Source organism: Gastrolobium bilobum, unplaced genomic scaffold (assembly GCF_033153095.1).
Source record: "Gastrolobium bilobum isolate Gb01-03AN ecotype WA unplaced genomic scaffold, APGP_CSIRO_Gbil_v1 utg5155, whole genome shotgun sequence".
In the NCBI taxonomy this organism is placed as follows: Eukaryota; Viridiplantae; Streptophyta; class Magnoliopsida; order Fabales; family Fabaceae; genus Gastrolobium; species Gastrolobium bilobum.
Window position 1 is genome coordinate 590123 of NW_026899054.1, and position 108978 is coordinate 699100.

A 108978-nucleotide genomic window follows, 5' to 3' on the forward strand; every position below is an offset into this window, starting at 1 on the left:
GTGACTCATTAGAATAGAGATCCCAATACTTGTCAGCAATCTGGTTCACCTTATTAACACATTCTTCACTTTCTGGCTGGAAGAAGGAGTCATGAAGCATGCCAAGGTGTTCATACCACAATGACATGCGGAAACCATGAATCTGACCCCTTGCAGGTTGCCTGGTAGCCAAATGATAGGGCTGATAAGCACCCATTGCAATCTCAGAATCCCTGGCACCATCCATTGATCTCTGGTTGATGTTGGCAGATCCAATGATTATGTATTCGTCATCAACTGCAATGGAAAAATATATATATAATAGTGACAATAATGAGTAAAAATAAAATAAAATCCAATATTATGGCATCAAAACATAAATTATTTATATGTAAGAGTAAAAGATGGCTGCAGCTTGTAAGATTGTTCTGACTTACCTATCATCATCTTGGTATGAACATAAATCATGAAACGCCGAGCTTCTTGGGCTCTCTTATAATCTGAATCAGGTTCTGGTTGTTCAGTAGGCTCATACTCTCCTTGTTTCTTCACTTCCCTATTACCTAGGCAGAAGAATGTCAAATAGTTCCGAGGATCATCCTCAATTCCCTTAGCCCTCAGTGCCTGAATAATGTCCTTGTACATCATCTCCATTGTTCTCTTCTGCCAGTCCAATATTGCCTGAACTGATGCACTTTCTGGGACACCCTCTGGCCACATTGGAACCACAACATACACCGTGAACCTTTCCCCAGCTTCAATCTTACTAACAATCTTAAGTGAAAGTTCCCTTGGGATTACATGCAAAGCACCAATATCTTCGGGCTTAATATCCTCAGCACTCCAGGCAAAAGAGCTTCCAAGGAAATACTGATTTTCAATATAGATGAAATTCTTTGCACGTCGAATAGCATTAATATACGCATCTTGAATGCTTCGATCAATGATATTATCCTTCCCACTAACAAGCCCAGCTCTGGCAGCATCTTCAGGAGTCTCTGGGAAACCAAAAGCAGCCCCACCATCAATAGATCTAAATAACTGAACATTCCATGTCTCATGATCATCAGGAAACATTACTGGAGATGGAGGGATAATGGCATCTTCAAGCTCTCTCAGTGGAACAAGTAAATCCTTTCCACCTTGCTTCCTCCATCTCTGCTCAAAGTTAAACAAAACATCCCATGCTATTGGTCCTTCAAGCCGGGAGTGAATGTCATGCCAAGGTTCCCTGGGACCACCTTTTGTGATTGCAGCACCAGGAAAGTTAGGTTGATGAAAATCATCATGGTGTGCTGTGTCAAGGGTTCTGAAAAGTGAGTGAAAGGCTGTATCATATCTTCCATCACAAAGATCAATGCCCCCAACAAAACTCACAAGTCTTCGCCTATCTGACCCTCCATTTGGCAACTCACTGTCAACCACCACAATCTTCTGGTGATGAGTAAACATGGTAGAAATTTGTAAATCTTGAACAATGCTACCTCCATCATCAGGATTACGGGGGCATAAAACACAGTGCACTTCAGTGTCATTGAAGAACTGGGCAGTTTCTTCATCATGAGTAGCCATCAATCCATCTTTTTTCAACAAACCAACTGATGTTCTATCATCCCAAACAAGCATCAAAACCCTTACACCTTCAATTGCCTTTTTCTTGAGAAGCTCACCAAGTGTTGTGTCTCCCCCAGCCTTTGGCCTCCTAGAATCCCTTACCAAGGAAATTTCAGTATAAACAGACCAACCAGTAATGTATATTAAGTGTTTTGCTTTAGTGATTGCATCAAAAATATCCTCCCAACACCTATGAGGCTCATAATTCTTGCCTCCAGCAAGTGGTATTTTAGGGACAAAATTATCTGGCACATGAGCATCTTGGTACAGAGATACCCTGCATCCTTGCCTTTGTGAGAAGAAAGTATAGGGAACTCCAGGAAATTTAGGACTTCTAATGCCTCGAGCAAAGTTGCGATCTTTTGTGATATCAAAATATTGCAGCTTCACATGGATCTTTGAACCCTCATGTATTGGATTTTTATCCTTATCCAAGATTTCAACCCATTTATCTATTTCTTCACCATCCAAGAGCTCCTCAACGGGCACATATGCTCTTCCAATCAAAGTTGCTCCAATAGGATTATCATCTTTCACAGTGAATACAACATTTGAAGCCATATGGGCACAATAAATGTGAAAAGACTCATACCATTTGGGATTAGTACGTTCATTTTCTATCATTCTGGTCCTTCCCACTCTTGCCTTCTCCAGATCAATGGTTGCATAAAGTTTAGTAACTCCCTTTCCAAGACCAACTGTCTCCTCAATGTTTTGCTTGATCTATAGTAGAATAAGCATTAAATGAGTCAATAATAATGAATAAGGAAAATATAGGAGCAAAAGTAAAGCAATCAAATAATCTCTTTTCACCATGTGCATAAAGGTATGTTAATATGCATGAATGATCAGGGATAACAATATGCCTGCAGTGATACAGAAATTAGGGCATCGGTTGCCAAAAGAATAATTAATAGATAAGGCAATGCATTTAAGCACACACTTAAAAAAAGATTTGATCCAGCTTTGGCAAGTATGAAGTTAAGTCACTAAATCAAAATTCAAGAACTAAGGCAGTAGCATACTAAATTTTTTGATAAAATATAGCATATTTGTAACAAAGGATACATAAGATAGAATTAATGATCATTGAAATACAAGACCACTTGAATGAACATAAGGTAATTTCAACTGAAGACCAAAGCAACCAGTTAAATTACAATTACTAATTAAGATTTGGTTAAGGAAGCCTCGACTACAATTACTAATAGAGATTAACATTGTTCTGTTTTTAAAGGCAAAAGCTCTTAAATATCTGCACAGATCGTTTGCAGATAGAATTCAAACAGAGTTTTGTAAACAATTGGAAGTACTAGAAAAATGACTTATGAATCATTTGCACTGAGGTTCAGGGATAGTCTGATAATTGCATCATCTTTAGCTTCCTTTTTCTTCTAACAATCATTTTACCATTATGGAAAACAATATTAGGAGGAGTGTCTTTTTCTATTATATATAATAATAAAGGAAAAAAGAAGTATCATTTAAAAGTTGTAGATGATTTACACAAAGTATGATCTGTCATACTTTCTGTAAATATGAAAAGTTAGCTTTTTCTTTTCTCTATCCTCAGTCACATCGCTGAGGTGTAAAGTGAAAAAAGAAGAAGCGACCTTTTAGAATTACACAGGAGTATGACCTATCTACTCTGTATAAGTTACTAAAAACTTGTGTCGTTTTAAATGACACACTAAACCCAATAATAAAACAAATCCCGGATCCTCCAAAGGAAGAACGATCCATTTTGAGCTTAAATCCAATGGACCACCGCCATCCAGAGATTTCTTCGATGTAAGAATTTCCAACGCAAATGGAAACACATAACACTTCAAAAACCAAAATGTTGCAACTCAAAATCAACAATTGAATCACCAGATTCAGCAGGGATCCAAATAAGTCAAAATAAAAATAAAAAGTTACCATGCTGAAAAAATTCCCACCACCACCAGCGTTGAGCTTATCAACCTCGTAGATGGTGGCGTGGAGAGTCCCATGAAGCAAAATTTGCGCCATCTCTCACCTACAAAGGAAATTCATACAAACCCACTTTGCATCAGATCACATAAACCAGTAAAAACAGCAAATGTACAACCCAAAAAGAAAATACACGGAATTTAAGCGTATGACATACAAAGATACAAACTTTGAGAGATGAAAGAGTTAAATCGGATCACAACTTGAATAAAAAACGATTAGAATTCAACAAGAGCATTTCAGAATAGAATTGACAGGAAGAGAAAGCGAAAACAGAGAGAGGATGGAAAATACTAACTTGTGCAAAGAATGTGAAGAAGAAAAAGAAAAGAGAGAAAGGGTATGAAAGAGATCCGAGAAAGAAGCAGTAACAATGGAGATGTGAGTCCTTAAGCAAAAGCATGCATATTGTGACTTTATATCACATTATTACAAATCACAATCTAATTTCTGTGTTTGTGGGAATGCACAATCATCTCCTTTACTTGACTTCTTCCTTTTTCTAATTACAATTATTAATGTGATTGTCTTCAAGATTAATTAGAAAAAGAAAGAAAGAAGTAAACTGAAATCTGATAAATGATTTTTTTTTTCTTTAACAAAATGTTCAATGTGAAATGCGATTGGATCAACAATTTAGGTAGAACTTAAAAAAAATGATGCTATGACATTACTCGGAAACAATGACATTTCAGTTAAAGATTAGTTTACAGTATACGTTATTCAGACTATTTTTTCTTGCTAGCGTTGCTTATCACCTTCGAATATTATTAGATCAGAATCTTAATTAATATTTATCTTTTTTTCTTTTCTTGAGATTCTGATCTAACGGTATTTTAAGGTAATAGACAAAGGCAGATAAAAAAAAAGTAGGTAAAATAACTTATTCCATAAAATCATAAACTAAATATCATATGATTACTATCCGGGAAAATGGATCAATCATCTTGAATTCGAGTCTAGGTATAGAAATCTCCAACAAAAAATATAAGATAATTACTTATGATAAATATTCAAATCAATTAGTCATTAATTAAACCTAATTAATATTATTAAATATTTCCGTTACTCTTTTTCGATTATTTTTGCATGCTTTTGTAGTTAGTAGTTCATATTAAAGTAAGTGACTTGAATGAGAGTGGATCTTTTAATATTTAGTTAACATGATATATTATATAAGAGAATTTTAATTATTCATGGACAAATTAATGGTGATGAAAAAATGAAAAATATTAGAATAAGGAGCGACAAAATCATAATTGTTGATTTACCCATGAATAATTAGGATCCTCTCATATAATATTATCATGTTAACTAATACACCGGAGATCTTTTAAATTTGTGCAAAAAATATATTTTATAAATCAAGATGAGCAATATATGTAAGAAAGACACTGCTAGACGAACATCAATAAAAGATGACAACAATAAAGTGAATTAAATTTGGTGGAATTCATATGCATCTTAAAATAAATTTTTATAAAAAAAAAATGTTAATTCAAATGAGACTACAAATTTAAATCTCTATTACAATATACCGAAAGGATAATTAACAAGCCAGCCTAATCCGTTATTGTTTTCTAAATCGATGTTTGATTTTCTTTCTTATTATTTTACGTTAAAATAATTTTCATGTCGATGTATTTTTTAATTTTTTTTAAACAGAAACTATTTTCCTATAATTAGTTATTATAATTTGATTTATAATTAGTTATTATAAAAGTGTTTTGACGTAAATAATTATTCCTGCCATATTAAACTGAAAGGTTAAACATGACTCATCAACCCAAATTATCGCAAATATATAAAATAATAAATGTTTTAAATTGCAGTTAAATCTTTCATCAATCTGGTTGTGTAAAAGTTACATTTTTTGAAGGAATGGCTTATGGGGAATTTCTTCAAATTAAATTAATTCATTGTTGCGGATATGAAAAAATGATTATTATTGGGAAAACCATGTTGCGTTAATTGCAAGAGACCGCAATTACTGCCCTTAATATCGGTAGGCAATGAATCTATCAACTTTGTGCCCCACTTTTCAGTGTAGTTGGAATTGGAATAGTATGCACACGGCACATCACGTTACCTTATAAAGAAAACATAATGCTTAATAAAATTAAAAATCAATGGTCCCGTTATAATAATTCATTTTATTGAGGTATTTGTTTGTAAAGTCTTCAAAATAAAGTTAACATTTTTTTTTGATAAATATCACATTATTATTTCTCTTTCTTGTTCTTTATTTCTAGCCTCCTTATTAAAAATTCTTTAAACATCACTTTAAGGCATACATAAATCATGAGAAAATTCAGTATATATTAAAAGGGAATAAAGTTTCTAAATTTATTTTAGAAAAATTTGTCTAATATTCGTCAAAACGATATAATTTTGGGATTAAAAGATTAAAAAAATTAAAATTATAAAAATTATTATAACCCTGAAATAAATTAAAATTACAAACACACCATGATTTTCTTCTAAAAATAACATAATTTCGATGAACTTTAGACAATTTTTTTTTAAAATAGCTTTAGAAAAAACGAATTCATATTAAAAAATTAAACATTTTCACCCATATTCAATCGGAAAAACCCATTACCATAATCCATTTAATTTAGATTCTCTAAAGTCAAAGGTATGATTCAGGGCTTTTTAACCCTTTTGCCCCTTATTAATTAATTAATAACCATTTTGCCTCTGATTCGAAACTATCTACCAATCTGCCCCTCTTCAATCGACTACCTTACATTTTTAATCGACTAAACGGTTGTTGGGAGATTTAATCGACTAAATCTCCCTACTTAATCGATTAAAATCATACTGACTTATTTTTTTTTTGTCAAATATGAAGATTTAGTCGACTAAATAGGGAGATTTAGTCGACTAAATCTCCCAGCAGCCATTTTTTGTCTGTTTTGGCCATTTAGTCGATTAAAAATGCAAGGTAGTCGACTAAAGAGGGGCAGATTGATAAATAGTTTCGAATCAGGGGCAAAATGGTTATTAATTAATTAATAAGGGGCAAAAGGGTGAAAAAGCCTATGATTCAGAGAATAAAGTATATATTTAATAATCGTTGATTATAAAGCATTTTAACAATTTAATTTATGGGTAATTGGTTAGTCATGTTACAGCAAAATATAATGAGTTTCCTGCAGAGACATTCCACGGATGGAGCCCACAAAAGCTTTTTCTCTCACCTCAATTTTCTTCTCTCTCCTAAACTTCTGTCTCTACAGGAAAGTGTTTATATTTCTTGTAACAGCACAATCATATTACCCTTAATTTATTATTCATATATTTGTTGCAAACCAAAATCTTAATTATTAATATTTTTAATCATAAAGTGGATCTCATCTCATATCTTGCATTTTATAATATCCCTATAAAAGCTTACAGAATAAAATATCCAAATTATTCGTACCCAAAAAATATCCAAAGTTATATAATTTTTAATGCACTTCCTTACTATTATTTGAATTAAATATTTTAGTCTTATAATATTTCCTTAATTGTATAGTTTATACGATATTGACTATCGCTTGCAATAATGAAATTGTGCTTCTTGACAAAATTTATTTTCTTGGAGATTGTTACTTCATTTAATTGTCGTTTTTTTTAATCCAAGGCACAAAAGTTGGTCTATTATGAATAACCTTTCCACATATCTGTAAAAGATTATTATATTTTTCAATTTAGTAAAGTAGACAAAAATAATGTGATACAATAAAGTAGAGTGACTCTTTATTAAAAATCAAAGAGTCCCGAAATTAAGATTTGATTTATATTTCTTAATTTTTATCCTTTTCACCAAAATGACAAAGAAAATGAACTAAATAAAATACGTAATAAATTTTTATATATAAAATAATTTATTCTCTTCAAAGCAGTTAATTTTTTGTGTGTACTTTTTTATAGTAAGGATGGATATATAAAATATCTACAAAAGACTGCAAGTTAAAACTTTGATAATATATTAAATAAAAATGTAAATCAAGTTGAAGTGATAAAAATATTTAAGTATTAGTAGGCTGCACGTACAATTATAGACTTTTTTATTAAAAAAATTACATAAAATTAAGTAGGGGAAGGGCCACGCTTGCCCCTCAAATTGTTTGTGTTAAAGAATAACACATGTTATTTTTTTATTTTTTATTTTGAGTTTTAAATTTAAACTATTTTAAATTAATTATGTATATTTTTTATAGTTTAAATATTTTTTCAATTCATATTTTAAAAATTTACGTAATTCAGTTATGTAATATATTATAGAATACCGAATACTATTTTCTTGTATATTGTGTTTAATTTTACTTTTTATATTTTATTTAATTTTTTGCACGGAATACTTGCTCATATTTGTTAATGGGTTTGGGCTGATCTGTTATTAAATGTGCCACACTTAATAAAAGAAAAAAGAAACACTAAGTGGTGTAGTAGCTTACATGATTGTAGCCCAATAACTAACTTTAGCTAGGCTAGAAATATTTAGATGAAGCCAAATACATTTGGACTGAGTTAGCCCTCCACTATTTTACGAAGTGAATCGTTATGCTTATAATATCAAATAAGAGTGTGTTTTTATTAAAAAAATTAGTGTTTTTATATAAAAAAATTAAGGAAAAAACTATTCTCATGTTACATGAGATAAATTTTCTTTCATATATATATTTCGATAACTGTGTCATTTTTTTCTTTTTATTTTTTCAGGTGGTGGAGCCTACAAGTTTGTCTCTATGACAGGAGATAACTTATCTCCTTTAATATGATATTAATAAAACTTGAAAAGTTATTACTTATACATAAATTATCTTTTTAATAAAGGGATTTATTTATCTTATGTTGCATAAGATAATTATAATTATATTATGCAATAGAGACAAGGTAACGAGGACTGAGGTCTATTATTTTTATTTTTTTTAGAAATAATGGACCCCACTAAGTTGCCTTTATTGCATAAGAGGTCCGGAACTGGCATAGTATAATTTCATTAATTTGTAAAAAAAAAAAATCTTCAAATTGTTAAAGAGTGGGGAGTGGAAGATAGCTGTCCTAATCACCCACCAAAATTTGGACAAGGCACAGCGTTATGCCAAGATTGTCGAACCAAGCCAATGACCCTAAACAATTGATTCAAAGTTACAAATATCTATGAGTTGTACTTCATAAGTAAAATCAGCAATGGTTAAACTTGGAGCCTTCAAGTATACATGTGCAAAATGTGCAAATTTGTAATGTTATCCCCACCTGTAATAAAGGCCTCGCACATACCATGGTAGCTATGAGGAAGCATGCACGTTACCTTGGGGTTTTCAAACCCCTCTAGCTTCTATTATATGTCGCCATAAATAATGCTACCACAAGGCAAATGGACTTGTACTATAACACTCGATGTATGCATCGCATGAGCTGTTAGTTTTTCTATTACGATGAAAACACTCACGCTATGCGTTCAACTGAGTTAGCTAGTTACTCCTTCGGAGCCAATGACCTTGATGCAACATGCCCATTTATGTAACAGGACCACTCTTCTATTAAGGCAAGGTTAGAATAAAAACACAAAAAGTGAGACTGAATAGCCTAGTTTTGCAATTTGAGCTTTATATAATTAATCAACTTTATATATATATATATATATATATATATATATATATATATATATATATATATATATATATATATCAGCTCAAGAGCCAAGATGCAGGTAAAAATGTACATGCATTCCTTCAACCCAAAGTTTTTGAGTTAAAATGATTTTTTTACATAATATGGGAGCTTATGTGATTAAGTTGTCATAAGTTCGATTCTCACCACTCTTATTTTATTAAAAAAATAATTAAATATTATGGGATATGATGTATTATCCATCCATCAAGTTCAATAGACTTTCGTGTGAAGGGACGTATTATAGAAATATATTATAACCTAATAGTTTAAATTTTTGGTTGAAATAGTTCTTTACATTAATGATTTTATAACATTTCTCTCACACAAAAACTCATTAGACTTGAAGGGTGCAATATATGATACCCAATCTATTTGTGTTAAAAAAATTCATAATATTTAATTATTATTTTCTTAACAAAAAAAGAACGGTGAGAATCGATCATGTGATCACTTGATCACGGGGACTTTGATAAACTTAAATTTTTTTGGTTGAATTAATTTTGTAGTAACCGTCTTTATTATTGGCATTGTTTTTAATTCCAAATGCGGAATACTCAAGAAGAGTAAATTTAGTCGGAGAGCTTTTTCCCTTACAAAATCCTTACAAGAAGAGTAAAATTTCTATCGTGATCACATTGGAACCTCCCCCCACCCCACATATTCTACATGTAAATGTAATGATTCTACAAGTACTCGTAAGTATTTGTTCATCACTTTCTCAAGAAAAACAAGGACGTTCTCACGTCTCTGTATTACTTTCCTTCCGGAGACTCATCCTCATTTTCCATAAAAAGAAACATGTGTACTGATTACCGAAAAGGTGAAATAAGACTAATGTTAACTTGGCCAGTATTTGTCATAAGATGGAATTAGCAATAACAAGTTTGAAACAAAATACGTAACTGAAAGCAAGAGGATATTAAGGACCCGAGTGACCTATATTATATGCATAGTGGTGGAGCTGGGTTTCAATTTGAGCCCGAACTAAAAATTATATGTATATTTATTTTTTTAATTTTAATTAATTCATACCATAATATATTTAAATTATGTTAAATACAAAGTACCTAGCAGACAGCCCTAAGAAAATAATTTTATTAAATATTTTTTAATTTCTTTTTATACAAGTGAGAATTGAACACATAACCTAATACAACTACCCAAATCTCTTTTTTTTTTCTTTTCTTTTTTGGAGTTACCCAACCCTCATTACCTCTTTGAGGCGAGTTGGCTCCTTCCGGTATCCCCACGAGCTTCGACTCTTTGAGCCGGCTATGAGACTAATCCGGAGTGCGGGGGATCAGTGATGGCTAAAGGTTCAGCCCCCTCCCCAAGAATGCATTCAGCAGGAATCAAACACATGTCCAACCCCACTAACTCAGTGTCAAGTTACCAACTGAGCTGCACCCATTGGGTAACTACCCAAATCTCTTACCAAATATATTTTAATTTTTAGATAGGGCCAAATACAAATTTTAGCCCGGGCCAAATTACAATTTTAATCCGGACTAAATTATAGTTAATCATATAATTATATGTAATAAGTACAATTTATTAAAATTTATCCCGGACCGAAGCCACTCGAGCTACTAAGTGGCTCCGCCACTGCATAGCATACTTAAAAATCCGTACTATTCTTATACCTATACATCTAATAGCATTTAAAATTTAGAGTAAATACTCGCTTTTGTCCTAGCAAATAAAAATGTTATTCGTGGTCCCTAAGAAATTCAAAGTAGACTCATTTTAGTCCTTTTGAGGAATTTATATGGCTTTTTTTTGAATTTGAGAGGTATCACGATTTTAACTAAATGGGTCCATTTTGAATTTCTTATAAACCACGAATAACTTTTCTTTTTATTTGTTAGGGACTAAAGCGGATATCGTGAAATTTGTTGAGAATCAAAAAAGATATTTACTTTAAAATTTAACTAGATTTCCATAAATTATATTTGAGCTCACCTAAACTTTTGTAATAGCTCATAAATTGTGCACACATCTTGATATACACAAAGTGACGTGGATAAGATATAGGTTGGTCTTGACACTGCAGACTCCAACACAGATTTTTACTTTTTTGCCATCAAAGATTAATGATGGGTTCGGACATGTATCTTTTTGTGTCCTTTTTCCATTGTGTTTTGGGTGATGATGCAGCCGTGAAAAAAGTTTTTGATTACTTTAACCTTTTCAACGTGCACTAGAAGAGTTAAAATTCAGTTAATAAAATTCTTTGTAGTAGATGCAAAAATCTAGAATCATATATTTTAGGGATTTATAATTATGCTGTCATTACATAAGTATAATCTTCTGCCATAGACTCATCAAATTGTGTGACTTGATTTTTTTATTTTTTTTATTTTAAAAAATGTGAGCCCCATTGATGAATATATCTACCGCAAAATCTCAACTTTTGCTATCACCGCAAAGGTATAAAGTTCTATATATGTTTTAGGGAAAAGTTGACTAATGTTTATGTGGTTTGATTCAGAATCACTTATGTCTCTGTGGTTTTTTTTATCATATATGTCCCTGTGCTTTGTAAAAAATAAAAAATCACATAGGCATACGTGATAAAAAAATATACCCTTTTACAAACCACAGGAACATATGTGATAGAAAAAAAATTACAGAAACATAGATGATTCTAAGACAAATTACGTAGATATTGATAAACTTTTCCCTATGTTTTAACCGAGAAATGACAAATCGTCCTGTTGTGTACTCATAAAAAGTCACGCATTAAATTGATGAGAACCACTCCATATCTAGGACTGCTACTGTGTTTTGGATATCTGGAACTAGCACACGATATGTGGTATATATTCAAAAATTACAGTATATGATATTTATTAATTGTCACTTTGCCAGTCTGGTATATAGAATAAAGGGACTTTCGAATTTGGGAGCTAACGGCATGCCACCTTGATGTAATTGATAGTCACTTCCATGGAACTGAAGCATCAGAAAAGGACAGCCGCCAGCCAAATATATATATATATATATATAGGGGGATATTTTGATTACCAAAAGTGTCAACTACCACCTTACTACCTATCAAATCACCATTGGATCAAAGAGAGAGAATGTTAAAAAGTTTTTGAAGAGAGAGAAAATGTTAATCCAATGGTGATTAGATAGGTAGTAAGGTGGTAATGAAAACTTTTAGTAGTCAAAATATCCTCTTTCTTATATATATATATATATATATATATATATATATATATATATATAGTTTTATTAATCTAATGTTAAAGGAGATAAGTTATCTTATGTCATAGAGATAAACTTGTGGGTTCCATCACCTGAAAAATAAAAAAAAAATAAAAAAAAAAGTTGGCACAATTATCGAAGGGTGTGTAGGAGAGAAAATTTATCTCATGTAGCATAAGAATATTTTTTCCATATATGAGGTTTGATTTTCTCATGTTGAATGAGAATTCAATTCTCATGTTGTAGATATAAAAAGCATGTGAGACCCATGTGTTAGAAAAAATTATATGTAGGACCCTTGTTAACACGGGAATCGAAGGATGTGTAGGAAAATTTAAATTCTCATGTTGAATGAGAATTATAAAACCCATATATATATATATATATATATATATATATATATATATATATATATAGATATAGGGGTAGGATCCTTTGACACCAGTGTCAAAATTCAAATTTGACACCTCGTCTGAGAGCCGTTAGATCAAAAAAGATCAACGACTCTGATTTGTAAGCATGTGAACCATTGATTTTTTTTTTATCTAATGGCTTTCAGGTGAGGTATTAAATTTCAAATTTGACACTGGTGTCAAAGGATCCTACCTCATACAAATATATATATGGGTTATGTTTATCTCATTTTACATGAGATAAACAACTCTCCTACACACACAAAAAGAGGTTGGGTCACACCACTCTTTTTTCTCTCTCCTCTTACCTGTGTGTCCCACTTATACTATTATTTCTACAACATAAAATAACTTTTTTTCTACGACATAAGAAATATATATATATATATATATATATATATATATATATATATTGAGTCCACCATGCATGGATTTTACTGCTTGGATGTGTAGCCTCCGTATTTATGACTTATATTCCTATATTATGATATGCTTTGATGGTTGAACTTTAAGTTATAAATTGGGTACTGATCACTATTATCGAGCCAAGCATCTCATAATTTGAAAATTAGTTCTACCCTGTTACTTAGTACTTACATAATTATGAGGTCACATAGAATCTAAGTTACCATCTAAGTAACTTTGGATAATTAAGTAGTAGCTCATTTTTTGTTGTCTTAGAGTACATATTCCCCCCCCCCCCCACAAAAAAAATTGAGATATGGAAGAAAATAAATATAAAGATAAGGGTAGTGTAAAAGTGTTCATTTTTACTATATTTGGTAAAAGAAATATCGAGTATTTTGTGGTTCTAGAGTATCGAAAATATTTTCCTGAGTCATCGATTACATAAGAAATAAGAGTAGAATGAGATTTAAGTTGAGGTGGAATGTTAAATCTCTTATAATCTTATAAAGAATTAAACTAAATAAGATTGTAATTTCTGATTTTAGATTATTAATTTTTACCTTATAGTTGACAGTTTTTTACCACTATAACTTTTAATTAATAAAAAATTATCATGTTGCCTCTATTTATAAACTATTAAAAAAATTTGACATTTTCACCAAACATAACACTAATATGTTCATGTTTGACCGTTGACTACATAATTACCCGAGTATGACCCATTTACGCAAGTATATGTCACGAATTATTAGTTTTCTTACATAATTTGAGTTTTTACCTGGGTATACAGTTAAATACCCGGGTAATCATTGGCCAAAAATCTCAATATCAGTGGATTTCGGCCTCTTTGATCATTTATACGTTTTGTACCCCCAAACCTCCCTCCTTTTTCATCTCTATTCTGAGCCATGAAGATTGTATTTCATCCCATTATCTTATTATCTTGTGAAACCATTGGCATTACACCTACATATTCCTATTTTTTTCTCAAAAATCTGAACCAAACCCAAAACCTAGACCCAATTTCGTGTGAAAGATGAGTTCAAGTTCAAATATGTATCCTATAGTTATTTACCACAATGGGAGGCAATTCTAAGGTCCCAATGGTGTTCGATTTGAAGGAAAAACAAAAACAATGAAAATCAAAGTGAGCACTACCTACAATGGACTAAAGGAGAGAATTCATTAAAAATTATGGTTACAAGGCAGCCAATCCATTCAGCGCATGTTAGCCAGGTTAGAGACTGTAGTTGATATGGATGCAATATACTACATTGGTAATGATATCAATGATGATGAAGATGTGGAGTTTGTCACATATGCATTTGTTGAGTGGAAAGTATTTAAAATTTATTGAGATATATGTTGAAGTTGATGTTGGTCACTCTTCATCTTTGCTGACGCATACAAGCACTCCATAGTGTCATGGTCAATAAGATATAGTTGTCGGTTTATCTACACCTTCTTAGGTGTTAAGTAAGATAACAATGGATGAAGGTGAGGAGGATGAGGAGAAGGAAGATGTGGACAACGAAGAAGATGGAGAACCTGAAAGTGTTATTCCACAAGGTGATTCATCAAATACCGACGTGGAGGGTAATTTTGGCACTGACACGAATACGATAAGCCTGGGTTTCCCGGCCATGTCACCACGTCATGTTAACCCAATTAATATTGGTAAGTTATTAAATTTTAATTTGTACTGAACATTTAATATTTGCGTTGCTATTGCTTCTAATAAAACAAACCATGCTTTAGATGTAGGGATTGAGAGAGCCATTTTGGAATGAAAGTCAACATTATTCATTCATTAATTGGGCACACCCTAATGATGAGTTGGAGATGATCTATGGTGACGATGACTTGCACAGAGGTTGAAAATTAGGGGATCCATTATTTGTGCAACAAGAATTTGGTTCCAAATCTGAAATGCAACATGTCGTTAAATTACGTTGTATGAAGGGACGTAAGACAATTATAGTAAAAAAAAACGACGAGCATATATTTGTGATTAAGTGTCGAAACCATGCTGACGATTGTCCTTGGTATATGAAGGCAACCAAACCAATGAATAGAAATAATTGGGTGTTCGTAAGTGGGGCCAAGATCACACTTGCCTGAATTAGGATCTTGCCCAAGATCATAGACAACTGTATTCAGAAGTTATGTGTGTAGCCATTATGAGTATATATTGTATAATGTGTTATTACATACGTTACGTTTATGTTATTTATTTATTGAAAAAAATTTATTGACAATATTTTGAACTTGCTTTGTTTTTTATAGATATGTTAAAAGAAGATCCAACCTTAAAACCAGTTCTGATACAAGAAAGGACACAACACATATATGGACACAAAATAACATACAAGAAGGCTTGGAAGGAAAAAATGAAGGCGATTGTGAAGTTATATGGTGACTAGGAGAAATCATATGCATTCTTGCCCAATTGGTTGACGTACATGACACATGTGAATGTGGGTTCTGTGTTATACATGTCAAGTTATACATGGATGTCATGACATGATCAACTGTCCATCCACCCTCAAGAGATGGATGAGGTGGTAGTGGCCGGAGGCGGGCGGGACCGTGCAGGTGCATCAGCAGCTACACCAGTATCATCATCATCATCATCAAGGCCTGCATCCACAGGAAGAATATTAAATATTAAAATTTTGTTAGGTTAAATACACAGACTAAATATTAAACATCACAAATATCACCTGCAACTGCATCCTCCATCTCATCATCGTGGTAAAGAGGGACTTCAGGTGGTTCAGGTACTTTCTTCCAATATCAGACACCCGCGTGAATCTGCATAATCCCACACTGCTTAAGTCGACGCTCACCAAATATGACATTCCATCTTGTGGCAGTCTTCGGCGTCTCAGTTTGCATAGGCACACCAAACCTATGGAAAATCTTCTGCACTAGGAGTGCATAGGGCAATTCAGCCTTCCTAGACTTTGAAGCCTTCCACATCAGGAAACATATGTAGTGCCTCCAGTTTACCTTAATATGGTGAAGGATGGCCCAAAAAACAACAAAGTCACCTTCCAGAACCTTCGAGTGACTATGCCCATTGCTGGAAAATAATACGTGTCATAACATAGTGTAATATGCAGGCGGGCACCGAAAGATTGCTCAGAAGATAATGAGCAAAATGACCAGCCTTTGCATCAACCCTCATGGTCTCCACGACAATTTCCTCTCGATCATAACAACCAAAAATATGATGGGAGTCTCCGTCATACATGGTGGTTTCTGGTATATCATCAAAGTCAAAGCCGAGAAGCTCCGTCCAGATAGGGGAAGTCAGGACAATATCAATCCCGCAGACACGGGAAGTCATCTCGCCATGTAGGTAGTGGAGGTTCTGGTAGAAAGCCCTCATCATAACCTCAAAAATTAGGTACTTCATATCCGGAAGCACCAGGAGATGTGTCTCATCAAGAAGTGGCACAATGTTGAACCGCTCCATGTTAAAGAACGCCTAATCCAGTGATTTCGACTCATATATTTTGCGGCTCATGAAAGACTTCACAAACCTATCGAGTGCTGCAATGTCATTCTAAAATAAATAGCCAAAAAGTATGTTAGGAGCCTCATGAACAACTAGATGATGAGGACCCGTCATGTTGACGCTTGGTCCGACGCTCGGTTGCCACCCCTTGCTTCGAACCATGTCTGTTAGCCTTTTTTTTTTTAACAATTTCAAAATGAAAAAACACAAATGCACCTGTATTAATATCAATCCAAATATAATTAACACTCAAAGATAAAACATCACTTCGAGGACAGAGAATTTAAAGTCACTCTCAAGAATCATAAATTGAATTAGCAAACAGTCCAAGCACTAGCTATCGAGCGAAATGTAATCAATGATTAAATGATATTTGGGCAGTTGAAAGACACCCACAAACGAAAATCAAAATTTGGGTTAGTGTTCATAAAAAATTAAAACCTAAAAAAAAAACCTTTTTTCGTTTTCAATCGGTTGAAGTCAGAAACAGTGGTGGACGAAAGATGATCATAGAGGAAGAAACTTGTCTAAAGAGTGTGGTGAAGGAATCAGTGATTTTGCCTTTTTCGCAGCTCTACCCAGGTATCATTTGTTGTTTTACAAAAATGGAGGCTGCTCGGTTTAAAAAAAAACCTACCCGCGAAATATACCCGAGTATCCCCTTCCTTATCCGGGTAAATAATTCAAACTTTTTTTCAAATTATGAACACTACCTGAGTAGCCCACCTACGTGCTCGAGTAGTTGTTTTTTTTTTCTCGAAAGATACCTGCTTATCCTCCTATGTATCCGGGTATTTTACGGGATCTAGGATCAAACAAGAGCATATAACTTTATAGATATTTTTATTGATCAGTAAGGGTAATGACACTAATTTTGAATTTTGTATCAAAAAGAATATTCATTTAATAATCCATTTTTTCAAAAAAAAATGGATTATTAAATTTGATTATGAATCAATTTAAATAGATATAAAAATTATCAAATAGATATAAAAATTATATTTATATAGATTCATAAAATCAAAAATTAGATGCTAAAAAAAAAGGATATGTTTTGGTGAAAAGATGAAATGATAATTTTTTATTAATTAAAGGTTAAAGTGGTAAAAAAAAACTATAGTTGACACCCTTACTCTAATTTGAGTTGTAACCCTATAGATACTTCATTGGACATTGCGCAGAAGTGCACAACTGTGCTTTATAGCACCATTATGATTTTTTTACTCTAATTTAAATCATCACTGTTAAGGACATTCCATTGGAGTATCAACGTCAGTGGTATAAAGAGGGTAACACAATTTGGTCCTTTGGTTTACCCTTGCTGTGTGGAAATCCTACCAAACCAAAAATCACGTGTACCCTTGTGTGGAATTAAGCCTTAAATTGCTGCATCATCACCTCATGCTTTATAACTTGGCATGACTTCCACATTCTTTATCACAGATTCCTTATACTCTCTACCCCTTGTTCTCTCTCTCTCTCTCTCTCTCTCCCTTCCTCTTTGGTAAGACAAGATAGTTCTAACCAACATGGTGCAATCAAAGAAATTTAGAGGTGTCAGGCAACGCCATTGGGGCTCGTGGGTTTCTGAGATTCGTCATCCATTATTGTATTCTCATCAAACTCAACTCACTAAAGATTTTCATTTACTTGTTTGTTTCACTTCTCCCAAAAATTTAGAAAAGTACTTATGCTTGTGTACACTCCTAGCCCCATGATTCTATTAATTGATCTTGAGATGTTACTTGAATTCATTGTAGCATGTGAATTAACAAGTTCATTTTTTTATGGGATTACTTGGCCAAATAAAAATATGCATTGAATGTGAAAATCTTATTTTGCAAATTGTGGTGTTTGGATAGGAAAAGGAGGGTGTGGCTTGGGACATTTGAGACAGCTGAAGAAGCAGCTAGAGCATATGATGAGGCAGCGATTTTGATGAGTGGAAGAAATGCAAAAACAAACTTCCCAGTTGCTGATAACACAACGAGGAATCAAAGTTCAACATCCTCTTCCACAACATTATCTGCAGTTCTCAGTGCAAAGCTTAGGAAGTGCTGCAAATCCCCATCACCTTCCCTCACATGTTTAAGGCTTGACACTGAGAATTCACACTTTGGGGTGTGGCAAAAGCGAGCTGGTCCTCGTTCTGACTCAAACTGGATCATGATGGTTGAGTTGGAAAGGAAGAAAATGGGACCTTCTGATTCAGAATCACCAGTTCTTGATGCACCAGAGAAGGTAAAACCAGAGGAAGTGAATGGCTTAGATGAGGAGCAGAGGATTGCTCTGCAGATGATAGAGGAACTTCTGAATAGGAATTAAGCTCAGTGTGCTTTTGTTTTTCACGTGGGGCTATCATTCAAGGAATTTCAAGTCCCATGTATAGTCCCTTTCAACTTGTTTGGTTTGTTTGTTTGTCTGTCCCAAGTGGAATAGGAGAGTGCTACATTCATTTCCTTAACTACTTACAGTGGTTGTGAATGTTTCCCAACTATGTGTAACTACTTACACTGTTGTTGTTACTGTTCATGTCCTCTGTAAAACCTATTCGGTTGTTACTTCCTAGAAATTATGCTAGTGTTCCATTCCATTCCATGCACAAAATCTATTATTAGTGATTTCAATGAAGAAGAAATTTTTATGAATTCATATATGGACATTGTGTTACACGCATTTCACCTTTGTTTTATTTGATTTATACAATAAAAAATTATAGTGAAATGTTGTCTGACTCACATTAGTGTTTCATGAAATTAGTTTTGTGGTAACAAGCATTTTATTACTTTTTTTTGTCTCTTTCCCGCGAAAAACTTGGTCTATACTACCACGATGCAGATATCATTGAGATAAATAAAAAGTTTCCTACAAAGGTAAAAAAAAAATTTTAAAAAAAAAACTCAGAAGAGAGAACTTTTACAATTCCTAATATTCCTATCCTTTGCAAGCCTTGAGTTTGAGTGTTCATCCCACAGGAAATGATACCCAAAGTCGTCAGACCTCTCACAAATAAGAAAGCACAATAAAAAAGAGAAAAACTCCATTTGCATATAATGCTATATAATTTTTTTTAAAGAAGAAAGAAGCGTTCTTTTAAAGGACACAAGCTTAGGTAACTTATGTTCTTTTAATAGTTTTTAATTATGTATTTCTGAAAATGCATAGTTAAAACTGTTAAAAGGACATAACTTATATCCTTTAAACGGATACTCACTAAATCTATTTTTTAAATGTTATCTTTTGATATAATCCTCTTTATAATTAATAAGAAAGTATTAAATAAAAAACTAAATGCAAATTTCTTTCATTTGATATCTCAAGCTTCTCATAATTTCATAAAAATCACAAGATTCATGTTGATTGAATACCTTACTTTTATGATATCTCCACACAATCTTCTTCAACTACCTTATTTTTTGAGAACATTGGAGGGAGGGTGAGATTAATTCCACTTCGAGAAGAAAATGGTTTCCCTCTAGTCTCCAAAAAATTTCAAAATTTTGCTTTGTTCAACATTTGAACCCTTCACCAAAACAAATCCTTGAACACTCAATTGCCAATTGAGCTACTCTTCGGAGTTCAGTGTTAACATTTTTATTTATAACTATTTGCATGAGTTCTAAAGGTGGGAGGACGAGTAGTATTTATGACTTCATGAATAGATTTCAGCAAACTAGCAAATAGCAACTATTTTTAGTTTTTTTTTTTCTTTTTCAGTTTTTCATTTTAGAGATTTGTTTATTTTAGATGATTTGCATATTTAGTTTTCCTTCTTCTTTTCAAATGACGTATGCAAGCGGATAATATTTTAAACAACTGAAGTATTTAATGGGAATTATGATTTAAACCATTACTTATACCTCGGTGGGAGACTCTTGAAAAAAGTAAGCTCCGTAAACAGATATAAATTCGCCTGCTTGTCTACTTTTAGTTTAAATACATAGTAATATTAGACATTTTTAAAAAATTTCAAAATTTCAAATATGTTTATTATTTATTTAATAATTTTAATTTTTAAGTCATTAATATATTTCAGGCACATGTTATCGATACCCGTAAACTGAAATTAATAAGTAGAGGTCTATATGAAAGCTTTTATATTTCCATCACATCAAAGATCAAACAACGTGTTGAAGCATGCACGCCAAGGTATTTAGGCATATGATTTGCTGAAATCAAAGAAACATTGCTAATTTAAGTACAAAATAGCAAGACATAATGCTAATTTTGTTGACTATATATGACAGGGCATGGATTCTATAATAAGCTCTCAAGCTATATTTTGTGACAAACGAAGTTTGCATATTTAATTGATACTGACAGATGAAAGGGTTCATGATTTGGACTCATAAGTGATATTGACGGGCCAAAGGTTCATCATCTAGCTGGATAATCAATTTTCAATGCTTATTGAAGATTTCTGCCGACAAATAAAATTAGAGTCAAAATACGTGATTTATGACTAAGAAGATTTTAAAATCTAGTTTGTTTTTAAATGAAGTTTTTTTAGGGAGGTGATTAAAAATTATTAGTTGATTTTATGCATTTCAGCATCTCGAAATTTTTATCAAAATTCTACCAGAAAAGAAAATTATAAACAAATGTTTTTTTTTTTTTTTTTGAAGCATGAAGAAGAGTTTAAATTGGTAATATTTTCAGATCTTTATTAAAATTCTTAATCCAATGCTAAAAAAAGTTTAAGAAAGATGCATATAAGCAAAAAGAACAATTTAATGCTTTAAGTGTGTAACGTGATGTTGTTGGTGTAGGGTATATTGATACTATATAAATACGAGGCGACATGGTTCACGTATTGAATTAATGGGATGACGTTGAAGCTTGAAATAAAGGAAAATGGAAAAGCAACTCATCTGCATTCTATAAAGGGTGTAATATTGAAACATCCCGTCCTTGAATGAATTTTGGAGTAACAAACTCCATGTGGTAGAGATTTATAGGTTCTTTAGGTTATGTCATATTGGCATTTGTGTCTCTAACAAGAACATGGATGATTTAATTGACTTCAAGAGAGTGAGGACTATGCATGCAGCTTCTAATTGCTTTGTCTCATTGTGTGAGCTGTTCTCCATATGATAACGTTGAAGAGATATTTAACATTTTTTTTTTTGAAGTCTATGGGAAAGATGTGGATTTAAGTACACAAGTGAAGTGAGGCTCTATGTCTATGGATCTTTCATAATTAAGTACACGTTCAACGTACCAGCGGTGTTAAATGTTATCTATTTATATTTGAGTATTTCTTCTCTTGTTTAACCTTTTTTAGCTTGCACTTATTATCATTGGACAATGAATTCTAGTTATTACTCCGGAAACTAATCGTAAGATTGAGTGGTTGATAATTTTAAAAACTTATCCATAGCGTCCAGCAGGTGTATTAGAACAAAAGCTATAAGTAGAAAGTTTAAATTTAATATAGAGTGAGTGTACAATCTTCCATAGATCTTGTGGAGTTCATTTTGTTGGGACCTTTGTTCCTCGAATCAGCGCGGAAGCGAATAAGTAGGTATATCTAGTTCGTAGCTCAGGACTATCAGGTTGGCCTGAAGTTACCGGGTCAACCAATCACGCAACAAAAACGAGCAAATGCAGAAGTGAGAGAGACAGAAAAATAAGTCAAATTTTAACTTGAAAAATCTTCTTCAATGTGAAGAAGTAAAAATTATGGGACACTAGTCAAAAAAAATCTTTCATTATGTATAATAGAAAGATTACAAAGGGTTTAAATTCCTTAATTATACTAGAGGTACAATCAAGTTTCACAAAAAATGATGATGTCAAACGTCTTTAAAGAAATCTCATTCAAACTTCTTTATAGAAATATTCAAATTCTTCAACTGATCTCTAACCTCTAAAAACATTACAATGGTTGTTTATATAAGTGAGGAGAGAAACATCTACAATATAGAAGCTAGATAGCATTCTCGAGCCACTGAAAAAAGCTGTCACCTGGCATTGAAGTAAAAAATGCTCCCCAACGAACAAATTTTGGGTGCTCTAGTAAAATGTACATCCCTTTTAAAATTGGGTTTTAGAAGAAAATAAAGGTAAAAGTGTTGGTTTAGATGTGTTAAAAAATTTCCTTTTTAGAAAAAGGGGAGTGTTCAATTGAATCAATTCGATACTCTCGTAGCACTTAAAAAAAATCCCTCCCTAACACATTTTACATCTGTACAAGGAGTAGTTCTGTGTAAAAATGATTTTAAGTACAAAATAACCACAAAAGATTCAAATCGGAAGTTACCTTGTTGAATTTTTTTGACAATTTACATGTCTTTAAGTTTATAAATAATGTAATAATACATTATTAAATGTTAATATAAATTTGTTACTTTCATGCGTTAAAAATAAATTGTTAACTATACTGGCACTGCAAGATTATTAAAATCTCAATATAGATGGCAGAATCGCAAAGTCCTAGCATTTAACGGGATAATTCACAAAGTCAATTATGTGACTTTCCTCCCATCACAAAGTCAATTACTCTTTTGGTTTATTCTAGAATTACGTCGTCTTAACTTTTTTTTATCATTTATCTTTTCTGTAGTTTTTTTTCCGTCTAATTCCGTCTAGATTATAAATGAAAATATACTTAAAAATATTCTTCTATCATGGAATCTAACTTTTTTTTTTTTTTTTAATTTTTAATGATTTAAGTTTTAGCTTCTTAAGAATATAAAATGCTTGGTGTTTGGAAACGAGACTTGATCGATGAGGGAAAAGTACATAATGCTTCATTTACTCTTTACTGGATAAATATAAAGATCAGAAGGAAGAAAGGTAAGTGGTGAAAAATTTAGAAGGAAGTGATTATAGAGTAAACTAAGAAAATTTTAACTTTATATCAAAACACTTGGATTAATTGGTATTAGGTTATTCCAACTTAACCAATAATTTTAAATTTAAGATCTAAATATGCAGCTATATTAAAATTGATATACAGGTGAAGAAATATGCTAAGATAATTTAAACTTTACCCTAATTTTTTTTATTCCACCCTTATATTAATATCAACATGAAAATAAATCATTTCATGTGTTATTTAATATTATCATGTGATATAGAAGGATCCTAACTATTTATGGGCAAGTCAACGGTGATACAAAATGAAAGAAAAAAATTATTATTATTAAGAGGGCGTTTGGTACGCGGCATTTTTTCAGATTCTCAGGTAACTGAATTTTTTAAAATTTTAAATTTTTGGATATTATCATAAACTGAATGTAAAAATCATATTTTTGAAAATCGAGATTCTCGGACAAAAAAAATTTTATCCTGTACCAAACGACGTCGCGTTAATCTACTCTTTAAATTTTTTCTCATGACATTATTACGTTAATTAACAGGTGGGAGATTGCACTCACGTGTCAACATATTTGTTTAAAAAGAGAAGTAATAAAGAAAGGTGTTATAAATCTCAGAATTCAAATTTTCTTACATACATTTTGATTTTTGTGCTGGGTTTTACATATAATTTTTTCTAATACATGAGTCCCACATACTTTTTATCTCTACAACATGAGAATTGAATTCTCATTTAACTCCCAAAATTGAATATACCCACTAAAGTAAAATATGAGGACATTTAAGTAATTAAGCATCAGAACCATTGAAGTGGGAGGAGGTACGTCTTCAACAAGAAGAAGAAAGGCACAAAAAGAGAAAGAGAGAGAGAGAGAAACGCAGAGAAAAGAAGATGATACTTGCGGTGCTGTTTGCCAACGCCGAGGGCAATATCCTAATCGAACGGTGCGTTTAGATCTATCTATTCTTCAGTTATACCAGAACCAGATCTATTTCTCTAATTTTCTTCCAATAGCCCAAAAGCGATCTAAAAATTGGATTTTACTGATCGAATCCGGTTATTTTTTATTGTATCCGAATTGGGTTTGGCTTAGATTTTGATGGGTTGGGGTAGTTAGTAGTAGGCATACATAGTTGTTGCTTTCTGGAAAAATTTGAAGGAGGAGCTTTCATAAGTACAACATTAAGCTTAATTAATCAATTATAGGTAATTAATTATGAGTTTTGCTTTGCATATGTTTTTGTTTGATTGGGGTATTTGGACAACTATAAGTATAAACCCTTTTGTTAATGCTGTCATGGTGACTTAGATTTATGGTTTACATGATTGCAGTTTTCATGGAGTTCCTGCAGAGGAGCGCCTACATTGGCGTTCTTTCTTGGTTAAACTTGGAGCTGATAATCTTAAAGGTGTCAAAAACGAAGAGCTCCTAGTTGCTTGCCACAAGTTAGTATACTCCTCTCTCATGTCATGTTTCTCATGCCTTGAAATGTGATGTATCTATGTATGCCTATATGAATTGCCTTATCTAATAGCACTGTGGCATAGTTTCTGAAACTGCCAGGTAGCATTGAACCTTGTTTCGTACTAGGAATGTAGCTGACAAGCCACATGGCCCTTTTATTTGAACTCATGTCAATGAAAACTGTGAATAAAGATTAACAAACTGAATAATATAAGTTACTAGAATGGACATGACATTTGGGAAAAACAGCATTTTCAGATGTTGTAGTTGGTAAAGGGAGTATTGGAAATGAATTGTAGAAGAGGAAGCTAAATGGCTATACTACCACACTTGCAAACTTAGTCCATGATGTTTAGCAGTTTTTAGCAACTAGAATCGTCATTCATTATAATCAGAAGTTTGACTTGAAACAAGTCTCTCTAGAATTTTATCTTGTTTCACTACCAACTGTTCATTCATATTCTTTGTTCTACATAATTGTTTCTCTCGTTCTTATATGATGTTATAGTATTTTAATTTTTACTTGTACATTTTCTCTGTCAGGTCAGTTTATATTGTGTACACTGTGCTTGGGGATGTCAGCATCTATGTTGTGGGCAAGGACGAGTATGATGAACTTGCCTGTATGTATTCACGGAATCAATATTTTATACCTGTTAATAGTAATAAAAGTATAGAAATGAGTCATCTCAGCTGTTGATGCTTAACAGGGGAAAATATCACTCGTTTTTAGATTGAAGTGCTGGCTGAGGAGAAGGGGATATTTGGATAATGTGAATGGAACTACTAGCCCTTTTTTATCTTGACATGAATATGCTTAACTGATCACAAAAGTGACTAGTCATCTTCATTTAGGTTGCTAAGTAAAGAGGCATACACATAGTTGTATGTGCATAAGAAATATAAGATTATTTCCGATATAAAGAAAACATGAAAAGTAATAATCATGGGAGTAATGAGAAAAAGTAATGGAGATAATGGTGGAGTAAAATAAGGGTTGGGGAGATAGAGAATTGAATGTAATTTATTATTGAAAAACTGAATTTCAATTTTATATTTTTTTATATAACTCTGTAGTTTTTATTAGTTTGCCTAATAAACATTAAGATAAGATGAGATCATAATTTTGGGAGCAAAATGTAAAGGCTGAAATCTCTCCCTCTCCTCTATTTTAATAGTAGAGCTACTAGCTATTACAGGGAATTATGACATTACTTTTCAGGAATGGAATAATAAGAAAAAGTAGCAGTCTAGTTAACTGGTAAGGGACAGATCTTGGTTTCTATAGTTAGTGGATGCTTTTATCTGGCTTACCAACAAAAAAGAAGAATAGAAATATTAAAGGAAAAAGGGTTATTATTTTTTTTTTTAATGACATGTGATGGCATCGGCCTTTTTAACTTTATGCTTTATTTCACCAAGGGCTGGAAAATGTATGTTATCAACAGCTGCTGAGTACTTTACAATTTACATTTCTACTGTTGCTCATCAATGTTTTGTTTTTCTCCAGTGTCAGAAGTGATATTTGTGATAACCTCTGCTGTGAAGGATGTATGTGGGAAGCCCCCATCTGAGCGCGTTTTCCTTGACAAGTATGGAAGAATTTGCTTGTGTTTGGATGAAATTGTATGGAAGGTGAGGAGGCATGCAGAACAGTTTGAGTTACTCTAAATAATGAGAACTGGAGTTTTTAATTTTTTTTGTCAGTTTACTCAATCCTCTTGCCACTGAAACTCATCAATTAAAGACTTTCATGTGATATATGTCATCATACACAATTAGGCGTTGCTCATCCAGTTATATAAATATTATGATTGATGTCATCTGTTTTGTGTGAGGCCCATTAGTTAGACATTATCTTCTGCTATGCGTGTGATGGTTGCCTTAAATGGCTTTTTGATCCCTTGCAATTGAGAGGAACAATGAGGGTATGTTTCTACCAAATGCAGGGTATAATAATCCCCTTGTATGCCCTTAATTATGTACTGCCTTTGTTCTAATAATACTCTATCTTAATAAAACGTAAGTATTTGTTTTAAGTCAATCAAGGAAAAACTTTGCATCCGCACTAGATACTTGAATCCTTTTTTAACCTGTTTGCTACATTCATCACTAATCACTAGTCCAAATTTATTCAACTTCTTTGTTCCATTATTTTACAGAGCATTTTCTTCTTGATGCTTTTCTTGACATTTCCCTGTGTATGTTTTGAAGGGATATTTGGAAAATACAGAAAAAGATAGAATCAAAAGACTGATAAGGTTAAAGCCTCCAACAGAGTTTTGAATGAGAAGTTCCGAGCCACTCGTAGTTCAATGACTAGTCTGAGTCGTGTGTTGACAGTGGCATCTTGTAAATGGGTATGGGCTAGCAGTTGAAGTTTGTGCTGGATATCTGAGCTTTGCTACGACTGTCATTCAGGATAAGGCTTTTCCCCCTATTCTATATCTAGTATAGGGAAGGATTATCTTGTGCGAATATTTGTATTAAAATCTTCTCAACTTTTAACACTTGTATTTTGTAGCATTTTAAAAGGATGTCCCTGATTCTGAGTTGTATAATGTGCCTATTTTTTCACTTGCATATTGTTTGCTATATGCCAATCATGTTTCTATTCGATACATATTTTATGGAATGATTGTCATATTTGGTTAAAAATTTCATTTCATTCCAATACCATTTCACAAAATTAGGAATTAAGCATGAAGTCTTATGTAAGAATGAAATTGAAATTCTATGCTCAATCCAATGTGATTTAATTTTATTTTCTCAACTCATCCTCATTGGTCTTATTGTTATCTTTTATGGCTTTAATGCTTCTATACTGAATGTAGATAAGTTATTTACATTCACTTACAAAATGACGTCGTTTTGGATTGAAAGATTAAAAAATTATAATGATAAAGAATGTTATAACCTTAGAATAAATTATAATTATAAAAATACCTTGATTTCCGTCTTAAAATGACGTCGTTTTGAATTCAATGCAGAAGATAATTTATCTGTATTCATCTCAGAAAAAATGATCTCATATTTTATTAAATATAATTATTGACAAGTTAAAAAAAAAGGAATAACATTACTGTAAGTAAGGTTATCTTCAGTGGCTCTCGAAACTATACCGTTTCATGTTTAAAAAAAAAAATAAAAACAATTAATTTGCTCTCTAATTGGGGTTATTTTGTACATTGAACATGTCACATTGTAAGAAGTATTTCGATTAATGGCTTCAATGTTTAAAAAATTACAGACTCATTCTGCAGAAACATTATTGTGCAGCTTGTTCCATTTCTTGACTTCTTAAGATGATTGTATAATTTGATGGGTTTTGTTATATAACATGAAAATGGATACATCACATTACATAGACATGTTTTTGTAGGACCCACCAAATATTAGAAAAAAAAAATAAAAAAAAAACTTGCACAGAAAACGATCTGAGAGCTGGAGGAAACAAATATTTCACGTAACATAACGTTTGTTTTTCCCTAATTTGATTAGAAGAAAGAGGTAGTGGGACATTATCATTTACTTGCTGGCTATGAGCAAAGTTAACCTTCCCAAATTTGGGATTCTCTCCACTAATACATGGAAAATTAGTGCGTTGAAATTCCAAACCTCTTGCTAGTTGCTGGAAAGGGACATAAAGTGATTTTTTTTTTAATCTGTTAGGTTGTAATAAAAGATATTTTTATTTATTTCATTTTTAAAATAATTATCCTGCTTAACGTGATCAATCCCACACGTTGATAATATGGAATAAGTTTTGTACATCAACTATGTGCCATTAAAAGTCCCGCATGACAAACATACGAGATTCTTTAAATCTCGCGTTACAAATGAACGGGAATATAGGAGTTCGAATTAGAGGTGTTAATGGCCGACCCGGAACAAACTTTGATATTAAAAGGTTAAAAACTTTGATATTAAAAGGTTAAGTCCGTATTTAAATGTATTAGTCTAACTTAGTCTGTTACCTATTATAAATATAACTACCGACTTGTGACATGATTTAATTACAAAAAATAAAAGTCAGATTTAGTCTATTAAAAAAAATAAGACAACAAAAATTTATCTAAACAGAATATACAATCAACATCACTAATAATTTCATAAAGATTCATAAATTAAATGTATATCCAAACAACATAACATAGAACAAAATCATTCAAAAAGTCTGTTAAACCAATAAAATGAGTTGAGGAGAGAGATGAGTCTATTATAAGTAGTATAAAAAATATAAAATATAAATGAAAGTTAGTATACTAGGCCAATCTTAGAGGCTTTAAAACTGAACTTTTAAATTGGAAACTGAGTCCTTTTTATTAAATGAGCTTTTATACAAGTTCAAACCTGATTCTAATAACCAATTTTAAACATATAAGTTCAGGCCTTCAAGAGTCGCGCCAAAGACCCTGATTCGTTTACCACCCTACTTAAAATCTCCTGTGTTTAATGTTTAAGGTTTAATGTGCATACTAACTTAAGAGCTTGTTTGTCACATCTCTTTTTTAAGATAAAATTTACTTTTAAGATAAATCTAAAAAAAACTTTATAATAAAATTAAAAGTAGTTTGATAATTATATAAAAATTTTAACTTAAAAATTATTTAAAAACTAAAATAAAAAATAAGTTGATATAACTTAAAAAAACTCCTCGTAAAAGTTTTTTACTTTCGACTTTTTTTTTATTATCAAAAAAACTTTTTTATTATAAAAGTTTTTATAAAAATTTATTTGCTTAACTTCTGCTTAGAAGAGAAGCTAAAAAAAAATCTCCTAAATAAGTAACTAAATAACTAACTTTGATATATGTCCTGTACGATTAATGTGGAAAATTGACTTTATTAATTTGAAAATTGAAAAAGTCTAACATAACCTTGTCCAAAGTTAAGGGAAGTTACCAAAGTAATAAACTTATCATTAATTTTTATGTGTTGATCTATATCTAAAATTTTCGCAACATCCTAAAGCATGGAGCATTCCAAAAGCATGATAGACTCCCAATTTAGTATTTTGTTATATATATAATTTTAATTTTTATGGGACTTAATTTAATTTTTTTAAACATTACAAATTAACAATGTTGAGCATACTGTTCCAGGGTTGAAAATGAAAGGGCATTTTCGTCCATTCATTAGTTGCGCACGCTATATCTTCTCGCTCACTCTGAGCCATTTCTCGCTGTTTGTGTTGATAAAACCCAGAACCAGATCTAGGGTTTATTCTTGAAGGTCTTCGCGTGTTCAAAGGTCAGCTGTTAATACTATCAACTCTCTCTCTCTCTCTCTCTCTCTCTCTCTCCCTCTCTCTCCTGTTCTATTCTGTTCAACCAATTCAATTCAATTCACTCTTTCTAAATCTCACCAACTGAAACTGGAAAAAAAAACCCTAACCCTAACCTCGTCTATTAGGAATAGAAATAGCATGGGTGAGTTAAAGGACACCGAGGCTTACGAGGAAGAGCTCATCGACTACGAAGAAGAAGATGAAAAGTCTACCGACCCTTCCAAACCCGCTGTTGAAATCGCCAAGAAGTTAGTTTCTTTTCTCTTTTATCTTTATCCACTTTCTTTTTTCTTTCTAAAATGTAATTTATGATATGATATGACCCTGTATATAATTAGAAATATTGAAGATAGGAGGATACTGTATCTATATACTGATACAAGTATCAGTGTTTCATAGGCGTGCTAGTTATAAGAGCTGTTTTTAATTGTCATGCTGTATTCTGAGAATATGTTTTCTTTTCCGAGTGTTGGAAAGGATCTTGTGTGCTGTTTATGCTATATATTTATTAGTGTTTGGCCGTAAGGTTCTTATGATCTCTCTGACATTCTCTTCACGATTAAATTTTTTGTTTGATTAGGTTCTCAAGCCAAGCTTTTACCCCTCCTTATTTTGTGTGTATGTTTTCTTTTGTGTTGCAGGGGTTATGTTGGCATCCATAGTTCAGGATTTCGAGACTTCCTGTTGAAACCGGAGCTTCTTCGAGCCATTGTTGATTCGGGATTTGAGCATCCTTCAGAAGGCAAGTTTTAGCATACGATGTCATTGCTTGGCTCAATATAAGCTGAGCATCAATTGAATTCTATAAACTTGTCATGTCTTGGGCTTTGACTAATTTGTCTTTTTCTTTCTAGTATACTAGATTGCCTTCTTTTCTTTGTTCTCAGATCATGCCATTGCCCATGCTATTTATGATCCTTATATTTTGTCATTTCCATTACCTTTCCCAATATATTTTACACTACACTAAGTTTGTTGGACTAATTTTTCATTGTTTTCTTAAGGCTATCTTTATTACGAGTGTTATTTTTGAGGGGGAGGGTTGACTTATTGATCATCTGATGATTTAGTCATGTTATGATTTATCACATCCCTCTACTATAGAATTATTACCCTGAAGATAAACTTTATCAATGAACATATGCATGCTTTCTTGCTTGTTTATCTCCTATGTTCTCATGTATCTCAGTTTCCTTTCTTTATTATGATTCTTCTGTATTCTCAAATTGCAATTTATTTTTTCTGAATTTATCAGGTAATCACTACTATCATATTATGAATATGTCACGAAAATTGGTTGGTAAACCTTTCCATTAAAAGGATCTGGCAGATCATATATACTTATTGAGGATTCGTCCACTACAATTTTGTTTGCTTCTTCATTAGTGCAACATGAGTGCATCCCTCAAGCAATTTTAGGAATGGATGTCATTTGCCAAGCAAAATCTGGGATGGGAAAGACTGCTGTTTTTGTTCTTTCAACACTCCAGCAAATTGATCCTGTTCCTGGTCAAGTTGCGGCTCTTGTTCTTTGTCACACAAGAGAACTAGCTTATCAAGTATGTCTGCATTAATATGGATGTTATATATCTGAACTGTTATGCTAGTGCAATATGTTTGCTAATCTTTTGATCTTGATTCCACTAACTTATAAGTATGCATGTGTTTACTTATCAAAAGCTCCATTTCTTTTCTGAACTTGTCCAGATTTGCCACGAATTTGAGAGGTTCAGCACATATCTTCCTGATATAAAAGTTGCTGTTTTCTATGGTGGTGTCAATGCCAAGGTTCACAAAGAATTGCTCAAGAATGAATGTCCCCATATTGTTGTTGGAACACCTGGGAGGATTCTTGCTCTTGCCAGAGAGAAGGACCTTGGTTTAAAGAATGTGAGGCATTTTATACTTGATGAGTGCGACAAGATGCTCGAATCACTTGGTCTCTCTCTTCCTCCTCTCTGTAAATTTTTCTTTATGTGTGTGTGGCTTTGAATTTACAATCTATGTGATATTTTATTCTGCTTTTCTTATTTCGTAACGTATCTGGTGTTTGACCTTCTGCAGACATGAGAAGAGATGTGCAAGAGATTTTCAAATTGACTCCCCATGATAAGCAAGTGATGATGTTTTCTGCTACACTCAATAAAGAAATCCGACCTGTTTGCAAGAAATTCATGCAAGATGTAATATTATATTTATGTGGTGATTTTTGATTGCATATGGGAGGATGGTTTTTATCGTTCCTCTTATCTTATTGTTCATGTTGCTGTTATTGTTGCCCTTTTTTATTGAATGTCATCAAATGGCTATTATTTTTTATAACATTTTTGTTGGTTTTGTGTGGTTATATGTTTTATAAATTTTGAATTTTTGGCCCATTTTAAAATGTTATTGCAAATGTTCTGTTTTATAAATCAAAATAACTGAAATTTATATATTTGATTCTTTAATGAAGGTTATCCTTATCATCTTAATCTTTTCCTTTCAGCCCATGGAAATTTATGTAGATGATGAGGCCAAATTGACTCTTCATGGTCTTGTGCAGGTGTGTTTTGTTGACATTTTCCACTCTTGCATTGATTTTTTTGAAAAAGTTTGGTCTACTAGCTTATTTCTACTCATCTTTCACCTTTTTCAGCACTACATCAAATTGCAAGAAACAGAGAAGAACCGGAAATTGAATGATCTTCTTGATGCACTGGACTTCAACCAAGTGGTTATTTTTGTCAAGAGTGTCAGCAGAGCAGCGGAGTTGAACAAGTTGCTTGTGGAGTGTAACTTCCCATCAATCTGCATACATTCTGGAATGTATCAGGAAGAAAGGTATTTGTTAGTTCTTTTGAAATTGATGGCATGTACATCAGTCTTCATGTATTCTTAATGCTTTAAGCTGAATTTGGACTTGCTAGCCTTGTCTATCTAAACTTTTGCTGAGCCTTCTACGATGTTTCTGTATGTTCAACATTCTATTAAAGTGTGATTCTGTTGTTAACCATCATTTTTCAAATTTTTGTGAATTTTGTAAAGACATTTTGTTACATATTTCTTCTAGTGGTTGTGTGTGTGTGTGTGCTTATATATGTTAAAGTGTGATTCTGTTGTTAACAATCATTTTTCCGGTTTTTGGGAATTTTATAAAGACATTTTGTTACATTCTTCTTCTAGTGGTTGTGTGCGCGCGCTTTTATATATATATATATATATATATATATATATATAAATATAATTATGTCTCTCTGTTCAAGGGGAGGGGATTGCTTATCATTTCTTTTTTGCATGAGTAATATGGGGTTACAACCAAAATATTCAGTATTCTTGGATCCTATGATACGAAATCATCTATTAGATTCTTTTGAAAGCCAATCCAATCTATGGTGTCATTTCTGTGATTTTTAACACGAAATTATCCTAAGACTCCAGACTGAAATCTTCTGTCTCCTTCCCTCTTCCTCCCATTGAATAATGACAACTCAGGTAAAAAAAATTCTCTCTTAATCGGCAATAAGATCTCTGTTATTGGTCAGTCTTTCAAAATTTTAAACTATCTTCCAGCTGCCTGAACTTCTAGATCCTTTGTGATATTTTACCTGTAAAGAACTGTCAAAATGTGCATGTCATTGGCTCAGTAAAAAAAATCTGTCTGGCTGATATTTTAATAAGTGGCAATCCAAAGTAGTGTTGGGCAAATTTGGCATTACTTCTGGGCTGAAATCAGGTCACCTGATTACTTTTGGCTGGTCTGATCTAATTATTATTATTATTATTCACAACCCAGGAATGGTCCACAGTTCATTCAGACATATTTTAATGATTTTTGCAGGGACTTGGACTTTTTATCTTGTAATTGTAGTCAAATTATTATTTTTCCTGACAAGATGCCATTTGCCTGTTTCAGATTGAAAAGATACAAGGGCTTCAAAGAGGGGAAGCAAAGGATTCTCGTGGCAACAGATTTAGTAGGAAGAGGGATTGACATAGAACGTGTTAATATAGTTGTCAACTATGACATGCCTGATTCCGCTGATACTTACCTGCACAGGGTGAGTGCTTGATCCAATATCATTAGTTTTATTATTTATTTTAAATATGGTTTCTGGCATGTGGTTATGGTATGCTTACATGCTTGTAACTGACCTCTGTTCCCACCATCTTTAAAGGTTTCATTTACATTTGAATTGGTAGGTGGGAAGAGCTGGTAGATTTGGCACCAAGGGGCTTGCGATTACTTTTGTGTCTTCCACTGCTGACTCTGAAATTCTAAATCAGGTTAGGTTCACTTACATGGATATTTAGGAACTTTTATTTTTTACTGTCAATGAAAAGGAAGGAGTAATAAAAACGACCTTTTTTCAATTCAATTTTAACAAATATCTGAACTCTGATTTCAGGTGCAATCTAGGTTTGAGGTTGATATAAAGGAGCTTCCTGAACAAATTGACACTTCCACATATAGTAAGATGATTTTCCTCTCTGCTTACTAGTTTAGGACTTAAATCATTCGAGTAGATGCACAAAGTTTATCTGAACTGAAAGTATGATGTTTGCATGTAATACTTTCAAACACTTTTTGAGACATTAACTGATGCAGAAAAGGTTTAGTTTATTAATACGTCTTAATTGAGATGCTTTGTTGTTTCTAATTATTGGTTTTATCTTGATCATAAATGTAACATCTTTTTATTTTCTGCAGTGCCAAACTGATGAAGTTTTGGGACAATTAAGAGGCGGAATCACCTATGGGGATGGATTAGCTGGCATCTCATCAATTCGAGTGTTTTGACAGATAATTATTTAACAAAAAATATTATTCTAAGGAAGATTGACCAATCTGAATGTTTGCCGGCGAGACTCACGAGAACTGATTTATATTAGTAGTTAGCGTGCAGAGGAAAGATTGTAAATAATTAGGCGTCAAAAGGACAGTATCCACTGCATTTCTACTTTTGAAACCAATCACATATTCTCTGGGAAGGAGTAGCCTCCGAGCAAGTTGAGACAATAACTGAAGTATTGAATGACAGGAGAATATATCTGTCATTGGTTTCAAAAGTAGAAATACAGAGGGTAAGGTCTTTTTGATACCTAATTATTTACGATCTTTCCTCTGCAATTCTTTGAATGTGCAATTTGCCTCTTGTCAAGTTTATTTTATTGAATGTGCCACTACTGAAAATGTTAAACAAATCGACGATTAACAATAGATTTATAAGCTAGCTAACTATTTTGTATTCTTATATCTAAATAAAAGGCGGATGCAGGAACATAAAATATAAGGAACTACTAATATAAATCCGCTATAGTAGGTGTGATTGGTTTCGATAGCTTTAACCGAAAGGGAATTCGATAGGTTGGGTGTTATTGGATTTTTGGCGTTGGTAGTTATCACTGCTTCTTTGAGGCTGCTTAACGTGTTCAAAAAGTTTTTTTTTTTTTTGACAAAAATAGGTAATCACCTCTTTTTTCTATAAGTTTCTTTTAAAATTTTGTCTTAAAATAAACTAATACGTCCTTCATCGGGGCCAAGATTATTGTGTTAAACGAAAAAAGAGTATTTTGTGTTTGTTCTTGGAGTTGACGACCTTGTCACTGCTAGTGTCTGTCCCTTGGAGTGTTTAGTTGTTTTGGTGCAATGATTTGAAATTTTTTTATTGACCTAGTTATATCGACGGTGCAAGGCTTTGGGTGAATGGTAGGATAGGTTGGAAATGATAAGGTGGGACAAATGCCGAACTTGATGCTATCTATTTAACCGTCATCATTACCATTAGTCCATTACTATTGCATCTCCAATTTTGATGATTTTGTCTCCCATTTTTATCATCATTCAAAATATAATTATTTTAAGGGTTCGATTTTTCTGTCAGATAAGTTGTCTGCAGTTAGTCCAATATGACATCGTTCTGGGGCAGAAATTATGGTGTTTTTGTAATTTTAATTTGTTTCAGGATTATTATAGTCTTTATAATTATAATTTTTTAATGTTTTAATACCAAAACGACGTCGTTTTGAAAGTAAATGCAGATAACTTATCTGTATTAAATGTAGAAATATTTTTCTATTGTTTTAATTATCCAGGCTAGGTTATTCTTTTTATATATGCATCGTACCATTAAATTAGAAATAATATTTAAACTATGCCATAAAATTTTAAACTACCAGTGCGAACCGGTGAAAATCAGCAAGTTTTGGCAAAAACTTGCTCATACGTGTTTAATAAAAAATTTATTTTTTTAATCTAAGAAACTTAAAAATAAGATAAAATTATAATAATAAATCGTTAAATTTTCATCTGGATTTCACTTATATAAGATGTTAAATGTTCAAAGACAAGTCAAGTATAATGCGTTTCTTTCTTTGTTGGATAATGTTATAATTTATTGTTTTTCATTTTAGAATATTTAGAACTGAAATGAACTTTTACATGTATTTGAGTATTTTTGTTGACTTTTTAATATAAAATATAAATTTATATATATTTGACCGGGTTAACTAGTTCAATCAGTGATTCACTTGTTGAACCAATAATCCAATAGTCCAGGTCGATCACCGGGCGGAGTTTAATTACATTGTGTGATGATATTAGGAAAAATACGTAAAATTGACAGAAGTTCGGTCAACAATAGGATGGGTATCTCCAATTGTATGATCACTAAAGTTCTTACACTAAATTCCAACATTCATTAGTGATAGGATTGATAAAAAAATCAATACAAAAGAACAAAAAAAAAACTGACAGAAGTCAAGGAGTGCCTTCCTAAAAAGTGAATCACTGATTGAACTAGTTAAATTAATATGCCAAAAGTAAAAAGTGATGAATCCGAAATATCACAACTTGAATTCGCAAAAACAATCAGGCAGAGCAGAGCCTCTTCCCATGGAAAAATCATCTCTGTGAAGCTTCCATAGGGCTTGCATCAATTCCTTTCCCCTAAGACCCTGCGAGGTTAATTCTGCAAACCCTCTCCTGCTCAAAAATAGAGTTTTGTACAACCCCTTGAAAGCTCTCATTGCTGCAACCATCTTATCCATGTTCCCAAAATATGTAGCTATATAAGAATCACTATTGATTGAAACATAATAATCCAAAGCAGCTTTTGTATTTCCATGCATGCTTGTGAAGTCTTCACCACTGAGAAGGCTAGACTTAGTAACTATGTTAGTGTATGTAGCTGTTAAACCTTCAATTTCCATCAGACCATCTCCAGCAGCCAGGTATATATTCGTGGTTGGTGAGATGGATAGAGCTTCAAGTATTAAAGCTGTCTCATTAGGTGTAAGAGGACACTTCCCCCGTTGTCTCCAAACGCGGGCTAACTCTCCGGTCCATGGTTTTCTATCCACCTGTGCTGCTTCTATGGCTTTGATGGAAGCAGGAGAAAGGCCTGCGTACTCGCATTGGCTGTATGCAACCATGTCAGGCTCAAAACGAAGATGAAGAGACAAAAAGGGTTTAGGTATTGCATCTAGAAGTTTAGAGGCTTTCATTTCCAGGGATCTTGTGAGACGTAATGCCTTGTAACAAGCTTGACAGAGAGCAGCTTTTGCATACAAAGGGTATCTGCAAAGTTAGAAGAAAATAGAAAAACTACCCAACTCAGTTACAACTGTGAATGGGAAAAAAAAACAATTTGGGCGGGGAATCGGGTGAACAAATATTGTCTTGATAGCCCTCACTTTCTTCAGCAATTTATTCTTTCTGGATGTTTAATTAAAATCGTTCTATTTTGTTCTCTATTTTAAGCTATTAGGCTTCATGAGGACTGAACTTGCTTGCATTGTCATTAGTCACATGAGACATCAAATATTATGACTCAATCGAATTATTCTTGCCAGTATTAAACAGGGAAATATCATATATAAGCAGCAGACCATACTTTTGGGAGAAGCTCATAGCCACAATAGATACTAAAAAACATTGTTGACGATTTTGATAATGGATGATGACAAAGCTATCGGGAATAAACTTTTACTTAGACTAAAATGCTTAGAATTTATCCATTATAAGGATTGGCAAAATAAAGTGAAATCCCCCAATCAAAATATGGGGAAAGAAAAAAAAAAGCATATATGGGAGCAAAACCTCATTCCCCATGAAATTGTTTGAATCAACAATATCCATGGTGTTTATATTTTAAAGAAACTGATTTCTGGCAAGAACTAAAAATGAGTGAGTTATCACGCAGTAGAAGATATAAGGGAGATACATAATCATACCTGTCCCTTCTTTGGGACATTGCTGGTGTGATTGAAATATATCTGTGTTTCAACAGATTTGGAAGAACACTTTCAACGTAATCAAATTGGCCTTTCCGTTTGCTACAGTCCACTTGAACAGGTTCTTTTGATGCAATCTCTGGTGGTAACTTTTTGACGACTTTAACAAAGCCATTCATATGTTGAATGAAGTAGTCCACATCAAATACATCTGCAAAACCGCTGTAATGAACAAAGTATCCAGAGGTCCTTTCAGCAGGATTAAGATAAGTGTAATATTGTAATATAAATAAATATAATTTACAATAAAAAATTGCAAATTAGAACAATTCCACAGAAGAGAAATTGCCTTGTTTCATTCCAATACGAAGCTACTTCAAACTTTGGCAGGACAAGGGTTGCATTTAACAGTCGAGCAATGCCCACACCATCACAGAACTGCAACCATTGTAGATTTTATTTCAATTTTAAGCAAGCAATTAAAGAGTGTCGAACATTTTCTAAGGATCTGGAGTTGAAATTCAAGAGTTTTCCTCAAGCACTCACATCTCTTCGCATCTGATTGAGGCCCCCATAGCAATCCACTCTGATATATCCATTGGTTTCTAATGGTAGAGCTGCACCATTTCAAGAATAAAAAACAAAAACGAAAGCAATTGTCTGCAATGAAAGCCAATCAAGGTTGATTCAGAAAATAAAAAGCCAATCAGCACCCCCCACCCTCAACCAACTTAACCATATCCATTGCAAATTACATTAGCAAAATTCACAATTCTTGAGTAGCACATCCAAGTTCCAATAACAATGAAAAGCCAAGCCTATGTCCTTAATTCCAATTATTTAAATACAAGTATAGCTATTCCAAGTAATTTCCAAAAGTTTAATCACCATGCACAATTATTGCTATCCCTATGAGACTAACACTATTTTAGGAACGAAAAAATCAAGCTGGAACTTATTTTCACTGAATGAATCTAGTAATCACAAAGTTCATTCAAAATAACAAATATTTAACCTCCAAAGCTGAGAGGTAGTGGGAACAAATATCATTAATTAAGCAAAAAACATACATGTTTGATGCCCTTGTAGCCACCAATTGCAAGGTTTCCATTCCACGAGTCTCCGAACACTCCATATATCCACCTCCCCTCTGCACACCAACAATTCATAGATCAGTAACCATACAAAAATTGTTGCTACCCAAGATGCTAAAGAAACATGCCCAGTTCCCAAGTTCAAAACTTTTTTGCAGATTCAATCCAAAAAGAAAAGAAAAACAGAGGGAAACGAAATCGTGTAAACATACAGTGAGGGTTCCGCAGAAATCCGATTTTGGGTGAAAAAGGAAGGAGGCGATAGCAAAGCCAAAAGGAGAAGGATAAAAAGCGAGACGACAAGAATACTGAATAAGGGTTTCACAGAGAAAACGACCATTTGATTTCACAGAACTGGTGAAGAAGATGATCTCTCTCTCTCTCTCTCTCTCTCTGATTGTGATGAGGATGCTAATAGAGTGAAAATGTGACACATACATTTATTATAGTTACCCCAAAAAAAATTTATTATCTTTACAAGTAATTTAATCATAAAATTTTTGTCACTTAAATGGTTATAATTTATTAAAATTATTGGGTCATTTTTATTAATTAATTATTAATTTTTAATAAATTCAATAAATTATAATCGTTAAATTTAAAAAAAATTAACGGTGATTAGATTAATTATAAATATGCTAATTTTTTTTGATGATAAGTATACCTGTCGCATATACATTTTGAATCTTCTATTTATTTATTTATTTTGTTTTCAAATAAAGGGCAACTCTTTTTCTGACTAGAAAATTTGTGCTATTTTTTTTTTTCAGTCGATTTCAATAAAATTTAATTGTTGATAAACTCTTTCTGTTATAATTATTGCTTGAGAATAAATGGTTTCCTATAACAATGATTAATCAATCAGTTTTGACATAAACACCCTTTAATCTAGCAAAATTTTGTCATAAATATAATTGATTTGTTCTGACAGCATTGCATGATTACTATTTTTTTTAAGAAGTTTTTATATGCTCTCGAGAAAAAAAAATTAGATCTCAACCATTAAATTTACATAAATTGATTAAATTCTATTAATGGTTATGATTTTTTTTAAAATTCACCGATAATGATTCTCCTTATAGGAGGAAAAATATATGCACTATAAAAATGTAAGTTTTTCTTTTCTTAACTACAGAGAATGTTTATTATTAATATTTCATTAATACATTCAACACTACATTGATTTTTTATTTGTAAACAATATTAAATTATCTTTAAAAAAATATAGAATTTGATTAATACGTGGCCATAGGTCATAAATTAAAAAATCAGACAAAACCAGTTTAGTGAGTCTGATATGATTTGTTCAAAAACAATTTCTTCAAATGGAAAAATCTAAAAAGTCTTTAGACGTATCACAGAAAACGAAAACCTTTTGCTATCCCTATTCACACACCCTCGGTCAATGCAGCAATTGTGATTACGAGTGAAGGGTCCTAGGCACTTGCTCTAATTTCTCGTAGTAATGTTACATTAAAATGTCACTGAGAAGGGAAATATATTCTTACCGGCAAGATTCATATCGAGCTATTAAAAGGAAATTTTATAGAAGCGAAGGCTTTGTACTTAGTCACCCACCCCTATCCAATTAGCAATGTTGGTGTTCAGTAAATATATATAAAACCGTTGATATTGTTTGCCATCCCAAAACTGGTTCAAAATATCAGAATGAAATGTGCCAATGCATCCTCTTCTATGCAACAATGAACAAACGGAAAGCCTCTTTTTATAAGGAAAAGAAATGAAGGAATTAAGTAGTTCAACTTTGCAAGTCAGTCTATAATGAATTCTATGCTTCTCCGCTACCTCCTAACAACAAAACTGCAATTAAATAGTACATATCTTCACTCGATTCAGGATTAATTTTAATGAACTTCATGCGGTGTGCTCTTCAACATCTCCATTTTCAACATCTTCAGCAGCGGCGGCAGCAGCCATCAACTCATCAAAGTTTGCAGTCTTCCCAAGTAATATTTCAATCTAAAACGCGATTTATCACATTTAGAACTTACAATCAAAGTCATAAAGCAAAACCCAAAGCCATGGTTTGGAACGATTAATACATAACACATTCTACAGTTTTCAAGAGTTGTGTTTCCACCCTTACCTTGGCCTTTTGGACAGGTCTGCCTCTAGAATCATCCTTTATGTCGACAGTTGATGTCATAATTTCTGCATAAAGATTCCATCATGAATCAAATCTGATTCTTCAATCATTTGAGTACCAGAAGAGAGACAAGAAAGGTAGACATTTCCCTCAAAAAGAGAAAATAGTAACTTACTCTTTTCAACAGCAAGCCCATTATTTTTCAAAATTTCAGCAACAGTAACCACCGTGGCAATAGCTGCGACAATAAAATAAAATAAAAAAACATAAATAGGAAAAACATAACCGATGAAAGATGTTAGCAATAAAACCACAAAGGAATAACTCAATATAAAAATCATGAAGTGTCCGGGCGGATTCTTCTTCCTCATTTTAGTTTTGAACCCAAGATTAAAACTATAAACAGGGTTTTAAATTCGAAGGACCCTAGGTAGTAGAACTTCATGCCAGTCAGTAGTCAAAGACATGGCTTAAAGTAAAGTCCAAAATAAAGTGTGGTTCAACATATAGTTAACATATTTCATCTTATCTCTAGAGCAGATTTTCCAAGTTTATGTTGTGATCACTAGCAAAAAGATGCTATGTGTCAGCATATGCTACCTTTAGCTTATTTGAGTGTTTGAAAGGAAGCATGGAGGGGAGATCTGCATCCAGCATTATTAGTGAATTTGAAACTGGGCATAAAAGGGAATAGGCCGCAACTACTTACACAAAACCCTTCTTTGAACAGAATTAAGGAGGAATGAAACGGGTAATGCATCCAACAAATTAATAATGTCCATATTCAGAGTCGAATTTCATTCCTTTCATTTTCTCCGTTCTCAATATGTTCCCACTTCCCATACAAACAAAAATGGCAATGAGCCAACAAGTTATTTAAAAGTCTCTTTCTAAAGTCTTTCTTACAGAATCAAACACAAAAATTGCCTTTTCAAGGCATAAGTTATATTATTTATCCTCAAACCTCGATTTCTCTAATACATTTAACAGTAGCAGAATAACAAAGTTTCTTCTTGGGAAGCATAGTAGATCCTAATAGGCTAATACAATAAGAGTACACCTAGCTTTACTCTGCCCGTGTTCAGGTCAGACTCAGACATAGTCACAGAGGTAGACAACGAAACCTAAACAACACTTGAACTACCTGTTCTACCTGCTATGCCCTTGAAACATTTACATAGTCTGCCTATAAGAAAATATTGTTACGTAGACTGATATGCAACATTGTTCTCCCAAAAGTAACATCTACAATCTGCTAAAGTTTTTATGTAAACCATTTTTCAGTTTGTCATACTTCTTAAAAGTGATCAATGTAATAATAGATAGCTCAAAAAGACTCAAACCAATTGAAAAGAAAAGTCCACATTAAAAAAATTGCAAAAAATGGGATTTAGTTCAAAGATTTGATACCCATTCCTAGTGCTGAGAGCTCAACCTCGTTATGCTGTTGCATATACCTCTGCAAAGAAATAAATAAGGGTTAAAAAATTTAACAAAACCCTTCATATCCGCAACAATTAAACATGACCCAGAACTGAACACGTTCAAAAGTTTCAAAATTTAAAATCGAAAACGAAAAATCATTCTTAGGATTACCTTGGCGAGATTAACGTAGAAGAAGAGGGGCTTTTTAGTGTTGGAAACCTGAATGCGATTCTTCTTATAAGAATCGGAGATGTTGATGTTGTTCACTCCCTCCGTGATTGCTTCCATTGCTTTGTGACTCTGAAGGTAACAGATACTACACAAAATAGAAACCCTAATCGATGAAATGTTCCCCAAATCCAATTCTTCTTCTGTTGCGTTCTGATGAAAAAGGCCAAAAGGGATTGGGCCATGCCCATGGATTTTCCTGGACCGTATTGGGCCCTTTTCGTTTTAGCAATAATTTTAAAAACTAAATTATTTTATAACTTCAAGATGCGTGAGTGTGTTTTTTGTTTTAGAGCTATATCTCAAGTGAAAATAATGGGAGTTTCGAAATTATCATTTGAAAAAAAAAAGTGAAGATTTCTTAATATATTTCTTAAATTACTGGAGACAAATTTTCTCATGCGTAGGTCCCACCCTTAATTTATGTGTACATGATATAAAATTATCTCGTGTAACATGAGAAATATATTTCTCTTTCTTAATATGGAGAATATATTGATGATTTATTTCTTTCTTCTTCTTTTATCATGTCTTCATATAAAAATATGCATTATATAGGAATCTATATGTTTAGTTTATTGTAGAATAAATTAACAAAAATTGACACATTATTATTATTATTACTATTATTATATGATAAATATTTTTTTTTTTATAAATTTCAATACTACAAAAATGTTTTGCAGTAAAAAAAAACAGAAAAATATTTTTGCAGTTAATGCAGATAAGTTATCTGCATTTACTTCCAAAACGACGTCGTTTTGGGATTGAAAGATTAGAAATTATAATTATAAAGACTATAATAATCTTGAAATAAATTAAAATTACAAAACACCATGATTTTTGTCCCAAAATGACGTCGTATTGAACTTACTGCAGATGACTTATCTGCAATAACTGCAGAAAAAACGAACCCAAAAATAAATATGTATACATTTTTTTTAAATACTTTAATAATCGGTTTAACAAAAGTCTACCATTAAGGTACATTTTGAGATATGTTCAAAGGAATTTTTTTAAGGAGGGAGAGGGAGCAAGAAAATAAGAAAGGGGACAGAATTTGCATTCATAATTCTAACAATTAATTGTTTATAAAAGATTTTCTCTCACATAGGTTCGAATACTTGAAAATAATTATCTGCGAAGAAATTGTTGATGGTCACTTCAACACTCCATCACATAAATTTGGTGATAATGACGGATTAACAAGAAAAACAAAAACAGTGATGATAGTATTTATCCCAAGGTTCTTAATATGGTATCAGAGTCTCGTCGTCCCCTACTTTCTCTCGTGGCGTTTCTTAGCACATGTATGTTGGGCCTGTTGCATTGTCCACTCTTCAAGCCCAATGGGCTCTCGTGTGAGGGGGTGTGTTGAGATATATAGTCTCACATTGGTTGTATGTGCAACTAATATGGAGTTTATAAGGTCTTGGGCACGCCCACCCTTTGAGCTAGCTTTTGGGGTGGTGTATCCCAAGGTTCTTAACAGTATTAATTATATGAATATGAATACCTGTGTATATCACCACCCCATTCCTTGTTACTTGAAAATTCAATGCATCTGCGGACATAGCTGGTTCGCAAATATTCTCTACATCAAAGTCACATTTCTTGTCACAAAAAGAAAATAATTTATCTCTTACGCAATACAACAAAGCAAACCCATGACCTTTTTAAAAAAAGAAAAAGAAAAAGTATACAATATAACAAAACAAATGAATAAGTGAAATAACGTATGCGACAGTGACTTCTAGTTCTGGACTTACTTAACTAAGACCTTCATGTCATAACGTAACTGAAATTGGACAAGCACATAATTTTGATCTTGCTACTTGTTTTGATAAGAAATCTCTGAAATTGTCCGATATGGCACTAGTAGAAACACATGCCCCACTGGCTTTTTAGATTTTTCTATTACTATACGTAATAGGTTATTAATTTAGCTCTCAAGTTATTTATAATTTGCTCCATCATAAGCTTTATTAGATAATTTGTGGTATTAAGTTATTTCATATAAATAATAGATACAAATTCAATAATAAAAAATAATACTAACTTTTGCTCCACTCGAGTAGTCACTATGCTGTCTCTCCCAATTCTCAAATATCGTATTTGTTATTCCTATTATTTAAAAATTTCTGAGTCTGTGACAGAATGATAGTGGTAGCTGATGACCAACAGCTTTAAACTTTATTCAACTTCGTTTGCAAGTGGAAAACATCGATGTGAGATTTGATGTCCATCAAGTTGCCACTTTACGTGTATCATATATATGCAATGGTTGTATCCAATATATATATATATATATATATATATATATATATGGGTCAGGATCATTTTACACCAGTGTAAGTTACACTCTCAATCTTGTCCGTTGATCCCACTTATATCTAAGGGCTCTAATTTTTTAATAATGTGAGCCATTGGATACAAGTGGATCAATGGTCAAGATCGAGTGTAAGACTTCTAACTCTTACACCGGTGTAAGAATATCATGCCCCTATATATATATATATATATATATATATATGTATGTTATGTTTATCTTATTTTATATGAGATAAACAATTACACATACAAAAAGATTGGATCTCATCACTCTTTTTTCTTTCTCCTCTTATATGTGGGTTTCACTTATAATTTTATTTCTACAACATGAAGTAACTATTTTCCTATAATATAAGAAAAATATTTCCATATATATATATATATATATATATATATATATATATATATATATATATATATATATATATATATATATCACAAGAAAATATAGCGTCACGTTATCTTATTCCTAAAGGTTGCTATACTTTCAAATAATTTTTTTTAACACCAATATAACAATGTACTGTTAAAAATATGATATAATAAAATATCCTATATATAGGTTAAGTGTTTCTCCAGAAAAACTTAACTTTTCCAATACTCAAAAAAGAGGAGAGAGAAAAGAGGTAGAGATTGTAGAAACAAAATCATGTGAAATCCATCTAAAAAAAATTTGTGTGCAGGCAATGGCAGAGCCACTTGGTGGTTAGTTGGTGCTTTGAAACCAGCTAATTTTTAAAATATTATAAATTTTTAAAAAAAATTATATATAACTTTAGTATTGGTTAAGTTTTTAAAAATGATAAATATTGACACTAACTAAATTTTGCTAATTGAGTTTTTTGGCATTAATTTTTATCATGGCTCCACCACTGAGTACAGAAAGGAAGAATAATTCTCCAATAATATGACAATATATGGGGTTAATGTTCTCCAACACACATAAAAGTGTGTAGGCTCAATGTGAGACCATTTAAAGGGTAAAAAGAAAAGAAAGAAAAAAATAAGTCCAACACACTTTTGTATGTGTATAGAAGATAAAATTTATCCTACAAAAACATTTATATATATATATATATATATATATATATATATATATATATATATATATATATTATATGTATAGATAAAGAAAATTTTCTAAATTATTCTATACAATTAAAATAATTATTTATTGATTTTTAGAAAGATTAGATATTATATTAAAAAAAACATGAGTTTATCATCATCTTTTTATTGTTTTCGGTATAGAGTTTATCATCATCTTTAATTCTAAAGCACAAATCCACCGCTGCCACAGGGTTTCCTCTTTCAGTCCTTTCCGTCTTTAAGATGAGATTACGTTCTAAATTTCTTTTCTACACTTATAAAATTAGGCATACTGATCCATCAAATTTTAAAGACTCGAAACTTTTAATTTTTTTTAATAAAATAAACTTTGTAGAAAACTTAATTCTATCATTGGGGAAGTCTAATACAAAATTATTAAATTCTTTCTCACTTTATGACTTTAGTTATTAGGTGAAATTAATAATTATTTAATATTATATAAAACAGAAAAATATTTCTGCAGTTACTGCAGATAAGTTATATCTGCATTTACTCCCCAAATAACGTCGTTTTGGAATTGAAAGATTAAAAATTATAATTATAAAGACTATAATAACTCTAAAATAAATTAAAATTACAAATACACTATTATTTCCGTCCCAAAATGATGTCATATTGGGCTTACTGCAGATAACTTATCTGCAATAACTGCAGAAAAAATATCCGTATATAAAAATTCACGAATAAATGATCATTAATTCGTTCTTTACGGGCTTCCCTTATGTATAATATATGAAGCACCGACACTTTAAAAATCCTGACGAGTCGTGTCTGACACTCTAACACGTGTTATAGAAATTCAGAAAAAGATTCAAAGGTTGTGTTGCGTTGAGTTTTTAGTTTTAACTATTAAATTCGTTGAATTTCGATTACCATTTTATTGAGTTTAATATAAATATTTGGAATATCTTATGTTTCTTTGCAAAATTGATGAATATTATAAGTTTAGTTTCATTTTTTTGTTAAAATATTGAATATTAAATATAATATATGTTGGGAAAACTCGGTTCCCTCAAGCTCGGCTCAGGGGCCTTTGTGCGGAAGTCAATCAACAAGATCCTGATCTCGGATCTCGGCAATACCTCGGCCTGAACTTCACCAGGTCAGGCAGCGCAGCGGAAAATCAAAACGAAAACACAAGAGAGAGAAGAAGAACACAACCAGATTTAACGTGGGAAAATCTTCTCCTATGAAGAAGTAAAAAACCCATGGGACCTAGTCCAGATCAGAAATTCACTATGAAAATAATGGTTACAACGAATCAAATACACCAATGTGGTGGTTAACTCAACCTCTCCAACAATGGTGATAATCAAACTACCCTAGAGATGTTTCACTCAAACTCTTTCTAGAGATCTCTCAAATGCAAAGTATAAAGCTTTTGCTCAAACAATCAAATAATTCTCTCAAATTTGTTCTCTCAAATCTGACTTAGCCTCCACCCTCAACTAATGAGTAGGAGAAATATTAAATCTTATATATATATAAATAATAACAGGCTGCGTGGTATACATCGTTGTCTTTGATGTGTACGTATCATATTGCATTAAGCAACATGACTTTCTCATGTTATCATGATCATACGCTTTTAAAATGAAAATGACAACCAAGTTAATTACTTTATAAGTACAAACTATGAACTATCTCGAAAGAGTTCAATAATATACTATATGTGATAAAAATAAATAAATAAAGCTGTGACTGAAAAGGGATTTGATCATTTGAGCACCTCTTTCTTAACATCCATATAAAATAATGCAGATTGTAAAATAGTGCGTATATCGTACTGGTTTGAACTTATTTTTGCTTTCAATTTGCTTGTGCATGCGGTACTTATCGACCCCGCATGCTATGTGTATATAATATGATTTGCAGTTAATTTCTTTTTTGGTATAACTATTTTTTTTTTTAATATATTGAGATTTGAACACAACACCTACAATTTACTATCTATCCTCTCTCACCACTAGGCTAGTCCTAATGGCTTTTGCAGCTAATTTTTCATTATAAAAATAAAAAAAAAAGTGTATGTCATTTTAAAAGATGTAAAATTATGTCATTTTAAGATAGAGAAAGGGATAGTAAAAGAAGTTGTTAATGAAGAGCTTAGCTTTCTATTCATGTATTGGTCATTTAAATACGTCTATATCAGCAACCAACTATAATACAGATAGGCAGGAATCTATTCCTAAGATAAAGGAAGGGCCGCAACTAAATTACAAACATAGAACAAACCTATTAACAAACTAACAAGTGAAACCTATCGTAATACTCCCCCTCAAGTTGGAGCATGGAGGGAGGAGATGCCCAACTTGGACAATAAAAATTCAAATTGTTTTCTGCCAAGAGCTTTTGTCATTATATCAGCAGGTTGAGAAGAGGTTGAAATATGCTCGGTTGAAATGGTGTTCTTCATGACAAGTTCGCGAACAAAGTGACAATCGAGTTCAATATGTTTCGTACGCTCATGAAAAACCAGATTGGAGACAATATGAAGTGCAGACTTACTATCACAGTATAACGCCATATGCATTGAGTGGTCAACACCAATATCTTTTAGAAAAACTTTGAGCCATAAAAGTTCAGTAGTAGTTGCAGCCATAGAACGATACTCAGCTTCTGCAGATGAACGAGAAATGGTATGTTGTTTCTTCGATTTCCATGATATAGGTGATTCTCCAAGTGTAACAAAGTAGCCAGTGATGGAACGACGCGTAATAGGACAACTTGCCCAATCGGAATCACAGTAAGCTCGAAGAAGAAGATCACAGTTTGAGCGAAGAAGAAGACCTTGGCCTGGATTCCCCTTTATATATCGCAACACACGCAAAGCGGCATCATAATGTTCTTGCAAGGGATGCTGAAGAAACTGAGAAAGAGTATGGACTGCATAACTTAGTTCTGGTCGAGTAATAGTGAGATAAACGAGACGACCAATAATACGTCGATAGCGTGTAGGATCTTCAAAGGTTGAACCATTTGCCAGAGCCAATTGATGATTTTGATCCATAGGAAAAGCAGCGGGCTTGCAGCCAAGTAAACCGCATTCATTGAGAATATCCATCGCAAATTTACGTTGGCTAAGGAACAAACCGGATGAACTGTGAGCAAATTCGATACCAAGGAAGTATTTGAGTTTGCCAAGATCTTTAATTTTGAACCATGTTTGAGATGCAGCTTAACTTGATCACAAACAGAACTATTATTACCAGATAAAATTATATCGTCAACATAAATTAAGATTGCAACGAAATCATTATTGTGACGAAAAGTGAACAACGTGTAATCAGCCTTGGATTGCTGAAAACTGAAACTAAGAAGAGAAGCACGAAGCTTAGCAAACCAGTTGCGTGGGGACTGTTTGAGACCGTAGAGAGACCTTTGTAGCTTGCATGCCATTCTTGGAGATCCTTTAGAAAAACCCGGTGGAAAACGCATATACACTTTCTCCTCGAGATCTCCATGGAGGAATGCATTTTGAACATCTAGTTGATAAATATGCCATCCTTTGGCAACAGCAACGGAAAGAAAGGTACGAACGCTGACCATCTTAGCAAACGGAGCGAAAGTTTCATTGTAATCTTCGCCTTTGATTTGATTGTTGCCAGCGATGACCAATCTTGCTTTATATCGCTAAATAGAGCCATCAGAATTAAATTTGATGCGAAAAACCCATTTGCAAGGGATAGCCTTTTTGCCTAGTGGGAGAGAAGTGACAACCCATGTGTGATTATCTTCCAGCGCTTGAATTTCAAGTTGCATAGCCTGTTTCCAATTTGTATTCTTCATAGCTTCTTTGAATGAACGTGGTTCCGAAGCATTACTAACAGCAGCCAAAAAATGTTGATGCTGGGAAGAAAATATAGAATTAGTAACAAACTTTTGTATAGGATAGGAAATACCTGAGGGGACGTTGGAGAGAGTGTTGGTACAAGGGGGTGTAGTAGTGTTATGACATTGATAGTCTTGAAGGTAGGCTGGTGGTCGATGATTCCTTCTAGTTCGAAGAAGAGGTGCAGACCTTGGGGTTGCTGGGACTGTAGTAGCAGTTTCAGATGAAGGAACTGGTGGAGAAATGACAGCCGAAGGACTCCCCCTGTTTGTGGGCACCGTGTCAGGTTGAGGAGCATCATCAGAAGAAGCAACGAGCAGTGGTGTGTCATGAGTACATGAGTCATACAAAAGTGCAGGTGGAGAGATGGTTGTTGTGATGACCGGTGAAGGATCATGATCAGCGGAAGCAAATGGAATACTGTCTTCAAAAAATTGTACATCACGAGAAATAAATGTTTCCTTTGTATCCAAATCGAAAACTCTCCAACCTTTTTTGTTCGAAGGATAGCCAATAAAAACACACTTACGAGAACGGGTAGCAAATTTATCAGATGGTTTGGGCAAAACCGTAGCATAGCAAAGACAACCAAGTAATCGAATATGATCATAGGTTGGTGGTACGTTGTGAAGAACTTCAAAAGGGCACTTTCCTTTGAGTAAGGTAGTTGGAATCCTATTAATCAGATCGACAGCAGGAAGGATACATTCTCCCAAAAAGAAAGAGGAAGATGGCCATCAAAGCGTAGAACATGTGCCACATTGAGAATATGACGATGACGTCGTTCAACCCGACCATTCTGTTGGGGCGTGTATGGGCATGAAAATTGATGAAGAATACCACGGTTTGCGAAAAAGGAACGCAAAGGAGAAGAGATAAATTCAGTGCCATTATCAGATTGAAGATTGTTAACCGTGAAGTTGTACTGTGTTTGCACCATTTTAATAAAATTAATTAACGTAGAACAAGCTTCATGTTTGTCACGAAGGAGATAAATCCATACAAAACAGCTACAATCATCCACAATCGTAAGAGAATAACGTGCACCTGAAGATGAAACAGTGCGATATGGTCCCCATAAATCACAATGAATTAAATCAAAAGGTTGAAGACTATGCTTTTTATTGATAATAAACGGAGTACGAGTTTATTTGGCTCTACAACACACATCACATGGAGCCATTTTATTTGAACCAGAAACAAAAGGAAGCAAATAAAGATAATGCTGTGAAGGATGTCCCAAGCGTCGATGCCACAGAGTAGATGAAGTTCCACCAGAGACCTTATTTGCAGAAAAAGCTTGATGAAACACATACAACCCTTCATGTTCAACACCCTTGCCAATCGTCCTCCTCGTCTGTAGGTCCTGTAGAAAACAATGTTATCAACAAAGCCAAGCTTATTTTTGGCTTTCAAGGCGTTGCTCATGAGTTTGGACCAGTTTTCATAATTGGATTGGCCACGTAGAAGGACAGTAGTGAGAATAACCCCAGGGTGAACAGAGGGATGAAGGTAAAATGGTGATTTTGGGTCTGTGATTTTAAGAGTGGAGGCAGCCATAGTGGAAAAAAAAACTGACTTTAGAATCGTCTAACTCTTGATACCATAAACGAAGTTGTTAATGAAGAGCTTAGTTTTCTATTCATGTATTGGTCATTTAAATACATCTATATCAGCAACCAACTATAATACAGATACGCAGGAATCTATTCCTAAGATAAAGGAAGGGCTGCAACTAAATTACAAACATAGAACAAACCTATTAACAAACTAACAAACCAAGTAACAAGTGAAACCTATCGTAATAGATAGATAAAGGATGAGAGAGAGTTAACAAAAAAAAAGTAAAGGTGTGGATCTCACCTCTTCGTGAGAGTGAAATAACATAAGTTGTCTCATTTAAAAGGATAAATATTTTTTCCATAAAAATAATGTCTTTAATGTTTCTACAGTGAATGTAAATAAGCTATCTACATTCGCTTTCAAAACGACGTCGTTTTGAGTTGAAAAATTAAAAAATTATAATGAAAAAGACTATTATAACCCTGAAATAAATTATAATTACAAAAATACATTGATTTTCGCCTTAAAACGACGTAATTTTGGACTGAATGTAGATAAATTATCTATATTGACTGTAGAAAAAATGAATCCAAAAATAATATATGTATGCAGACACTATATTTCCGCACATAATTGGTGGATTTCTTCCTATGGAATAATAATCATAAGAGGCTTCAACAATTTATCGTAAGTGGCGTTTTCAATAATTATATACTAACAAAATTGTATTACAATCATCTTATGACTTGACAAAATGAAAACATTAGATATAAAATATAAAAAAATTATTATGATTTGACAAGTTATATATATACCTATATATATTGCTCTAATAAAACATTTCCACTTGAAGAAAACCATTAAAAATTAACAATAATAGAGTTAAAAATATAACACATTAATTTCAAATATATATATATATATATAGGGAGGATTATATTTATAAATTTTTTATTTACAAAATACATTATGTAAACTTCGAAATACACTACGTTACCTTATATACTTCTGATCAGAGTACATAGTGTAATTTACAAAAATTTGTAAAAAAAATTGTAAACGAATCATTCCTCTATATATACAACACATACCCAAAACCCTTTATTTATATATTCTCTTTCGTGATGAAGAGAATCATCTTATCATAGTTTGTTTGTTTGTTTTTTTCGTCTTAAAATAAGTCTAGGCTTTTGTTTCAATTTAAAGATAAGCCTCTTCAGTCTCTAAAAATATCTTTTTTATCGCTTGACAATCTTCCTTAGTTTCAAAGCTTCTTAAAGAAAAATATAAAATAAAATCAATCTTAATTAGGATACATGAGCAAAATTCTCAACAATTTATACAGATAAATGTCAATATATAACAGATGTTGGATATTTTGCACGCTACCTATCCCCTCCCATAACAGAAGTCCTTGTCTGATCTCACATGTAAAAAAATGAAGATTTAGGCACCAATGTTGAAAAAAACTTATGGAAAAGACTTTAATCCTAATTCACGGCATGTGTAATATTGACAAGCTTATTTATAGTATAATTTTTAGTTCTACAATTACATATAAATCAAAGAGCAATTGATATCTCGAATAGAAATATCACATGAAGATTGCGAATTCTTGTTGTGGGGGAGAATCTGTTCTCAATTCCTATATGTGGAGAGGCCTATGATTTATATGGGTAACCAATTCACATAAAATGAGTACAACCACCTTTTGTGTGTTTATAGTATAGGTTAACTTATTTAAGCCTGTTTTACCAAAAAAAAAAAAAAAAAACTTATTTAAGCCTAAAAAATTATTTTGTCCGTAAATACACCGACCTTAGATCCACTTGCCTGACAAGTATTGTCTCGTAATAAATATTAAGAAAAAGACCCTCTCAAGCATAAACAAACAATTAATTAAAAGATGATGTGTTTTACACCTGCTCATTAAGTTAAATAAACATAGCTAACCAAGTAATTTTGTCGTGCTTGTCTACTGTTTACTCCATAATCCATACTTAGATGAGAATAATTAGTTTTAAATGTAAGGTGTGATTGTGACTAACGTTCATATTATTTATTCATAGCTTTTGAAGCAATTGTTTTGTTCCTACTGTTCACTGTATAGCTAGCTGTTCAACACGACCACAACTATCTTCTGTCCACATCCTCTCACATCTCATTATCATACCTCAACCATAATATTTTAAAAGTGTGTATGGATCGAATTGAATTGAATTTTTTCGAAGAACAGAATCAAATTGATTTAAATCGAACTTCTTTTTTATCCCATACCAGTTCGAGTCGAACATATTCCAAAAAGAAAAGGAAAAAATGAAATAAAAAATTAAAAATAAAGATAAAAATAAAATAAGCCACTAAATAAATAAATAGATAAAAGAATAAATTAAAAAAGAAGAGAAAAAGAAAAAAGAAAACAATTTGGTTCTTGAACTAATTCTTAAAAATCAATTCAATTGTTAAACTGGTTCTTAAAAATAAGTTTGGTTCATGATCTCATTTTTTAAAAACTAGTTATTTGAAGTACAGTTCAGTTTAGTTTAATTCTTTTTAAATTTTTTATATGCGCCTATAACATTTTTATTATTTTTTATTGGAGTTGCAAATCAAAGAGTAACCTACAAATATTTATCTTCCATTAATTAAAAAATAAAAAGAAATATGGAAGTTGCTAGAGTGCGAGAGATGAAGTAGTCCATAGTGATGATAGGGAAGGAAACCTGCAAAACAGAAGGAAAAAAACACTCTAAAACCTGTGTTCACGTGATTCTAATATATTCTGTTGTCTTTATTACTTAAGCCGGACTTTTCTCCGTTTCTTCGAGGAAGTTTCCTTATGTGATGAATTGGTGTGGCGGAGTAACTGAAAATTTTGGTCGTTCAGTGACACATGTTACTATTCAAACATGGAATGTTGGCTACTTGACGGCGAGACTCAGACATGAAATGCTGACTTGAAGAGATAAGGCTGAACCAATTTTATTTTTTTTTGAAAATATTCTAATCGATTCATTGTTTCGCAACTAATCCGATTCAGCGTGGGTCCTGAATTAAGGCTTTAAACTCTTTCCAAAAATCTTGAAGTACTATTAAATTGTCAAGAAATTTGTGCAAAATTAAGTATGAAATTCATTTTACTAGAGTTCCATGCATGTTCAACCATTGAATCGTCAATGAAATTTGAGCGAATCAACACTATAATTAACTTTTGTTCTAAATTATAAGATAGGTTGAGATCTCATAACATCATGAAAAGGACGAGAAGATCTGACTAAGAGTTTCGCATCATGGACCACTTAGTATTTTGACAGGTACATTTCGGATAGTTGCGGTCCAAATTCATGCAGACGTCGTACAGTCTATGATGTGAATGTTCATATATATTAAATTATTAATAAATACCAAACTCGTGAAGCCATTTTTTTAATTAGTTATTGAGCTACTATCCCACCGAGTGACATAGGGTATTACATATTATAATTTTAAAATCGACCGAAGGCATACTCAATTATTCAGCGATTGGTTTTGTAAAAAAATATATTGGAAAAGAATCGACATCGATGATTAGGAAAGTTTGTAAAATTTTGAATAAATTTTGACTTTAAATTTAACTTACTCTTAGTGATTTTTTTTAAAATTATTTAATGATGTAGTAGTATATTATGAAAAAAAATTAAATTTTTTATGTAATGATCGTTGAGCTGTTTGGGAGATGGAATGACTTGTTTCCCTTGATGAGGTAGCATTTGAAAGTAACAGTGATCTATGAGACTGAAGAATAAATATTAAGTACTACTGTTGCTCAATTGATAATATTATAATTATATATTTTGTCAAGTATACAATTATAATATTAAATTTTTTCTTTAAAATTTGTCGATGGATGAAGTGAAAAGATAAAATATAATTTTAATATTATAACTATGTATTTCTCAGAGTACATAATTATAATATAATCGTCACCGCATGCTCAGCGCAACGATAATATTAAAAATTTGTTTGAAGCAGCTGTATAAATCTAAACTCAATGGAGATGATGGCTTTGTAGTAAGAATTCAACAACATAATAGCTCTAAAAAAATAGTGTGTAAAAGATATCTCCATCGTCGAAAAGCGATATAAATAGGTGCAAAAGATCCCTTAATGATAAGTTATAATTATTTTGCCCTTGTGAACTCCTATATGTAGTTCACCTGGTGCATTAGGTGTGACCAGCTCCAATTTAAGTCCGATCAAAAAAGTATGTATATTTATTTTTCTTAATTTTAGTTAATTTATATCATAATATATTTAATTTATATTAAATATAGAGCACTTGTACAATCAACACTAAGAAGAATTATAATTTAATAAAATATTTTTTAATTTTACTAAAAATATTTTTTTTATACAAGTAAAAATTGAACACATAAACAAAAATATTTTAAATTTTAGATAGGGCCAAATTACAAATTGTAGTCCGGGTCAAGTTATAATTAATTATATAATTATATATAACAAGTATAATTTGTTAATATTTAGCTCGGGTCGAGGCCACACCAAACTATATGTGACTTCGCCACTGCGTGTGAGGTGTAGGGTGTGCATGAAAACTATTCTATTCCATAGCACTGTTTCTGAAAAGAAAAAATTCATTCCTATTTTTGTGCCTTGGAACAGTTTCTGAAAAAAAAATTGTGTTTGATAACATGTTCTATTTTTATTCCGAGAATGAGAATTGTGTTTGATAACACAACAAATAACATAATAAAAAATAATTCCTATTAAATATAAAAAAAATTTGGATCATCACTTTTCTTTTCATATGTTGTGGTAGAGGTGGTGTCGGGGGGTGGCATGGTGGTGGTGGCGGCGGCGTTACGGTAGTGGTGGTGGCAGTGACGCGGTGATGATAATGGTAGTGGTTGTGACAGCAATGGTTGTAGCGATGACGATGGTAATGGTGGCGGCGGTAGTGGTGGGGATGGTGGTGGTGGAGGTGACGGCAGTGGCTGCGACAATGGTAGTGGTGCATGGTGGTGGTGGTTGTGATAACATCATGGTAGTGGTGGTGGTGGCAATGGCTGCAGCGACGGTGGTAGGTGACGGTGGTGGCAATGGCGTGGTGATGGTAGTGGCGGGGGTACTGGTGTAATGGTGGTGGTGGTGATGGTAGTGGCTATAACGATGGTAGTGGCGGTTGGTGGTGGCGACGACGACAACGACGGTAGTGGCTGCGACAATGGTAGTGGTGATGGTAGCGGTGACGTCGTGGTAGTGGTAGTGGTGGCGATGGTGGTGGTGGCACTGGCTGCGGTGGTGGCGATGGTGGTAGGTGATGGTGGTAGTGATGATAATGGTGGTGATGGTAGTGGCGGGGGTGGTGTAATGGTGGTGGTGACGGTAGTTGTTGTGACGATGGTGGTGGTGGTTGGTGGTGGCGGCGGCAACAACGATGGTGACAGTAGTGGTTGTGACAATGGTAGTGGTCGTTGCTGACATTAGTGGTGATGGTAGCGGTGACATCGTGGTGGTGATAGTGGTGGCGATGGTGGTGATAGTGGTGGTGGTTGCGATGATGGTGGTTGATGGCAGAAGTGGTGATGATGGTGGTGACGGTGCTGATAGTGGTGGTGGTGGTGGCAGCGGCAATGGTAGTGTTGGTAGTGGTGACGATGGCATGGTGGCAGTGATGGGTGGAGGTGGTGGTGACGATGGCATGGTGGCAGTGATGGGTGGAGGTGGTGGTGACGATGGCATGGTGGTAGTGATGGGTGGAGGTGGTGGTGATGGTGGCGGTGGCATCGTGGTGGTGAGGGGTGGTGACGACGACACTAGTGGTACGACAGCGGCGGAAACGATGGTGGCGGTGGTCGTGTCGGGATGATGGTGGTGGTGATGATGGTATAGGTGAAGAGTGATTGAGAAAGATAAGCGTTTCTCATTTTGTGCTCGGAAACCAAAAAGCAAAAATTTTCTGATTCTTTTTTTCTGTTCCCCAGCACAAAAATTAAACCGGTTCATTCGGGGAACAAAAAATAAATTGATTTTACCAAACGAGTTTTCTATTCATTTCTGTTCCCGGTAATAGAAATTAAAAAAAAAAAATTGATTCCGAGAAGATTGTCATGCACACCCGCCGAAGTGTGCAGCACAATAAGTCCTCTACAATGAGGATCTAAATTATATAGTAATACATGAGTAAAAGATAATATAGAAATTTTTATATTAAAAAAATTAAAATTCTAATTTATATATTCAAACTTTGAAAGTAAATTATCTTTTTGTTTTAATTTTTTTTTCTAGTGATGCCGCTACGGCTCATAATTTAGATCATTATATTGATTTATAATATAATTAAACCATTTTTGGTTATAAATAATGATTATGAAATAGATCAGATAAATAATACATTTCGCTCCATCATGTCAAATTTTTTTTTCTCGATAAACCCATGTTTTGATGATAACAACTTTTTAATGATCATCGACAAGAGCTCCAAACCATCAAGGCATATATAGCAATTGGATTGCTATTAATTAGCAGATTTCGCAAAAGACATATCAATTAGCTGTTCTTATGCGCATAACCATTCGTCCAAGCATCAACTATATATACAACTTGTACGTACCAATATTTTAATCTCTTACTAATATTTGGAGAGCGATGATCATCCTTATCCTTCAACTAAAAAATTCATACTTATTTATGCGACAAATGATTTCGTATCTAATGGTGATATTATAATTATTGATTAAATGACACTTCAAGCATTCTACAACACCACCGCGACAACACTTCAAACATTATACAACACTTTTAATGTGATTTAATTTATCAGTATATATACTATCGCGTACGTAATGAATACAAATTGTTGAAATAAAAAGAGAGATAATTTAAAAATAAAATAAAAATATCATTAATAAAATATAGCAAGATAAAATTAAATAGAGTAGAGTAGACGCATTTAATAAAAAAAGAGAATATAAAAAACATGAAGAATGGAATAGAGTAGACGCAACATTCTTCTATAGCTAGATTATCGCTTAGCAAGTGATTTTATGTTTGTCCTTGGCATTATTTAAACACAATGCCTGGAAGAGTTTAGTAACTCTCACCACCTGATTCTCGGAAGGAGTTGCATTGCCACGTGGCGATTGATTATTTTTAGAAAGATTTCACCTTTATATATTTTTCTTATTTAAATGATAATATTTAGAATGACAGATTAAAAAAATTTGTGGAAAAAGCAAAGAAATTAAATTCAAATTTACATAAATAGTACAATACAATAGTGAATCGGCACATAGTAAGATTTGAAGAAATCTTCACAATTTATTTTATACAATAAAATAAAGGAAACGAAATGTATGCTACAACATCTTTTATTTCAAGTATGAAAGTAGGAGAGGGTTATATTTATATATTTTTTATTTATAAATTCTTATTAATTATATTATATATTTAGAAATATATACTAGATTAAATTATATATTTTCGAGAATATATAATATAATTTATAAATTTATAAAAAAAATTATAAACAAATAATTCTCCGTAAAAGTAACTTAAGACAACGGTACGATAAAATTGAAGGGAGATGATCACTCCTCCTAATCTTTTCCTAACTTCGCCACTTCCAATGCTGAGTCATGATATAATTACATGATGGATGGTCCCACATGTTCCATATAATTCGTGTAAATATATTTCTTTTTTATGTTTGTTAACTAGTAATGTTTTTTTAATACAATAAGAATCAAATACAACATTTATTATCCACTCTTTAACTCTCTCACTATTAAACTATCCCTAGTGACCTATTAATTAGTGAGGGAGGAAGTATAGTTGTTGTTTAAAAAAAAAATGAGAAATGTTATATTTATAAATTTGTACAAACTATAATATATTTACTTATAAGATACTCTTGAATAAAATATTATTGATAAAATATAATATAATTTGTAAATTTAAAATAAAATAAAAATTATCAATATAACTTTCCTCAAAAACGAAATATAGTTATTATTTAGATTTGAAGTAGCGGCATTAGTTATCTAAGAGAATTCATTATATGAGAACATACGCAAGAGTAAATTAATCTTTTACGTACAATCTAAAGTTTACTAGTTGATTGTATATAAAAAAAAGTTTAGTAGTTTTAAAATACTAAAAATATGAAAAAAGTGTTTGTTATTTTAAATGACACAACTTATATCCTTTCACTTTCACAAAGAAGTGAGATTTACACATTTTTTTTTTTCTATCCACTCTCTTTCTTTTTTTATCTATCTTTTTCTCTCACTTAAAATGACACAATTTTACATCTTTTAAATGATACACTCTTCTTCCTAAAAATAATTAAGGTCGCAACCTAATCACAATTATGGCAACAACATAAATCCTGAGCATGCAAGCTCACGTGTCACGGACCCACATCACAACCACATGATCCTAGTCAGCAACGTGTAATTGATGTGACAGAGAAAATACGTATCTGACACGTATAATATGTATATGACACGTGGCGCACATTAGCGGCTTCATGGTCTATATATAGAGCAGCACCCATTTTGCTTAAGTAGTTCTGCTTCCGTGACAAACCTTCTTGTTAGATCACTAGTTCCTTTTTTTCGTACACCTTTTTTTGTTTTTGTTTTTTTCGCTAAAGTTTTGATCTTTGGTTTTGGGGTGAGCATTTTCTTCTTGTTCAAGTTGGTGGGGTTGAGATAATTTTCTTGAGAAAATGAAGGACACTGTGGGAAACCCTTTGCACCTCAAGTCTGTGAACCACATCTCCCTCGTATGCAGATCAGCTGAAGAATCTATGGACTTCTACCAGAACGTTCTTGGTTTTTTCCCAATCAGGAGGCCCGGTTCTTTTGATTTTGATGGGGCATGGTAATTTCACACACATGATCATTAAAAATAAAAAATAATTTAATTTTTCAATTGAAAATAACCCCTACGTAGCTTTTTTGAGATTAGATAGACAAAGAAACATGAGAGGAACATAGTAAAAATTTTTCTCTAATATTTGTTATTTACGGTTTTTTTCCTAGGGAGAAAATTTGGTTGGATTTTGATTTTCTATGTGGTAACTTTGCAGGCTATTTGGCTACGGTATTGGAATTCATTTGCTAGAAGCAGAAGATCCTGAGAATTTGCCAAGGAAGAAAGAAATTAATCCAAAGGATAATCATATATCTTTCCAGGTTTGATCATTGATCCAATTATAGTGGCGTGCTTTCAATCTTGACATTCTTGTTTCAATTTTTGCAGTTGCAAGTGTTTCTAGGAACAACCAAATTAGAGAGCACATCAATGATTTAATTAAATAAAGATATTTCCATGTCACTTTCGTGACTGTGTTGAAAAGATAAACACACACACACAAAAGCTTATGACAAAGTGGTTTGAATAATGAGGAATTTTATATAATCTGTGATTTGAATTGGGTTGAACAGTGTGAGAGCATGGGGGCAGTGGAGAAGAAGCTGAAGGAGATGGAGATAGATTATGTAAGAGCAACGGTAGAAGAAGGTGGAATACAGGTAGATCAGCTATTTTTTCATGACCCAGATGGGTTCATGATTGAGATATGCAATTGTGATAGCCTTCCTGTCATACCCTTAGTGGGTGAGGTGGCAAGATCATGCTCGCGTGTGAACCTTCAGATGATGCAAAATCAGCAGCAGATACACAATATGGTCCAGCAATTGTGAGGTGGAACTGCAGCAACAAGAGTTGTTAACTATGCCACGAGGAAAACTCTCTCTTTATTTTTATGTTGTCTAGTTGTTAATGTATCATTCTGTTTCTTATGTTTTGTTTCCTTTTGTAACAATAAACAATTCACCAATTGTTCCTAATCAAAAACTGAGTGGTCCTTTTGCTACTGTTTGGTTGTTTTCAAAGTGGAGTTTGCTTTGCTGGTCTGTTCTTAATTTAATTTTTGTTAGAGCACTCGTTTTTGTTACTTTTTGTGTGTCCGAGTGACCCACATTGACATGGTAGCAAATGGGAAGAAAGGTATTTTAAAGGATAAAGTGTAAACTTTCTTTTTAAAAAAGTTGAAAAAATTAATGGTTGAAAAATTATTGAAATTTATTTTATTAAGTATAATTTTGTACTTTTGTCTCTTGAAGTACATTATTCACTTTCGAGGAGTCAAAATATGCTTATTTAACAATTTATAAATTGGAGGTAAAATAATTATCTCATTTCTTGTCTTTATGTTCTTCATTATTTTTGTTATAAGCAACAAACTTTATGATTGTTATTAATAAGTTGCAAAAGAAAAAAGTTAAATCGTGAACACTGTTATGAAAAAAATTGTATATTTATATTACATATAAAATACTTAAAAAATGATTTATTTATTTTTTTGGAATAGCTAAATCAACAAAGCTGTATGATATATAACGAGACTACCAGTGTGTTCACTGTTCAGTCACCTCAAAACTAGCTCCTGCTTAACTTAATAAAAAAAAAGCCTCAACTTTTGTTTTTAAACTATTATGTTTATATTATTTATATCAATTTTAATCTCATTATATATTGATATGGTATGCCAAACAATGATATAATTAAAAATAAATTTTATTGTTAAAGTTAAAAATTGTAGATTAGAAATAGTCATTTTAATTATTATATTCTCATTCGATTGTATTTCATAAAATTCTACCTAACAAGACAATGTTACAAAGTTCAATGAGAATATCGACAATAATGTTAGGCAGGATCCGGCAACCATGTTTAGGTTGATGTGGTCTTGTCATATTACATAAGGAAAATTCTTTTAGCAAATTCTTATTTCGAAGGTCGATACTGGGGGAGGGTGTTTTTGAGTTGTAAAAGACTTGTATTCTCCTTGAGCTGGATCTCCGCACATAATATTAATTTTTTTTAACCATTCATCGGAAACTCAATTATCCTAATTCAGTATTATCGAATTTAAATAGAGGACAGTTTTTCCAATTCTATTTTTATTATTCTATAGACTTAATTTTGTTGTATATGGCTCATACTTGTTGGATATGACTTACATTTCGCATGCTGATGAATTCTCTTGTTGTCAGGATCATCAGAAAGGCAACTGGGATCCTGCTCCCAGGTGAGCGAGCTAGGTACTGTTGTGGGCTTCTGATTTATTGTAATTTTTTCTTTTCCTAGTAGTTTGACCTTGAGCCCATGAATAACTGTTGTTATAATTCTTCTAATCCTATTTATATTCTCATTGTAAACTAAGTGACTTGTAATGAGTGGCGGGGAGGTGAATATAGTATAAACAAGCTGGACGTAGCCTATATTAGGTGAATCAGGGTAAATCACTCTGTCAATTCTCTCTCTTTTTTGTTTTGTTTGTGATTTGTGTGATTGTCGATATCTAACAATATTTCGCATGCTGATGAAGGTCTTTGTTATCGGAGTCTGCAGAAAGGCAACCCGCTCCCAGGTGAGTGGACTGGGGTCCCCGGGACAACGCCTCTAGGCCCGTAGAGGCTAGGTACTGTTATGAGCCTATGATTTATTGTAATATTTTTTTTAGTAGTTTAGCCTATGAATAACTGCTGTTAGGATTTTCTAATCTTATTTATATTCTCCTTGTAGTTCGAGTGACTTGTAAAGAGTGGCGGTTAGGTAAATATAATATAGACAAGCTAGATGTAGCTTACATTGGGTGAATCAGGATAAATCATTGTGTCAGTTCTCTTTTTTTTTGGAGTTACCCAACCCTAATTATCTCTTTGAGACGAGTTGGCTCCCTCCGGTATCCCCACGAGCTTCGACTCTTTGAGTCGGCTATGAGACTAATCTAGAGTGCGGGGGAACAGTGATGACTAAAGGTTCAGCCCATTGTGTCAGTTCTCTTCCTCTTTCTCTTTTTGTTTATGATTTGTGTATGATTATCAATTTCAAGTAGTGGTTGTTGAAACTAAATAGGCAACTGTTGCTATTATTTAATTTGTCTATCCTCTTAATTATATCCTCTTATGCATAAATTTATATGTAAAAATTTTGTGGCTATCTTCGTCGTTATAAGCACTAAATAGTTGACATTCTATCATATAAAGAGAGACACGTAAAATTTTTATGGGCTTATTGTATCTCATATTATAGAAAATAAATTTATCTGATACATATATAAAAATATATGAGGTTCACGTTTTCTCTCGTGAACTCACATGAACCTCTTATATTTTTATATGTGTATAGGAGATTTTTTTTTTATACAAGTAACAAATAAAATTTATCTTCTATAATATAAGAAATATTAAGTTGAATTTTTATATCACCAAAACAGGTAAAATTTATATATAAAAGAAGACCCTACAAAGCGGGAAAGCAACACCTGACTCTAGAGGAGGAGAGAGATGGGACATGGTAAAGGTCAAGGTGACCTGTATTGTGCCAAAATTTTAGGCTTAGCTGAGAGGAATGTGACTAAACTTAGTGGCCATGCGTTAAAGGATTGGTCACTTTCAGCCTATTTGGCCCAAGGGTTGTTAGGGCCACGCGAGACCCTAAGACAGACATTAAATATTTTTTAATTTTTATTAAATAACTTATTTTAAGAAAAAGTTTTATTATATTATTTAAATTTTTTTTGTAATGCTCTATACAAATATTAATTAAAAAATAAATATGTATTTAATATGGTAAAAACATAAGAAGTGTTTAATATTTTCCTAACTCTACCAGAACGGTATACTTCAAATATTCTTGCTCGTAGCTTGCCTTATCATAAAATTATATAGAGTTTTCCTTCACCTCGAACATTTAATTTACTAAATAAATGTTATTTTGAAATTAAATTAATCTTTTGATAAAATCTGTTAACATCAAATTAGTCCTTTTTTTAAATAATATTTTTGTGTCAAATTTTGGCATCAGATAACATTTTTTCACATATTTACTATTTGAAGACTAAATTAGTGATAAATGTCGAGACTATCAATTTAATTCGGTATAGAATCAAACAGGGTATAAATCAAATCAAAATCCAAGTTCTTGCCAACTTTGAACTTGGAAGAAAAGACAAATAGTTTGTTTAGCATACAGATTTACGGGGCGTTTGCTAATCGGTATTTTTCAAGATTTTTAGAAAATTAATTTTTTTTAAATTTTTAATTTTTGAATATTATTATAAACTGAATATTTTTAATATATTTTTGAAAATCGAGATTTTCGAATAAAAAAAAATTCTCCTCTACCAAATGTCCCTAAGGGGACATTTGGTTGAAGATAAATTTTAAAAATACTAGAGAAATGTAATTACTAGATATCTATAGGAAAAATTGAATAGTTGGGGAAGTTAAAAAAAAAGTAGTTTGGCTTGACAAAATTTTATCAGAGAAATATATGATAAAAAGTGTGTCAACAGTGCTTTACCCGGATTTTCTCAAAAAATCACCCTCAAATCCAGTTTCTAAACATTACAAATTCCTATCTTTCTCAAAAAGCTATGCATTTCACATGGATGAAGAATTTTGGTTAAAAGTTGTTGAAACAAACATTGATTTTCTAGAAACCAAACTTCTTTTGCCTAGAAAACTATTGAAAAGAATAGAACCAAACACCACCTAAAATTTTATAATTCTGCTGCAGTCGAAGAAGAAAAGAACTTTCCGCTAACTCTTTGAAAACCGTGCCAATCCATTTATTTTTTTATTTTGTTTTTAAATAGAGCGGTTACGATTTTGGCTTAGCAAAAGAATATTTCTCTTCTGCTTTTGTACGAGAAGATGATATCCCTAGATTTAAATCGTGATTATACTTTTTCACGACAAGCTAACATAATGCAATGATGATGATGTGACACAAATTAATTTGGTATATAAAAAGTAGAAATAGCTTAAATCACGGTAAGGTAATACGTAATCTATTTGAGAAAAAATGTCATAACCATGATACATTTTATGGTCCTAATTAAAATAATAGCTCCTATCTTTAAGGCTTTAAGCCGTTGGATCCATTTGATACATATACATTTTTTTGAACAAGAAATATGATGGGCTTATCGATTTGGTCATTTGGATACTGTATTCGCTCGAGACTTCAAAGTCACAACTAAATGATCCAAGTTCTTAAAATTGCCATGTGCAAAACATTCCTTGCCACACTTGAAACATATCTCTCATCTTTCAATTTATTAGGGCTGATTTAATCAATACTTAATTCATCAACATTTTTTTGGTGAATAATCATAAACTTACTTGAGGATCCTTATGTGTAAGATATAGTGTTGATATAAATTCATTAAGTGTACCCCACACAAAAAGTCATTTAAAAAAATTATGCATATGGCAATATGAATACATAAACGGAAGCTATACATAGAGGAATGATATAAAGCTAAAAAGAAAATCATTATACAAAGGTATTGCAGGTTGCAACCATAAGCCAAATGAAGGCCAGAGTTATAATTATTCTACATACTTGTTTAATATCTCTCACCCTAAGTATAAAACCATGATTGTGCATTAAAGAGGGGGAAAAGAAACAACAAATAACACAGTATATATATATATAGCACATACATATATATTAGGCATATATAGCCGCAAGACCAAATGTAAGTATTTATTGGTATATTGTATATGAGGATATGTTATGAGCTAAAGTCCCCTTGCAAGCATTTGCTCGTAATTCTCTATGGATTGGAGCCTCTGAAGCAGTAGATGCTGCCTGAAGTTCTTGATGAAGGCTTCAGCACTAGCATTTATGTCTTCAGTTGGCTTCCTCTCCAGCTTCTTTGTCTGATCAGAGGTCTCTTTCTTCTCTGTCCCGAGTGATGTTGTTGTTGATGATGATGTTGCTGTGTTTCTCTTCTCTCTGAAATTTGTACTCTCTTCCTTTCCGTGCTCGTCTGAAAAAGCTTGATGGTTGTGGCGTGAAGGTTGGATATAGCTCCTTCTCATTGTTGCTTCTATTTCTTGAATGTCAAAGCCTATGTTGTGTTACAACTTACAATAATGAAATGGATGTTTCATATATATATATATAATCATAGGCTCATGTGCTTCCTTATAAAGACATAAAATAATACAATATACCAAGCAATTGGGAATATTATATAATTGATATTTTGATTTTATTTTTCTTTTCTAAATGTCGGTGTTAAATTTTTCAACATCCCTTGGTCTCCCCTTCAAACCATCGTCAAAGATGGGTGACAAAAGATACGGCGCGTACAAAAGTGAAGTGTTTGAAGTCTCAACATTGAAGTAATCAAGTCTTAGCGGCTACAATTATCCCACACGGATGTTCCATTTGCAATAGACCAATTCAATTTCCTGGTACTGCCCAACACATGATGAGTACCCAAAAGTAGTAACCCTGCAAAGCGCAGTGTTTGGTGAGTAAGTTGGTGTGTGAGATTAACTTTTCCAATATTATAATGATTCATTAAGAGTAGATGATTATATTTTTGATTAAATGTTCGTAATTATTTTAAGGCTTTAATGTTTTTAAAGTAAATGTAGATAAGTTATCTACATTCGCTTCCAAAACGATATTGTTTTAGATTGAAAAATTAAAAAAACTATTATAACCCTGAATACAAAAATATCTTGATTTTTGCTTCAAAACGACGTCATTTTGGATTCACTATAGATAAGTTATCTACCTTGACTGTAGAAAAAGCGAATCCTTATTTTAAAGACAAGCATTTGTTATGATTTTAATATAATAAATATTTTATTTTTTTAACTTAAAAATCCCATAAAATAATTATCTTATTCAAAGATCTATAAAATTATTAAATGTTCATTGATTTAGTTAGACATTTAGTATACATTAGTAACTTATGCACTGAGTGAATATTATAATGATTTCTCCTAATTGAATTCTTAAAAGTAATCAATAATTAATAATTGACAACCTGGCATCTATACCAACCTGCCTAAACTTTGATAATATAACAAGATTCGTACATAATGCCCATAGGCGACATTGATTGAGAAGGTCTGGGAAGCTATTATGCACATGGGGTTCTCAAAAAAGTTATAGATCTCCATGCCATATTGCCATGCTGTAGAAATGCAAAAAATGTTAAAAGGGCAAGCTGATAATTAATAATTTAAACAATGTTCTTAAATTCAAGTCCCTTAAAACTTGATAAATAAAACTTTGCCACATTTATGTGGTCATATTGGACTCAAATCGAATTAATTGAATAATCGATCAATTGATATATAATATAAAATAAAAAACAATATGGCAATAAAACGCACCTTAATGAAATTTCTGGAGTCCCTGCCGTTTCTTGCCATTAATTTGGTGGTGCCATTACTATTATTCAGCGTACAAATAGAGAGACTCTGAAAAGGAAAATGATGAGGGAATACAAAAGCAATCTTTTGCATGGGCTTACAATCCTGAATGTGACTTGGATTCTATCCCATACTATAGATAGATTTATTATCCATATCCAATATTCGTGTTTAGATGGATAGATATCCAGTTCCGGTAAACAAAATACTAACAGATAAGAACTAATAGTAGGGTATACAAATAGCTAGAAACCCTTCTTAGTTATGAAGGAAATTGTAGAAAATTTCATATCTAAATATAGGACTTCTAAATGTAAATAAATAAAAGAAACTCAAACTCATTCAATATAAAGAAACCATTACATCATGAGAAGCTAGTAAGAATTTCTTGCGGGACATCTTCGAACCACAACAGGAGGATGTTGCTGCCGACAGGGTGCAGTTACGACAAGAGTTTATAATTGCTTGACGCCTTCTATTTTTAAAAATTCATCGAAAACAATCAAATAAAGTAAGAGTTTTTATTATTATTATTATTATTATAGATTAAGATTAGAGAGACAAGCTCTTAAACATAAATGTTAAAAATTAAAATCATTCAAAAATTATATGACTATCAATATTTTTTACATAATTTGATAATTTAAATATCTGAATAATCTAATAAGAGAAAAATGTATGTCGTTTTAAAATACACAATTTTATCTCAATTTAAGTGAAACTACAATATTTTGATATATATTTGATGAATTTTTATATTATCTCCTCTAGGAAATTAAAAGAAGAGAAAAAAAAAATATTGTAGAGAAAAAATATAATAAGAAAATTATTAAATATGTATTAAAATATAATCTTTTCATTTAAAATATACAAAATTATATTTTTTAAAATAATAAATAATTTTTCTATAAAACAATTTCAAAATTTGTTATTTATACTCTCAAAATAAGACATTTTTATTGCTTGATATGCTCCCAATTAATCATCAAATACTTGAGAATTATTTGAAAATCCAATAACATTGTCAACACAATCAACTACATTTCATCTTGAATACCAAAAAAAAACTACATTTCATCCTTGGGTTGGGTCTGAAAGTACCATAACTTTAACCTAACCGAACCCAAAAAACACACCCTGTTGGTGGTGTTGAGGAATTGGATAATAGTCTGCAGAAATAAGAGAAGAAAAGTGAGAAAAAGGCCATGGTGGCCAAGCACTTGCTGCGTGTGCTTCCCATATGTGGTGCCCAAAACTCTATCTTTATGCGTTCAACTGCAACCCCATTATCTGGAGTTGCAATTGCAAGGCCACCATTGGATGTTAACAAATGCTGCAAATCTTCTCAAACTGTTACTGCAAGAGCAGGTTGGTTTTTGGGTCTTGGAGCAGATAACAAGAAGGTGAACTTGCCTGACACTGTCAAAGCTGGTGACCCTGTTCTACATGAGCCTGCCCAAGAAGTTGACCCTAATGAGATAAATTCAGAGAGAGTGCAGAAGATCATTGATGACATGATCAGGGTCATGAGGAAAGCTCCTGGGGTTGGTCTAGCTGCTCCCCAGATTGGAATTCCTTTCAGGGTAAGTTTTATTCTTGTTAATTTTGTGTTTTCTGGCTTCCCCATTTTCTAAAATTTGTGCCTTTCTCCTCTTTCATTCATTCTAGCTTAATTGCCTTGTGTGTGTGTGTGTGTGTGTGCCAATTTCATTATTTGTTATTATTATTTTGGTGTCACTATCATTGTTTAGTGAGGAAGAAAAGTAGATGATATAATGAAATGTGTGTAAATATCAGTGGTGAACCTAGAATAAAATTTTTTAGGGAGCTAGTTGATTGACAAAGTCGTCCAACTAAGTTCTTTAGAATTTCAAATGTTTTAATCACACATTTTTTTAATTTTTTTTTTTTTAACTTAAAGGAAGAAAAAAGGTTGAATGAGCTGCAGCCTGCATGGGGACTGAAATTCTAATAGATTAAGGGTGCACTTGTTTTGAAACGGTAAAAAATTTAGAATGGAATTACTTCATGCTTGCTTGGTTAAAACAACAATGTGGAACAATTGAAAGTGAATTTGTGCAACTCATTTACATTCCAACTTAAAAAGTTTTGCCATTCCTATGATTTGTGAGTGAGTTGAAGGTTTACCCTTTACAAAAATAAAATCTTTCCAACCCACCCTATTTTCACTCATTGGTGGCTGAATCTTTATTGCTTAACAAATAACAATATGCTGAAATATTAAAGCATCAAGGTTTATTAAGTTAAAATCTTCTGAATATTACTGCATAATATGCAGCTGTTTAAAAATATACATTTTTGTCTTTTCATGTATGCAGATAATTGTTTTGGAAGATACCAAAGAATATATTAGTTATGCCCCAAAGGAAGAGACCCAAGCTCAAGATAGACGACCTTTTGATCTTTTGGTATGTTCATATGCAGAGAAAAAGAGAGTATTAAAATTAAATCTATATAGTTTTGTCCTTAAGGTCTGTTACTTCAGTACATCATTCATTAGTTCTCTTGAGGCAGGTGATCCTGAATCCCAAGCTAGAGAAGAAGAGCAACAGGACTGCACTTTTTTTTGAAGGTTGCTTGAGGTGAGCCAATAATTTACTTTTTCCATTTTCCTTCTGTGTTACCACACTTGCTTTGCCAGACTATCAATTCATGTGTCTGTGCTAATAAGTCATAACAATTCAGTAGCTGAGATGAGAAGTAGAAGCTATAGCATTCCTCTTATTACTCTATGAAATTTGTGCATATCTTATTTGAACTTTTACTGTCGTGACTCTCAATAGTCTTTTTTGGTTCTTTCATGGGTAATGGCTAACTTCCTGTAAAATTTTGAAGGAGACCAAGATCATTAGGGATGTGCATGGGTCGAACTGAACCGGATTTTTTGAAAAACCGAACCGAATTGGTTTAAATGATTCGGTTCGGAATCGATTCGGGTCGATCGTATTTTAAAAAGAAAAAAAATTTAAAAATTAAAAAATCAATTAATAAAAATCAATTTGGTTCGGTTTGAAAACAGTTCGGTTCGGTTCGAAAACAGTCCGGTTCGGTTCAAAATGGTTCGGTTCTTAAACTGATTCTAAAAACCGGTTCGGTTCATGAACTGGTTCATTAAAAACCGGCTTGGTTCATGAACTGATTTTTTAAAACCGGCTATTTAAGGGTGGTTCGGTTCATGGTTCAGCTCAGTTTTTTGGTTATTTTGCACACCCCTAAAGATCATATCCTATTTCTCTCAATTACTTTCAAACAAGAAGAAGAACTAATAGGAAGATGCAGTCACTGAAGCAACCAATATGACGCTATCTAATGATTCTCTCTTAACCTGTTCTATTAAGAGAGAACTTTTGTGGTTCTTATATGCCTGATGCATATATTCCTCCATTTAAACAATTGCTTCAGAGATGATGTGCTAGGGGGTTATTATTTTTTGCTTAATGACTAAAGAGCATTAATTCTTACTTTCTTCCATAAACAAGGTTTCTCAACTTGGTAATACCTCTTGGTTGGCATCCTGTAATGAGTAGATAGAAGTTTTGATAATACCAGAAGATTAACTTGAAGATGATTGTCTGCATATGCTTAAATGATTTCAGATTTTAAAACATTTGAATCACCAGAATGCTCTATTCCTTAAATGCTGATCTGTGTTGGGTATAGTTCATACTTCATAATCAGATGACGAGTGTAGTGATTGTTCGGTGCCAACAGTATGAATGTTTGAAGTATTGCTAAAGTCTAGCTTACTCACTTTATGTATTCTGATATGAACCTGTATTTGTTTTGTTTTTATAATTCCATGTCCAATATCCATCAGCTTTGAAGAGATCTAAACTTTAAGCATTTCTAAATTATAATTGGTCAATGGTGAAGTACCATGAGTATAATGCATGAACATGGCTGCAGCTCCCAAAGTGGCATGTACAACAGTATAGTGAGATATCTTAATGTTGTCTTGTCCTATTATTGTAAATATGCCACGTTTAGGTGCATTTCATTCCAACCGGTTACAATTCAAATGACATTACTTGATTATTGATGTAGGTAACAGCTTTTTCAAAATTGTAAAGTCAGCAATAAAAAAACAATAAATAAGCTTGGCTTATTTAATAGTTTGTGATTTATATAGCAATATTGTGTGCAACAACATATATTCAGTCCTTTTATCCAGGGAACCATTAACATCTTCAATGGTTATAACATTTTGCAGTGTTGATGGATTTAGAGCGGCGGTGGAGCGATACCTTGACGTTGAGGTTACAGGTTTGGATCGTTATGGTGTGCCAATCAAAATAACTGCTTCGGGTTGGCAGGCACGGATTTTACAACATGAGTGTGATCACTTGGATGGAACTCTGTATGTTGATAAGATGGTACCTAGAACTTTCAGAACTGTAGACAACCTGGACTTGCCTCTTGCCCAGGGGTGCCCCAAACTTGGCCCTCGCTAACCCAAGTTTTGGGGCTGCAGCTGCCTCTGATAAGGCCAACAACACAGGTTTCTTATGCTTGATCTCCCTCAATTTTCAATACCAGCATTTTGCCAAGAATTGTCGTTCCATTATACTATTTTTTCTGATTAATCTACTTCACTTTAAGTGTCAATATTATAGCTTATACTAGAAAAAATTTCATAAAGCTAATATTGCCACTTTGTTGAGGATAACCAACCTGTTCTAATTAAGCCATCCTTGATCCCCAATACCCTTTGTTACTCCATTTTCTTGCAGTTTTTTGCAAAGGGACATTTTGAAATCACTTTTAGTGCAACAGACATATTATTGACTTTCAAGGAAACATTGAAGTTAAGGTTTTCAGGTTGAAATACATTTGTGGAGTTGATCTTGTAAGATCTGGGTCACCATTCCTGTCCCATTCCATTGATTCTTCCCCTACCATCTACATTTCTACAGGAAGGTGATTCGCCTCATGGAAGTAATGCTATTTGCGTAGATTTGAATCATACTCACACTTCAGGATCTTTTGGTGCACCTATTGTATTTAAGATCTTTCATATATTTAACAACAACAATCAATAAAACAAAATAAACATTTCCCATAAAAAAAACATCACCAATGAACTGGAAGAGCATATGCTAAAATTTGTAATATTAATTGAGAGATTTGATGACTCTTTTTTGGATTACGGCCCATCACCCCCCCCTCAAGTCCACGCCCTTGGGAACTTTGAGAGGATGTAAATCGCGAGATGTGCATGTCGAGGCAGGAATCGAACCCGGTGCTTTGGTGCATTTATGCCACAAGACCCTAGGCTTCGACCCTTTCCACTACGCTTATGCCCTGGGGGATGATGACTCTTTGTTCATACGGTCAAAGGTTCACAGCGCTCCTTTAGTATTAAGAGTCGTACATAACCTATTAAAGTTTAAAAAAAAATTCCATAAAAAAAGTTAAAAAAAAAAAATTCTCTAATTGCATTTACTTCATATACTCTTTAATGATTAATGCTGGAACGAAATTTATTATAGATAAGGAGAAGATTTATTCAGTGTCATATAAAACTGGACGGAACATAATATATCAATTTTATTATATGTTTATTTGTATTTTATAAATAAAAATAAAACAGAACATGACAAAACAATATTATATTTTGATTTAACAAAATGTAAAGTAAAATAAAACAGTGACAAAACATTATAATGAAAAAGATTATTATAACTCTGAAATAAATTTTAATTATAAAAATACCTTAATTTCTGCTTCAAAACTACGTCGTTTTGGGCTCAATGTAGATAACTTATTTACATTTAAAAAAAGCGAACTCTAAATATAAAAGAAAAGAAAAGGAAACACTGGTGCATAGGTTATGGTGATGGTCCAATTTGGCTGCGATGTCGGTAATATGTGTAGCCCACATTTTCGGCCTAGCCGATGTTTGAAATAACAATCAAATAAATCCAAAATATGTGCAATATTCCCACCCAAAAAAATAATCATATAATAATATGTATTTTGATGACTTCAAAGATCAAACAAAAGCTATTTATGTATAAATGAAAAATTCAAATAAATAATCATAATAATTAGTTAATGCAGCAAGTAAATATTAATATCTAGTAATAAATTTTAATGTTGTGATTGTGAAAATAAAATGGATACACCGACGAGCAGTTGGGAAAGGAAGACTATTGAGTATCGACACGGTACAAAAAATAATAAAAATCATAAAAAGGTGAAATGAAAACAGGAAAAGGAAAAACTTTGAAAAATTTTAATTATTGGAAAGCAGTATATGATGTCCCAAAAGAATAAGGTTAGGAGGAGAAGTTAGTGGAAACGTTTGACAATGATTCCTTGGAAACACAATCACTTATGACAGAAACATGTTCCTTCACTTTCTCGTGGGCGGAACACTACTTGATCTATATGTCCAATGGAAATGGGGAAAAAACCATCTCGATTTGGACATGTTTGATTTTTCAACTTTCAAATCAATTATTATAGGCCGATTAAAATAATATTTAGAATGCTGCACCACCGACATTAATGGACGATTAAATTAATACTCGGATTCGTTTCTTCTTCTGGCTGCTACCTGCTAACAGTTTTTATATTTCCCATTACAATCAATCAATTGTATTGACCAAAAAGATTAGTTTGAAACTTTGAATGGACCAAAAATTATATCATCAATTGAAATGTAATTTGAATTAAAAATTCTTCTAATATCTTGTGTAAAATTTCATTTGTTTATCAATAGAATCAACCGTCAATGATCATTTTTTTTTTTTTTCATTTTATTAACTTCGGCAATAAAATTAGGCAAAATCACTTCTCATGTTATTACAAAAGAATTTTTTTGTAGCAATCAATTATAACTGTGTATAGGAATAATACATAATTATAACTTTAAAATTTATTTTTTAAAAAGTTGTCAGCTGACGTGATGGAAAAAAAAATATTTAATATTACAATTATATACTATTCTTAGTACGAAAATATTTAGGGTATTATTGCCGCATCATTCACTTAAAAATTGAAAAATAAATGTGACGCTTGAATTGAGAGAAAAGAAAAAAGAAAATCTAAGTATTTGAATGACAGATGCAATAACTATGATTGCATAGAAAATGATCTTAAACACGAGAAGTTGGAGACCATAAAATTATAACCGTTCGTAATTCATAGGTCAACAGTCAATCATCATTTGTTTTTCTCCGTTTGTTTACAAGTTACAACATACTGCATCTCGTACCCAAAGTATCCCTATCGAAAATCGTTGTTTTGACTTGATGATTTTCCTAGTATGCATAATATTTCAATTCCCAAACCCAACAGCAGAAAGAGATGCAGCCTCTAGTTATTTCTTCTACAGTCAAAAAGGGCCATTTAATTCCCTACTACACAACAATTATTGTTTGACAATAATACTAACAAGCATTATGTTTATCTCATTTTACATGAGATAAACAACTTACTTACACACATAAAAAGATATTGAATCTCATCATTTTTCTCTTTCTCTTCTTACCTGTGGATCTTATTTATAATTTTATTTCTACAACATAAGATAACTTTTTCCTATAACATAAGAAAAATATTTCCCTACTAACAAAGGGTTAGAATAGATTACCAACAAAAAAAAAAAGAATTTGGGATGAATATGTGATGCCGAGCCATTCTTAGAACAAAAAATTTGTTCATCTAGTCATTCCGGTAGCTACAGAATCAACAAGGAAACAACACATGAAATTTGACCTAACTCGCCTACCCTTCTGTTTGCTAATGATCATCACCATAACCCCACCCCCCACCCCCCACAAAAAAATAAAATAAAATAAATAAATAGAGGATGGGGATGATTCGGATGGTGGTGATTTTCTTAAATTTCCATGCACAGATGTCTGATGTGATCATAAATACATAACCAAGCGAGTTCATAAAAACATCAAACTTAAAGACTATGGTTCATTAAATTTTTCCATATTTATCACATATATATCAATATCTCATAAAACAAAAAAAAATGGGGGGGGGGGGGGGGGGGGGGGGGGAGGGGAGGATGGGGGCTCAATCATGTTCAATTATGAGCAAACCTTTTATATTTTGCAATTTTCTAACCCATCCCAAGTTTGCATAAGCGTGATCATGTGAAAGATCCCAATCGAGATTTGCTTAATTTGTACAGAGATCAAATTCTTCACGAGCCCAACAAATATACACATAATTACAACCCAACTCACCATCAAACTATTAATCTAAGACAAATAAAAAGCACAATTAATCTAACATAATTAAAATAAAGCTTGAAAAGTGAGACGCAAAAGAGAAACAGAGAGGTAGAATTCATCATTCTGTTTTTTTCCATAATATAAGAAACTCAACTCAACTCACCCTAACCTACACAAAACCAGACCTATAAAAGTGGACATTAATCGGTAACGGTAACAGCACGACATGAGTTGATTCAACAAACTACCTTGATCGACGGTTACCGGTCTTTGACCGTTGACCCTTGTCCTTAGTTTTTCCAAAAGCTGCGCAAAACCCACATACAGAGAGCTTGGGAGACGGCGGCTCGATCGCCGGAGAAACTTTTCCGGTCCGGTAGCCGCGGGCAGCGCCGTTGGAGCGGCTTCTTTGGATTGTGTTGAGTGATCCTGATCCAGGTGGTGGGGTTGTTGCTGTTGCTACGTTAAGGTCTTTAATCTCACCCTTGTCCTTGTGATGATGGTGCTCTTCTTCTTGGTCATGTTGATTCAGTTTGTTCAATTCACCTGACAAGAACCTGTCATCCCAGACAAGCCCAGATGAACCCTGTCTTCTGAAAGACATTTCAGATCTTTGAAGACCAGCCATGGCTATCTGGATCTTTCTTTCAAGTTCTATATAGCTTTAAAGTAATGTATATTATTAGTGAATTTCTCTTTATGTATGCTTATGATGATGTTTATTATATATATATATATGGATGTAAAGAGAGTAAATGGAAGAGAGTGGTGGTGAAGGAAATGAAAGAGACTTGGCAAATTGAAAAGGTCGTACCAAGGCATCTTAGTCAATGTCTATTCTTATTTTTATAATCTTTTCTACTTTTCTTGCGGTTGCATATTGTAAATATGAATTTTAAAATTAATTATTCAAATAATGTACATTTAAAATTGGGTTTGTGTTTTCTAAGGTTAGTTTAGATAACTTTATCTAATGTTCACCGAAACGACGTCGTTTTGGGGCGGAAATCATGGTGTTTTTTGTAATTTTAGGTTATTTCAGGGTTATAATAGTCTTTATCATTCTAATTTTTAAATTTTTTAACCCTAAAACGACGTCGTTTTGATGAACATTAGATAAAGTTATCTAAAGTAACATTAGATACTTTTTTCCCTTTAAAATTATGTCCTCCAGTAATACCCAATTAATTATATATAAGAGGCGTGGTGTAACTAGAGTGTCAAAATAGGCGGGTCCATTTCATCTCATTAACCTGTCATAAAATGAGTCAGTTTGCCCCCTCCACTTTTAAAAATGGGCTGAAAAAACTCGGTCTGCCACCTCCTCCCGGCCCCGCCCCGTTTGGTGGGCTGGGCGGGTTGACCCGTCTGTCAGATCTTATTTTACACTGATCCACCTCACTTCGCCTATGTCCGCCATCAACTCTTTCCCATTTTTTAGATGGGTTGAAAAACTCAACCCACTCCACCCTGTTTGGCGGGTGGAACGGGTTGACCCACCGAGCTTAGCACGTTTTGTCGGCCCTCCGGCCAGTGTCACGTGATGTAATCAAATGGGTTATAATTACATTGGAAAAAAACTATTTTGATAATTGTAATTACCAAAAATTATAAAAAATTACGATTTGATAAATAAAAAATATTCAAATCTTAATTAAATGATAATTTATTTTATTTTATCAATAAAATTAATTATAATATAACAATTTATTTTTTTTATTTTCAATCAAAGAATTTAAATATTAGCTAAACGATAATTCGAATTATTCAGACTGGAAATTAAAAAAAACTAATATTATTTAATATATATTTTTTTTAAATGAAAAATTAAATATTGACAATGACACTTTGAATTCATCAATTACGATTTAATAATTAATTTTTTTTTTCGACCATAAATAATTTGACTTATTTGATTGAAAATGAAAAAATATAATTATTTAATGGTGATTAATAATAATAAATTTAATATTTTTAAATTTTAAAAGATTAATTTTTTCGCATTACGATCTTGTGAGTTGTCCAGAGGGATGTGTGTGCAAGTCACCTGCTTGGCCGACATGATAGTTTAGCTTAAACACTTCCTCTATGCGCAATCAGTTGTACATAATGTTGTTAAAATCAACATTTTAACTAAAATTGGAAGGAGATTAAAAAATTGTAAAATGTAAAATTATAATGTAAAAAATAGTAAAAATATTTGAAATATAGTAAAATCGTTTTGGTGAAAAAAAATCATAAAAATATAAAATCGGAGTGATAAATCGAGATTTTAACAATAAATACATTTCTCCCGTTTGCAACTGATTGCATTAAAGATGTCATTTTATCATTGTTTTTAGGAAAAAACGTGTGTCATTTTGAAGGATGTAAAGTTATATCATTTTAAGAAATAGAAAGAGATAGATAAAGGAGAAGAGAGAATTGACAAAAAATAAAATAAAAGTGTGAGTTCCACCTCTTTATAAGAGTGATTGATATAAGTTGTGTCATTTAAAAGGATAAACATTTTTTCCTTGTTTTTAATATAAATTTAGAGTAGGATTTGCTTTTGTTTTTTATTTTATTTTTACAACTTTGGAATTAATCCAAAAACAAAAAATAAGTCTAAGTAATTGTTAAAAATATAAGGATAAATTATTTTATTTACTTTTTTTTATACCTATATTATCCATCATTTTTCAATACCATTATATCATAATCTTAACAGAATAGAGAAATGAAAAATATTAATTGAGATTTTAATATAATGATGTTATAAAATGGCAAGTAAAGTAGACATAAAAAAAATAAGTAAAATAATATATCCCAAAAATATATATAAAAAATCCCGTATTTATCTTCCAATGTCTATCCAATATCTAATTGTGACACATAATTTGGGAGTTAATCAGATTAAAAACCGAAACTCCATTTACGTGCCAGCTTTGCCTTCCTTAAATCACTCCTTTTGCGTAGCGTATTTATCAAAACTCATTTAAAGCTGCGTAATTTCATGGTTTATCCACATGTCAAAGTGCTATACACATAGTAATCGTTCAAACTGCAAACTCTGACATTAATTAAAGGGTTTATCATCTATCATTTAACATGACCATAAAAATTTTCCTACACACACAACATTTTGTGGGGCCCGCAGCAAAAAAAAAAAAAAAAAAAACTTCGGCACGCAAAACGAATCTCTATAACATAACACAATCACTTTTCCTACAACATAACTCTTATAAAACCCTTAATTAAAATATGTTATATAAAATACCACTTTGAATGCTTAAAGAAGTGATTGAAAAGGGCCGGGACTGTGTGATCGATGGAAATATTTAATATGATCCATGATCACTGAATTTTTTGATTTTTTTTTTACATTATTAATTTTTTTTTTCTTTTTATTCCTGATATTTTCTCTCTTTTTTAATTTTACCATCTTATTTACACTAAGGGACCACTTAAAAAATGATGATCCCAGTACACAATAAATAATCTCGTGAATGATGAACAAAACCAGGTCAGCATGTTGGTCCAGATAGATAAAAAATTAAAAAAAAACGTTAAAGAAAAATAAACTTATTTAATATTTTTAATTATCTTTTGCTTAATAATAAAAATTTCTTTAGTGCCACGAATGTATTGAATTTTCGATGTATTTTTCACTCATAATGTATATCTTACTTTTTATTAAAATCACTCTTTCACTTGATTTTAAAATAAATTATTTATTAATAATTTAACAAAAGTAAAATACGTGTCACGTTATAAGTGAAAGATGTACCAAAAACTCGGTGCATGCGTAATACTAAAAATATTTTGATTTAGTAATTAAAAAAGTTATTAAAAATATTAAAATAACTCCAAATTTAGTCTCACTTTAATTTAATATTTTTTTTACAACCATGCACCTCCTTTAAATGTAATCTATATTTTAAAAATAAAAATTATAATTAATACATAAAAATTTTATGCTTTAATAATTCATGATTTATTACTTAAATGAAATTTTAATAAATTTAAATATATAATTCTTTACTACTTAAAATAGTTATCAAAATCATACACACATATTTGAAATTTGACACTTCATCTGAGATCCGTTAGATCAAAAAATATCAATGGTGTCACATGCTTACAAATCAGAGTCGTTGATCTTTTTTGAACTAATGGCTCTCAGATTAGGTGTAAAAGGATCCTACCTCATTGTCAAAGGATCCTACCTTATATATAATAAATCACATGTATTTTTTATGAAAGACAATTTTATTCGAGTAGGTTCAAAATTAATGCTTTAAATCCGTTTTAAAAATAATATTAAAAAAAATCGAATACATTTATCATCCTTATCTATTCAACTCTTTTTTTTGGAGCTACCCAACCCTAATTATCTCTTTGAGACGAGTTGGCTCCCTCCGGTATCCCCACGAGCTTCGGCTCTTTGAGCCGGCTATGAGACTAATCCAGAGTGCGGGGGAACAGTGATGGCTAAAGGTTCAGCCCCCTCCCCAAGAATGCATTCAGCGGGAATCGAACACATATCCAACCCCACTAACTCAGCGCCAAGTTACCAACTGAACTGCACCCGTTGGGTTATCTATCTATTCAACTCTTATACACCAATTCAACTACATGATTTGTTCACTCAATCTTATTAAAGTTGATCAAAATATCAAATTGTAGATTTGACAGTGACCAGGAGACAAAATCGGATCAGAAAATTGCATAAAAGATAATGGATTAGGAATCACTGGAATATATATGAATCTCAACATTCAGCTGGGAATTACTAGTCACTTAATTAAACTATGTATTTATTTTTGAAAAGCTATGTATTTATCTTAGTCAGCATTGGCACCCTCTTAATGAAAGTGTTTGTGGTAATCCGATGCAGCTACTTCTTTCGTCGAGGTCTTGAGGAGCTGCCACTTAAAAAAAAAAAAACAAATTTTTTTTCTCATTCGTACAAACAAGTCAGAAAATACTCAATTTTAATTGGCCTGAATTATTAAATCATAGATGAGCCAGGATCATATTAAATATTTCTCCTCTCAACAGTGATATTCATATTATTGGTGTGATGCAAGCAAGGATTAAGATGATTAACTATGATTTTCTACTGCATTTTCAAAAATAAATCTTCTCATAATAATTTAATACGATACGATCATGTTACGTGAGAATATCTAATTATTAATAATTAAATTACTGATGATGATTTTATTATTCTTAATCAGAATATTTTTTCTTTCTCATCTCTTGTTATTATTGGTTTGTACATGAATAATAATATTTTTTATGATCATATTGAATAACATATAAAATTAACCACTCTTAAAAAATTCTGAATTGACGAAATGAGCGTTTGCTAATTTTTTATATAATTTTTTTATTGTATTAAATATTTCTATATTAATAACATTATCGCTCTCCTTCAAAAAACTGTCATTTACTCATTTAAATGATTCGAAAGAGATCGATATGCAGATGCAATCCCCTCACAAACAAACATGCCTCATCTCATCATGTGGGTGTCAGTTTCTTCCCATGTTCCATGTATTTTCTTTAAATAAAAAGCACTCATTATATTATCTTATATTATTTTGTTTGAAAGGTGTACAATCACCATCTCCCTTACCCTCAAAAAATGGGAAAGTGTTTGTGCATTTGGGTTTGCCTTATATTATTTTCTTTAAAAATTATAAAATTATAAATTATCGCTCTATTAGATGCAAGTTATTCCAACTTTTTAAAAACTCTTCTTCATCTTTTAAAATGAAAACAAAAAACATGAGATGCTACAATATGTATATATATATATATATATAATATTATATTATTAAATGTTGAAGTAAAATAAAAAAAAATAGATGTTATTTTTAACTAAGCAATATATCTCTGAACGGGAAGTAAGTAGGTTTAAATCTCCCCTCTCATAACTAGTAAATATTAGTTCACTATAAAGTTAAGAATAAAAATAATTATTGTTATGGACACCGCGATCTCCTTAGTGGGTTGGTTAGCTGTCTCGTCACCATCTTCAAAGGCAGCACCCTCTCTCTCAGATTGAGTAACCGAGTCACCAGCGGGAGAGGCAACAAGAGGTGAAATAATTTGACCGTTGCTGACATATACACGAGCATTTAAACCAATTATATTCAGAGGCACATTCGGATTAAATACTTGGAGTTGGTTAAGGGCATTATAGAAGGAGCCGGTGACCGACTTCTCAAGTTCACCCTGGTAAAGATGGGCGTTACACTCAGCTTCCTTCAAACTCTCCTCTATTCTCTCATACATAATCCGTAAGTCCTTCATCCTCACGGCTTCGGCAGCTTGCTCGTCTCGAAACTTTCCGAGATTTTCCTTGGCCTTTACCAGTCCGGCAGCAGTTTGGTCATACTTCTCCTTTAGAGAGGACAAATCGTCATTCACCTTCAGAAGCTCGGCATATGTCTTGGGACTCTTCTCCCGGGATGCGGATGCCTCATTCAAAGAGCGAGTATACTTTTGCTTAAGAGTCAGCAAAGGCCTCGCCAACCCGGCCATCTTCATACAGCAGAGTGCTAACTCTTCCACCTCCCTAATCTGAGCAGCGATAAGAGCGGAGGAGTTGTAGAAGGGCTCAGGAGCACAGATCGCATCCCGGAGAACGTTGTTCATTCCGCCCTGCCACACCACATGTTTCACAAGCTCGGGTGGTGGAGGAGGAGGAAGAGCTTTCATTGCTTGTTGGGCAGAAGCATCGGTGTTGCAAAATTGGCAAGTATACCGTTCGTTTCAAGTAATAAAGTGATAAGTAAGATATCGTTCCCTCGAGGATTAATGCACCAAGTACTAATTTAACTATTCCCCTTAAGTTGGAAAAGAAATTTGTTTTATTTGTGAAAGTAATTGAGTGTTGGAATTTAATAAACAGAATTTTAAAAACAAGAATACTAAAAAGCATGCAAGAATTAATCAAGAATGGAAACAAAATATGAATTTGATTAAAAATTGTAAAAAGACTGTAGCCAGGATGCACTTCACCTCCGATCCTCCCTTATATTCCTATATTGTATTTTATAACTAACTAATTGATTTGCTCAGACAATTCATTATTTTCCTATAAAATAGTTGAACCCTAAAGTTTTAGAGATTTCAATCCTTTAACCCAATTAGAATCCTAATGTCTTAGTAATCCCTCTTGAATTAAGCATTAAGCAAATAAATTAAAAGTCTGCAATCTATGTAAGCCTATGTCTAGGTCATGAACAAATTGTTATTCTACCCTTGTCCAGACTAAAATCTCAATATGTCTATTGTGAGTCCTAACCCTCAAAGCCCTATAATTTAGAGTGATCAGTTCTAAACAGGATATGAAAAATTAAACCAGGTAGAATAAAACAAACTGACTAATTAACTTATAAAATATCAATACAGAAAATATAAAGGATTCACATCGGGTCCGTGATCCCAACTACAAAAACAAACTAGCCTGACATAGTTGGCTTAAACAAATTAAAGAAATAAAAAGTATTCATGAAAACAATAAAGAAAAAGAAGAAGAAGAAGAAGAATCAATGGTCTTCGTTCTTCAACTCCGTCGGAATCCTGATCTCCAGCGTGAGCCTCCAAGAATTCTCTCCAGCCAAAGATTCTTTGTCTCTGAGGTCTGAGTCTCTATTTATAGAGTTTGTGACCTTGTGTAGAAATCTTGATCAAATCTTCATCATATCTCTTGGTCCAATCTCCCTCTGATATAGTTTGATATAAGCTTGAAAAATCACCACGTGCCTCCCGCGCTACTAGCGTGAATCCCACGCTAATAGCTGGGAGTATTGTTCTTGATACAGGAGCTTGGCGCTACTAGTGTGGATCCCACGCTAATAGCGTGGGAGTTTTGTTCACAGTTCTGGAAGTTCACGCAACTAGCGTGGTTCCCACGCTGTGTGCGTGGGTTGCAAGAAAGTCTTGCGCAACTAGCGTGAGTTTCACGCTGTGAGCGTGGATGTCTCGGGATGAAATTTAATTCTAGCGCTATTAGCGTGAGTTCCACGCTAGTAGCGTGGGGCTTCAACTTGGAAACTTCCACCTGGGCTTCTTTTTGTCCTATTTTCCTACAAAATCAAAAGGAAATCAGTTGCGTGATCTCTGATTGAGATTTATCAAATTATCTATTATTCTAGCCCTTTTTATCCAGGATTGATCAAGATTCTTTCTCTTTTTGGCTTAGATTTATACATATGCTGGAGGCATATCAAACAATTCCCATATTTGAACGTTGATGTCCTCAGCAATGTAATAAATTAAAGTTAGAAGCAAAGATTAACTTTGTGAAGAAAAACATGGAATACAAATATCAGCCCTGCCACAGATCGCATCCCGAAGAACGCTGTTCATTCCGCCCTGCCACACCACATGTTTCACAAGCTTGGGTGGTGGAGGAGGAGGAGCTTTCATTGCTTGCTGGGCAGAAGTAGAAGCATCGACATCAGCAGCGCCCACCTTATCTTTGGCGTTGCTCGCAGTAGCAGTACCTTTAACAGCAGGCGTGCCTTTGGGTCTGCCGGGGTCATCCTTCGAAAGCTCAACAACTTTCCTTTTCTTTGGCAACCCGGTGGAGGTAGCCTTGGATTGATTCAAAACCAACAACCAGCTGGGGGGCTCATTTTGTTGGTTCTCCATGCTGGGTACTGCAAAGAAGAAATAGTAAAATATAATCATCAAATGCATTATAACAAATATGTGTGTATGGGTTTGAGAAAAATGATCCATACTTAGTTCAGCATCAAGATCCTCCTGGGACTTGAAAAGAATGGATGCGACACTAGCATGCTTATGCGATTGAAGATATGTACCAATGGCAATGGCACTGTCGACATCAGAAGGGCTCAACTGGGACTCGTTGAAGCAGTAGCTCGAAGGGGGAAGTTGATAATGGTCAAATGACCAGTGCAAGGGAAATTTTCCCTCTACATCCTCGGCATTACAGTTATCAACAAACCATACACTCTTGCCGAGATGTGCAGAAACTTTAAAGAACTTGTCTTTAAAGTTCTTGAAAAAATCAGTGTAAACTCGAAAAAGTTTGCGACCAGGGATACCTCTAATGGTAACCCAACCTTTTCGTTTCGCCGATTCACGACCGGTTCGAGGAGTGAGCACTTGAAAAAAGAAAAAGAAAACACAGACAGAAGCTGGAAGAATAACATATGTGCAAAAACGCTCAAAAGCTTTAATAAAACTCCAACCATTGGGATGAAGTTGGGTAGGGGCTATCTGAAGGTGGCTCAAGAGATCAATTTGAAACTCGATCAAAGGAAACCGGATGCCAAACTGAGTTACGACATCTCAGTAAAAGAAAAAGAAAGGGGGCTCTCCTGAGTTCCCACTAGAGCAAACCAGTTCGTCCTCTCGTGGGGGGACTATATCGTAGTTCTCTAACTTTCCAACAAGAAGACCCGCCACGTCGTCCGGACCTATCTTGGAAGCAGTATTTAAAACCTCATCAGTCACCCAAAGAAACTGGGATATTAAAGAGGTGGGGGGTATGATTCGGTAGAACTCGACTCTTCTACTACCTCTGGAGGACGAGATGCCATAAAACCTAAAACAAAGAAAAGAGCTGGATCAGATGAGAATGGGCATACCTGAATCAAAAATGCTATCAGAAGAATCACTAGAAGACGATGAAGTCGACAAGTCAGAGATCATGATTGGGTCATCTGCCCCACCAGATGCGGAGGTAGACCCCGGTATATCTCCATGCCGGCAGCTAGCCAAAGTATACTAGGCCAAAGGGTCACATCATTGCTCGATAAGCTTGGAACTCAAGTAGACACAAGAGTAACAAGAAACACTTCTTGGAAGAGGGAAAGAATGACGGGAATCCCGGACGGTGGAGAAAGGATCAGGATGAATCATAGGTCTGCTAGAAGACTCAGACCCGAGTTGGGGAATTTGATGGGAGACACGTCTGCTTGAAGTAAGAGGACCCCTACCTCGGCTTGAGGAACCTCTACCTTGGGGGGCCCTAACTCCCTATTAGACAACCCGGGTCTCCTCCGAGATCTACCACCAGGGCTTCCGCGAAGCATGGCTTCACGCTCTTCCTCTTCGGTCTTGGGAATCTCCCAAAGCCAGAAACGGGCACGAGGGGGAATCTTTTTTCAAAAAATCAGAATCCTCCTCCTTATCTCCCTTGCAACACAAAGCTGAAGACAGAGGGTTTTTTCCCCTCATTTGGTTAAAAAACTAAATGACACCAAGATTTGAAATAACAAGGAAGGACGATGAAGGCAAGGTGATGAACACCAAAATGCCAGAAGGGAAGCAATACACGACCCTTTGAAAGTGCAGATTGTGGGTGTAACGAGAAAACAAAAGAAAATCAACGCAATGGCATATACGGGCCAAAGAATTCAAAATTGAAAAAGCATGCTCGGGGACAGATGATCAAACACAAGCATCTCAAAACAGAAGCAACAAAAAACAAAGGATGAGTAAAATACATGTTGAAAGGGATGAACTAGCAAGAAGATGGAGAAATGTGTTTAAGACGCTGACACAAAGTAATGCAATTTCTGCACAATGCTCAGAAGGAAAACAAAAGCACGTAATATGAGACGAAGGCTTATATAGGCATAAGTAGTGACCATTGGGGTTACGAATGCCAAAGGTTAGGGCTATTAAGGTCATTGCACTTACAAGTGATAACCGCATCAATCATGGGTGGTAACCGCAATCGTCATGGGTGGTAACCACAGCAATTGGGAATAGCAAAGGTCAGGGTCACCAGTACCATTTCACTTCAAAAGCAATGATTAGACAACTGAAACAATGCTGCTAATTAATGCGCACAAAATGCAAAAACGACATAGAACGACTGCGGCACGCTAAAGCACGCGGCCAGTAGCACGTGTCAGAATGAAATGAGTACCGCTCATAAACCAACATATAAGACAGAATACATATATATACAACTCTCAACCGAGTTAAACGCCTGATGCTTGGGGGCAACTCGCCAGTTGGATCCCAACTACTCAAGCACATCCGTTACCCGGTTGCCTATGTAAAAGTATCTCGCCGGGTTCATGCACAAATCCGTCGTACACGTAACCAGAAGGAAAAATCAAGACATGCGTATGATGCTCGGGGTCAACTCGTCAGTTGGATCCCAACTACTCAAGCACATCCCAAACTCGGCATTGGGAGACATGAATCAGAGGTTGATGCTCAACCTGCTGATATAAAGAACGAAGAAAAGTTATCTTTGAGATGAGCTACAAACTCGGAATAGATATAAGGGCTGACGCTTGAGGGGCAACTCGTCAGTTGGACCCCAACTGCTCAAGCTCACCCCTAATCCAGAAAAAAGAGGTACGAGAAATATCTCATCGGGTTGATGCTCAGCTCGTCGACATAAGGGGCAAGAGACACCCCAATGGTAAAAACTCCTGAATATGAAGAGTATGCAAAAAGTTTGCCAAAACTCAAACACACAGCCTAAAAAACCTGAAGAGACGCACAATCAAATTCACCCCGGCAACCCGGATACCCAAGTAGCCTGGCTGAGGGGCAACTGTTATGGACCCGTATAAAGGGCCCATTAAGTGATAGGCCCAATAAAGGGCAATCCAAGATCTGAATCAGTGATAATCACGAATAGATATCCATCAAGGATACTAATCCTAATACGACAGCATAGCAAGCAGGCCTGGGCTCCTATCAGAGGCACCAAAGGCCCATACACACTACCCACAGGTAACCTCTATAAATACAAGGTAAACCCTAAAGGTACGTTACGCTCTCTCTCTTACTGTTATGCTATTACTGTGCGCACACACATACCCCCCATTGGCTAACGCCGTTATAGTATTCTGTGCACAGTGATCTGCTTGACTCAAGGGTATCTCCTCCATAGATACCTTGGAGAGGGCACCAGATCCAAAAGTAACATACCAGCCTATTGGACTGGACATCCCTGTCTCGAGGACAGAACAATTATAATTTATTATATTACAACAGTAATTATTTTAAAAAATTTGATGCGAAAGATTAGTATGATTATTACATGAAAATAATAATCCAATTAATTAGTTACTTGAGATACGCAGTAGGTAGAGTAGGAAAAAAATATGATCATGGAAGTCACAATCTTAAATGATATGAATGTAAGTCTCAAACGAAGCTCGAGCTTTGGGATGATCTATCAAATTGTCACTTTTTGGAAAAAAAAATTATTCAAATGTCACGTGAACAATATTTTTCACGTGATGTAATTCGTTACGACTGGTAGCGAATTATCTTCGTCAATAATTTTATAACATGTGGCATATTTTTGTAGAAAAAAGCTAATCGGACGTAATTCGCTATTAGTGATAACGAATTTGGTACGCAATGTGGCCACATGTCACGAAATTATTGGCAAACGTAATTCGCTACCAGTCGTAACAAATTACGTCGCGTGCGTAACAGTCTGATAAAAAAATACTAATCTCCTGACATTTGGATAAAAAAATTGTCAAACACTTTCATCACTTTCCCAACCTTCGTGTCATTGTTTGCGGATTGCGCTAGCAAAAGGGAGGATACTGGATAGCGATTGAAAGTGAGTGCATTGATGATTAAGTCCACCATTTTCGATCTTCGTTTGAGGATGCTACGGCTCTTATTCCTCAACTTTCCAATATCTCAAAAATTAGATACGTCATTGAATTGAAAGCATCATTTCATAATTTTTTTACTTATCATAACTGTAGTTAAATTGGTGATAATATAAAATATTTATCAAAAAATTATTATAAATTAAAATAGAATAAATTTTAAATTAATATAAAATCGATCAAATTATTTCTTATAAGATAAAATAATTATTATAATAAACTAAATAATTATTATTATCTAATACATGTAGTGTGGAGTAAAATAATAAAGAATAAATAACTATTATTACGTTGCTTAATTTCAACAAAAAAGAAGAAGATAAATGAGGCTACATTTGCAAGTTCCATAAAAAGTGAGAAGAAAATTCAACTATACAGCACTATAAAACCTAATAAAGAAGTAAGCCATATAATATTTTATTTATTGCGTACTTCGTATATTCTTTGGTATATTTATTGGTTGATTTTTTTATGAGATAGGATATTGTGACACCCAAGTTATGTTACACCCATGTGACACCCAGTCAATCTCACCGTTAGATCGCTTATGTTGATCCAACGGTTATATTTATTTCCATCTTTGTATGGTCATGATTTCCCAAATTTAAAGTGAAAGCATTAAATATGGGAAATCATGACCATACAAAGGTAGAAATAAATATAAAATATTAAATTTGGGAAATCATGACCATACAAAGATGGAAATAAATATAACCGTTGGATCAACATAAGCGATCTAACGGTGAGATTGACTGGGTGTCACATGGGTGTAACATAACTTGGGTGTCACAATATCCTATCCCTTTTTTTATATAGAAAAAACAGTACACTATCGTTTTCTACAAGTTTTATACCAAATTGTTGGCCAAATTGATATAATTTTTTAGTATCTTTTATTTCTTTAATTATTTATATATTAATTATCTTTAAAATTATAAAAAATTATAAAATTATAATTTAAATAAAATATATTAAAATAAATATGATAAGGTTATCATATCTAGTTATCTCACTAAATAATGAATAATAACATGATATAATAGTCCATTCTATCTTATTGTTTCTATTCAAGCCGGCCCTTAATGCTAAACAATATAGTTGAATTAATTTAAATAAAAAATAATTATTAAATTGTTAATTAAAAAATTGATCGAATGATTTAAAGTATTTTATGAGGATGAAGTTGTAAATAGCAAACACTTGTGTACTAAAAAAGAAACAGTAGTTGCGAAAATGTAAATTTTGATCTTGGTTTTATTAAATAAAAAAAGAAAAACCATATTGACTCCGTGGGCAACCGAGCATGATCAGGTATTTGGCAGAAAAGATATTTTTTTTTATCGAAAACAAATATTGTTTGGGATTTGATAAGAATTTTTTATCCCAAGTAAGTTACGAAAAAATGTTTGATTGACCAAAATTTTGCCGAAAAAGTTGAGTTAATTTTACTGATACTATGCTTAGTTGACGGTAAAATATTGATAAAAATATGAATCAAAATTACCAAAATACTCTTATTTTTTTTAATACGAAAAGTGAATCATCATCAAACGTTCCTTTTTTTTATGGCTCTATCTCTGTCGAGGTTGAAGTATTTGTTTTGCGAAAATTTCCCCTTTCCTCTCTTCGTGTATCCGGTACTGAGTCAGACGGAGAACGTATTCCCACGGACGAACGCGACAGCCAGCCCTCTCCCTCTTCCGTCAACACCGCATCGTAGTCCGCCATCGCGCTTCTTGTCGAGATGTTTTAAACTCAACCAGTCTTTAAAACATGGTTGTAACGATATGTTTGGTGTTTGATTCTTTACCATACAGCTTAATTTCCTTCCTTATCATGTTGTTTTTCCCTTTAAAAAAAAATCTAGATGAGATCACTCGCAAGTAAAAATAACTCTAGAGGATCCTCATCCATTGTTCCTACTGTCTCATAGTCACACACATGCGGTCATATATGTTTTTGACTCAAAGATCATGGGCAAAAAAAATTATCATGGTTGAGTGAGATAATTTTTTTTGTCTTTGTGTAGTTCAAAAAAAAAATATTAGGAAAAAAAAATTGGTAACATTTTGTTCATAATACTTATACCAAATATGATAAATAAATATTTTTTATCTCACTTTTCTATCGTTCCATACCAAATACCTATACCAAACACCGATTAAAAGAGTGTGAGGTCCACCAAGGCACCGTTTGAATGAAAATATTTTCGATAAATCAATTATATCAATCACTCTGTATATCTTTTATGAAATATAAAAAAATAATATATTTACACTATTCCCACTTTTATAATTATTTTTTTTCAATATTTTTTATTTTTGATAAATGAGTACATATTCTTATTGTATCCAAAATTCAGTCCGTGGCATAATGCTCTCCTTACAATGGCCTCGTCATAGTCAATCAACAATGATAATGCTTTCATGTCCTTATCGCTATGGTGCTACCAATTTTTCCAGAAGAATTATAATATTTATACACTCACACACACACACACACACAATAATACACATACGTTCCTCTTTTACCATAAAATTAAGGATAATAATTTTCTACTATTATAAGAGAAAGAATTTGACAATTTGTCTCCTACTAGAATACATCTTTTGGTACTACTGTTGTACCTAAATTCAGTGTATCTCATCAATGAGAGCATTACACATCAGAGTAAAGAAAAAAATCTGACAAAAAAAATAGAATTTTAGCTAACATGTAATATTTTCATTGGTGAGATGTACTGAATCTTTAGTATAACAGTAGTACCAAAGATTTATTCCTCCTACTGATACAATATATAGCTAAATTCCACTTTGAAGATGAAAGAGAAAAAAATTAAAATGAGATCCACCTGTATATTATGTTAGTTGGAGACAATTTTTTTTTTTTTTTATAACAATAGAAAACTATTATCCTAAAATTAATTACTCGTATATATATTATTTTTAGAAGAGGAGTTATATTGACAAACTTTATTTCTTACAAACTTATAAACTACACTAAGTGTGACTAGTCAGACTTCAATCAAGAATGTAAGACTAGTTAAACTTAGTGTAGTTTGTAAGTTTATAAGAAAAAAAAATTTGTCAATATAACATTCCCATATTTTTAGACCAGTGAAAAATGGATATTAGATAAAGGAAATTCCTCATGCACGTTGCTCTTTATCTTTTTTAAATTTATTATTAATTAATTATTTAGATATCTAAAAAAAATATTAAAAGTATCAAATCATAAATAAATAAAGTGTAATTTTTTAACCATAAATAAAGTATAAAATTATAAATGATTAATTAATTATTTATGAGTCACTTATAATTTTTTTTCCAAGAATATAAAGTATAAAATCATAAATAATTACTTTAATTTTTCACTTATTTTGCATTTGTTACGCAAAATTCCTTCTATTTCTGAAATCTACATAAAATATCGTTTGGTCCACTAAATATCCGAAATGACTTTCATAATAACGTTAAAATTTGGTAAGCTACCACATGATGAAGACGAAGAAGTGAAAGAAAATTTTTAACCAACTTTAATTATTCAAGATAGGAATTTCAACAAATTAATATAAAAAGTTGTCAATTGTCATGATCATCATCATCACATCATCAGAGTTATCAATGTAATAAAAGATTGCTCAAATAATGGATCAAACTTATAATGGGTTGCCGTGGGGCCATTTAAGTTGACAGAATAGGTATGGAATTGAAAATCAAGTATGGCCTCGAAGACTTAATTTCATATATCATGAAATGAGTGATCTGTTGAAAGTTGTCCCGCATAGAAAATTTCCTATTCTGCGTTCTACAATTCATGTATGTTTCAATAATAAAGGTATATTTTTGTTCGCTGGCCTATGTTTTGTGACCATTTAGTCTTTAATGTTTCTATAGTATATAAGTTATTTATATTCGCTCTCAAAATGATGTCATTTTCGGTTGAAAAATTTAAAAATTATAATGAAAAAGACTATTATAATCCTGAAATAAATTAGAATTACAAAAATACCTTGATTTTCGCCTCAAAACAACGTTGTTTTGAACTCAATGTAGATAAATTATTTACATTGACAGTAGAAAAAATAAATTTTTATATAATATAATATAATGAAAAAATAAATTAAAATATTAAGTCACTCTTTTGTTTAGAAGAGACAGTTATATTTACTACCATTTTAACTTTACTACTCTTATAACTTGATTAATTACCGTTGGATCAATTTAAAATCAAGGGTTAAAAAATGAAAAAAATTAACTTTATTAATTTTAAATTGATCCGGCAGTAATCTCAGGTAATAAAACTAAAATGACAGTAAATATAACCTTTTCGTTAAAACTAACTGACCAGACAACTTTTCTTGGATTTAATTAAGTGGACTCCTAGTTTCTAAACTGATAATTAATTGTTCTTTGCAGTTTCAGTTTATACATATTACACTGATATATTCGTTTTAGGTTGCTGGTTGCTACTTATATAGTTCAAGTAATGGTGGTGATGCTACTACGGAATGCTATCTATTTAATCACTATGGGGTAAACTTTTTTTAATCTGGTTATGCTTAATATATGGAATTAACGACTACCGAATATGCAGCTGCTTGTATTGATATCATATCAATTATTGGTTTGAGAATATTATATATATATTTTTTTTATGGAAGTGCCCATTGGGGTTTAACAAGCATGCATCATAGTGGAAAATTAATAGAGTTGGTTGTTTGGGGTCCTTGATGCGTATTTGTTTGTGTCATTAATTCGAGAACCGATAAGAACACTAAGTCCTTGTTTGCTGTGACGTATAAGGCATGATAGTATAAGCTTATACTATACGTTATGACATTTTCAGTTATTTGGTGTTACCATCGTATAGTATAAGCTTATACAGCATAATCTCTTAATACATCAAAACGATGTATAACTTAATCCAATCTAAGGGAGAGGGATAAGGCCTGATAAGAAATTGGTGTATTAATATCGTTGACCAATGTAATTCTCAAAAATTAATATATTATTTTGATATTAATCTATTAAAATAAAAATTAATTTTTCAATATATTAATTTTTAAAATACTGAATATTTTTATTTTTATAAAAATTAATTTATATTTTGGACACACTGATAAATAAATTTTAAAAAAAATTAATATCATATGATATTTTTTGAAGAATTATATAAATTCTTTATTAAAAGATATTTTTATTAAAAATATTTATTTGTACCCATATAGTATTATATAGTGCATTACTATATACTGGATGATATTATCTTATACAATATATTATTTTATACAATACCGTGTCAAACGCTGGATAGTATTAAAATTCAATCAGGTCTTATACAATCAGGCCTTATACTATCAGATCTTATACTATCAGGCCTTACCCTATACTATGCACCAAACATGCCCTAAGGCTCTCTTTGGTGTGACGTATAAGACATGATAGTATAAGCTTATTCTTACGTTATGACATTTTCAGTTGTTTGGTGTTACCATCGTATAGTATAAGCTTATACAACATAATCCCTTAATACATCAAAATGATGTATAACTTAATTCGGCATAGGGGGTGAGGGATAAGGTCTGATAAGAGATTGATGTATTAACATCGTTGACCGACCAATGTAATTCTCAAAAATTAATATATTATTTTAATATTAATCTATTGAAATAAAAATAAAATTTTCAATATATTAATTTTTAAAATATTGAATATTTTTATTTTTATAAAAATTAATTTATATTTTGGACACACTGATCAATAAATTTTTATAAAAAATTTAAATTCTTTATTAAAGAATATTTTTATTAAAAATACTTATTTTTATCATATATAGTATTATACAATGCATTACCAAATACTAGATGATATTATCTCATACAATATATTATATTATACAATACCGTGTCAAACGCTGAATAGTATTAAAATTCAATCAGGTCTTATACTATCAGGCCTTATTCTATACTTTGTACCAAACAAACCTTAAGCTGACGGTGGGGAACTGATAAGTGTCTAAGACACTATGTTTTTATGGCTAAAAAGAGTTTAAATAATTATTAAAATAGTTAAAAATATAGTATTAAAACAATAAAACAGTAAAACAGAATGAATTGCCAACAAATAAACAAATTCTAAATATTTGTTGTTGTTTCAGGTTGTTGAGATTGGAATACTGGAATAACAAAGTAACAAAATGAGGCAACGAATACGCGGAGCAACGGGGAAATCAGAGATTAAATAATAAATAAAATAAAATTGGTAACGCTCGTTCCACTTCTCGCTAAAGTGAGCAAGTGGGCGAGCAGCTCGCAAAGTTCTTAGCTAAAGCTAGCAAGTAGGCGAGTAGCTAGCAAAGTTGCTAGCTAGAGCTAGCAAGTGGGCGAGCAGCTAGCAAAGTCACTAGCTAGAGCGAGCAAAATGGCCAGCAGCTCGCTAAGGTCTTAGCATAGGCTACCGATGGAGCGAGCGGATCTAGGAAATTAAAGCCCATATTTTCCCTTTAAATACAATGCGAAGGAAGCCGTAAAAATCATTTCTGGAACGCGGAGAAAGAAGGCACTTGAGACGAAGCGAAGGAAGGAGCATAAGCGTAGCACTGGATCGTGGCAGAGGAGAAGGAAGGAGTCAACTCTGCACCATTGATCATCACTTTTAGACAAGTTTACCATGAACTCAGTTTCTTTTACAGTAGATTTTTATTCTGCATTTATAATTATGTCTAGCTAATTTACTTTTAGTAGTTAGGAAGATACAGAACCAATGGGTTCTTAGTTGATGTCTGTTTATTCTTATGAATTATATTCTTGTCTTTGAATTATGCAATCAATCGGATATATATGATTAGTTTTATTTATGACTTGATCACTCGTAGATAAACATACGAGTCACATATGACAATAGGGATGTTGGTATGTGATTCTGATTGGTTGATTGCTAGAATTTGCATGATCTAGGGATAGACTTGTGAATTTTATAACTTGAGTTCTTGCGTTAATGCTTATTCTATGAGAAAGTACTAAGGGATTAGGCTTTGGATTAGAGTAAAGGATTGGATTACCAAGGGATTGAGATTTAATCAATCATAGAAAGAATTGTTAATAATTCAATCTTGAATGTAATCGTGAGAATAAACAAACACGTTAAGAAACCATTGGAGAAGTTGAATCCTAACTACACCTTTTTATTGAAAACTTAAATCAATTTCTTTTAGCTTTAATTAATTCTGAATTAAATTTCTAAAATATTAAAAACCAAAAATAAGTTTATAAATTCTGTTTTTACTTTAATCACAATATTCTCAAGAAAACCTTTAATGATCGATCCAACTTTAATTAAATAAATAGATTATTGCTTGGTCATCAGTCCTCGTGGGATCGATAACTCTACTTTATCACTTTATTACTTGTACGACCGGTGCACTTGCCGAGTTCGTCAACAGGAACCCCGTTTGGGCTATGCAGTACAGAATGAACTTCTAATCTGAGAATAAACTATGAACTTCTAATCTGAGAATAAACTATTAAATTGTCTAAAATTGATAAGAACTGCATCTGATAGGAGTTTATATTTGTTAATACTAAAATTGATAAGAACCACGTTTGGGCTATGCAGACGAGAAGATTATCGATGAAGTTAAGACTAATTATACAGTTTATATTTGTTAATTGATATTCTTCTGAATAATTTAGCCCATAAAAATGGGGCTTGATTTTATTTCGTGAACTGTGTGCATGATATATAAATCACTGAATTGATTTGTTGTTCTTTTCAGGACACTGCTATGGTTATCTTTCTACCATCTAGCTACTTGGTTTTAACTTAGCATTCTTCTATTCTCCTGTCCTTCTTCTAAGAAGCTACGGCTGCTTAAGACTTAGGAGTCCATCATAAAATCGTTAGATGAAATAATAAAAGTAGATTGAAATTTGAATACATAATAGGCTCAATATTTTGTTTGAACTGTTAGAATTACTTTTGGATATAGAATGTATTGGGTCAAACTCATGTTTGGTTGAGAAACTATAATGAAATTCTGAGGACCTAACCCAACCCAACCCAACCATGCAATGGGCCAATATTCCACCAAAAAGTAGCATTTTATGATATGCTTACTTTTTGGTAAACTTGTACATAAGTTCTTATAGGACTACTTTCTAATAACATTTCAAACATACCCAAATAGTTCACAACTAGTACCAAAAGATGACTCTAATTTAAAAGATAAGGGAGGAAGCAAGAATTGGTTGTTGAATAAGCATTCCTCTTATTTGGCAATTGGGCATTTGTTTCCCCTTGATGTGAACACAACCATCAACCCAAAGCCATTCCCATCTACCTTTATCTCCAACTTTTTTGCAAACTATCATTCCAGATCCAAGGTCTCTGTACAAACAAATAGCATCCTCATTACCCACACACTTAACACTGTCCCAATTTCCCTTCCCTGATAACAATCTCAACCCCAATTCAGCTGGCACCTTATCTGCTAGACACCATTTGTCCACTTCATTCAGCTCCCAAATGCAAGCATTCTCACCACACGTGCCACCAACCAATGCCAATGCTCCATTCCACCTAACAAGTGAGGCAAATTCTAGCCTCTCAGCAATGGGAACACCCAACTCCCTCCATGTATTTGTGCTAATATCAAATCCCATAACACTAAAGGCCCTAGCTGAGGTTATCCAGTACAATGTACCATTGATGTACACATTCTCATTTGGTGTCCAAACAGTAAGCCTAACTGCAAATTCCACAGGCATGGACCCCACAATTTGCCACGTATCAAGCTGTGAGTCATACATTTCTAAAGTGGTTTCATAGGTGGCGCCACCATGTTCTGCCTCAGACATGCCACCAGCCACATAGACTCTAAACCTTGGAAACTTATCACCAACATGGTTTGACTTTGACTCCAAAATGGTAACAACAACTCCCACAGCAGGGTTAGTCCTTGAAATGTTCAACCGAGGAAGGGACCTAAACTGCTTTGTAAAGGGGTTGCATAGAGCAAGTTCCAGTGTTGTAATATTGGTGAGCCTTAACAGAAGGAGACTCCCAATTGGAGAAACTGGTCGAACTGCACATGGGACTGGTAAGAACTCAAGGGAAAGCTCGTGCCAAATGTCCATGACAGGGTTATGAACATAGCAGCATGGTCTGTTGTTACGAATTGGAAAAGCCAGGAACCATGGTGGCAGAGGCTTAGACTGTGTTGAAGAACTTGTTGGTGTCAGAGGATAAGCCTTGGCACATGTTTCCCAATTCCTGCAAGCTGATCTTGCTCTGGCTAAGGAGCCTGGGGAGAGAAAGGAGAAGATTTTGGCCAAGAGATCAAAGGGTAGGTTGCTCCACATAGACATAGCTCAAAATTGTAAAGGACGAAGATTTCAGTGTCTGGTAGGTAGAGGGAGAGGCTATGTTAATTAGCATATCAACATAATATAACATTGGGGCGTTTGGTACGCGGAATTTTGGAAGATTTCTGGGAAACTGAATTTTTCTAAAATTAAATTTTCGGGTATTATTGTAAACTGAATGTAAAAATCATATTTTTGAAAATTAAGATTCCCGGGTAAATAAAAATTTCTCCTGTACCAAACGCCCCGTATATGTATTTTGTCAGCATTCTTATAGAATTTAAATCTTAACAACGAGAAGTTTAGTGTCTGTCATGATGTATTTCTCACTATCCAACAAAGGTAAACTATTCACTAGTGAATATATATCATTCTCTATTAGCGAACAGACATGACGCTTCATGGTCAATAGATATTATTTATCATGACTCATCATAATTTATAAATGGCAAATTGAAGAGTTATGTCACTAGAACATAAATTTTTTTTTCCTACTGATACATAGAAAACAACGCCAGTTTTTATTTATTTATTTCTTTATAAAAGTACAGCGATCCCACAGACATTGTGTTTGTAGGAAATTGAGATTTTTTCCTGTAATATTACATATATAAACTCTTTTATAAATATGAAAAAAAATATAAAAAATCCATTAATGATTTATAAATATGAAATGGAATAAAAAAATGATCAATGGTTTATAAATATGGTAGTAAATCAGAAAAAAATGGAACAATTTTTTTTTGATTTCTTTCTTACATTGAAACTCTGCCAAAATGATTTTCGAAATCTTTTACATTCAATTTTCATTCATTATGTATGGTAATTCAAATAAATGTTGCATCTGTTGCCATCAACAAATAGAAATAATTCATTTTATTTTAAAAGATAATTGTTGATGAATTTTGAATATCATAAAAAAGACAAAGTTATCTTAAGAACATAATATCGAATATTGGGTTCAAATTTTTTCTAATTACATTCATATATTTTGGTACCATATATTTTAACTTTGTATTTTAATTTTGTGTGTGTATTATTAAAAGAGTTTTATTAATTTTATATTAAAGGAGATAAATTATCTCATGTTATAAAGATAAATTTATGAGCTCCACAACATAAAAAAAAAAAAGGCAGCATAACTATTAAAAAATATGTAAAAAAAAAAAAAATTATCTCAATGTAACGTGAAAATAATTTTTTTTTTTATTAAAATGATTGTTCTGTTTTATACATGTCATTCACTATTACTTTTGCGCTCCTACAGTTTTTATCATTTAATTACTATGGAACTGATCAAAAAATTTCAGAGACTCGGGGACACTAAACTGTGTGTAGCCAGTATTACTCTTACCAGAATTTGTGGTCCTTCGTACAATTATTAGAGGCAAATTATTGCATTGGGATGTGTGACTGACATGTGATGTGGAGCTATGTCATCACACCCGCATGTGTGAACTTGACCAGTTTTAATCTAGAGTAAAATATATTTTGTATCCCTAAAAAAATTATGATCCTCATTTTAATTTTTATAAAAAAAATTAATGCTAATGTTCTAATAAATTTAAAATATGTTTATTTAGTTAAAATAATGATACTTACAAATTTAAAAAAGATCTACAATAATATCTTAAAAGAATTAAAATATATCTACTTTAAATTTTATAGGAGCTAAATAGCTAATTTTTTTTATATAAAACTAAAATGATGACCATATTTTTTATTAAAGATCTAAAAAAAACTTTACTCTTGAAATTAATAATATCTTCCTTTTGTAACTGCATTGCCTTGAAACATATGTAATATGTTCCTTGGAGATATCCAAAGGGTGAGAGAATATATACTGTAGTTAGCGTTCTGCACTTTAGCATCCATGTAAATGATTTGGCTGCCTCCTCTCCCTTATTTGAAAGCAAATTGTATTATTTTAGGATATTTTAGGCGAGAGAAAGATGAATCCTAAATTCTTTTAGAATGGGAGATATTTTAACTATCAAAATTATCTATTACCAATTCACTACCTTCACAATTATCATTGGATCAAGGAAAGAAAATGTTAAAAAAAAATTGAAGAGAGAGAAAACATTGATCCAATGGTGATTAAATTTGAAGAGAGAAAAAACATTGATCCAATGGTGATTATAGAGGTAGTGAGTTGATAATAAATTTTGCTAGTAGTAAAAATATTCTCACTCATTCTTTTATACAAAAAAAAGGTATTACTTTTTTATGTAAAGATTCATAAGTGCTGTTGGGCAATTGTTTATGTTTTTTCTTCTTTAATGATATATTGTCATAAATTTAAGTTGTGATTAAAGTTTAATATAAGAGATTTGCATTTATTATTTAATATGATACAAAAAAATTTCCTACACACACAATATTTTGTGAGGTCCTCACTTTTTGAAACAAAAAAAATAAAAATTAAGGCACGCAAAATGAATCTCTATAACATTATACAATTATTTTTTGTACCGTATAACTCTTATAAAACTCTTAATACAAAAGGATAACTATATCTAATAAGGGTTTTCGTTTTATCCTTTAACATAACACAACAAACTTTCTTACTCTTACAACATTTTGTGGGACTCACACTTTTTAAAACAAAAAAATAAATAAAAAATTAAGGCACGCAAAACGAATCTCTATAACATTACATAATCACTTTTCATACCACATAACTCTTATAAAACCCATCTAATAATTACCAGTTTGAAGAAAACGTCCGTGAAATGTGGCTTTATGGACTTTGAGCGCTCTCAAGTTGTTATCGGAGGATTTAGGGCTATATGTACTTACTTATTGCTTCATCAATTAATTAAATCACTATTATGGCTTTGCTTAGAAGTTAGAACCTTATCCTCAAGAAAAGATAGTCAAAGATAAGGTGATATAGATTACGTTACTGGCAAGTGGCAAGATAGAAAACTTTGCGTATAGTGAAGAATGACTGCATTGAGATTGAAATGATACTAATATCGGTATTTTGTAACAGACTTGCGATTTCGGTCCTTACTCTCATTCAATATTATTAAATTGATCTTCGGTAGATGTATTAGGTATTTGTATTACTCATTCAATCAATAAGTCACTCTTTAAATTGTATGATCCGATAATTTTATGTAATTATATAATTTATATTAAAAAATTATAAATATATTCAAATATTTAAAAAAATAGAAAAATTTCAAATATTTTAATATAAAAAATAATAAATCACACATTATTATCCAATAAATGATCAAACAAAAATATAATAATCGTGATACGAGTTTTCAAGTTCAGTAAACGATATATTTAGCTATAAATCAAATCAAAATTTCTTACATTGTGCATAATTGAGATAATATTAATGTTGTAGGTATATAACATATGTAAGTCAATGAACAAAAAATACTCAAATATGCCCATTATGATCTCTTTTTTTTGGAACCGAGTCGGGTCACCGATTAACCGGCTGGATTCCACCGGTTCTGATTTATGACCGGTCCATTACTTCACTCAGACCAATTATATAACTAATTTACCGATTCCCGAGTCTATCCAACCAAACTAGCCTGATTTTATTAACATTGTTATCTTCTTTGCGAGGCATGCTCAATTTTTTCACTCGATTTCATGTAATTGCCGGCTCAGTTTGGACTGCCCAATATTTTCTGAACATATTTTAGTCTGATATATATATAGGTGGGATCCTTTGACACCAGTGTAAAATTTGAAATTTGATACTTCATCTGAGAGCCATTAGATCAAAAAAGATCAATGGTGTCACATGCTTACAAAGCAGAGTCGTTGATCTTTTTTGATCTAACGGCTCTCAGATGAAGTGTCAAACTTCAAATTTGACACCGGTGTCAAAGGATTCTGCCTCATGTATATATGTATATAAAGAGATAGGTTATTCTGCTTACTATTATTTTTTCTATCTTTGTCTACTCTTTTCAATATCGTTCGATTACAATCTCATCTAACGGTTGATATTTGCAATATAAAATAATTTTTTTTTCTTTTCACTTTCTCCCACACCTTTTTTCTCTGCAGCCAAGACTAACAATAATAAGAAAATCGAATGAAAATCACGTCTTGAATTTAGATGTAAAAGCTACACAAATCAACATTCCCATAGCAACTCGTTGATTGAGCGAAGTGAAGGCAATTCAGTTTTTCAAATTCAAGATGATATTTTTTTTACATATTTTTACTTAATAAAAAGTTTCGAAGCACATGATCAGGAAAACATGCGGTCGAGGTCGCAGAGCGAATAGCAAAGCGAGAAAGGAATATAACTGCTTTTGAAAGCATTTAGTCGAGTCCGCAAAGCGAATAGCAACTGCAATTGACCTCATAATAAATTTCCTTGTTTGATTGAATGTATATATACAAACAAATCTAGGAAAAAAATATAATTTCTTTTGAAATTAATCCAAACAAAAAAGAGAGGAAAATTTGCACAAAATCAGAGCTGAACTTGAAATTTGCACATAAGCACGTTTGAATTTGATTGTCTCATATTTGGGATTTATAGAATTATATGGATTATTTTTAGTTATTCTTTCTACGATCACCTTTAATTTTGAAGATATTTTATTTAGGGATAGACAAAATAAGTGACATTTTTTTTTTTTTTTTGATAACATTAAGGGGCGAAGCCTCAAACAAAAACAAACAAACAACCAGAAACAAAAAATAACTATCCAGGGTCTATATCCCTACAAGAGGAGATTCCCTGAAGATCGTGATCAAATAACTGAGCAAGGTGAAACGACATAATTCTATGACTCCAGAATCCAGTATCTTTGTGAAGAGCAGACTTGGCTAACCAATCTGCACAGGAATTAGCTTCTCTTGGAATATGAGAAAGCGTTACCTCCCAATCCTGACCGATGAGTGCTTGTATCTTAGCCACTATACGAGGCTGACAAGCTGCATTGCAATCAGCAAGCAAAGAGAATACTTCAGAAGCATCTCCTTCTAGATCCACCTTCTTAAATCCCAGTTGCCAAACCAATTCCAGACCTTTTAGAGTTCCCCAAAGCTCCACCATTAAAGGAGTGCAAGCACCAATATGATACTCAAAGCCTCCCAACCAAGAGCCATCATCAGATCTGATAATCCCACCACAAGCAGCCACCTCAGTATTCCTTTCAACTGCCCCATCAATATTAATCTTCACCCAATTTAGCCTTGGAGGTTTCCATAAACTCATACGAGTTGGATGAATGCTAGTAGTAGCCATAGCCTTCCTACCCATGCAGTTACGAACTTCCTCTATATACATAGCAATTAAGTGAGATTTTTTAATTGATGGTCATATGTGTTTTTTGTTCGGTTTTATGTTATTTTCAGTCTTCGTTGCAGAGAAAGAAAGAAAGGGTGTAGGAGGAAGTGAGAAGAAAGAAAGAAAGAAAATGTTTATTTTATATCGCAAATATCAACCGTTAGATGAGATTATAATCAAACGATATTGAAAGAAGTAGGCAAAGGTAGACAAAATAAGAGTGAACAGAATAACCTATCTCATGTGTAAATGATCCAATCTTTATTTTTTTTCTTGCCCTCAAATCTTTTAATCCACGTGACACAAATAAAACCTATTTTGATATGTGGTGAAACCTCTAGGAAAATATTTCGGTATATTTTTCATCAAATATGATAAAAAGTAATTTATTTATATTTTTTTTTTATATTCCATTTTGCCCCTTATTTATAATGGAATACTTACTTTCGTTATACAGAAAATGGGTTCAACCTTTAGGCATCCTGTGATATTCCACTCTTCCTATCCTACTAATTTTTAATAACAAGAAACCTTATCATTACACGCCAACATTAATCTTTGAATAAAAAATAAATTTAAATTCTTTTAATTATATTTTTAACAATCTATATAATTTTAACAATTGTAGGTAGGGTTTTTGACCCTTTTGCCCCTAATTAAATAATTAATAACCAATTTGCCCCTCCTCCAGAACTATCCATCATCCTGCCCCCATTTAGTGGATTAAGTTGCACTTTTAATCGACTAAATGGGCTAAACTCAGAAATTATGAAACGCGAATTTTAGTCGACTAAAAACTCACCTTAATCGACTAACTTGTTTGCACTTTTAGTCGACTAAGCACATTATTTAGTCGACTAAATGTCGCAGATCAGGTTTTTTAAAAAAAAACCCCATTTCGCAAAGGGGGTTATTTTCAAACCCTAATCGACTAAATCGCTGCATTCTGTCCCCTCTCTCCAACCAAGTCCGAATCTCAACCCTTGAAGGTGCGATTGAAGCTTCCTTGGTTCACACTTGCGAAATCGACATTTAGGTAACGTATTCTGACTTGCATTTGGTTTTAAGTTTAGTTTTTTTTTTGGTTTTCTCCATGCATTTGATTTCTGTTTACGGTTTTGTGGATTTAGGTTAGGGGTAGGGTGCTAAGTTTGTTGTGAGGGTGAGGGTTAGGGTTGATGTGGTGCCTTAGGCTTAGGCTTAGGGTTATGTTAGGGTTAGGGTTAGGGTTAGGGTTTACGTTGCTGTTTTGTTTGGGTTGTAGTGTTTAGGGTCAGGAATGGGTTTTTGTGTTCTGTTTTAGGGTTTAGGGTTAGGGTTAGGGTTAGGGTTGAGGGTTAGGGTTTCTGTTTCTGTTTTAGGGATAGGGATAAGGTTTCTGATTTCTGTTTTATTTTAGGATTAGGTTTTGTTTTTTATATTGAATTTTAAATTTTTTGATATTGTTATTGTTCATTGATTTTTGTTTCCACTTGCATTGTAGGTACAATTGTTCCCATGGCTGGCCGTAGAAGATCGTCTAGCACTGGAAATGAGAGACGACAGAAGCTACGACAAGACCGTCCGTCTTCGTCAAGGCCACAAGAGGAAGACCCCGCTGCTGTGGACCTCCCATTCGGATACTTGTTCGAGAATGACCCGGTGGTTCATGAATCTTTTGTCCGTGACTTTGTTAACCGACCGATTTGTGGGGCCAAATCACTTGATACAGCCTTTTTTGAACAAGAAGGTTTTAACATTGTGAGGTGGTTGGAGGAATCACATCTTAGGACCTTGGCTGAACTGTCGTGTTCATATTCTGAGCTGCATGTACGGGCCTTCTACCATAATCTCAGCTACCATCACGGTGAGCTGAGGTCTAGGGTCTGCGGGGTGGACATCATCATGACGGCTCCGGTATGGTTGGAGTTACTGGGGTATGACTTTGATTCTGCGCAGACTGTGGAATATGACGCAGACAGCGGGACCATACTTCCAGGATACACACGCGGTGATGCCGTGCAGGAGCAGAGGAGAGTCCGTGGGCAACACATTGCCTATACGGTGGGGTTGCTTACAGTGGAGTCCCGCATACTACACTATGTCATCACCCACATTTTGTTTCCGCGAGCGTTCAATCATTCCAGGGTGTTGGAGCATGACATTCCCATCATGTGGGCTATCCGACATGGTACTTCGATGAACTGGAGGCACTAAGTGTGTTGGATGATGTATAAGGCCAAACACAAGGGTGCACTTCCATTTGCTTGTCTTGTTCAGAGGATATTGGAGCATTTTGATGTTCCCATGGGTAATGTGACCTTGAAGAAGACCACAGGGTATAATCATAAGTTTGGAAAACGTCTACTGGAGCAGTGCAAGATGACAAAGAACCCCCAAACAGGAGTGTGGCAGTTCACAGGTGCGGCTGATGTTGAGGTTCCTGATGTTGCTCCAGTTGTAGATATGGTTGACCCCGAGGTGGAGGATGATGATGACGATGATGATGAGGGTGACCAGCAGGAGATAGCTGAGCCTGAGGGTGGGTTTTCATTACGTGATGTCATGAAGGGCATAAACGCCACGCTGAAGAAAATAGGAAAAATGGCGCTGAAACACAAAAAATGGAGGAAGAGTCACGTGTAGAAGGGAAATGAAAGATTTAGACATATACAGGGACGGTTCAAGGGTGTTGAAGATAGGCTTGCTCGTCTAGAGCTTGGACGAGGACAACAGATTGAGGATGTTGCAGGGCAGGGGGCTGATGTGTCAGATGAGGATGACGAGGAGACGACGTCCGAGGAGGATGAGGATTAGATTTAGGGTTTATGTTTCTATTTTACGTTTCTAGTGTATGTTGTTATGTAATTGACTTCGGTCTTCCTATTTGACATTTGTAGTTTATGTAATATTATGGTTATGAAATGAACTATTTGATGTTCCCATCATGTTGTGAACCGTTTACGTAATTATTGTTGTTTTCTTGTTTACCAAATGAAGGAACAAATATCTTTTACCTTCATGTTTTCAATTTGTGTCTAATCACAGTCCAACGGGTCTAAAATGTCCAATGAAATTCAGAACAGGTGACCTTAACAGATTTAAAATAAGAACACAAGTTTCGGATACCCTAACTTGGAGCATTTATGCAGTACATGTACATTCGTGGTTTATAACCTGTACAATACTATTTTGTACCTGAAAGTGTGTTCCCCAAGTCATTATATGCGTGTACATTTATATTCGATCGGTTTCGTGCCAAAAAAAATCGTGCGAAACAGAATGGGGTGTCAAAACCAGTTATTTAGTCGAGCGACCCGTACTGGTTTAGTCGACTAAACTGTGTAGTCGACTAAACCAGTACGGGTTGCTCGACTAAATAACTGGTTTTGACACCCCATTCTGTTTTGCACGATTTTTTTTGGCACGGAACCGATCGAATATCAATGTACACGCATATAATGACTTGGGGAACACACTTTCAGGTACAAAATAGTATTGTACAGGATTCGTATGAGATTGGGTACGTATTACCCCAAACCGCTTGTTTACGCTCCCCGAAACTTGGTGATTTCATTTTTTGGTAATATTAGTATTAGTTATGAGTTTCAATCTATCAATATGGACCAATGTTAGATAATGGACTTAGAAATGAAATGTCAAATTACATAATGAGTTATACAGTAACACAAAGTAACATCACAATGTCTTACAAAAATTACATGAACTCTTACAAAAGACCTTAAATACATGCACAACATTGCTTCAGCTAGGATTAATCCTCATAGGACATGTACGTTTATTGTGACCAATTTGCTTGCAGGTGCTGCATCTAGTTTGACTGCTTGTGGATTGGGACTCAACCCAATCCATTTCATTCTGTATCCTTGAAGACTTCGGTCCACCTTGTGCACGAACCAAAGATGCATTTGGGATTAATGTTGGACCATCTATTTCTGGGATCAACAACTCATTACCCATTGGAAACCAATGTGCAGCATAGACCTTCTCAATTTGTGTAATTGAGAACACAGGATCGACATAGTCATAGTGGTTCAATTTTTCAACCTTGCACACCGCTAGCACATGACTGCAAGGAAATCGTCTAGCTGTGAACCGTCCACATTGACATTTACGATTTAGCAAGTCAACCCTCATAATGTCGCCGGCATCATGCGTAGATTGATTGTAGGCATCCTCAACTTCAAACAACTGCAAGTCTCTATCAAAAACACGGACACGGAGACTGACAGTTAACTGATCATTCTTTTGTAAGAAGTCCTCAACCTTTTTTGCAATTCTCCAGCCTTTGTCCTTTACTTTTTGGATCTTTTCACGCCTCTTCACAAAATACTCAACAAGTCTACTTTGCGTCATCTTGACCAATGCCGTTACTGGCAAATTACGTGCACCCCGTAGGACCTTATTGATACACTCAGATAAGTTTGTCGTCATATGACCAAACCTTCGGCCCTCCTCGTCATAAGACCTGCACCATTTCTCTTTGGGAATCTGATCTATCCATGAGGCTACTTGTGGGTTACTGTCGACAAATTCTTGAAATCTTAAATCAAAGTGAATCTTCGAACACATGTAACCTGCAAAAAATGAACCCAAATTGCAATGAGTTATACATAAACAACTTTACATACAACATGTACACATTCATGTAAATAGGTTACCTAGTTTCATCAGCGTTTTCTTCAGTTCCACGTCCCTAAACTTAGTGTTGAAGTTGCTTCCAATGTGACGAAGACAAAACACGTGATACGCAAATGGAGGCTGCCAACCGGCATGATCCTTCACAGCCCTGATGATGCTGGGGTGACGATCGGATATTAGACAGATACCATGCCTACGTGTGACATGGAAACACATCTGGCTAAGAAACCATAACTAATCATCCAATCTCTCACCCGGTGGAACAATGGCAAACGCAATAGGCAGAATGAATCCATCACCATCCTGT

The 108978-nt window shown here is 32.9% G+C and overlaps 10 protein-coding genes across 18 annotated transcripts in view; 5 read left to right on the plus strand and 5 right to left on the minus strand.

Annotated features, from left to right (window-relative positions):
• The window catches only part of LOC133286619 (phospholipase D alpha 1), a 3923-nt gene extending 303 nt beyond the window's left edge, over positions 1 to 3620 (minus strand). The window contains exons 1-3 of one of the 4 annotated variants that reach the window (XM_061484052.1): positions 3517 to 3620; positions 417 to 2304; positions 1 to 276 (exon numbers count right to left, since the gene is read on the minus strand). The exon at positions 1 to 276 is cut by the window's left edge and continues 303 nt beyond it. In XM_061484052.1, the coding sequence (XP_061340036.1) occupies positions 1 to 276; positions 417 to 2304; positions 3517 to 3606 (2254 nt within the window). In that variant the 5' untranslated portion in view covers positions 3607 to 3620. Of the gene's footprint in view, positions 277 to 416; positions 2317 to 3513 lie in introns of all 4 variants that reach the window. The other 3 variants (XM_061484054.1, XM_061484053.1, XM_061484051.1) reach the window with 3 other exon arrangements.
• Positions 3621 to 18272: 14652 nt separating this feature from the next.
• Positions 18273 to 19119, plus strand: LOC133286672 (ethylene-responsive transcription factor WIN1-like). The gene is made up of 2 exons (XM_061484117.1): positions 18273 to 18403; positions 18657 to 19119. Exons 1-2 carry the CDS (start codon positions 18324 to 18326, stop codon positions 19117 to 19119), a joined length of 543 nt encoding a protein of 180 aa, XP_061340101.1. The 5' UTR covers positions 18273 to 18323.
• Positions 19120 to 24431: 5312 nt separating this feature from the next.
• Positions 24432 to 27694, plus strand: LOC133286664 (uncharacterized). The gene is made up of 5 exons (XM_061484108.1): positions 24432 to 24561; positions 24950 to 25063; positions 25626 to 25705; positions 26593 to 26717; positions 27297 to 27694. The coding sequence occupies exons 1-5, from the start codon at positions 24509 to 24511 to the stop codon at positions 27366 to 27368; spliced, it is 444 nt and encodes a 147-aa protein (XP_061340092.1). The 5' UTR covers positions 24432 to 24508; the 3' UTR covers positions 27369 to 27694.
• Positions 27695 to 30280: 2586 nt separating this feature from the next.
• Positions 30281 to 35603, plus strand: LOC133286616 (DEAD-box ATP-dependent RNA helicase 15-like). The gene is made up of 11 exons (XM_061484048.1): positions 30281 to 30619; positions 31013 to 31113; positions 31758 to 31930; positions 32079 to 32310; positions 32436 to 32554; positions 32860 to 32916; positions 33010 to 33194; positions 34267 to 34411; positions 34554 to 34637; positions 34760 to 34823; positions 35062 to 35603. Exons 1-11 carry the CDS (start codon positions 30510 to 30512, stop codon positions 35070 to 35072), a joined length of 1281 nt encoding a protein of 426 aa, XP_061340032.1. The 5' UTR covers positions 30281 to 30509; the 3' UTR covers positions 35073 to 35603.
• Positions 35604 to 36884: 1281 nt separating this feature from the next.
• Positions 36885 to 40128, minus strand: LOC133286648 (O-fucosyltransferase 13). 3 transcript variants are annotated; one of them, XM_061484087.1, is made up of 6 exons: positions 39874 to 40128; positions 39656 to 39735; positions 39132 to 39202; positions 38935 to 39023; positions 38586 to 38807; positions 36885 to 37929 (listed from the first exon to the last, which is right to left on the minus strand). In XM_061484087.1, exons 1-6 carry the CDS (start codon positions 40017 to 40019, stop codon positions 37197 to 37199), a joined length of 1341 nt encoding a protein of 446 aa, XP_061340071.1. In that variant the 5' UTR covers positions 40020 to 40128; the 3' UTR covers positions 36885 to 37196. The 3 variants fall into 3 exon arrangements, with proteins under 3 accessions (XP_061340071.1, XP_061340070.1, XP_061340072.1); XM_061484086.1 differs by having other exon boundaries at positions 36887 to 37929; positions 39892 to 40128; XM_061484088.1 differs by having other exon boundaries at positions 36889 to 37929; positions 39132 to 39245; positions 39892 to 39949.
• A 1260-nt stretch (positions 40129 to 41388) lies between these two features.
• Positions 41389 to 43560, minus strand: LOC133286646 (uncharacterized protein At2g34160-like). Its single transcript, XM_061484084.1, has 5 exons — positions 43383 to 43560; positions 43197 to 43245; positions 41962 to 42024; positions 41787 to 41851; positions 41389 to 41659 (listed from the first exon to the last, which is right to left on the minus strand). Exons 1-5 carry the CDS (start codon positions 43497 to 43499, stop codon positions 41555 to 41557), a joined length of 399 nt encoding a protein of 132 aa, XP_061340068.1. The 5' UTR covers positions 43500 to 43560; the 3' UTR covers positions 41389 to 41554.
• Positions 43561 to 60861: 17301 nt separating this feature from the next.
• LOC133286650 (glyoxylase I 4-like) lies at positions 60862 to 62176 on the plus strand. The gene is made up of 3 exons (XM_061484091.1): positions 60862 to 61161; positions 61370 to 61475; positions 61728 to 62176. Exons 1-3 carry the CDS (start codon positions 61007 to 61009, stop codon positions 61983 to 61985), a joined length of 519 nt encoding a protein of 172 aa, XP_061340075.1. The 5' UTR covers positions 60862 to 61006; the 3' UTR covers positions 61986 to 62176.
• Positions 62177 to 69637: 7461 nt separating this feature from the next.
• Positions 69638 to 73627, plus strand: LOC133286659 (peptide deformylase 1A, chloroplastic/mitochondrial). Of its 4 annotated transcripts, none has more exons than XM_061484102.1 (5): positions 69638 to 70120; positions 70877 to 70966; positions 71073 to 71140; positions 72769 to 73056; positions 73472 to 73627. In XM_061484102.1, exons 1-4 carry the CDS (start codon positions 69743 to 69745, stop codon positions 73007 to 73009), a joined length of 777 nt encoding a protein of 258 aa, XP_061340086.1. In that variant the 5' UTR covers positions 69638 to 69742; the 3' UTR covers positions 73010 to 73056; positions 73472 to 73627. The 4 variants fall into 4 exon arrangements, with proteins under 4 accessions (XP_061340086.1, XP_061340087.1, XP_061340088.1 ...); XM_061484103.1 differs by lacking the exon at positions 73472 to 73627 and adding an exon at positions 73377 to 73455; XM_061484104.1 differs by lacking the exon at positions 73472 to 73627 and adding an exon at positions 73289 to 73348.
• A 3017-nt stretch (positions 73628 to 76644) lies between these two features.
• LOC133286669 (MAPK kinase substrate protein At1g80180-like) lies at positions 76645 to 77449 on the minus strand. The gene has a single exon (XM_061484114.1). The coding sequence runs from the start codon at positions 77379 to 77381 to the stop codon at positions 76998 to 77000; it is 384 nt and encodes a 127-aa protein (XP_061340098.1). The 5' UTR covers positions 77382 to 77449; the 3' UTR covers positions 76645 to 76997.
• Positions 77450 to 97603: 20154 nt separating this feature from the next.
• On the minus strand, positions 97604 to 98786 carry LOC133286638 (F-box only protein 6-like). The gene has a single exon (XM_061484075.1). It carries the CDS (start codon positions 98750 to 98752, stop codon positions 97604 to 97606), a length of 1149 nt encoding a protein of 382 aa, XP_061340059.1. The 5' UTR covers positions 98753 to 98786.
• Positions 98787 to 108978: the final 10192 nt, after the last annotated feature.

What these genes read in the sequence shown, in the direction of transcription:
- LOC133286638 (XM_061484075.1), bottom strand. Translation starts at nt 98,752, where the DNA reads ATGTCTATGTGGAGCAACCTACCCTTTGATCTCTTGGCCAAAATCTTC.
- LOC133286664 (XM_061484108.1), top strand. Translation starts at nt 24,509, where the DNA reads ATGATACTTGCGGTGCTGTTTGCCAACGCCGAGGGCAATATCCTAATC. An exon ending in GGCAATATCCTAATCGAACG is followed by an intron (nt 24,562 to 24,949) that starts GTGCGTTTAGAT and finishes ACATGATTGCAG; the next exon opens with TTTTCATGGAGTTCCTGCAG. An exon ending in CTCCTAGTTGCTTGCCACAA is followed by an intron (nt 25,064 to 25,625) that starts GTTAGTATACTC and finishes TTTCTCTGTCAG; the next exon opens with GTCAGTTTATATTGTGTACA.
- LOC133286646 (XM_061484084.1), bottom strand. Translation starts at nt 43,499, where the DNA reads ATGGAAGCAATCACGGAGGGAGTGAACAACATCAACATCTCCGATTCT. An exon ending in TCTACGTTAATCTCGCCAAG is followed by an intron (nt 43,246 to 43,382) that starts GTAATCCTAAGA and finishes ATTTCTTTGCAG; the next exon opens with AGGTATATGCAACAGCATAA. An exon ending in TGGGCTTGCTGTTGAAAAGA is followed by an intron (nt 41,852 to 41,961) that starts GTAAGTTACTAT and finishes ATCTTTATGCAG; the next exon opens with AAATTATGACATCAACTGTC.
- LOC133286616 (XM_061484048.1), top strand. Translation starts at nt 30,510, where the DNA reads ATGGGTGAGTTAAAGGACACCGAGGCTTACGAGGAAGAGCTCATCGAC. An exon ending in ATTTGAGCATCCTTCAGAAG is followed by an intron (nt 31,114 to 31,757) that starts GCAAGTTTTAGC and finishes CTTCTTCATTAG; the next exon opens with TGCAACATGAGTGCATCCCT. An exon ending in CTCTTCATGGTCTTGTGCAG is followed by an intron (nt 32,917 to 33,009) that starts GTGTGTTTTGTT and finishes CACCTTTTTCAG; the next exon opens with CACTACATCAAATTGCAAGA.
- LOC133286648 (XM_061484087.1), bottom strand. Translation starts at nt 40,019, where the DNA reads ATGGTCGTTTTCTCTGTGAAACCCTTATTCAGTATTCTTGTCGTCTCG. An exon ending in GCTACAAGGGCATCAAACAT is followed by an intron (nt 39,203 to 39,655) that starts GTATGTTTTTTG and finishes GAAATGGTGCAG; the next exon opens with CTCTACCATTAGAAACCAAT. An exon ending in ATGTCCCAAAGAAGGGACAG is followed by an intron (nt 37,930 to 38,585) that starts GTATGATTATGT and finishes CTAACTTTGCAG; the next exon opens with ATACCCTTTGTATGCAAAAG.
- LOC133286672 (XM_061484117.1), top strand. Translation starts at nt 18,324, where the DNA reads ATGGTGCAATCAAAGAAATTTAGAGGTGTCAGGCAACGCCATTGGGGC. An exon ending in GAGATTCGTCATCCATTATT is followed by an intron (nt 18,404 to 18,656) that starts GTATTCTCATCA and finishes GTGTTTGGATAG; the next exon opens with GAAAAGGAGGGTGTGGCTTG.
- LOC133286659 (XM_061484102.1), top strand. Translation starts at nt 69,743, where the DNA reads ATGGTGGCCAAGCACTTGCTGCGTGTGCTTCCCATATGTGGTGCCCAA. An exon ending in AGATTGGAATTCCTTTCAGG is followed by an intron (nt 70,121 to 70,876) that starts GTAAGTTTTATT and finishes TCATGTATGCAG; the next exon opens with ATAATTGTTTTGGAAGATAC. An exon ending in TTTTTTGAAGGTTGCTTGAG is followed by an intron (nt 71,141 to 72,768) that starts GTGAGCCAATAA and finishes AACATTTTGCAG; the next exon opens with TGTTGATGGATTTAGAGCGG.
- LOC133286650 (XM_061484091.1), top strand. Translation starts at nt 61,007, where the DNA reads ATGAAGGACACTGTGGGAAACCCTTTGCACCTCAAGTCTGTGAACCAC. An exon ending in TTTGATTTTGATGGGGCATG is followed by an intron (nt 61,162 to 61,369) that starts GTAATTTCACAC and finishes GTAACTTTGCAG; the next exon opens with GCTATTTGGCTACGGTATTG. An exon ending in ATAATCATATATCTTTCCAG is followed by an intron (nt 61,476 to 61,727) that starts GTTTGATCATTG and finishes TGGGTTGAACAG; the next exon opens with TGTGAGAGCATGGGGGCAGT.
- LOC133286669 (XM_061484114.1), bottom strand. Translation starts at nt 77,381, where the DNA reads ATGGCTGGTCTTCAAAGATCTGAAATGTCTTTCAGAAGACAGGGTTCA.